We start from the raw sequence: 144,179 nt of genomic DNA on the forward strand, positions 1-144,179 counted from the left end.
CAGAAGACAGCTGCATGTGACAAACTTTAAGAAATTCAAGTGTTCCATATTTGCAATAAATGTCATTACTAAACTGAAGGGCCTTGATACTATTTCTACTTTTAAACATCGTTTTATTGGATATTCCCTGTATTTACATTCAGATGTTATTTCCCTTTCCCTACTCCCATCCCACCTCTCCCACCACTTGCTTTTATGAAGGTGCTCCCTCTCCCAATCACCTTCTCCACCTCAGTGCTTTGGCATTCCCCCACACTGGGAAAATGTGCCTTCACTGCACCAAAGGCCTCTTCTACCATTGGTACCAAACAATGCCACCCTCTGCTACATATGCAACTGGAGCCATGGGTATCTCCATGTGTGCTCACTGGTTAATGTTTTAGTCCCTGGAAGTTCTGGAGGGTTTGTTTGGTTGATGATGTTGTTCTTCCCATGAGGTTGCAAAACCTTTCAGCTCTTTCAGTCCTTTCTCTAGCTCTTTCATTGGGGTCCCCATGTTCAGTTTGATGGTTAGCTGCAAGCATCTTCAACTATATTTCTAGGATTCTGGTAGAGGCTCTGAGGAGGCATACATATCTGGTTCCTGCCAGTAAGCACTTCTTGGCATCAACAATAGTATTTGGGTTTGGTGAATACATATGGGGTGGATCCCCAGGTGAGGCAGTCTCTGACTGATCGTTTCTTCAATCTCTGCTCCTCTGTTTGACATTGTATTTCCTCCTGTGAGTGTTTTGTTCTCCCTTCTAAGAAGGACTGGGGCATTCACATTCTGGCCTTTCTTCTTTTTGAGATTCATAAGGTCTGTGAATTGTTTCTTGGGTATTCCGAGCTTTCTGGGGCTAGTATCCAATTATCAGTGAGTGCATACCATGTGTGTTCTTTTGTTACGGGGTTACCGATTTCAGGATGATAGATTCTAGTCCCATGCATTTGCCTAGAAATTTCATAAAGTCACTGTTTCTAATAGCTAAGTGGTACTCCATTGTGTAAATGTACCACAATTTCTGTATCCATTTCTCTGTTGAAGGACATCTGGGTTCTTTCCAGCTTTTGGCTTTTACAAATAAGGCTGCTATAAACATGGTGGAGCATGTGTCCTTGGTAGATGTTGCAGCGTCTTTTGGGTATATGCCCATGATTGGAATAGCTGGGTCTTCATGTGGTATACTATGTCCAGTTTTCTGAGGAACTGCCAGATTGATTTTCAGAGTAGTTGTACCAGTTTACAATCCCACCAAGAGTGGAGAGTTTTGCTCTTTCTCCACATCCTCACAAACATCTGCTGTCACCTGAATTTTTTATCTTAGCCATTGTGACTGCTGTGAGGTGGAATCTCAGGGTTGTTTTGATTTCCATTTATCTGATGACTAGGGATGTTGAACATTTCTTTAGGTGCTTCTTGTCTGTTCGTTATTTCTCAGTAGAGAATTTTTTGTTTAGCTCTGTACCCCACTTTTTAATAGGATTATTTGATTCTCTAGAGTCTAACTTTTTGAGTTCTTTGTATATATTGGATAATAGCCCTCTATCAGATGTAGAATTAGTAAAGATCTTTTCCCAATCTGTTGGCTGCCATTTTGTCTTCTTGACAGTGTCCTTAGTCTTACAAGAAACATTGCAATTTCTTGAGGTCCCATTTGTTGATTCTTGATCTTAGAGCATAAGCCATTGGTGTTCTGTTCAGGAAAATTTTCCCTGTGCCTAAGTGTTCTAAGCTCTTCCCCACTTTCTCTTTTAATAGTTTCAGTGCACCTGGTTTTATGTGGAGATCTTTGATCCACTTGCACTGGAGCTTTGTACAAGGAGATAAGAATGGATCAATTTTCATTCTTCTGCAAGCTGACTGCCAGTTGAACCAACTCCATGTGTTGAAGAGGTTGACCTTTTTCCATTCAATGTTTTTAGCTCCTTTGTCAAAGATGAAGTGACCATAGGTGTGTGTGTTAATTTCTGGGTCTTCAATTCTGTTCCATTGATCTACCTGCCTATCTCTGTACCAATACCATGTGGTTTTATTAAGATTGATCTATAATAAAGTATAAGGTTAGGGATGGTAATTCCCCTGGAAGTTCTGTTATTGTTGAGAATAGTTTTTGCTATCCTGAGTTTTTTTTTTTTTTTTTTTTTTTGTTACTTCAAATGAATTTGCAAATTGCTCTTTCTAACTCTATGAAAAAATGAGTTATAATTTTGATGGGGATTGCACTGAATCTGTAGATTGCTTTTGGTAAGATGGCCATTTTTACAATGTTGGTACTTCCAATCCATGAGCATGTTAGATCTTTCCAATTTCTGCGATCTTCTTCAATTCCCTTCTTCACAGACTTGAAGTTCTTGTCATACAGATCTTTCACTTGCTTAGGTAGGATCACACCAAGGTGTTTTATATTGTTTGTGACTATTGTGAAGGGTGTTGTTTCCCTAATTTCTTTCTCAGCATGTTTGTCCTTTGAGTAGAGGAAGGCTACTGATTTGTTTGAGTCAATTTTATATCCAGCCACTTTGCTGAAGTTGTTTATTATCTCTAAAAGTTCTTTGGTGAAATTTTTAGGGTCACTTAAGTATACTATCATATCATCTACAAATAGTTATATTTTGACTAATTGCTCTGGCCAGGACTTTCAGTACTATATTGAATAGGTAAGGGGAGAGTAGGCAGCCTTGTCAAGTCCCTGATTTTAGTGGGATTGTTTCAAGTATCTCACCATTTAGTTTGATGTTTGCTACTGGTTTGCTGTATATTGCTTTTAGTGTTTAGGTATGGGGCTTGAATTCCTGATCTTTCGAAGACAATTAACCTGAAGGGGTGTTGACTTTTGTCAAATGCTTTCTCAACATCTAGTGAGATGATCATGTATTTTTTTTTCCTTTGAGTTTGTTTATATGGTGGATTACACTGATGGATATCTGTATTGAACCATCCCTGCATCCCTGGGATGAAGCCTACTTGATCATAGTGAATGATCATTTTGATGTGTTCTTGAATTTGATTTATAAGATATTATTGAGTATTTTTGCATCAATGCTCATGAGGGAAATTGGTCTGAAGTTCTCTTTCTTTGCAGGATCTTTGTGTGGTTTGGGTATGAGCATAATTGTGGCTTTGAAGAATGAATTGGGTAGTGTTCCTTTTGTTTCTATTTTGTAGAATAGTTTAGAGAGTATTAGTATTTGGTTGTCAATGAAAGTCTGATAGAATTCTGCACCGAATCCATCTGATCTTGGGGTTTTTGGGGGGAAAGTTAGGAGGATTTTGATAACTCATTTTTTAAGGGGTTATGGGACTGTTTATATGGTTTATCTGATCCTGATCTAACTTTTGTACCTGGTATCTGTCTAGAAAGTTGTCCATTTCCTCTAGATTTTTCAATTTTGTTGAGTATAGCCTTTTGTAGTGGGATCTAATTTCTTGAATTTCCTCAGTTTCTGTTGTTATGTCTCCCCCTTTCATTTCTGATTTTGTTAATTTGGGTACTCTCTCTGTGCCCTCTAGTTAGTCTGGATAGGGGCTTATCAATCTTGTAGATTTTCTCAAAGGACCAGGTCCTGAGTTTGTTGATTCTTTGTGTAGTTTTATTTTCTATTTGGTTAATTTCAACCATGAGTTTGATTATTTCCTGCCTTCTACTCCTCTTTGATGCATCTGCTTCTTTTTGTTCTAGAGCTTTAAGGCATGCTGTCAAGCTGTTAGTGTATGCTCCCTCCAGTTTCTTTTTGGATGTGCTCAGAGCTATGAGATTTCCTCTTAGTACTGCTTCCATTGTATCCCATAAGTTTGGGAATATTGTGCCATCATTTTTTGTTATATTCTAAAAAAATTTCTTAACTTCTTTTTTCATTTCTTCCTTGACCAAGTCATCATTGAGTAGAGCATTGTTCAGCTTCCATGTGTTTGTGGGCTTTTTGTTGATTTAGTTGCTACTGAAGAACAGCCTTAGTCCATGGTGATCTGATAGGATACATAGAATTATTTTGATCTTCTTGTATCTGTTGAGGCCTGTTTTGAGACAGACTATATGGTCAATTTGGAGATGGTAACATGAGCTTCTGAAAAGAAGGCATATTCTTTGTTTTAGAATGAAATATTCTATAGATGTCTGTTAAATCCATTTGGTTCATAACTTCTGTTAGTTTTACTGTATCTCTGTTCAGTTTCTGCTTCCCTAATCTGTCCCTTGATGAGAGTGTGGTGTTGAAGTCTCCCACTATTATTGTGTGTGGTGCAATATATGCTTTGAGCATTAGCAGGGTTTCTTTTATAAATGTGGTGCTCTTGTATTTGGGGCATAGATGTTCTGTTCACAACTGAGAGTTAGTCTTGATAGTTTTTTCCCCTTCCCTCCCCTTTCTAAAAATTATACTGCTGATCAATGGTAAAATAATAGTTCACCCCCTCACAAAAATGTATAAAAGATGTATGTTTTTTGAGTTCGGGGTTGACTCTCCCTGCGAGGATGAGCAACCCCATGTACATGGAATAAAAACCTCTTGTTATTACAGTGGTCTACCTTCTAATTGTGCTCTGTGGGTCACACTCCTGAGCTAAGACTCCTCAGGTCTTACAACAGAACTTAAATGCCTCTGACCTGTAAATCTATCTGGCTTGTAGGAGGCTAAGAACTGTTCTAAAATTTTGAGGACTGAGTTTCAGGTCAGCCTGGGCTACCAAGTGGTACTGCTTAAAACAAGAGAACAACAAAACAAGAAAGAGGATGGCCTGGTGTGTTGACTCAGGTCTGTGATTCCAACTCTCGGGAGATCATGAAGTTGTGGGTAGCCTGAGCTAAGCAGGGCTTCCCTGTCTCATAAAACAAGAGCTCAGTTTAAACTTAACAGATGCTTCTACAGGAAATTGGTTTCTTGAGGCTCAAAGGGTAAATAGTGTGTGATTGAAAGTTGCATTATACAATGGGTGAAGAACAGAGATAAGGTGCATTTAAAATTTAACAGATTCTTACCAATTTACACTTCAACAGTCACCTGATAGAACAGTCCGGTCTAGCACTGAAAGTGGTGTTAAGGAATATTTCTGAATTGTATGGAAGGCAGTTTTTTTTTCTATGTTTTGATTTATTTTTGTTGTTGTTTGTACTATCTGGAGAATGATCTACGGAAGCCACACTTTGGGACTCACATGAGTTCACTGGGATACAGTAAGCAGGGGTAAAAAAAACCCAGCACAGTAGATGGGCAGTAAAATGTCAGAGTCATCCAGCAGGAACCACTGGAAAAACCCCACACACACCCCAAAAACTCAGCTGGAGGTCCAGGCATCAATCAAGAGAAGCCCAGGAAGGACTCGTCCAGTCTGGCTGAGATTCCTGAGCAGGCATTCTCAGTGCAGAATTTTCATACTACGGAATCAACAGGAGCCCAGTCTTTAGTGTTGGGAACGTGCTTTCTTTTTCCTTCCAGCAGTGTTCACTGACACAGAGTTTTCAAACAGTTTATTCCTCAGGGCCATGACATCTCACTCAGCTTTAAGTCCAGGAGACCCAACCCAGTCCAGCCCTGAATAACACTTAGAGACAGCCACGTGTCTGAAGTAGGCTAAGGTCTTCTCAACCAGCTTCTCTGTCAGCTTCAGCAGTGCATGAGAACATCCTGACACAATGTATATTGTAGAGGCAGTCTCCAAATGTCCTTCATCCATGGTTCAAGAACACAGTGTGTACACACACAAACATATACACACACTCACTCACTTGGCAATGCTAAAATAAGCCTCTTACTATACAAGCCTAAGTCTGCAGCAAGATATTTAACTGATAAAGTACCTTTAAAGAACAAATCTTGTAGTCCCAGCACTTGGGAGCAGAAGCAAGTGCACATTTGAGGTCAGCCTGGGTTACACAGAAGACCTGTTACAACAAAACCACACAGAGGCACATATGGGGCAATCGTGGAGAACTAGTTATGACGGGTTATACACATTCTTGGAAATCATAGCAGGTAAGTCAACATTTCCTATGATTTTATTCTCCTTTCTTTACCTAGAGAAACTGTTTCAAGGTAAGAACAACTATTTCCTCAGGAGAGTAGGATGTGTACATGGGGAGACAAAAAACACCTGTGTGTTAGGCCTACTGTTCAGACTGAGTAAGAGCATCCAGGCAAACCCTGGGTATCTGTCAAGTGTTAGGTAATGGGTCCCTTCTGATACCACACCTCCCTCTACCATCTCCATAGCTTATACGTTTTTATCTCCCTCCAAAATTGTCAAAACTGGAGTGCAGGTCAGAATGAAGTCTTGGGTTGCATCTTCAGGGATGAGCAGGTCAGAATGGAGTCTTGTGTTGCGTCAAATTCCCTGAAACTGAGGGCACAGTGGGGGCACTGGGAGTGTAACCTGTCCTCTAGAAGAGCAACCAGTGCTCTTAACCATGGGGCCACCTCCTCTGCACCAAGAAAAATTAAAAATACAACTGAATGTTGCTGTTGTAGAAAACAAAGTTAAAAGCTGTAAAGGGAAATGTAGGAATAAAGTTTTAGGGGCTCTGAGACTTTTCCAAAACACCCATTTTTGGGAAAGTTAACAAGGACAGACTTTACTGGCCTACAGCCACAGGTCTCATAGAAAAGTCCAAATATCATCATCAGCCTAAACTCCTCAAAGTTTGTGAGAATGTATAAATAAGATTTAAAAGATGTAAAAACAAAGTTTTAGTGGACAGGTCAGAATAACCAGGCTATACTGACCAAGCTGAGTTAAGACAAAACAAAACAAAAAATGTTTAGGAACAACCCCCTTCCCCTCCCTGTACTGAATTCCAAGGAGAACTGCAAATTGTCAACAACCTTACTGCCAAAGTTTCTCTCTGCTTCCTGACCAAAGAGTTTAAAATTATACTGCTGCTTTGCTGACCAATCACCCCCCTCACAAAAAGGTATAAAAGATGTATGCTGCTGTGTGTCTGAGAAACCCCTTGTGTGTCAGATCAAAAATAAACCTCCTGCCATTGCCACAATCTATCTGTGCTCTGTGGAGCGGTGCACCCAGGCTGACACCTTGGGAGCCTTACACTGTTAAGACCATTTGCTGCTTCTGGGTTGGACCACATCAGGCAGCTTGCAGAAGTCTGTAACTCTAGCTCCTAGAGGTCCAGGGCCTCTAGCAGTTTTGGAACCTGCATTTGTGCATATACCCAAACAGACAGCTAATAATACAGATGAAACCCAGATCCACAGTGGCTTGCCCAGTGTTACATAAAGACAAGAATTCAGTGATGAGAATGCAGTTTGCTATTTTGAAATCCAGTGTTTCAGAGGTTTCCTGCCCAGACTGTCTCAATGACAGCAATGTCACATAGTGATGCTTTCACTTCATCAAATAACTAAACATGTGGATCAGTGTGGAATACTGTAAGTGCACTGTGGCTGTCTTCAGACACCAGAAGAGGCATCGGATCTCATCACAGATGGTTGTGAACCACCATGTGGTTGCTGGGATTTGAACTCAGGACCTCTAGGAAGAGCAGCCAGTGCTCTTAACCGCTCAGCCCACCCTCCAGCCCCATCTGCAGGGTTTTTGTCTTTGTTTTGATACAAGGTTTATCTGCCTAACAGCCCTGGCTGTTTTGGAATTCCCTTTGTAGACCTGGAACTCAGAGACCCTGTCTGCCTCTGCCTCCGGAGTGCCAAGATTAAAGATGTGAACCACCACGCCCAGATGTCTGCAGGTTTGTGTATAAGGTTCTTTTCAGATTTCTAAACAGAACCCACTGAGATGTCCTAGCTTGTTAAGTCAAATCCCACACAGTTCACTTTGGTAAATGTATCCCAGAAGGACTGGTAATCCACACAAGATCAATAAAGTTAATAGCTTCCTAAAAAATACAATGAACACATCTCCCTGAACAAAAACGTTACAAATACTTGCATGCTCTTGAGTCAGCAAGCTCTCCTTTGCTATGCTTGAGCCTGCACCCCACCTAGGGAGGGCTGTGCAAAGCCACCAGGAGACTGGACTGTTGCAAAGACATTATCATGTCAGGTTCAGCTTCTCTCCTGCTCTTATGCCAGATTGCTAACTCTTCTGTTCTCTGCAGGGTTTTTTGTGAGATTGCCAATTTAGAAAATCATCAGACTAGAGAACCTCTGAGAACACGGAACAGTGATGAAGTCAAGATGGCCGTCTCAAGTAGGGTCGATGAAGTTTTTCTTTTTGAAAACGCTGGAGATCAAACTCAGGTTTCACAATGTGAGGTCAGCCTCTTCCAGTACGTAAATACACTTGAATTTACTAGCTTTTAGGTTTAGGGGCAAGCAAACAAAGGGTCATTGTATGACTGTCAGGAGTCTCTCAGATACAGCATCCCCTGAAAACCTTATGCACCCCAAGTATCAGTATTTAAAAACCTCCACATAAAGGGGGCTAATTTGGCTTAGTAAGAAGTAGGCCATCCTGGTCCACTGAAGAACTCTCTGGCATAATTTGCTGAACACTTTGAGACCTACCATATATCCTCAAAAGTCCAGTGATTTCTTAACAACTGTTACAGTGGGAACATGGCTCAGACCACCGCCTCTTGTTCCTTTTACCTAATGTACCCTATCTCGGGGGACCTAGGGTAGCTCATCTATGCATATGAAACATACAAAGTGAACATTCTTTAGTCAAGTTCAAAGGTGCTTAGGGAAACAAACAGAACTTGTAGCTACTTTTGATTATAAAGGTCCCACTCTCTGGCAGAGGCAAGCATGTATTCAAACTCTGTGCAGGGCTTCACTTCTTAGTACAAATATCCTATAGAAGACAGACCTTTGCTCTTCTGCATTCCCTGCTTCCTTCAAGTCCCAGGTGGGTTCCAGCTTTCCTTAAATACAAATAAACCAATAAACAAACAAAACGACAAATGCAAACATGGCCTTTAAAAGACCATCCGTTAGCTGTTCTTTTATTATTAATTTACTATTAATTTACGTTACATCCCCATCCATTAGCTCTGAATGTTGCTTCCTAATCACTAAGGCAAAAATTTCAGACCAGGATGACTTTAACACCATCTTCTATTTCATTGCTTATGTTCTCCAAATCACACCCCACAGAAAGCAACCGGAAAACAAGTTTGCTGGTTTCAACCCCTGTCTTGGATAGAGGAAAGATCCTCATTCAAGTTTTATGTTTTAAAATGGGATCAGAAGTGATCTGAAAATGGCTCAATGGGGGGAAAAAACTGCTTGTTTTGCAAGCATGAAAACTTGGAATTGAATCCACGGACCCAGGCATAGTAGGGTCTGTCTGTAACCCCAGTGTGCGACGGGAGGCAGAGAGCATCATCTTGGGAAACGTGCTGATCAGCCAGCCCGACAAATGAACAAGAGCCCTGTTCTTAATGAAGAGGAGTGACATGGAAGGTCATACTCTAAACCCCACAGCTGCACCATGACACATTCACGTGTGAACATTTACCCGCCACACAAAAGTTAACACTGGGGATCAGACTATCCTCTTGTTATGCCTTTGAATCAGTGCTTGGCACACTATATTCCTAAAGACGCAATGACACTCAACAGCCATCCAACTGGACGTGCCTGATGGTGGAAACCTAGTCAACTGCCTGGGGCTAGTCAGATGGTGGGTGTAGAAGAATTTACTATTATGGTTTTATTAATTCAGCATAATTTCTAACTGCATTCTGCATACTTATCCCCACAAATTAGTGTTGACTCCCATCCCTCATCAAAGAAGCTTTGCTTTGCAGCAGATGGAGACAATTACAGAAAAGTACAATGGCTCAAAATACACCACAACCCAGTCCCTGCGCCTAGGACTCAGGGAACTAAATGAATGAAGAGGCAGATTATAAGAGCCAGAGGGCCAGGGAGCATGCTTCAAGGTTCTATCTCCTAGAAATGAGAGAGGTTTCATTCAGGATATCTCAACAATATGGCTGCCTAACCTAGTCTGGACCAACAACACAACAGACTTGCTAAAGAGGAAGGAAAAAAATCTCACCAGGTCTTACCTTAACTATAGGAAAATGGGGATTTTCTGGCAAGGAGAGAATTAGTTTTTCCCAGGGATAAGCCCCTTAATTTGACATAAAACATCAAGTGATTAACCCTGTAATCATATACATACAAGTAATACCAGACACAAGCAGACTGCATTTATGTATAGATGTAACAATAACTTGTTACATAACAATTGGTCATGAGGTTGAGATGGGAGAAGGAATATGGAACAAGTTGAAGGAAAGCAGAGACATGTAATTAGTAAAATATAAAAAGTTTAGAGTTGGTGTAAGATTAGGCAGTAGACAGATGGCGCCCAAAGCAAAGGCCCTTAGAAGGCAAGAAGGCTGTGCCAAAAGGCATCCACAGCCACAAAAAGATCCAGTCCAGAGGTAACCTAAATAATCTCAACGGAGTGCACCCAGGACAAACAAGCCTGAGCACTATGCCATCATCAAATTCCCAACCACCGAGTCAGCCATGAAGATAGAGGACAACACGCTGGTGGTCACTGTGGATGTCAAGGACAAGCACCAGATCAAACAGGCCGTGAAGAAACTCTGTGACACTGATGTGGCCGAAGTCAATGCCCTGTAAGGCCTGACGGAGAGAAGAAGGCGTATGTGTGCTTGGCTCCTGATTTGATGCTCTGGGTGTTGTCAGGAAGACTGGGATCTAAACTGAGACAAGATGGTTAATTCTAAATATACACCTTTCTTTTTTTCTTGCCACAAAAAAAAAAAAAAAAAAAAAAAGGGAGAAAAGAACCTAAGTTCATAACAGGCACACTCTAGCTGTTGATAAGTTACTGGACAGCTGTAGTTGTGAGCAGGGCAGAGGCAGGCAGATCTCTGTAAGCTCTAGAATAGCCAGAGGGCTATAGAAATACAATAAGACCCTGTCTCCAAAACAAACAAGAATTTTCAATTACTGTCATTAGCTATCTGGTATGTGGGAAGGATGGAGAAGAAACACTTCTGCTGAATTCTAACACTCAACTTGGAAGAATTAACTACAAAGCTCTTTTTACTTCCCCCACCCTAACCGGCACACACACATACATTCAAAATTCTCAGTTAAGCTTTTAGTCAAGAACACTCTAATTGCTTCTGTGTGGTTTTTAGAATGGATTTCCTGTAGACGTCTTTTTCTTTTTCTTTTTGCTTCACAGATTTACAGAAGTTGCTCTCCAGCTCTTCTCATGTACCACAGCCTGGAAGGGCGGCTTCTACTGTTCCTAGTTTGGAAGTCTTCTCACATACATCCTCTCTTAAAAAGTACAAACACAGCCTATCCAGTAAGGCTCGTTCTACCTCTATCTCCATTCTAATTAAAAACAAAACAAACCCCCTGCCTACATGTCATTTTCAGACACCGCTAGCTGGATGACTCCTACAGCTCAACGCCATGTTTACGCTCATGTTTGGCCTTGCTCCTCTCACCAACACAAGCTATGACTCCTAGGCCACTTTCTTCATTCCGTGGCTTTGTGACGAAGGCACCTATACTTATTCATTGCTGCACCACCACCGGACTATGCAACCAACGACTGCCACTAGAACTAGCACGTCCCAACAAGTTACACAAACTGAGTTGAATGTACCACTTGATCAGCAATTGTTATGTATGTTCCATTCATCATGTCAATATTTTACTTCCAACTTTCACTTTCTTTTACTGAGAATGTGTTTCCTTCCATTCCGACAAAGAGCTTAGCATTACCATTTCTTTTCTTGCATTCTGAGACAGCGTCTCCGCCTGTCTCTGGCTCCCTAGCTGTGGGACTGAAGACAAGCGCCACTGCTCTTAATACATGTCTAAACTATGTTCTCTACCAACAACACAAACCTTATTCCTGGAAACAGGTTCCATCTATTGCCCCAAATTTTACAACTAATCACTACGCATGACCTAGGAAAAACCCCACACCCTTCTCTCCATTAAAATGACTAGCAACTAATTTTATGACTCAGGTCTTACTAATTGATCTGCCAGACATTTGGCATAGTCAAACACCTTGCATTGATCTTACTGGGTCTTGTCTCATTTCCAAGACTTGCCCACCAAGTACTGATGTTCCTCAGGCCTAGCTGCTTAGCCACCTTTAATTTTCTACATGAAGATAATTTTCAAATCTCTACCCTATGTTAAATGCCCAAATTTCTACTTGTAGCTGATCTTAATTCTAACAAGATATATTAAATACTCAAGAAATGAAAGACAATATGTTTCCTTTCAAAGTATTTTCAACTCTAGAATTGTTTCAATTGGGAACCCTGTACTTCTTTACCATAGTAACCTACAGGAGCTTCAAATTCAACACTAATCCTTCTAATCTTACTCCTAGATTACTCTGGCAAATAACATTGCAATTAAAATAAATTACCAAAGCCAAAAGTCTTACAATCGAATATATACTACTTCACATTTTAATCTCCCGAATCCGTCACGACACTGACACCTTTAGTGCAGTACTTTCAAAACCGTGGCCAGGAAGCCAGGGCAGAATCCTTTCACCAATTCCATCTATCGTCTACTGAAAGGAAAACATTGTACTTTCTTCACACTGGAGTCCCCTGCACCACAATACAAATACTTTTCTATATATACTCCTTTCACAACCAACCACTTAGAAATGCTTGCTCCAGCACTACCTACACTTGGTACGTGGCATCTTGAATGGGAACAACCCCATTTTTTTTGTGTCTTTAACTTCCTTTCTAGATTACTCGACCTGTCTACCTTTCCTCCCAGTCTTACTACTGTTCCATTTAGTCAGTACTTTCTCCACGATGAAACTTGAATATCCAGTTTTCCCCCCTTAAAGAAAATTTAAAACTAAAAATCATATTTCTCTGCTTCAACTCCGAATGCCAATTCTTTGGATACTATAAAGTCCAATCCAGGTGGGTCTAAGACATTGCTGGATGACTTAGCCCTTGTTTACCTTCCCTGTTTATACCTTATCTTTACCAGCTTTCTATCACATACTTAAAAGCCACTCCTATTAGACCCTTTATAAAAAGGTATACTCTTTCTGGCCTAGAATCAGCTCTAACCTTTCTAACCTAAAAAGCACCATCTCCTTTTACCTTTCTCAATAACCGGCATCACTCTTTTGAGAATATTACTCTATACTTCAACTCTGATCTCAATAAAGAGGGAAAACAACAACACCCCAGTAACTCAAAAGGTCATGAAAGAAACCCAAGTGTTTTAACAATAAACCAATTATGAAGCCAAAAAGCTGCATCTGGTAAGTAAGTTGTAGCACAGTAAAGAACCATTCTAAACAGAACAAAGACTGAGGCCTTAAGATGTGAAGAGCTTGCTGGTTTGAGGGTTTAATTGAAGCCAAAATCACCCTATACAATAAGCAAAGTAGAGCAGCAAGGCATGCGCACCAGTGTCCAGGCAGAGCCCAGCATACTCCACAGGACACTGTGACGCTGGAGGCGATACTGCCTAAACATGCCACTTAGTGGTGGTGGTGAGACATTCAAGAAAATCCAGGGGACAGTGCTCCAGGCAAAAGATGATTGTGTACAGCCACTACCTGAAGAGCAAAAAGGTTTCTTCTTTGTAGGCGGTACAAAGCTTTTCCTTTTCAGGAAGTAAAGAATGTATGTTTGAAAACCATGAGCAGATTTAAACTTCTAGATAAGGACTATTAATCGAAGGACCAGAACAAAGCTGAGGTGATAAACGGCCTGGTTAGATGATGCTTAGCTTAGCCGTGTACAGAACTGGAATAATAAATTTGTTCAAGTACACTGGTAATACACAACTCCTAATACACACAGACACACATACACAGATAAATCCACATACACTAATGACCCCTTCCCCCAACATCTGCCAGAGGCTAGTAGGTACTGGAAGTCAGAGATGGAGCAAAGTGTATGTGAGGGTAGGGTGGGGGTGGGGACAGAATGCTCCAAAGGGAGTGAATGACAGAAAAAGATTAAGAAATAAACAACAGAATAAAGGCATAGGCATGAGAGAGATTGGGGGTGGGGAACATCTTTCAGGTGGAGTAAACATAATGTAAATATCAAGTAAGGAAGTGGACTGCGCAGCCAAAAGAGCTGCGACTGGGCATTATTTGCATGAACAGAACACACCTATAATTTTCATTAAAAAGAACTGAGCAAAAGAAAACATGATGGGAAAGTCCGACTTTGGAGTAACCTTCCTAAGAGGACGTAACTTCGAACTGAAGAACGGGCCATGTGAATGAGCAGGGGTGAACAGGAGACTGGAGTTTGCTAAAGATACACAAGCCAATACTCAATGTTACTCAATACAAGATGATGTTCAAATCACTAACACCCAATAATAGTACATAAGGATCAATACACTAGGATGGTAGAGCCATCAGGCCGATCGCCACCTATATACAGCTAAGATAGTGCATACCTGATCAGCTCTGACAAGGTGCTTAGGTGACACTGACGGAGCTCAGGGTCTGAGCCCTGCGAATGAGCACCAGCAACCGAGCAAAGACAGTCCTGCAGCCCCGACTTCAACACAGCGGGCCGCGCTCTTAGCGTTAAAGAGGAAAATTGTTTTCATGATCACCAAAGCCTAAACGATTCATCAGCCCGAACCGTCTTCTCCAAGACTTTAAAAACATCCAGCTAGCGCGCTCTCCTTCCCAGGGAGGCTGCAGCATGGAGAATCACTGATCCTAACTCACTACTGTGACCTCCAAGGCTGGCAGTGCCACTTTCATAACACTAGCGTCCCTCCCAAGTTCGTTACTCTTGCTTCTATCCTCTCTGTAAAGCAGGGACCACGTTTCCCAGTCTAGTCACTGACCAGTGCCAGTTGTTCAAAATGAGCACTTCACTAGTGTTCAACTTGAATGCACTCAACGGGAATCCCTCCATTAATAAAAATTATCTGTCTGCTTTCAGAAGTGTAACTGATTTTAACACTGCTGAGACTTCCCAGAACTGTTATGCTTAACTTAGGGCAATGACTTGGAAGAAGATGCAGAACTGTAATATTAAAACCCTTGAGATTTAAACGGAGGGAAATCCCGAACGACACCTTGGGCAAATTAAGGTTGGAGAAAGAAGCTATTTTAAGAGCATACTGAGAAAAACTCGTTTGGAAAACCTGTTTGCACTGTTTAGTACCAGGGCATCCCATTCCAAGTCAGCTTCCCCAGCATGCTCCTCGGTACCGCACCGTCTTATACCATCTCAACAGCAACACTAAAAAGGTTCTCGTAACCGCTTTAACATTCACTACCTATAAAGTAAATACCTAAAGAAATGCCACTCAATGTTGACCATCCTCTCTTCAAAAATACACTAACGTGTAGTGGTTCGTTTCCTAATGAGGAGAGAAGTTGCACATGTCGTTTTCTCTTCTGTGTTTTCTGTCCTTGTTTCTGCAGACACGATCTCCTATGTGGCAAAGGCCAGCTTGGGTTTTGCGTCAATCCCGCGAGGACCCTGATGCCAGACTTTGCCTTGGCATTTTCACTTTCCAGGGGCTGGCTCACAATGACTGGAAACTAACCTCTCTGTTACCACATTCTGTCAGACATTACCGATAAATACCCACATTTAGGTTAGGAGAGCGTCCAAGAATTGTGTGAAAATGTCCCATGAACAAAAATTATTCAGTTGTTTATAAAATATAAATCAACCATGAAAACCACCTTTATTTTGACATTAATAAATAACAGTGGTCTTACCACGAACTTTAACATGTCAAGTATTACGCATACTAAAAGAAACCTTTAGGTGACGCCAACCACTCAACACAACCCTTTTAGGCCCCCCAAATAAAACTGTATTACTTTAATAATTAAACTTCAAAGTTTCCAAAAGAAAAGAAGTTCATTCCTTCACCATGCTTGTTTATTCGGAGTACCAGCGATTTCAGTTAAGTGACTCATTCTCTGCAAGTCTGACGCAGAACAAGGGAAACACATCTGTGTGACCACAACACCACAGGTCGGGGTAACACTGTGAATGTAAATGCTTTATAACATGTCAACAAACAAACAAACAAACAAACTCCCCAAAACACACAAAAAATACTATTTATGGCAAACGTGTAAGTAAGTATCCAAACGCTGCCTTGTTTCCAGTACTGACTTCAGCTGTGCTTTCCACGAGGGTCAGTGCTCCGGAAATCTCTTCCTCCCTGCACAGATACAGTGAATAAAGCTAAGCTAGAAGAACTAGTTACTGAGTGATCAAATCATCAATCGTGACTAATACTGCTCTTGAAGACTAATCTAATGAAAACTGTATCATTAGATAATGTGAAGACAGACAAATCTGCACAGCCTAATGCCTATAAATAGTAAAATCAAAACATAATACTTCCTTATAGAAAGTGTTTTATCTATGTAACTATAAATGTTAAGGATTCTTGCATTTTATAAACACAAGATGGGCTCACTTTGATGATACCAATTTTAAAATTTATAAAAATGTCTAAAAAATCCTTTCCACAAAAGTTTATACAGTTTAAAGCTATCCACCATCCATAAATCTCAGGAAATGGGAGGGAAAATCTTGTAAGATCACATACAAAACAAGAACTGAAATGTGATTTTATTTAAGGCAATACTGGGCTACTTCACAAACCACCACCTCGAGTATTTACACTACGCCACTACTAGTTTCTATCACATTGACAAAGGAGATCTTAAAATACCAATGTTTAAAATCTTCAATGTAGTAAAGTCTTTATTCACATCTCCATTACATTTCAGGGACTCACAGTAACTATATCTGATTAGAAGCAATGGAAAAAGAAAAAAAGAAAAAGAAAAAGCCCACTCTGTAGCTGTCTGACTGAAAGGAAGGAATCTGCTCTCAATTCACATGAACCCCATCCAGGAAGGGAGGACGGCAAACTCACGAAGCAGAGTGCTGTAATGTGCCTACTGTGCCAAACACCTTGATATCATCTTGTGAAAGTTTTATGTTAAAAAAAATTAACTATGGCAGTTCTAGTTTTAGTTCAAAAAGTTCTTAATTTAAAACAATAAAAGTTTAAAAACTTGATCACTTTGTTAAAATTAAAATTGCAAATATAAATGTATCATTTACTCCTTTAGACTTACAGACTGCTGGTGGCAGCAAATGATTTACAATAATAAATATATACAAAAATATCTACAAACAAAGAGTACTGCTATACATGAGTGGTGATCTGCTAAAAAGATACCAATCACACGGACAGTTCAGTGTAGTTCATGGGAAGGACAACTGGGTGACAGACATCTGAGGCTTAACCCAATTATTTACAATAACTGAAACATTGATTCTGTTCAAGTCCCATAGGGATAAAATGAAGTTCTACATGACAAATGTCATGGTTTTTTTTTTTTTCCTCATTTTTTTTTAAAGCTAGGTTAATCCATGTCAACAAATTAAAAAGCTCAGCATGCTTGATGGCTTTCTATTTAAAATAAAACTACAAATGATATGTATTTATAGTACATAAGTTATCAGTACTGCCCTCTGCCTGAGGCTTTACCTATACTGATTTCTTTTGTAACAGTCCTATCTGGATCATTTGATAGTACTTCAAGTTTTTTTAGACTGACAGTAGGTTTCATTTCCTGAAGCTGTTTTAGGACAAGCTCAGAGCGACCTTTAAGAGTCTTGTCTAAAACAATTTTTACATTCTCACTGCACTGGAGCTTTGAGGGATTGGCAAACTGTACAAAGATTTCAGTTTCTTTACAAGAACACACATGATTTCCACCAGTCACAAGAGTCTTATCAACATTTCTTCTGGAGTTTGAATGGGATCCTCTTTTACTTCCACTGTGTGAATGGTCTCTGTCAGTATTTCTCTTCTGCTTCACTGCAGACTCTTCAAGAAACTTGAGGAAGGATGCTTCAAATCCCATAGGTTTAAAGGAGCTCCAGTCAAAGGATGCAGGATGCTCCTCAGTAGTCTGAACTGCAACAGCAGTCTCTTCCTCTTTGTGTGCATTACTGACCCCCAATGAGACTTCTGCCTCAGCTTTATCAACCTTCCGCTTTTTATTCTGCACGGTGTTTTTTTCTTTATGAACTCTCTTCAAATTACCAGTCTTTTGTCTTTCTGATATGCAGGAATCTTGTTCCTGAACATCGTTATTTACCTTTAAAGCAGTATTGACTTGGGTGTCTGTATTTGTGCTGTCTTCATTTATTAACTTTGTAATAAATAATTCTGTTAGCTCATCCATTTCATCTTTCTCACCTTTTATACCTTCTTCCTGTGGAATGGTAGCTGGTTTTGAGTTATCATTTTTCTCTAACACAAGTGAATCAGGATCTTTCTTATCATTCTTTTCATCTTCTTGCTCAGAGTTTTCCTTTTCTTGTGGGTTGCCATATCGCTTAAAGACGATGAGAATATTGCGGTGTTGTGATGTAAATGCCTTGGACAATTTATGACACTTATAATGTCTAATTATATTGCTTTCACTTGTAACAACTGAAGTACACCCTTTTATCATACATGGATACTGTGTCACAAATTTGCTTGTACACTCTGACAATGCATCGTTCCTAGCCTTTATGGAGTACACATGCTTCCCACGTTTTAGAGAATAAGGCTTATCTTCTTCAATCTGCACTATTTTTGCACTCTGACTTACTAAATTACTTTTCTTCTTTCGCTTGGTCTTTGGCACTTTCACTCCATCTTTCCCGGGTCTGTTGTGTTTTGTTGCCCCATTTTTAGACTTTGACTTTTCTTGGTTTGCCTTACTTGATATATTTTCCTGGCCAGTTAATTTTCTTGGCCGAATCAGATGAGCTTTATGCTTGTCATTATGCTTATTAAAAATGTGTCGGAGAAGATTAGACCGAGTGGCATATATCCTGTCACAACCTTCACAGTCACACTTGTATATGCCATCTTCTTCTGTCTTACTTGTCCTTGTTCCAATTCCATGGTCTACCTCAAGATGAACAACGTAGCTCAGGTATGTTGTAAACGAAGACTTACACTCCAGCTGATCACATGGAAACTTGCCAACATCCACAGCAGCAGTCATGCTTTCGATTTCCTCAGGGGTCATTTCATGAAGTTTCATGTAGTGCTGTATCAGGCCAGTAATTGCTTGGAAAATCCTAGAACAGTCACTCACCTGACACCGAAATTCTTTCATTGATTGTTTAGGTTCAGTTTCTTCACTGTCTTTAACTACTTCACTTTCCTCTTCAACCTCTGCAGAAAATGTAGGAAGATTTGACTTGTGTACAGCCTGGTAATGAAGAATCAAGTTTTGCTGTATTGTAAATGCAGCAAAGCATCCCTGGTGAACACAACAGTAAGGTCTGTATGAACTGTATTTTGTCGGAAATTCTAAAGACTGCGAAACTGGATTCTTTTCTCTCTTTTCTTCTTTTTCTTTTCTATGCCTCTTATTTTTCCTTCCTTTGGTTTTTAGATTTGCAAGATTTGCATTATATTGTTCAGCAGAGGCTGTGACAGGCTGTGAAGAACTTTCTGATTTCTCAGGACTTTTTTTTTCTGCAAGTTGTTTTTCTGGGATTCCTGTTGCATTATCACCTGTTGCTGCTGGTGCCTTGAAGACTGGCTGTGACTCAGTTTTTGCTTCCTCTGCCATGGGTGGCTGTTTCTTCACTTGATTAACTTGTGGAGATGACACATTTTCACTCTGAGATTTTCTTCCATAGGGCCTTTTTATTTTTAGCTTTACCATTTCTTCTATTGTAAAATGATGCACCAACTGACAGTGTGCCCGGAGATTAGAATTTCTTGTAAATGTTTTGGTACATGTAGGCACAACACATTTAAATGGCGCAAATTTTAACTGATTTTTCTTAATTTCAAGAATCATCTCTGGAGTATATTGATGAATTTTACCGTAGTGTTTAAACAGGGCATCCTTTGTCATGGCACTGTAATTACAGCCTTGGTTTTGACACACAAAGGGCTTATTAACTCTGTCATTAAGCTGAATATGTATCACTTCAGAAACTGGCTGGACTACAGTATTTGGAGTTGACTTAGTAGGAGTAGAGGACAGTGCTACTGATTTGTTTATTGGCACACCCTGGGAAGGTGGAGCAGAGTTGTCGGTTTCTAGTTTTAAGTTTTGCAAACCCTCTAAAATATCCTGTATCTGATCCTCCTTAGGTAATGCTTCAGACTGAGGAATGTTACTTTTTGTAGGCATCACAGTTAGGAAAGAGGAACACTGAGAAGAATCAGGCAACTTGTTATCTGGGATAGAGTTTACTGAAGGAAGCGGCATGCTGTAATTTATCTGAGCATTCTGTGTTGTCTCACCAGTACCCTGAGATCCACTTTTTGCCTCAAGTGTTTGAGAATTCATAGCAGTTTTAATAATTTCAAGAGTCTTCTCAAAGTTCTGTATAACATTATCTTCAGAAATCTGCAAATCAGAACTCACTGGTGTGCATGAATTCAAAGGCATCATTCGGGAATCACCATTTTCAGTTTTTAATGTTAAAGGACTTAACATTGTATGGGGCTCAAGACTGCCTTTACAGTTCTCTTTTACATCAGTTATAAACAAATGATTGTCAATGTTATTTAATTTTTGTGTGAGATTTTCCACCAAAGCCTGAGGCTCACAATCTGGAACCACGTCACGTGTGTTAGTATCAGGAGCTGGAAGATGCTTTGCTGTAAGTCCCATTGTCAAATCAGTTGGTACCACATTTTGGGAAGCATTAGATACAATTACTGCAGGAGCAACTTTTTTTCTCTTCTTAGATGCACTATTTCCTTTTTTATTCAAATTATTGGATCTTGTATTTTGAGGACTGCTTATAACAGAAGTGTGTGCGCTGTTATTGGTAGGGTTTTGTGGTGGCTCCGTGGGACTGAATGAATTGGAGCACAAGCCATTTTCAATACTCTTTAGCAATAATTCATTTGTTGTAAAGATAGGCAAACTGCTACATTCTTTGAGGGTGGAAGTTTTGGAATTTGGTGTTTGATTCTGGTTTGATGCTGAGGTGTTTGGGTGGCAAACAGTCTGTAACAAGGGTGTCACAGTTGGACCTGGCATCCCAGCTGCATTTACTTGTGCTGCGTCGGAGACACTGCCTACTGGAACAACCTGAGAAAGCATTTCGGCACTTTCAAATGTGCTGGGGATGCCAGCAGTTTCTAAAGCCTGCTTAATAATTTCACTGCCTTCCTGACTAACACTGGCATTAAAGTTACTCACATCACATCTAGGAAATGTACTTGGTAAAAAGGTTGGACGATTTTCCACAGAAAGAAGTTGCAGAAATGATGGATCTTTAAAACATGTTTCTGGATTAAAGTTAGACGGCTCTGGCTGCTGCTGCATATTTACTGCACTTGTGGAGAGAATCATGCTGGCCAAAAGGGAAGGCTGTCTGTTGGTCTGTAGAAGTTCCTGTGCAATTTCTGCTCCATCCAGTGGTTTGCAGTAAGACCTTTTAGACAGGTGTCCACCAAGGGACCTGGGGTTGGTAAAAGCCCTGTAACACCGGCTACAGATGAATTTCCCATCTCTGATAATCGCGGGCCATTTAGCCCTTTTGTTGTGCTTGGGTTTTCTTTCCTTCCCATTTGGGCCTCGGCCACGGTCTTTCTTCACTTTCTTAGGTGCAGACTGTTGGGGACTGGTGCTACTGAAGTCATCTGCAGTGCTTACTTGGGAAGGAAAAACTCCATTTTCACTACTGCCTCCTTTCAGAAAAGAGGAATTTAAGTTTCCTTCCGTCTGTGAAGGATACTGATTTGTACTATTTTCCAGTTGGGAAAAAACAGAATTATTCTCACTGTCTGCTGGTGAAGAGAAGAGAGAGCTATTTTCTGTGGGTAAAGGAAGAAAAGGATCTGAGCCGCTGTCAATATTCAAAGGCAAAACTGTTTTGGTTAGATCTTCCATTTGTGCTGGTAAGGTAGTATTAGACAAATTTTCCATTTGTGAACATAATATACCATCCTGTACATGTTTATCCTGAGAAGGCATGTTTGGACTTAGGACACTGTCCACTGAGGGTAACAACGGAGTTGATACACTTGCTAAATGAGCTGGGAAAATGGAGGGCGAGACATGCTGCAACTGGGCTGAACAGGCAGGGCTCCCACTGGCTTTGGTCTGTGGTGTAAAAAAAGCATGATTAGAGCTGCTCACTTGTGACGGCAAAAAATAAACACACTTGCCATGGTTTGGTGTATTTAAGTTGTTGGATTTCTGACCTGTTTTAGTTTTGCGCTGCAGTTTGAAAGCAGCATATTGGTCAGGGTGTGCTGTCTTCATGTGTTTCCCAATACTCTGCGAGGAGTTATATGTCCGAGTGCATCCCTCAACCTGGCAGCTGAACTTCTGACCTGGAGCTTTTGGAGGGACTGATGGAGCTCCCACCGGACTGCTCAGGCCGGGCTGCGATGCAACACATGTGATATTTTCTAGTGTCTTAAGAGGTAAATCATAAAGGCTTGATGAGGTTTTAACATCACCTCCACATTCAAACTTGCAAATTTGTGAATTGTCTTCAAGTCCTGCCTCATTTTGTATAGAAAAGGTCATCAAAGTGTTCACCTGTCTTTCTAAGCTTTGTGGGTTAAGGTCACCCATCTTCAGCGATTCTAAGTTTGTTAAAGAATTCTGAGCATGGTGGGCTTCGTTCAGGCACTGGTGAGCTTTCTTCTCTTGGAAACCTGGATGACATAAATGGACGCCAGAACCTTCACCTGGCTTATGCGTGTCTGTCATCAGTGGCTCACCAGTGCCTTCCATGGTTAGGTTTTCTTGCTTTCCAAAGTTATCCCCAATCCCATGGTTGACAGACACCTTAATAGACACAGCTACTTCATTGGTCTGAAGAACAGTAGTACTGTCAGGGTTTCCCAAGCCATTTGACAATGGTATGGTAGCTTGCCTGAGTTCAGAGACAGACATCTGGCCTTGGTTAGTCACAGCTGACTCTGCTTTGTTTTTTTCCCAATCACCACTTCTGTCTGATCCTAGGCTCTTCTCAATGCTATGCTCTGGCCGTCCTTCCCCCATTGTCCCTTCTGAGTCCTGGGTCACCTCATTTCCAGACGGATTAAGCTGGTCTTCAGGAGGCAGCACTTTCTCAGGTGCACTGTGGTCATCCAGATGCTTTTCCATCTCACTCTGAGAACGGTAAACTTTACCACAGCCTGTGAACTTACAAGTATAGGTATTGTAATGTTGTGCTTCATGATCATACAGTAAATACGCTTGTGAAAAAATTCTGCCACATTTTGGAAATAAGCACTTTGCTCTAAAGACTTGATGCTCCTTTCGGTGGGCTAACAGCTCAGCGTAACTGTTAAAGCCAGCCTTACACTTCATCTGTATACATATATACGGCTTACTGCCACAGTGCATTTGTAAGTGGTCACTGAGGTGAGTGACACTTACAAAGTGCCGTCTACAGTACTGGCAGATGACTTTTTTGCTTTGCATTTCAAGAAAGCGTTTGGCATCTTCATTATCCTTATGGCCTTTCACATGAGCAATTAAATTTTTGAAGTACTTAAAGCCCTTTTTACAAAAGGTCACCGGGCAATTAAATTCATTAACAGGTACTGGTTTCTGGACAGGGATCACGTCGGGCTCGTAGGACTTGTCCTTGTCATCATTCTCGTCATCTGAACCATCATTGTCATTAAACACTATGAAATCTGCTGAATAAAGACTATTCTTTTTTATGGGTCGTTGTTCCTGTTTAGCCACAGTGTTAGTGTTAGTCTTTTGATTTTCATGGGTGGCTGTGATTTTAGGAGGCCTTCCCAATCTTCTCAATGGTTTCATAGCTGCTAGTCTTTCTTTACTAGACTGTTTAACATGCAGTGTAACATGAGGGACAAATGATTCTTTAGAATTAAAATTCTTTGCACATATGGGACAGCTGTAAATCCCATCTTTGTAATGTTTTTGAGCATGCCGTACTATTCTGTGTCCAAGGAATTCTTTGTCACATAGCAAACAATACTGCATGTAGGCTTGCCAATTCCTAAATCTAGCAGATATAAACCCCCTATCTTTTAATTCTTTTATCTCCTTCTTCTTTTGCTTTTCATCACCAGTATCTATCAGCAGGCTGGAATCAGGGCCAGGCCCAGCAGAAAGGCCGTTCACAGAAGTGTCTCCCCTTTCACCCTGGTAGTCTACTTTCTCATAGACTTCACTGTCATTCAGTTCATCAATAGAGGACACAATGGACGCCTCTTCTCCCATGAGTGCAAGACACTGGCGTTTCAAGGTTTTCCAATCCCAAAATTCTGGATCAAAGGGCCACTGAGTTTTCAAAACAAGTAAGAGCTCACAACGCAGAGAATTTGGTATGGGAAGATTCTCTTCATCATACTTCTGGTCTGGCTGGTTGTATAACATTTCCACTGCATAATAAGCATCTACTGTAGGCTCAATAAGAAATTCACTCAACTGACAAGCACGTTTAACTTCCAGATCCTCAGGCAACAAACATGAAATGGTTTTGCAAATTGATATTTTCACTTCAGTATTTTCTGTAGACTCCAAGCGAAGAGCTTTTACACATAGTTCTATGCAGGTAGCGAGTCCAGCCCCTTCAGTCTGTGAAATAAACAGAATACAGGAAAGGTTACTCTACACTGTCAGACACAGATTCTGTTTTTAAAATTGTGCTGTTCTTGAATCTTAAAATAGCAACACAGAAAGAGACACCCTGCCTAAAATCAGCTCAATGTGAATATGGGTATACAAGAAATAAGAAAGAAATCCCTAGAAACACAAGTAGTAAAAACTAAGCAAAGACCTGTACAAAAAAAAAATTTTGTTTTTCACTTTTCTAATTTATCATATCTCTTTTATAAAGCAGAGGCCAAGGGGTAGAGAGACAGTACAAGGCTAAGAATACTTGTTGTTCTTCCAGAGGACCCAAGTTCAGTTCCCAGTACCCATATCAGGTAGCTTACAACCAGAGTGTGACTTCTGATCTCTGCAGGAACCCATACGCATATATATACATATGGATAAAAAATAAAAATACATTTTTCAATAATGTTTAAAAGACAACAACTCCTACAACACAGGCCAAAACAACACTTAGACTTAACACTAGGTGTAAGCTATAAAATAAACTAGAATCTAAAGTACCTGGCACGGTTTAGTAAAGTGTCTGGGGTACAGTAAATGGTCGGTAAGTATCTTTATTATGTATCATTAATTTTATGTTTGTCTTTGTAATTAAAAAAAATAGAATCTTAATTCAGTTACAAACTCCTTCCTCAGACCCCCTAACTTGTTAGTAATGATACCAATTACTTGAGTTTTAAAAGTCGGGTTTCTAGTGCCACCATAAACTAAGCTGTCAACTGTCTACAGTATCCTTAGGCGTCTGTAAGAGGGGAGGCCCATGCACTAGAGTGTCCGAATTACAGTGTGGTAAAGGTTGTAGCACATATCACAATTATTCATGTCTCCTCTAGCAACAGACGATGGAACCTTTACGGTAGGGCTATGATTTTCAAGTCCAACTTCAAGGAGTATAAGAAAAACTATACTACATGCACCAAACTACTCTGCTGGGGTGTGGTCCATACCTGTAACCAAACACTTGGGAGGCAGAGGCCAGACTGGGCAGAGTCCTAAGTTGTTAGTTACGTAGGTCTAGGCCAGCCTGGACCACACGAGACCCTGTCTCAGTCAGTCAGAGCACACTGTGATTCTGACGACATGCTACACAAACATGAAGGGGCCACTGTGCTTAAACAGAGCTGTCACCATGGAGAAACACTCCAGGCAGAACGAGAAGAGAAGAGACGAGGCAGTCCCTTTTGCCCATCCCTCTGACTCATCTCACTGAGAAAGGGATGCCAGAGTGGGTCAGCTGTGAATCTTGTACCGACCGCATGCCCCTTCAAAGCAGTTCTGTTCCTGCTTCAGCAACTATGTCATAGTCCAGGTTTCTCACCCCTTAAAACTATGATCATTTACTTGGCACAGGGTTTTATGAATTAAACAGCCCCCTAATCTGCATTAAGAGTTATGGTTATAATTTCCTAGAAAAAGATGACCTGTTTTGACCCAAAAATTAGCTGAATATTATCCGAAGCTGTCTATCATCCATCAGTGGTATATTTTTCTAGTCTATTTTTTCAATGAGATGGTTCTTTACTTCACAGGTTCCAAAGGGAAGAATTCAGATAGAACTTCCTAATTTGAGAGGGTTCATCACTTCATCTGATCTCTATCCACTATCTCTGGTCACTAAGAGGATACCCATCAGTCCAAGCTTCCCTTTTCCTCACCTCTCCTTCCTAACAAGACTTGATGCATCATAAACTTGCACTGAACTATGTAGTCTTGGGTCAGTCTGATCTGGGACTATAGTGTGCGTCACCACCTCTGGTCCTTGTCCTGGGATTCAAACACAGCACTCTGCATGCTACAGTAAGCACTCTACTAGATCTATAGCTTAGCCCACAGTCCAGCCTTTTGAACCAGTTATCATGTTACTTTTTCTGTTGAATCCTAGGAGGGGAAGTATTTTCTAATGTCCTTGTCGTCTCAGCTGCTATAAAACTACTGCTTCGTTTTATCAAGTATTTGTGGCTGTTTTGTAGTAGAAGGGTTTTTAGAGTCTTTTTTTGACCCACTGTCAGCAATAGAAAACTTTCTATATATATTTTATATTTCCATATATACTTATTTATACTTTCTAAACTTGCATAGAGGCAAACTACCAAAGCAGTATAACCCACACTAGCACACTGTAAAACAAAAATTGGAAATATTATGCAGACGAGAAAGATATTGTTTTCATATAAACATTTAGGTTTCTCTAGATCAAATGTTTCAAAGGATTACTATTAAAAAAGCCACTGAAGAAAGTGTCAAAATAAAAGTAAAGATCTTATTAAAGATGAGTTACACAATTAAAATAAAGGAAAAGTAACTTAATTACTCTTACCTCTGAATTAATAACTTTAATCAGGAAGAAAATGTGATATACAGTCTTCGTTAACAAAGAAAGCTGGCGACACCTTTCTAGGTACACTTGCACTGAAGGTTCTACCCTCTGCTGCAGTTTACTCCAAAACAGAGTGAGTTCCCTTTGGAAAAAAAAAAGTTTGAAAGGTAAACAGGAGTAATGCAACAATCACAGAATAATCATATAGCAAGTCAATGTAGCCATTACATTTGAAATTAAAACTGACTGTAAATTCCAAGTCTATGGAAACATGTCTAAATATATGATTAATCAGCACTCTGAGTTTGTAAAGAATAAAAATCAGATGCAATTTCTTACTGCATTAATCAGTGTTTTTCAATCTCAGAGTGGCCTCTTCTAATAAGAAAACATCTAACACTTAAACAAGTTACATAAAAAAAAACTTTGAGTCACATTTAGACTTTAGACTGTGTACTCTAAAAATACTACGTCTGTATGCTTAACATCTAACAAGAAATGAGAATTAAACATATCTATCCAGCTAGGATTGGGGTGTTCCTCAGAGACAGAACCTTCACCTAGCAAGCCTTCAATTATACCATCTACCCAAATAACAGCTCCATAAAGCAAGTATCTTCTAGATTAAAATCTATCCAGAAGGTTGTTACTATTAGATGAACAAAACTACCAATGATGTTACAGACCACAGAAGGAAAACACGCATTTGTGACATAAAGGTTAAAATAAAGAGAAAATTAAATTCTAAATTTATCTGAAGCTAACAATGTTTTCACATTGTGTACCCAATTTCTCTTCCATCCCACATTTAATTCCCCGTGTCAGCATTTTCAACCACTGTTCTTAAGAGCAGCTTTTGCTACTTTTTCAGATCCCAGCTCCTCAGATCCTGTCCTCTCCACTGCTCACGTACAGGACTCTAACGTCTATGGAGAGTGCCTACTTAGAAACTTCTGTGATGTTCGCTGATCTATTTCTTTAAACTCATCATCTACTTTGATTTTTCTAAAAATCTGAATCTTAATAGACTCATGGTTCCTTTAACAGCATTTTAATTAACAGCAGACCACACACAGTTTGGCTGGTTCCAGAACAATCTTCATTCAGTGAGTCCTTAAAGCATGCATTTCTATGAATGTCTTATTTTTCGGCAGTGTGAATGTGCGTGAAAAGGGTGCCGGCCCTCTTCCTCCTTCAGCATCTTTCCAACAGAACTCACCATCACCTCCAAATAGCGCCAACTTCTGACTGGACTCAAAACAGATGCCGACATTTATCTTCACCTGTCTTGCCTCATGCCATCCACTAAGGAAGGCCTCATACATGCTGCCTGAATTAGTCACCTCAGCTCTGTGACTCAACTCTCCTCCTCCCATGTGTCCTCTCTAGTCACTCTCCAAACTCTCAACTATGCTCTGAAACTATGTCTTAAACATGAAGTTTTTAAATGTTGCCCTTCAGAGTTGGTAAGAGGCGACTTCTGTGTGTCATATAAAATTCACTTTGATGTCTTTTTAACCAACATAACAGTGATTCCCTAGATATCACTGACTCTCACATCATCGTATGCCTAGAAAATCTACTGGTCCATAATAAACAAGCTGTGGCTAACCATGGCTTGCAGAGCAATCACCTCTGTAGTCACAAGAAGCAACTGCTCAGAAAAGCTTGGTAGCTATGAACTTTATTTGACTGCACAGCCATTTATTTACCTAGCTTATCCTCTATTCATTCACATGCCAAGTGAATGCAAAGATTCTTAAATGCCAGGATGTTATAAACCAAATCTTCTTTCCAAACTACCTTACCACTGAGTGACAACAGCTCATCTCAGATAACAATAACCTAGGGCTGGCATCAAGCTTCTTACATTAATGGAAGTCAAGTAAGCCGCAGCCTCCCAAGGGTATTAGAGCAGGAAGCCCATGAAGGAGGGCACCCAAGAGGCCAGCAGGAGAATGGTCTCTACAGGTATTAAACAGACTATTTCCACAGGAAGTCGTAAGTAATTCAAATATATAATGTGTAGGTGAAAAAATATAAACTCTAATCACAGGTCTGTAGAAAGAGCTGAAAACAAATCTAATACTGTCTGAGAAAATAAACCTTTTAAATTGTATTGTTCTCAACACAAAGAGTTCCTAAAACTAAAATATGAACTATTTAATAATCAGATTGCACAGAATGGAATACCTGAAAATACACCTGTATGAATTCTTTTCTGCCCCTATCACACTTCACAGTGGCTAGCCCCTTAAAACCTGAGTCAGTCAATCGATCTCCCCACCCCCGTGGGGGGAGTGGGAGATGTCGCAAAGCCTTCAAAGCCATCGCAGTCATGGACAACACTTGTCCAGAGCCGTTGGGCACCAACATGGTCGTCTCCTTGCTGCCTCGTGGGGCCAGGCTGACCTCTGCTGCCACCAGAAGCATTGCTAACCATGGTCAACGTTCCTGCCAGAGGCCATAGCTGTGATCCCTAATGCTGCTGGAGGCCATCTTGATTATATGAATTCTTAAAATCTACTTTGTATTCTTTTAATTGTTTTTATTTCTTTTTCAGACAGGGTCTCACTGTGTGGTGTTAGCTGAGCTGCAACTCACTGGGTAGGCCAGGCTAGACTGGAAATCATAAAGATCAGCTTACAATTCCACAGAGTAATGGGATTAAAGGCATATGCCACCCCACCTGACCTGTGTTTCCTAAATTAACAAAATCTCCTTTAACAAAGGAAAGCAACTCACCAAGCACAGTACATATCTCCTTGCTGGAGCTGCCGTGACAGAAAGGCGGAACATAAAACAAGGGCGCTTTTCTCATCACCCTCTGATTCTAAGTTACAGATCATTTCTAATGCATCTTTGCAATCAACTTCCGAAATCTATAGAAAAAAGAAACAGAAATAGGCCATGAAGTGGCTGTAGGAGATATATATATATAGATACACACACACACACACACACACACACACACACACACACACAGAAATAGATTTTTCTTTTGATACACACAAATTCTCATCAGTAAAACCTACTAAGTTATTATATACTATCAAATGATAACTGAGATAAAGACTTGAAAATAGTTTTTCCATCCTTTATAACTGATAAATATTAATATAGTATTCTGAGAGATTATTAAAAAGTGCAGGGTACCAACTACCTTCAGAAATGAATGAATGTTCAGTAAATAACAGATGCTAATCATAAGCATTTTTTAATCCATTAAATTAATTACCCAGAAAAGAAAACCACAGCACATTTACTGTTACTCTTCGGCTGATTCAAATCATTACTGAAAGCAGAAGGCACAGAGAACATAGTGGATGTAGACTAATGACATGTCCATTAATCTTAAGGGAGAAAACAATGCAGAATATTGTGCAGTTATATCACTTTCAAGACTGGCTCACTCATTTCTACTATTTTGCTTTTCATATAAACTTACTCCAACTCAACCGTTCCGGGAGGTTCACATTCTCTAAAGGCAACCTGAATCATTTAACCTAGTATTTAAAACAAATTTAAGATGTACCACTTTATTATTCATACATATAAAACAAAGTTAGCTAATGATTCCTACAATTGCTATAAAAGACAACCAAAGGAAAGATTTAACTTCTTTGCTATATGTGAGATGGTAAAGACTTGAAGAGTAAAGGCCACCAGCATCCATTATCACAGACCTGAGTGTTTCTCTTTCCTGGCTGACAATCTCACAACCCATCAAATACAAGGTAAGCAAAAGGATATGTTATGTGCTATGTTTAAGAATGAACAAGTGTTTAAATGAACAATATCTGATTTTAAGGCCGAACAGTAATAATAAGGATGAAGGTTATGTGACAACTGGACTGGAAACTACAGGTTTGGCATGGTAGTGGTTACAGATAAATCTCAGCACTCAGGAGGCAGAGACGCAGGGAGATCATACTACAAAACAAAAACAGAACAAACACTAAGAAAGCCATTAATTTCCCTTTTTGTGATCTAACAATGACTTGTTCTTAAAGACGTTAAAAAAGATTTTGTTTTTGTTAATGCGTATGTATTTGTGCCTACATGCACATAGATGTACCATACGCGTGTCTAGTGCCAGAGACCTCTGAGAATCTGACTGGTTCCTTCAGACTGGAGTTAGCGTGGTTGTGTATCATCATGTAGATGCTACGAGCTAACTCAAGGCCTTAGCTAATCCCTCACTCATCTCTTTAGCTCACAAACAATCACCTTAAAATAAGGATGAAGGCAGTAGCTTGTTCTGACTGAATCCTAAACTGTTTGTGGTCAGACACACGTATTCACCCAGGGAAAAGGCTGAGTAAAGACTGAGTGGGTGTGCACCACCTGTTGGTAAGTCCAGAACAGGAAGAGAAGTCCAGTACTCCTTCAGACATGCTGCAGCGAATCTCTATCTGTAAGCTAACCCATTTACACACTACAACAAGGGACCAAAAGACATGTGTTTATGCAGTCCGTGTTCTAAAGTAGCTACAATATGTTAAGCACAATGTCGGACACTTTATGTACACTATAAGTATAATTTTAATATTTTATAGGTAAGAAATTGTGTAATTTGCTTACAACAACTAAGACTTAGACCCATAAATCAAACCATGTCTGACTGACATCAACGATCTAAACTCTTATCATTTTATTACATTATTGTTTATAAGGCTTTTGTTAATCTTAATTACTCTAAAACATTTACCATGGCAAATGTCAGTTAAACAAGCTGCAAGTTATTTTTTAAAAATGTTTTTATAACATGTTACTGACAGTAATGAGAGCAAACTACTTCTCAGCCCGCATCCTCAGAGTTAGCACGGATAATCGGCACAAGGGGCTGCTGGGAAGAAACTCCCATAAACTGCTTGGAACCAGATATGCTTTACCTTCCTGATTTTCAAAATTATTTGCATATATACAGTGAGATACTGGGTTTGGGATTCAAATATGAACATAACATTTCTTTTCACATCTTACACTCGTTGCCTGAAGATCGTTATCACATGCAGTGTCTTTAATATACCTGTTCCTTGCTGTGACCATAACATGATGGCAGATGTGGGAATTTTCCTTGGTGGTATGTCTGTGTTCAGAAAGCTAAGGATGCTCAATGAAATTTAAAGCTACTCGAAATTATTAATTTATTGACAGTCAAGACTTCAGTACAGGCTTAAATTCGGTCTCTTCTCAGAACTCCACATATCTAAGCATAGAGGGTGCTAGAGTGTTAATACATTGTTTTTTACATTGTTCAAGTTTTTAAGGATCCATTATCTCTTGACAATATGATTTATTTGAATCTCATCATAGTTTCTTTGTAAGACACCGATTGTACCTCCATTAAATTAACTCTTAGTATGTTAAGTGTATGTATTAATGTATTTATTCCTCTGTGTATGTGTGTGTGTTTAGAGAAAGAGGGAGGAAAAGCCACGTGTGTGCATACATGAGTGCACACAATGCTATGGGATGCGTGTGGAAGTGTTTACTATGCAGTAGCGTCAGCACAAACAGTCCTGTGGTCCTGCTCCTCTCCTCTCACTTCTACGCAGGTTCCAAGGAGTAAACTCAGTTCCCAGGCTTTGCTCAAATTTAATTTTTCCCTGATTTGCCAGGAGTTGGCCTCTTTAAAACAATAAAGCCAAAAGCAGAGGTAAAAGAACTAAATTTAAATAAATGAACGAATAAATGTATGGAAGTAAAATATAACCATCTGAACAATAATTATGTTAAAACTACAAAGCAGCATAGTTCAGAAATTACCAATATATCATCAATTTTGGGACTGTCCTATTTTTATCAAATAGGCCAAACTTTAAAATGTAAGACCAAACAGAATGATCTGTTTGTTAAAGATATACTATGCTAAATCCTCTTATAAAGAAGAAATATAATTTCAAAATGTAGTGACTATTTTCATATGGTTCTTTGTGCTGCTTATCAAAGTATAAAGCATTTAAGTACCACTCCATGCTTACCAATTATAGTTTAGAATATGTTAGTTCTAATTATACATTAACAGTCTCAGGACTGTAGTTTACTCAGCTAAATAAGATTGTTTCATACAGAAAATAGCTTTAAAGGCAAATATCATCACACTGAAAAGAATGTAAAGCCCCCATACAACTAGCAAATATTTCTACCCCAACTGTTTCCGGAAAGCACATTCATTATCATGTGGGTTTTTTTTTTTTTTTTTTTTTTTTTTGTTGCTTTTCTGAGTAATCTGTCTGTACCCTATTTACAGTGTGTAGATTCTTTGTTTTAATTCTTGATTTTTTTTTTTTTAAAGACCAGGCATAGCTCAGGCTGGCCTTGAACTTGCAATCTTCCTGCTTCAACCCCCTGACCCCAGTGTTGGGATTATAGGTCTGTCCCATGTCTAAACTAAGTAGATTCTTGATTGTATCAGTATAGTTGCAAGGATGCGAAAGTGTTAACTTATAAGACAGCAATCTAAATATCCACCTGTCTGGTTAAATATACTATAATCCTGTATTACAGAGCTGCAGTTATTACACGGAAACAGAACAAACTAGAATGAGGTCAGTCAAACAGTGTTGTCATTTAAGAAATGTGTTTTAAGCTTATGAAATGTGTGTGTAGAAAATGGTGCCTGTCTTCCCTGACAGTTGTCACTGCTGCTCCCATCTCACAGCAGCACTGGGACTACAGACATGTGCTGGCTTCTGTGTTTGTCTGGGTTGACCCTTGTATGGTAAGCACCTCACCTGGACTCTCCACTCCAGAGAATGTGAGGGGAAAACAACCATTAAAGAGAAAACAAAAGGTCCACGTTTATTCTAAATAGACAGAATCAACTAAAACACTGGATATAAACTAAAGTTGCCAACCATTCTACTACCTCTACCAAGAACCTAAGAAAAGCTCATTATTTCAAGAAATGTCAGATGAACATCCCGTTTTTATACCCTTTAAGTCTAACATCTAACAGGGACAGCTGCTGTTACTACTGGGAAATAGTTAATTTCTTGCCCATTGAGTCATATAAACAAGAATTTCCTCAGGATTATCGATCCACACCACATTTGACTTATAATTAAATCTATTCCTATATTCTCTAAGAAACATGCTTTTAAAACTCAAATCTTACACACACACACACACACACACACACACACAAGAAAAATAACAGAGGTGAGGAGGAGGAAAAGGAACAAAGCCTATGAGGCGATGTCTTTGGGAAATTTTCAAGGTGCATGTGACATGAGCACTTTCTCCTTGGAGCAGAAATAATAAGACTGGTTGACAAGTCAACTTTAAAACATTTTTCTTATATGGGACAAAACAAGTTTCAGAAACACTTCTAAAACCAGTATTACAAAAGTAATCTAGTTCTAAGAAATGGACTTTTCACAAGGATTTATCATTACACACAGACCCTGAAACTTGATCAGTATTAGGGACATTTTTCCTTGGTTGGAGGATACAGAGACCTTAATGAACCATGTTTGTTAACACAAAGATAGAAACAAATAAAACAGAACAGTTAATTTTGCCTGTTTAATAAAAGAAACAACTAGAATCTCCAGAGAAAATGTTTCTGGTGTATATCTCAGAGTAGGCCAGGCTGCTGCTACTTAACTCTAGATAATTATACCAAGCAGAAATATGAATTGCCTATTTCAAGATCAGGTTACTTAAACATCTAGACACATTGTCTGAGACTATAATCAGCCTTTAAATTTAAAGGTGATCTAACAACTGTGATCTTCGACAGTCCTAACAACTTTATTAGTACAGAGACTACAGCCATTTCCTGTTTACTGCCCCCACTGTCTACAAAGCTCACTGTGCACTGTCAACCAATAGGAAAGTTTCAGTTTTAGATTTGCTCTCATATAGGCGGCTGAAAATACAAACTGTGAAAATTAAGGAATCAGTAAGAAGACATAATTTGAGATTAGACAATGTCTAAACTAACAGAATAAGATCCAAGACTGGATGCCTGCATTTTACTCCATCCATCTGACCAAAAATCACACTGGTTCTTCTAATATTTTACCACATCCAAGAAGCTTATTTATTATCTTAGTCCAAAGTTTTACCATCGAGCTTCTTCAGTTCGGAATCCCGGGAAAAAGCAAACAGCCGTTACACAATCCTCACCCTCATATGACAATCACCTGAGGCAGGCACGGTTCTGAACTCTAATTACAGGCTTTTCTGTCTACTGGGGACTGAACACAGGGTTCTCCATCTTTTATTTCAGCCTTCCCTGTAAAGTATCAGGTCCACCAAATAGAAAGGTCCTCTACTCTTGGCAAATTCTACTGGTATATAACAAATATCATCATGACCATCTTCACCTCCCTTCTCCAACTTCCTCATACCTTAAAAAACAAACCAATCCAGAGCCCCCAGTGCTGCCTATGTGTGTGCGTAAGGCTATTTTCACTGGAGTGTGGGAATTCCATCAGTGGCCAGTCCCCTTTCCCCAGCTCCCCACGGTCTCCCTCTCAGCATATCCACACTGCTAGTAGCTCCTTAGTAAGAGACAGAAACCTGGTGATCATCTCCCCAGTCTATACCAGAATTCTGCCTGGCTTGATCTCCACAATTCCTTTATTTCTTTTTACTGCTCTAGAGTCAAGATACATAGCAGAGATGTAAGACATTTGAAAACAGCGCTCACAGAGCACTACACACGAACTCGTACAGTTTACTACACTATTTACCTGTGTGTACATTCTTTAAACATAAACTACTATATCAACTCTTAATTGCAATACTGAATGCACAAAAATATACTCCTTTTGGGTAATAATTATCCTTCCAGAATTTTGTGTAAATCCTACCCTTGAGCACAAATGAGGCATAAACAATCTTAAAAAAGAAACTAAACATTTACATAGAATATGCAAATAACATTTTAATTTTGAATGGTTCTATTCTGTTATAGAACACGTATCTAGATACAGTCCATATATACAGAGATAATCTATGACTTCTGCCTAGCCTTACTCTTCTTAAGTCAGCTAAGAACATTCTTAGGTATCCTGATGTCAAATAACAATGAAGCCGACACAAACACTGCCAGAGACACCCACTGCCATGGCACTGTTAAGGGCATCGCATATTTCCTTTAGCTTAACAAACGATCCCCAAAATTTAAATTAGAAGGCCCAATTTTGTCCCATGCCCTTACCCAGAAGCATACCATAGTATAAGACACACACATTTCACTATTTACAAACAAGCAAGTCTAAAACATTCTAAACTAAATTTAATTGATCCACTTTAAAAATAATTACTAACAAAAATATACTCACCTCTTCAATTAGCTTTTCACTTGGTGATGATGTGCAAAGGCAGACGAGGTAAGTCTGTTTAAAACTGCCTTTTGTACCAATCTCGGGATGGTCAGAACACAGCTTTGCTAGAGCAGCTGCTTGACTTAACTGATTTGTTTTGATTAGATGTTTAATTCTCATATCCAACAAGATGGGACCCTCAAAAGCTAAAAATTCATTCACTTAAAAAAAAACAAGACATAATATATTATTAACATTTGGTAATTCATTTGCAACACAAATAAATACTTGAAAATTTTGTTAAACACAGAAACTCCAACTTTTTCCTTTCAGCAATTTTCTACTACTGTCGGTATGGATATCGTACAGTACTTGACTTTATAAGTAAAGGGAAATAACTCTGCCCGTCTTACTATAGCTTAGGATGTCCTAGCCCAGTTTGGCTTACAGCGTATGACCTGCCTGCTTCAGATGCCCAGTTGTTAGGGTTAACAGGCATGTGATGCCATACCAAGCTTGCCAACTTTTAAAATTACAGGGAATGTTTTTAGACTCAAGGCATCATTTAGAACAGACTGAATTTTGTTAGTTTGATTTATTATATTATTATTTTCTTTCCTTCCTTCCTTCATTCCTTCTTTTTTAGAGACAGGGTCTCAAGAGTGTAGCCCTAGAAGGTTTAGAACTATTAGACCAGGCTAACCTTGAACTCATGGAGATCCTCTAGCCTTTGCCTTAAGAGTAAAGGTGTATACCACCACATATGGCTCGAATAAGCTTCTTGCTTATATAAATACTTTTTAATCTAATTCTTTTAAAATCATAGTAAATTTCCCAACACAATTATTCTTTTTGTTTTTGTTTTTTAAGACAGGGTTTCTCCATGTAGCTCTGACTGTCCTGGAACCCACTCTATAGACCGGGATGGCCTTCAAAGCATATAGATCTGCCTGCCTCCTCTGCCTCCTCAGTGCTGGGATTAAAGGCATATGCAACCACTGCAGAGCCCAATGCAATTCTTAACCCAAAGCACCACCCAATTATCCATGTAATAATGGGTATTTAGACAGTCTACAATAAGAAATTCAACAAATACTTGGTTTAACATTGACAATGTATTCTTTTATAAAGGGAGAGCCTTTTTTAAATTAAGGTTTAAAATAAAAATTTTTACCAAAAAATAGTAAGAAGGGGGAAAAGTCTGCCAAAGAAAAAATTTATTAAACATATTTGGGATTTTATTTTATTTCAATATATTATGGCTAAGGCACTACAATACAATAAACTTCTATTCTCTTTAAGCCTGTGCTCTTTGGTTCTCTAGAATATGAAGTACTTTTGCATCTCTGAAGAACTGATATTTTAACAAGTACGAATTCAAATATTTCCCTTGGATTTTTGTACCTGGATAAAAATCATAGTTACACATTTCTTTCTTACCTTTAGAAAACTCCTAGTAACCAGTGACTGAAATGTTCTGTAGATAAAACACTGTATTCTCAAACTGTGAAGAGCTGAGAAATGGTCTTTCCTTTTCCCACTCAGTTCCTGTCTAGAACTTTTACTTTGAACCTTTTCTGTTCTCCTAAAAAGCCACGTCCATAAAGCACGATGAGTGTGGTTCTTCAGTGTTAAAGCCACAACTACTTCAACAATCACAGAACTTCACATTTAAACCGGTACTTCAGTCTACACTCTGTACCGACAGTAACTGAATCTTTACGCTGAACTAAAAGTAAGAAATTATAAAGGCTAACCACAGATTAATCAAATGTACAATTATCTAGTGTCTTTATCTGACACAAGTGTAATACATTACATTTCTTTTCTTAGTTCTTCATGATATTAGGACATTGATATTTCAATGTATTTTTCATTAAGCTCATTACCAAACTAAATTCTAATGAAAGTTTAAAATAACTATTTACATAAAGTTAAAATAAGGCTAAAGTGACTCTGAGTAACTGACATTAAGAAAAATGAGTTATAGATTCTCTGTTTTTTCAAAAGAAAATTCTAGAGATACAAAGTCTGGGAATTATTACAAATTCTATCATGGAAACTTATAATCAATAGAATTTGAAAGATCAAAGTAAAGAATGAAATTCAAAGTATCTAACAAAACTTTCCTAAAAGGTCAACTTCAAACAATCCCTACATTTTTTGAACCAGTAAAATGATAACCTGCGCAGGACAACTTTTGGGTCAGCGTATTAAACACATAACAATGGGACAAGAGATCTGGTGGAGGAGGTAAGGGCACCGGCTGCTCTTTGGGCGCATCTGTATTCTATCCACAGATGTCTCTCTAACTGCAGCTCCAGGGAAGCTGATGCCGCCTCTCATCTTTCCAGGCAATAGGTATGCACACAAGGCACATTCATGTACCCAGGCAATAGGTACACACACGGAGCACATGCATGCACCCAGGCAACAGGTACACAATGCAGCACATGCATGTACCCAGGCAATAGGTACACACACGGAGCACATGCATGCACCCAGGCAATAGGTACACACACGGAGCACATGCATGCACCCAGGCAATAGGTACACACACGGAGCACATGCATGCACCCAGGCAATAGGCACACATGCAGCACATGCATGCACCCAGGCAATAGGCACACATGCAGCACATGCATGCATGCAAGTAACATACAAGCATAAGCAATAAATTAAATCTAAAGCAACTTTTAAGAGAAATGTTAGTCTTAAAGATTCAAAATCATAGGCACATATGCTTTACTGATGGGAAACCAACAACAAACTTAGAGAAAAACAGTTTTCTAGAAAGCCCAGAGCTCTGGGGCAGAAAGGACTCTGTATGACTAATTTCTGCAGCCCCGTCACTCGTCACTCGGCAGAAGGAGTAAGCTGAGGCTCTCACCAAGTGAGTGATTTCCTTATGCCACAATGTCATCTTACGACAGAACCAAGATTAGAATGTGTTTTCTGACCTCTAACCTTATCAGTGTCTGTAGGACCAGTGTGAGTAAAGACCTATCGGATTCCTGTACCTACTTCTAATTTGAAAAGTAGAGTTTACCATCAGTGCAGAGGTGTGAAGGCAGCACAGCCCTTGGAAGGAAGTGTGCACATCCCAAGGTGACCTTCAGATGAAGGCTCCACTAGCACTAGACTGCTCCACCCTCCCTCTCCTCCCCAACTCTTCTCAGGACTTGGCATCATTCCGAGCTCCAGCCTCTGCCAGGGCTCCCTAAAGGACTGTGATGTTAGAACAATGCGTTAAGTGCTCACAGACTTCTTTTATGTTCTTTATCTCTGAACCCAAATACAATGCCAAGTTTTACTTTCTTCTATTCTTTTCATACCCACACACCATAAAAAAACAAAGTTAAACTGTAGTCATGTTTAGTCTGTCTACTTTCTCTGCATCTACACTTCAAGAAGAAAAAAGATCTAAACTACTTTTAAGCCTATCAATAAAGCTAAGTAACAAAACTGCAATCTATGTGAATAATGTTCAAGCAGTTTATTTAAAAATACTCTTTCCATTAGTGACACTTTTATTCAGTCAGGATTACAAAAAGACCTTGACTCAAAAGAAAAAAGGAGGAGGAAGGGAATGAGGAGAAGGAGGAAGAAAACCAGATATTTTTAAGAGATAAATAAACCATGGCACAAATACTGTCATATGTAAAACAATTTGCCCCGCTGAAGTCAAGTTCCCCGCAGAGAAGTGAGGCCAACTTATTATTGTTACACCTTAGATGTGCTGCTCCCAAAGGCTGGTTAGCCCGCAGCATGCAGAGGAAGCTCCGGCTGGACAACATGGTGTCATGAGGAAGACTAGCACGTTCTAGACCCATATGGGGTACACAGTGAGACCCTGTCTAAAAAAAGAAAATGAGAAAACTCCCAAGGAGTGAGCAGGTACTATACCACACAACGTGTAACATATCCACACCTATAAAAATACCAAAATCCAAATCATCTCCCTCTATTCTACCACCAACCACTGACCTCAGCCCCACCCTAAATCACTAGAGCATTGGAAGGGGCCTCCTCATCTTCAACATCATTCTTACCACTTCCATCCATTCTCATGGAGGAATCTAGCATAGTAGGTCTTTACTGCTGTTGTTTGCTTCAGCTTTTTAATTTATTCTGATCATTTTATACATGTATATATTCTGAACATATTCACTCTGCTTCATATCCTTGCCCTCCAACTGGAAACTTTCCAACAAGTAGTCTTTCTACTTTCATGTATTAAAAACGAAAGAAAGCAAAACAAAAGGACTAGAGAGATGGCCCAGTGGTTAGAGCACTGACTGCTCTTCCAGAGGTCCTGAGTTCAATTCCCAGCAACCACATGGTGGCTCACAACCATCTGTGATGAGATCTGATGCCCTCTTCTGGTGTGTCTGAGGACAGCCACAGTGTGCTCATATACAATAAATAAATGACACACACAGACACGTCCAGAGTCTACTGAGGTCGTGTGAATGTGCATGGATGTGGTCACTTAATGGAATGTGAACAGCTTTTCAGGGCTGCATCATGGAAGAGACAAACACACACAACAGAAGGAGTAAAGCAGAGGGAGACTGACAAGATGGCTCTGCAGGTCAAGCCATTTGCAAGACAAGTTTGTCAAGAGCTGAGCTGATACTCTGAAGTCCCATAAAGGTGGAAAACACTGGAGTCACAAAGTTGTCCTCTAACTCCATATGTGCACACATATGTATCATACACACACTCGTGCACAAAGATGAAACACTGTTAAACTCCTGACATGTGAAGGCTGTCCTCTCTATCCATCCTTTACTGAGCAGTTAGTGGAAGGTGACCAGTTCCGGTAGAGAAACAAAGATCCTTTATAAAATGTGTGGCTGTAGTCGATCTCCCTTCTCCCCAACAGACCAATGCTATCACATAAAGCAGGCTCACAGATCATGCAACAGAACAGAACTCAGGAGAAACTGTACCACCTATGACCAAATGATCATTAAAAAGTGTTAAGATATAACTCAATGGACAAAGAGTTTCTTCATCAAATAGTGCTAGAAAAACCAATCCACATACAGAAAGGATGCTAGACCTTTAATCTTGTACCTTTTAAAGTATTAAACATCTGAACATAAAACTTACTTCTATAACAAATTATAGGAAAAATTTTAAATGACAGTATATTTTGAAATTATTTCTTAGCTACTACACCAAAGACACGGGTAATGAAAACAAAAACCAAATAGGAGCCTCCCAAATTTCTGTGCAAAGAGAACAGTCAATAAATTGAAAAGGTAAATGATAGAAAACATTTACAAATCATACATATGATAAAGGATTCAAAAAAATGAACTTATTTTAAATAAGCTCATATTTTAAATGGCTATGCAGTAAGAAGCTGTTTGTCTAAAGATGACATACAAACAACTAGTAAGCACATAGAACATTAAAACCTAATCAGAAAAATGAAAGGTGAAGTGACAACATGCCACCCCACAACAGCACAATAGGCTAAGGAAAAAACAATATGGAGAAACTGTAAAATCTGTAACCTCTAGGGTAAACAATACAGCAGCTGGTCAAAAATCTGCAACAAACCATCAGAAAATTCATCCAGTTCTGGATATACTTCAAAAGGACAGAAAGCACAATCTCTGAGATAATGGTATCAAGGTTTGTAGCAGAAAGTACTAACTAGTTTTAGGTCACCTTGAAGTAGGCTAGGGTCATGGTGAAAAGGAAAACTCAACTGAGCGGCAGTGTACTTTCCTGAAGATGACTTTGTTCATGGTGTCTCACCACAGCAGAAGAAATCTCAGCAGGCACAGTACTGCCCATGGGGTGCTTTACACTTTAAACACTTCCGTTAAGGAAGAAAGAAGAGAATTACTGGATTCGGGATTCAGGAACAAGCTGGCAAGAGGACAACTGAATTATTTCCATAGAGAAGCACAGGGAAAAAATGCTGAGAAACTCTGTGTGACAAAGTTTTGTTTTAAGTTAAATTTTTATATTTAAGAATAGTAGATAGAGAAGAAAAACAAGTTCATGTCTAAAGATGTGCAACCAATGTCAGAACTCGGTGCTAACACGTAAAATGTTAGTAAAATTAAAACCTCAAAATGAAAATCATTCAAAATGTTAGAGCACTACAGCTGAAGGAGGTGGTTTCAAGGGAGAGACCTACTGCTTAAACTTAGGTATTACTTACTATAAAAGGAGAATTCACCTCTTATGAATTGTAATAAGACTTTAACTTAAAACGACAACAAAAAATAAGTTGAAACTGGTAAGAACTGTAATTAATGTTCAAAGTGAAGCTGATGGTACATTGTCAAAGCAGCAAAAGGACGTAACTAATTAATCCAACATATGTAGGCTATAATTTTCAAATAAATTATCTCAACACACATGAAAAACCTGTAAGGCATGAACAATGACATCTAGAGAAAAATCCAAAAGGAAAACCTCTGTGACGTTCACTTTGCTGATGGTGTTTTAAATGAAAACATAAAAACCGTGACTCAGAGCAGGGAGCACTGAGGAGCTGGAGGCCCTATCAGTGGCTGTGAGCAAGAGTCTAAGACAATGCAAAAGAACACACCCACAAAACTTCTCACAAAGCACTTGTATGTTACAACTGTTAACATTCAACAAGAAAACAACAGTCCAAAAACCTGGTAATAATATGAACAGATTCTTTATAAGAAAATATACAGATGGCAAATGTGCATTTGAAAAGATATTATCATCACTCAATACAGAAACCCAAATTAAAATATTGTGATATCATCACAATACCTATCAGATGGCTAAAATACCCAAACTAGACAAATGCTGGTAAAGATCTAGAGTCATAACAATTATCTGACAAAATACAAAGTTCTATGTATTTTATTAGACAGCCTTGCACTCTTTAAGAAAGCTAAACAGAGTTTTCCACCAAGATAATGTAACTAAACTCTAGGATTTGCCTAATTCATGTGGAAACTCAGAGAAACGTACATATAAGCATTTACAAGTAGCTTTGTTCAAACCACTAAAAAGGATGATGGCCAGAGAGTTGAACCAATCGGAGTATGTGTGTGCAATGACATACTAACAATAACCAAAGGCATTAACTCTTATGTCACACAAAGACACGGAGAAATGTTAAACGTATAGCATTATGTCAGAGACACCAAATGGAAAAGGCCGCAATTATTCAGCACAGAAAAGGACAAACTACAGGCAGCATGTGATCAGTTGGTATCAGGTTTTTGAAGACAAAGGCGAATGGGTGATATATAGATATGTTTTTACAACAGTAAACTATTATGGATGGATATATAACACAGTTTTTGACAAAACCATAGAATTTTATATTAAAAGGAATGAAATTAAGGTATTTGGATTCCACAATTTTGGAGTCACAGTAGCCCAGGTTAGACTGTCGAGTGTGACAGATAACCTGACAGTGGGGCCCAGCTACAGTTTATCTGCCTACCATGGGGCTGGGGCTTGAGCGTTCCACTATTGAGAAAAACAAAAACAAAAAACCAACGTGGGGAGGGAGTCTAACCGCCATGTCGCACTGAGATGGAGAGACAATAAGTAGAGTGCAGGGATGCACCGGCACCGCAGCATCCCAATACACCTCAATGTACTACACCAACATTAGCTGTCTATATGTGTGCATCTGTCCAGTGACCTGCACAGTAGCTTCTATTCTCCAAAAAAGAAGAAAAATATGCACGGCAATCCTGGAACATCTTGTAATAAGAGAAAACAAGAAAGTAGCTCATATATTTTTAAAAAAAAAACATGATGATAGGGATTTATCAATGCAATCAGGAAAATTCTTGCCAAAAGCTATAGAAATTTGAGCAATAAAATACTCAATATCAGACTCTGATCAAAGTATTTTTTAAATGTCCATGAGTACGAACTAATATTAAATAAATGAGCAAGCAAGTAAATGTGGATGACATAAATACCTGCAGAATTCCGAACAGAAGATATATGGAGTCTCCTCTCTCAAGGAAGTAGGTGTGGGATTTACACAGGACATCTTTGGAAGGACACAACATGGGAAGAAGACCAAGCTCGGAGTATAGAAAACCGATAGTGTTCAGCTAGGCAGGCTGTCAAAGGTCACTTCCCCAATGGTATGTGATGACAGAATGTACTGTCTCTCTGTGGTCCCTCCTCCAAAGTCTCAAGACCCACGTGATCACAGAGCACTGAGCAAGCTTCACTGAGGACACTGCACAATATCTAAACCAGCACTCTCAACACCGTCGTTTGTCAAAAAGGGTCAAGGCTGAAAAGCTATCACACCAGAGGGAAACTTAGTGCAGTTTCCTGGCTTGGATCCTGGGACAGAAAAAGTTGTAAGTAAAGACTGCAGGACTCTGAATGAAGTACTGGATTTCATTAATAACACAAAATTTATATTGGCTTATTAATTTTGTACAATACTAACGCAAGACATTAACCCCTCACAATCACAATACAAATGTGGACTTAAAAGCAGTAAATGAGGCTGGCACCGAGGTTCACAAGTGTTAATCCCAGTACCCAGGAGGCACAGAAGGATCACAAGTGGGAGGCCAGCACACCGCAGAGAAAAGGAAATGTGAAGAAACGACAGATGGAGTCAAACTTACTCCAATACTCCAATACTGAGTGCTCATGCTCAAGAGAACTCTGAACAGTAATTATGGTCTTTCATCAAATACTTAAAGAGAAAAGTACAGAATCATGGCTCAGATATAAGAAGAAGTAAGTGTGTTTTAATAATAAAGCAAAAGTAACTAAATTATCTGGATAAAAGAACTGAGAGCAGGTGGGAAGCTAAGAGCAAATGAGCACCTCAGTTTCTGAACGTGTCTTTCTCCACCCAATCCCCAGTACTGGTGGATCATATATGGAGCCTGGTGCAGACTGAGCAGGTACTTACCAACCAGCCCTTGAGTCCCAGAATAGGGCGCAGACTGGTCTTCAATTCAGTATATAGCCCATGCTGTTCTCATATTTAAGATCATTTTCCCTTTGAACTGCTCCAATTACAAGCATATACTATCACGGTTGGCTTTAAGATGTGTTTTTATGGTTATAACTAAGGACCTTGATTAAAAAGCTATATATGATTATAGATCTGCTACTGATAAAAAAGAGAAACAAAAATAGCTTGAATAATAAACACTGTGCCCAGAGGATCTTGGTAAGTGCGAGGACAGAATGGATGGAGTACTGAAGTTAGCTTTAAAAATTATTTATGGGGGACTAAAGAAAAAGCTCAGCAGTTAAAAGCACTGACTGCTCTTCCAGATGTCCCAAGTTTGTATCCCAATACCCACATCAGCCTCATAAAAGCTCCAAGGTATCTAATGGGACTCTTCTGGCCTCTATAGGCAGACACATACATAGATAAAATCTAAAATAAATTTTGAAAACATCACATGTATTTTAAAAGAGTTTAAGAATGCACACTGGAGACATAAAGGGCAACAGTGAGTGGGGCTGAAGAAATGACTCTACAGTTGAGTTCATACCATTCCTGCAAAGACCCTGAGTTCCGTTTCCAGCATCCACACCCAGTGGTACATAACTGTAACTCTAGCACCAGAAAATCTCAGCCCCCGACCTCCTGAGCCACCCACACATGTACATACCCATAGGCACAAATACACATATAAAAAACTTAAAATCAGTTTTAGAAAGAAAACCAATCTTGTATGACTAGCGATTTCAATGAATTACCAAAAACAGAACTATCATCATATTAAGTACTGTACACATTATTATAATGAATGGGGTGACCTAAAGCTCACCATATCACATTTGGGATACAAACTAAATGCTGACAGAATGATTCGGCAGAAGAGAATGATTATCTAAAGATAAGGAATCATAATAGCCACATCAGGGTTTTCAGACTATATTAGAAACAAAACCAAGCACAAGCAGAGAAGATTTAAAAAATCTCAATTGTGGGGCCAGGGAGATGTAAAGTACTGGCTGTTGAAGCATTGAGGACTTGAGGTTGATCCTTAGCACCTATACTGAAAGCCGAGCATGTGGCGAATGCTAATAATCTCTGTGCTGGAGAGGAGGAGACAGATTCCTGAACTCACTGGCCATGCATCAGTCTAGCTGAATGATGACCTAAAATTCCAAATAAGAGAACCTGTCTCAAAAAATAAAGTAGACACTTCTGCTCCTAAGGTATGACACTCAACAGTATTCTCTTGCTTCTACAGGAACTGGCATACATGTCCACTGATTCTTATGCAATATGTGATTTGTGAAATACACACACTCGAGCACACACACAATTGCAGACTTTGGATGAAGCTCAAATGGTAGAGTGGTTGAAACTCCTTTTGTTCTGACTTGACTAAAAATGTGTGAGTTTAGCAAAATGCTACTGAGACACTAATCCTTCACTGCTGCAATCTGACTTTTATCAGGGTAGCTGTATAGGGTATAATGCTAGAGGAAGTTCAGGACTAAACTGTAATTCTTAGCGCCCTCATCAGAAATGGGATTCAGAAGACAACCTATCTTTTCAAGCGTCCACTTCCTCATCTGTGAAACAGACAAGGGACACTAAACTCTACCTGTATCCGAGGACCAGTTTAAAAGTTATAGTAAACGACACATAGAAATACACACTTGCATGCTATTATAAACTATATTCAAAATAATTTGTTAATAGAAATAAAGCATGTCGGCATTAACCTGTTAGAGAGAAATATAGTATGTCAAAAGCAAAGAACCTGAGACTCACTACTCCAAGGCTGTTGTTTTAGGTAATGAGGTTCAGTCAGAATGGGTGACTTGTGACTGTAACTCCAGCATTAAGCCTGAAATTCCAAGCCACTCTCAACTATACAGTGAGATCCTGCCTAAAACACCACCATTTCTCTCCGGTCTCAGTATCACAGAGACCTAGATGCCCTAGAAGGATGAGTAACACTACAGCAATCAGGAAAGTATGACAAGGATGGCAGAAAAAGGAAGGAACCCCTTGTCTGTAGAAATGGTTATAGAGGAACAGGAAAGCTTTCTGGTAAGTTTCAAACTATCAGTAGAGATCAGTCACAGAGCAAGGAAGTCACTAGGAAAGGCAGCAATGATGAAAGAGGAAAGCAGACGTAACTCCTCGCCCTCTACTGGACATGCCTTCTTATCACTCCAGGAAGTACTGACAGTAATTTAGGGTGTGGGGAAATCCAAACAAATGTCCACAGGTCATTTTTTTTTCTTATTTTACCTTCTTTTTGGTTTTTTGAAAAGGGGTCTCACTATTTAGCCCTGGCTGGCATGGAACTATCTATGTAGGCCAGACTGTCCCACACAAAAATCTGTACCTCTGCTCGCCAGAGCAACTTTAAATAATGCCTAGGAGACAACTGTGCTGCTGTTCTTCTGGGATAAGCACTATCGCACTCTAAATTAGTACTTAGCACTAGTGTTATTAATTAGTATTAGCTACAGCCTCCTTCAATGGAAGACCCTCCAGTTTGAGCTTTACTGGGGTCTTTAACTAGCAGTAATCTGAGAATTAATCTTGGACACAGAGTACCGCAGACTCCAGTGGAGACTGCTTGCTCTGTTTTCAGGAAAATCATTCACTACTTTATTTCTGCTCTTCATCTGTTAAATTATTCATTATTACATACAAAGTTGTAAGGCTTTAAGGCCTTCACATAAAATTACATGGGCCTCATTTGATACATCTTGAGAAGAGTTACATCCAAACAAATTTCAATATTTTTCATAGGTTGATGACTCTGCTCTTCTCTCCTGGGAAACGCACCTTTCTCCGTGTCCAGCGGCTCCTGGGACAGTATGGCGGATAGCACCGCATTCTTCCACACACCGGTCTCCTGAGCTAGCGTGGCTAGAAACTGCAGCTCACAGCTGCCGCTCTCCATCAGTGTCTCGTGCGCTACCTGTGACATAAGTAAACACAGCATTGAGATGCCTTAACGTTTAATCAGATAAGCAGAACTATTAAACTACATCTGTATTAATAGGTAAGTAATTTCACCTGCACCAAGGTCTGAAATTGTTCCCACTGCTTATCCGATAACTCAACAGGTAGACAGAGTAAAAGTTCAACACAGCTTCTAAAAAAGAAAAGAATATTTTAAATAAATCTAGTTTAAATTAAATATTATATGAACTGAGACAAAGTTTAAGAAAAAATTTATTACGGCCTTTGATTCATTTTTTAAAGTTCTACTCACAATGCCAAGCGTTCCAGAACCAACGCTACACTTTCACATTCAGAGGTAAGGTATGGTCGAGCTTTAACATAACTCTGGATGGCCACTGTGTATACCTCCAGTAAAGGTAAAGGGTCTTCTGAAGTTTTCCATTTCTCTGCATATTCAAGGAGCGTCTGTTTTGGAAGGAATAATAAAACATTCAAATGTAAATAAAAAACATACACTGACTAATCAATGATGTTTTCTTAACTGTTTCGAACAACAACAAAAAAATGTCCCCAGTATGTCTCGAACATGGCTGTATCTCATACTGTATTCCGGGGCAGCCAAACTTGGTGATGTATCAATTTCCCCAAATCATACTGGTTTTGAAGGCATGGAGATGTCATGTCATAGTTGAAGGAGAAAGAAAAACATTCTATGTTATAATCAGACTATAAGAATTCATGTCCAAACAAAACAGTCCTCCAGAGAATACTAAACAGAACACAAAGTACTGAAGAGAACAAACACAGCCAAGAGCACAGACTGCAGAAGGAGAAAGGAAATGATACGGACTGAACATCAAGGCCTGACATACAACAGCAAGTGCACATTCGTCCATGCACACACACACCCTACTGACAAGAACTTTAAATATTAATAGTCTCAACTAGCCAATGAAGAAACACAAATGAGATGAATGGATTGAGAAAATCCAGGACAGGCTGGTAGCACAGGCCTTTAATCCCAGGAGGCAGAAGCAGGAGAATCTTCCAGTCTTGGCCAGACTATTGTACACAGCAAGTTCTAAGACAGCTAAGACTACAGAGACTTCTCAAAACAACTACAACAAAAATCCAACTTTCTGTTGTTTATAAGAAACTTTAAAGATACCTTAAAGGATAGAGGAAAGTATCCCGAGTAAATGGGACCAGGAAGAGAACAGTTGTCACTATCCTAATTTCTGATAAAACAGGCTTCAAATGAAAAGTAAGAGATAAAGGCTACTTCATCCTCATCAAAGGAACAATTAACCAGGAAGATATTACACTACTAAACATACATGCATCAGACTCTGGGACACCCGACTTCATAAAACAAATACTACTGGAATTAAAGCTACAGATTAGCTGCAACTCAGTACAGTAGGGGATTTTAATCCCCATTTTCTTCTACACAGATAACATCAGAATTAAATGCACCAGATATCAAAAAGTCCTAACAAGTATCTACAGACTATTTAACCTTAATACTAAAGAATATACATTCCACTCAAAAGCCCACGTAAACTTTTCTAAAATGGAACATATCCTGGTACATAAAACAAATCTTAACAAGTTACAAAAAACTGAAAAAATTCTGAAGTCTATGTCCTATCTGACTACAATGCAATGAAGGTTTAAAAATTCAACAGCAAATGAATGTCTGGTAACTATACAAACTCATAGAGATCAAACAACATATTACGCAATGATAGTCAGATCAAAGAAATAAAACATTAAAATCCCAGAATTAAAAGGGCACAAAAGCACAACTGAAGCGCTCTGGGACACTGTTCTAAGGGCAGTTGCAGCTCTAAACGCCTGCGTTAAAATCAGAGAGCACACAAATAAATGACTTAATGTAACTCAGGAATTTGGAGTAAAACAAAAAAAAATAGTAAAAGTCAGAGTATACATTAATGAAATAAACACAGAAAACTAAAAAGAATCAGTGGATCAAAGAGCTATGGAAAGAGCAGAGGGTGTGATCAGACAGACAGGATCAAATTAACAGAATTAGAAGGAGATTACAATACACACAAAAATCCAGAATGTTAATCGTTTTTAAAATTATACTCATTTAAATTAGGAATTCTAAAAGAAATGGAAACCATGTTAGAAACATCCAAGAAGAGCTGAACAACCTTCCACAGAGGACCAGCATTTGGATCTGAGTTCAAAGCTTCCTGTAATCCCAATTCTCGTGGATCCAATGCCCTCTTAAGGCCTCTATAACAGTTCTTAAATACACATGTACATACATATAATAAGCAGAAACACATGAATAAAAACACACATTTTAAAGACTTCTGACTAAAACAAGCCTAGGTCCAGATGAATTCACAGAAAACTTCTACCAGAATAGCTACAAAGAACTACAAACAATACTTCTTAAATTATCAAAAGAGCATCATTAACCTCTTCTATGAAGGCAGTATTATGCTAATAACCAAATTCAGGTAAAGAAAGGACAACAGAAAACTACAGGTCAACATCCCCGATGAACAGATGCAAAGATCCTCAATAAAATACTTGTATGCTTAATATAGCACCAAAGATAATTTACCTTAAGTTTGTCCCAGAGACAAAAGGATGACTCAGCATATATAAATCAGTACAAGTAATCAAAATCACACAAATTGGCAAAAACACACGATCATTTCAAAAGATACAGAAAGACATCTAACAAAAGCCTCCATAATAAAGGTCCTAGAGAAGTGCAAAGTCTTTGAAGCTACTGTGCTGCACACCCACAGGCTTGGCCAGTGATGAGCACAGCAGTGATCCTACCTCCACACACTACAGGGAAAGTAAGCTGCAGTGCATCAGCAGTGTAATAGCCACAAGTGTGTGTCCCACGCTGTGCTTACGGACTCGAGCTCCACACCATGGATTCTGTGAGCTCAGGGCCCTTCTGGCAGATCATCAGGCCGGGTAACTTCCTAGGATAGAGGAAGGCTAGAAACAAATGGGTCAAGGCACTACACAGAAGGCACAGAGCTGCATGATTTCTTATTGGACAATGAGAAGGAAGCTGAGAGCTGTGACTGCCCGAAGGGCTTTTTGGCTGACACAGTTCCTGCAGGGGAACTGGCTCTGAGATGAGTACCCTCCTTAGAGAGGAGTATCTAGAAAGAACCATTAACACCTTCCCCCAGAGGGCTGGGCACAACGGTTGAATCCTACAGTGCCACCCTTTTAGTCCAACAGCTAGTTGAAAACACAGGTGAGATCTATTGTATGGATAATGACATGTGACTGCTTATCTGCCTTGAAGCTAAAGCTGACCATACCTACTTTTATAAACCACCTCCGGTTTACCACCACGAGTAGGGTAACCACTTGCCTTCAAAAATGGTACCCTGTCCCTACCAATACTTCTTCATGCTTGGCTTTGCCCCCTTGACCAATTGGGAAGCCCCCAGTACTCCACACCCACTCCGCAGATGCCTGACGACAAGAATATGACAGGTATCTGTGCCTTCCATTGCCCTGCACTGCCATGGGTTCTAACTGACAACAGTTACCATGTTCAGGTACCGAGGTGCAACAGATGCTTAACACCCAAACTTGAACAGCAGTGACCTGGTGCAGTGGATCCCCAAACCTGTGAAACAGCTGTCTGAGACACTACACCTGGGGAGTCCTATTCAAAGATGTCCTTCACCTTCCCTGGCAACTGCACTACCATCAAGGAACTGTTCTAAGGTATCTTGGAGTCCACAGCAATGTTCTAGTGCAAGGGCTTCATGCACTGATGGTAACAAGATACTACAGGCAGAGGAGGAAGGAAGTAGCCTAGAGCAGACTTAGCAGTTAAACACAGGAGCAGTGTGAACTCATCTGCTAGTCACGTCCAGTTTGCTGCCCTATTCCCACATCGCTTGTGTAAATTCCACCATTAAACCAATGTCATGATGTGAAGCAAAGTCCCAGAGAAGACAGAACTTCAGGAATCTTCAACACAAAAAAATTAAAGGCTATATATGACAAACCACAGCCAACATCATAAAGGAAAAGAAACTTGAAACAACTCCATTACAATCAAGGATTGGGAACTGCCCACTATCCACACTCCTTTTTGATGGAGTGAGACTCAGCACATGAGCTGGAGCAACAAACAAAGCGAGAGAAGGAAATCAACCGGATACAAACCACAAAACAGTCAGTCATCCCTATTTTCAGATGATAGGACAAGACACTATACATAAAAGATCCTAAAATGTCACCAGGAAACTTCCAGAAATGTCAAACATTTTTCACAAATCTGTAAGAAACAAAATCAACTTAGAAACACCAGTAGCCTTTTTATACACCAACAGCAAACAAACTGAAAAGATGTTCATGGGCACATTCCCATTCATAACATTTATACAAAGTATAAATTGTGTGGCAGATTTTGTTACCACTTGGGAATGTATATTAAACAGATCAGACTTGCCTTTTTCACAGAACACCAAAGTTAGTTTTCTAGGTGCCTTCAAGGTTGTGTATAATACACTCCTAACTATTCAAAGTAGAACAACTAGGTTTTATTTGAAGCCACAAAACTCTTAATGTATAACTCACACATTACACTCTTTCACAAACTATGGTTTTTATCTCACCTGGAAAGTGTTCAGGAAGTCTCTACAAATAATAAAACTTCATTTTCAAAACCTGTGACCCGGTGACAACTCCTATGAAGAGCCTAATTAGGCTATAAGTAACTTATTTTAGCATTAAGTAGTGCATTTTCTTTAGGCAGTTATCTATACATTACTTATTTTTAAAGCAAATACACAAATAAACATCTTCATTACTTAAGGCAGAAAAAAAGGAAACAAAGTATTACTTTATTTTTAAAAATTTGAATAACTACTTTTTGAAAACATGTATATAGTATTAAAGTATATATGTGGGTTTATATATGCTTGGCCCAGGAGTAACACTATTAGGAGGTGTGGCCCAGCACAGACGTTGTCCTTCAGTTCACTCTCATAAAAAGCGTTTTGATGAAGTATAGCAAGCTTGAAAAGAAAAAATATAAAATGTTTGGTCCAAATGTTAAAGGGGCACCAGGAAGCACAAAGAACTACCTTCAAGGAGATAAACATATTAAGGGAGTGACTTCAAGGCAGATCCCACCCTGCTAAGCTTATTTTACAAAAGTAAATTGATCTCTAAGTTCAAAGCCAGCCTGGGACAGAACAAGTTTTAGGTAAGTGTAGGCAAGGTAGTACATGCCTTTAATTCCAGCACTCAGGCCTTTAATTCCAGCACTCAGGAGATAGAGCCATGCAGATCTCTGAGTTCAAGGTCAATCCACAGAACAAGTTTCAGAACAGCCAAGCTTAGGCAGTGAGAGTTGGAAAACAGAAAGCTCGTGATAATACAGAACAAGGGAGCCACGTTCCAGCTCCTGCAAGCAGCAGAACTCAGCAGATCCAGCCACACAGCTTTGGCTTTAGAGTCCAGAATAGAAGGGAATACTGGAAGAATTAATGCTGGTCAGCTAGAGCTAAGAAATTGAAAGTGATTAAGAAGAGGCCAGCATCACTGAGGTGAAATCTTCTGGGAAGTGTTTCTGAGAGCAAAAAGAAGCTGTGTTCTAGAAACAGCCAAGATCGTACCTCACGCTGCAACTGGACTTCATAATAGTAAGAATCACCCAAGTGGTACTGGTTTTGAAAGCATGGAGTCATGGTGAACAGTTGAGGCTTGGCACTGTGGGAGGCCAAGAAAGGCCACTGATGATGGTGCAGCCGGAGCTGCAGTTGACGGCACAGTACTGAAGCTGTCATGAAAAGGAACTGAGGCTTGGCACCATGAAGAGAGCCTGTAAGAAGGGACTGGTGAAGCCTAGTTGCAGCAAAAGACTCCAGCGAATTGGAGATGCCAGTACCATGGGATGATCACCAAGAACAGTAGCAGCAGTGAACTGGAGTCAACGAGGGCCTAGAGTGCTCCAAGGGCACAGCTGGAGATGAGGCCCGAGCCCTTTTGGGAGGCCCCAGAAGATCACGTATGGATCCCAAACACTGGAACAAGAAGCTGTAATTTTGAAGTTGTACTGAAGACCCAAGATGTTCAAGATACTAGAGCCATGAAATACTTGCTGAGGAAAGCTGCTGCTATCGGAGAATGGAACAACCCAAAAAGAAGTGTTCTGCGGTCAACATAGCAGGAAAAAGTTGGGAGATCTGAAGAGCACGTTGACAGGAGACATACATGGAGGTGCAGAGTTTGAAATTTGCCCAGCTGGTTTCCGGACTTGCTTTGATTCAGCACTTAACCAGGACATTTTTGAATGGCAGTATATAATCTGTTATGTTGACGGTCTGTAATCTACTTTTTAATGTTGATTTTATAGGGGATTTTAATATCTAATTACCTATGAATTTTAATATCTAATTACCTATGACTTTAACCATGCATACCAAATATTCAACAAAAACTAAGCATACAGAAGGGTGGCATTCTCCAGCTCCACAGGAACAGAAAAGCCCCAAACTTCATCATCTGGACCTGTGTCCTTTATCATGGTCTAGAATGGTCAATACTTTCCTGAATTTCAGGAGTCATTCTAATAAATTATTCCACCAAATCAACTAAGCAACTGATCAACGGAACCATATAGGCTCGCAGAGACGTAAGCAGCAAGCACAGGCCCTGCATGGGTCTGGAGCTGGTCTGTAATGGTGTGGCTGTTAGCTTGATGGTCTCTGTGAATGATCAAGAGTAGGGTCAGGGCGGCTCTAACTCCTTGCCTGATCCTGGGACTCCTTTCCTCTCTTCGCCTTGTCCAGCCTTCATGAGGACTTTTGCCTTGCCTTACTGTATCTTGTTTTGTCCTGTTTGACTGTTGTCTCTTGAGAAGGGATGTGGGGGCGGGGGGCTGAGAGGGGCGGAGGGAGGGGAAAGGGGAAACTGGTTAGGATGTATTGTTTGAAAAAAAATATGAAATCTATTTTCTTTTTCCATAAAAAAAAAATTCATTACCTTATACCATACAGAATCTATTCAAATTACTTGCATTTGAAATGGTAAGATCACAGTAATAACAAGTCACCCTGTCCATCATAAAAGTTGCTTCTGAGCCTGTTTTTACATTCCCACACCCTGCCGGCTGCCAGCAAGTGTCTCTGCATGGCGTCTTCCTTCAGATCCCTTCTTACAACACAACTTTGTCATACACACACTTGGATGCTGACTTGTTTTTCTTAAAGCTAATAAGGCATAAGAGCACAACTCAATGGTACCAGGAAACCTGCACTCTCAGGAGTTAAAGGAACAAAAACACTACAGTACTCACCTACTTTGTAGGCCACATACTATGAGCAAAGAAAAGTGCCTAATACACAGTAAGGGTGTCTTATCTGTGTCTATCAGTAACTCCATTAACTGCAAAGCTCTCATTATGCATAAAAGAACCCTGAAGACTCACTAATAATCCTTTCATTTTTAAGAACAATGAATACAGTATTATAATACATAATTTGTAATTACAAATACTGGGAGGAATAGTTGGAGAAACTATGGTAAGGATGCATTGTATGAGAGAAGAATCTTTAAAAGAAAAGTCAAAATTCAGACAAAAAAAAAAAAAACAAAACAAAATCAAAAGCCAAATCAACCAAAAACAAACAAAAAACACATCAGAAGAGGAGACTATAAGAGTCCTTAACTTTGGAACCACGGAATCTAAAGTATAGGTAACTTTGAAGACATACCCTTACCCTTACCTCTAGGTAAACAGTATTAGAATTAAACCAAATTATAAGACATTGAGTTGGTGCTGGACAACCACAGAACAAAGACTAACTGAAAAGGCAACAGCAATGATGTGAAGAGGACTGATTAAACAGATAAAATGGGGCACCCCTGTGGGCTCTAGTAAAGTGGAAGATTTAGCTGGAGGTTGGCTCGAGGCAAGAGTTCAAAACTTTCTTGAATGACATAATGAAGCCTTTTCTCAAAAATAAAATAAAAGTCAGTTTGGTGGTGCATCTTATGAGGCTAGAGGATCACCTCAAATGAAAGGTCAACTTGAGCTACACAGTAAGAGTGCAACAAGCAAGATATGCCTGGGTTCACAATTCTAGAGTGGTGGGAGGGGAGGGAAAGAGCCAGGCATGTTGGCTTTAGTTCCAGCACTTAGACAGAGGCAGGTGGATCTCTGTGCTCAAGGCCAGCCTGATCTACAATATCTCTGTCTGTCTCAAACACAAGAAAAAAGGGGGAAAAAAGAAAGAAAAGGTTAAAAGTTAACACCTATAATCAGTATAAAGTTTTAAGAGTTCATAGCAAATGAGTATACTGACAGCACAGTATTACTGTTATTAAAGCATCCTTCTATAATCTGTAACATCAGTAAAATGGAAAGTATCTACAATATAATGTAACTAATTATACGTATTTAAAAAGTTATTTAACCTACACAGCTTTTAGGAAGGAATACAAGAATGATTAAATTCATTTCAGCAAAAAGTGATTTTCGAATCATTTCATCTAGATCTGACTAGGGAGTAAATATTCCCTCCTTCCCTCCCTCTCAATTACTTAGATTTCTTAGGAGGCCTAAGTCAGGAAGATCATGAGTTCAAGGCTAACCTGTTAAAAGGCAACTAAGAAGACTGTTCTTAGTGTTTTACTACTGTGAACAGATACCATGACCAAGTCAACTCTTATAGAACAACATTTAATTGGGGCTGGCTTACAGGTTCAGAGGTTCAGTCCATAATCGTCAAGGTGTGGCAGCCTTCCAGGCAGATATGGTACAGAAGGAGCTGAGAGATCTATACCTTCATATGAAGGCTGCTAGAAGACTAGCTTCAAGACAGCTAAGATAAGGGTTTTAAAGCCCAAAGCCCACTGTGGCACACCTACTCCAACAAGGCTGCACCTCCAAATAGTGGCACTTCATTCCCATAGCCAAGCATATTCAAATCACCACAAAGACCCTGTCTCAAATTTTAATACAGGAAGTGAGCTAGAGATACAGTTTTGCCTTGCCTAGCCTCTTCAACACCCTAGGTTTAATTGCAATCACCCACTACTGGAAAAGAGCATTTAATTCTGTTTTACAGTGTTGTCTCAAAGGGTACTGTGACATGCAGTTACATACAACAGGTAAATAGCCAAAACATGCTGCCAAATCCCTCTGCAATATTCAAATAAACCTTCTGGCAATTTTGCAATAAAAAATATGTATCTCCTGATAATTTAGCTCAACTATAAATTGATCAATTACAAAGTAATCTTTACTTACAAAATGTCAATGTATTCCCCACAAGTCTAAGAAGCAAGTACTTCTCCCACAATTTGCAGCTACAATTGCATTCTTTGTCAGTTGAAGTGGTAATTTCTAGTTTCCTTGGAGACTATGTTGTGCCATGTCGTGCTTTCTGGAAGCTGTCTTATAAGAGGACGCTTTGCTGAAGCAGATGGGTGAGAAGATGTTTTGTTGAGAACAAACACGTGGTGTTTTTCTGGAAGCTGTCTGGTGAAAGGGCATGTGATGCCTTGCTGGAGCAGATGCTTGAGAAGACACATACTGTTTGGAAAGAGTGTAACATGACAGAGTAGACATCGCTCTGGCATTGGTTCGCCTTGCTGGGGACACTCTAGCATTGGCTGATTTTTGTTTATCGTGACTTCATAGAGAGATGTGCACCAAAGAACTTCGGGAGGCTGCTTCCTGCTGCTTCACTGAACTCCTGCCAATCGGCAGAGCCTTGAAGATTCTTCTGGACTCAGTGGCTGCTGCTGATTCAGGTGGACTGGACAGTTGACAATGAAGATTGGAATCGCCCCAAAGAACTACTCGTAAACAGGTCCACGTCCCACTTGTCTTATTAGCCATCTTCCTCCCCTACCTCTGGTCAGTGGGCTATAAGGGAGGTTGAAGCATTTAAGAACCGTTACTAAAGTAGGTTTTGAAAATTCTAAGTCTACATAGGTTATGTTTGCTTACTTCACTGAGAAAATTCAAACCAAAGCAGTTCAGACAAAGTTTTCACAGGAGAGAGAGAGACAGAGACACAGAGAGTACGAGCATGAACGAGTGAGAGAGAGCAGGTCCAGGATTAGTTTTTTTGCTCAATTTTTCCTTTAACCCTGTTATCATTACCTGGTGCCTCCATCATTGAGGAGTCAAACAAATAGACTTCTTAACCCAGATTTAGCACTAACCGGGAGACAGTTGTCTCCTTATGGGGATCTCTTTCAGGAACAAGGACATCTTTCCCAGAAACATTAAACCCAGCTCCAGTCAGTAGACTTTCATTTTCTTGACATGCCGCCAGTCAGAAACACACTATGAACAGAATCACTCTGTCACAACTGGAGGTGGGGAGCACTTGGGTGACACAGTGTATGCATATATGTTGGGCCCTGGGTTCCAGAAGGGTTTAAAAGAAAGGTATTCAGAAGCAATGATACACCCAAGATAAAGATACACTGTATGTCTGAACAGCAGTCATACACAGAATCCTGGTGGGCTCTGCTAGGAACGCTAAATGGGATGAAGAGTGGCTTGCTGGGGGGCACTTGGCAAGACTAGGCCAGGTAGTTACCTACCTACAGCATCCAGAAGAGGGACAAGCTCTACTGTGAACAAATCCACAGCTTTAAAGGTGTTTGGCTAAAGAAAGTATACATTATACATTATGTACTAGGTAGCTTCCACTTGACCTTATCTAAGGTCATATACATCCAGGCTTCAAGCCTAGGTCAGTGCTATTTTCAATTAAAATACCAAGGGGCTAAAGAAAGGGCTAAATGGCTAAGAGACTGTGCTGTTTTTTAATAGGACCCAAGTTCAGTTCAGTCCCCATACTAGAAAGCTCACAGCCAATGTAAATCCGTTGCAGAAGGACCTGTGTCTCTGGTGCCACAGGTACTGTACATCCCTTCATGTATACACATTATTTTCAAATGCTGCTAACTGGACTGAAGAGGAAACTTGAGGGTTCTTTGGAAAGTCAGTCGTGTTGGATGGTGCTTTGCAGGGGTAAACATGAAGGAGTGTTCCTGAAGTGGACACAGTGAAAGGTTAAAGCAGACTTGTGAAGGAACATTTCCTGAAGCAGACATAATGTGAAAGGATGTTCTGCTAAAGCAAACATGTGAAAGGACACATGATAAAGGATTCTTCACTAACAACACACATGTATTGGTCTGCCTTACTGAGCTCCTTTTTGTCTGGGCTCCATACAAATAAACACACCAAAAAACTTCTGGTGGTATGCCTTGGCTTCTTGCTGCTTCTAAGGTCTCAGACTCACTGGCAGTGACATCAGCTGAGACAGTAGCACATACTGAGGCCAGACACATGCTAAGGCAAGACCCATGGAGAACATGACACTGGGAGAAAGTATGAAAAGAACTGACAGGCAGTGATGGAGACTGGGCTAGGCTTACTTATGGAGACGCCTGTACAACCCTTGCTGGTCTCCCATCTGCACAGATTTTTGATTCACTGAGAGACACAGCCGAGAACTTTTCAAGTGTTCCTGCTGGCACTGGTCTCTAATGCTGACTTGTGCCAAGGCTGAGGCCTGGCTAGGCTGTTGCTAACCCAACTATATATTTGTAAAGTGTTTTTGCACATGGACTGAGCTGCAGCTGTTAACCTATGAACTGAACTGGCGATTTCCAGACAACACAGATTTACTCCAAAGAAGCATTTCTAAACAGGTCCACTTCTCCTGTATCCACTTTCCCATTACCTCTGGTAGGAGGTGGGCTAAAAAGGAGGTTAAAGTATTTAAGAACCATCATTAAAAGTAACCTTTTAAGAAATTAAACTGCACTAAAGTTCTTGATCCTCAACTTCAATGTTCTATGGTAAGCGGCCCCTTTCCGTTACCATGACTACACATTCTCTACCCTGTCTCCCTTCATAAAGACCAAAACAAACCAACGAACAGAAACCTACGATTACTGCCAAATACATTTCTTTCTTACATGAAATACTGCTGTTATATTCCTAGAGAATTATGGATATTTTATGTATGGGATATTTACATTTTAGCAAGGAACACAGTTTTGCTTATTGAAAAAATAAGCACTTATTACTTTCGTGTTCCTACGATGCTGTAAAAAATGTCTTCTTTTATATAGTACATACTGACTTCAAGTGTGGGCACTCCTGCCTCAGCCTTCCCAGTGTTTGTACCTCAGGTATACAGCACTTGCCTAGCCTGAGATTTTTTTTTCAATAGTATGAACAATCTCTAGTCTTTTTCCCCCTTCTAATTTTTTAGTAACCAAGTGGAAAGAATAGGCTTTACTAGTCAAATGACGCCTTGATTTTCTAAAGAAATTTTTCAGTTTTAAGTGAGATAATTTTAACACTCAAATGGTTGGAGAAAATTATGCTATGCTGTGTTTTGAATTGCTCCATCATATATGATGAGGCTTTGTTCTTTAAGTTCCTTTACTTTGTAATTGTACTTTTAAAACCCATGTATCACACCTCAACCCCAGCACTTGGGGCAGAAGCAGGCAGATCTCTGTGAGTTCTGGTCTATAGGACGCCAAGGGTATACAGAGTCCCTGTTTCAAAAAACCAAAAACAACACAATCACTTATTTTACGTCTTTTTTAAAAAAAAAAAATGTTTAGAGCTGTACATGGTGGTGTTCATCTTTAACTCCAACAATCAGATATGTGTTTCATTAAAAGTTGGCATTTCTGGCTTTTGTCTTAACAACGTGGGAGTTTGCCTTTAGGTGCACACTGCATGCTAACTGACTAGTGCTGAGTGAGGGCTTCAAGTCCCTACTGAGACAAGGTTCCATTTTGAGTACCACGCATTGCATATAGTTCTTTAAAAGGCAAACTCCATCCTTCAAAGAGTCAGTGTCTGCCCTAGAGTGTTTATTATGGGACCAAACCGAAACGGAAACAATATAAGCAAAAGGGATATAGGATCAAACTCCACCTATAACTCAGTGCTTCTCAAGCATTTTTTATTACTTTCTTCTAGTAGGAAACTTTACCTTTCACCTAACTGCACACCATCCTCACTTAAATTGTGACACAAATCTCCTTTACAAGCTTATGGGTCACAAGCCACAGTAACAGCTGGGGGTTTTGCTCACTAAGAGCTTGTGTATACCCTTTGGAACATTTTTAAAGATCTGTTTCATGTATGTGAGTACACTGTATCTGTTTTCAGACACACTAGAAGAGGGCATCAGATCCCATTACAGATAGTTGTGAGCCACCATGTGGTTGCTGGGAATCGAACTCTGGACCTCTGGAAGAATAGTCAGTGTCCTTAACTATTGAGCCATCTCTCCAGCCCACATGTTGCTGTGATAAAATATCCTACGGAAAGCAATTCAAGGGAAGAAAAAATTGTTTGGACCACAGTTTAGGACCCATCACACTCGGAAAAGACTTGGTAGCAGGAACTGAAGGCCACTACCCTCTAACAACTAGAGTACACTGGCAAACACAAAAAGTGAGGAGTGCTCACTTCCTCCTCTTTACACAGCCCAAAGCAACAAACTTTATCACAATAATACCATCACAGCATGCCCAGAGGATAGCTAAACTTGTCTCCTAGGAGATTCCTGAACTGATCAAGCTGACAATTAGCTGTAAGAATGTGTGGGGGCATTAGAATGGTCCTCAAGTTTTAATGCTTGGTCCCCAGTTAAGCGAAATTACTGTAAAGAATTAGGAGGTGTGGTCTTGATGGAGGGGTGTGTCGCCGAGGGTGCCATTGCCAGTTAGCCTTCTCTCTCCCTCATGCCTCTAGGTGAGATGCACACTCTCAACTACTGATCTAGCACTTATCTGCCTGCCTGCCTTCTGCCATGCTCCACACAATGATGCACATGGACACATCCTCTGTACGCAAGGCTCTAATGAGATGCTTAACTTCCTGAGTTGCCTTGGTCACTGCAGTCATTCATGGCATTAGAACAGTAATTAGGATACTTGGTACATTTCTGTTCCATTTCAAAGCACCCCTATCATCTTCACAGAAACTGAAACTGCATTCTGCTAACACACACTTTACTACTAATGTCCGCTTTCACAAGCCACTATATTTACTGCAGTATTCGTATACTAAACAACCACTTCTTAATAGGTATAAAAATCTTAAGTCTTTCCTGTCGTTTCTGAGAACACAAGACAACCATTAGAGTACTTCCCTACCAGATAAACTGCAATAAATGAGCATTTTTTAAAACACAAACCACAAACACCTTGAAGCAATGCTAATGAAATTCCTCTGGTTTTTTTAAAATAAAATTTGATAATTGCTTGTTAATTTCACACAAAAGTTAAGGCAATTTTGAAGGGCCAGGTATGAACACTTGCTATAAACAGACAGCAAGAATCAACTGACAGCTAATGGATCTAAGACCGGCACAGGCACAGAAGAGATGAGACTGAGCTATGAGCGCTAAGTACAAAACAGACGGCTTACGAGTTAAGAGCACTGGCTGCTCTCGAGAACCTGGGTTTGGTTTTCAGCATCCATATAGCAGCTCACAACCATCTGTAACTCCAGTACTATGCAATCGGATGCCTTCTTCTGGCATTGCATGCATAGGATACACATATATACATGTGGGCAAAATACTCACAAAATAAAATAAATCTTAAAAAAACAATCACAGGGCTAGGAAGACGGACGGCTCAGAGATTAAGAGCAACCCCATGAGCCATCATAATCATCTATAACGAGATCTGGTGCTGACTTCTCGCCTGTAGGCAGAAGGCTGTATACATAATGAACAACAAACAAACAAAATGAGGAAAGTCCAAAGTACCTGATAAATATTGCTGAATCTGCTACTCCTAGGCTACAGTTCTGATTCTGGCAGGTCCCAAAAAAGTAGGTGCAGCCACCAGTCCCAAATACCAAATGGAAAAAACTGATGGTAAAAACCAGGAAAGGAAGTTTAATCATCACGGCTGTATTGGAAGCAAGGAGACTGGCGCCTTTAGTGTTCTTTGTTAATGTGGAGGTAGATGGGTAGATGCCGGACACCGTCAGTAAAGTGTGGTCTGGTTGGGTGGGTGAGAAAGTTGGTGCTGCCTCAGAAGTCTGACTCTTGCCATAGATTCTTATCTATCAAAACTGTTTTTCCATGAACCTAAGGTTCCTACAGACAAGGAAAAGGAGATTAAAGAAAAAAAAAAAAAGACACTGATTTCATGTTAGGTACCATGTCCACACGGCTGACCATTATTTGTACACAGACGGGCACAGTAAATTTGTTTAACTTTTAAGAAAACTGGCAGTGTGAGAATTGTAGGTGGACAGCACCATGCTGACTGCGGAGGATCAGCTTCCCTGGTGCTGGACCAGCTCCGTACCAACTGAGCTGTGTACGCAGCCCTCTATCTCCTTTGCTGACAACTGAAAAGTTTGCTTTCAGTCCTATAAAAACTAGCCTTTTATTCGTCACCAGTTTGGTTTTGGTTTGCTGTAGCCAGAATGGAGCTCAAATCTACATCACTGCATCTAGATCCACCTCCAGCCTTATACTCACCAGAGACTGCTCTCAGCCCTGAATAAAGAAGACATCTGCTTTCTCGTTTTATGCCATCTGGGTTTCTAAGTCTCACTAGCACACAGCCTCGGACTCTTGCATGACTGCATGTGAGTGAGCATGTACAGGACCAGGTGTGACATTTTATATGGTTCGTTTTCCCTAATTCTGCACCTTTCTACCATCTTAAATTAGCTGGACAATTTAAGAACTAGCAGTGTACTTAAGAAAGAAAGTCTGTTCATCTATCCCACATAAGGGTCTGAGTTTGATCTGTACCAGAAATACAAATAATTTTAAATTCTTTAAAGCATTAAACTAATTTTGGCATATTTGAATGTATAATTTTAACGACTATACATCTGTTTATCCATTTACACTAGCAGTAAAAAAGTTTTTAATAGTTTGGTTTAAAAATTAAAGGTCATAAGACAACTCTGCAATCCACAGTAAGAACATTCTGTAGTTTCAGTATTTGTAGATATTTATATGGGGTCTCAAAGTGTGCTATACAAAACAAATGGTGTGTTATTTTATGTGTATGACAGCTTTGCCTGCACATATGTATGTGCACTGTAGGTGTAACTGATGCCCTCAGAGGTCAGAAGGTATCTCAGACTCCCCCCTTCAATGGAGTCATGAGTGGCTGTGACCAAACAAGTAGCTGCTTAGAACTAAGCCCAGGCCCTCTGCAAGAGCAGCAGGTGCTCAACCACAGAACCATCTCTCCAGGTCCGGACATGTACCACTGTGTCTAGATCCCCATCTCAACCCCATTTGGTCAGACTTATCACATAATTATTCTCCTTAACAATTATTTTTCCAGTTGGGAAGATGAAGCAGAAGTTCAAAGCCAATAATTTTTCCCAGCTCTCTGAAGAATAAGAACTTTAAGTTCTAGGATAAAAACACTTTTCCTTCTGCTCTCCTCCTTCCTTTGTCAGACCTTCTGGTTGTTTTGTGTCCCTCCCTATTTACCTCATTTCAGTTTTTCCCGCCTTTGTGATGATCTGCATTGTTTAGGGTTTCTATTACTGCAATAAGACACCATGACCAAAAGCAACTTGAGGAGAAAAGGATGCATTTTATATTAGTTTGTCCATCATATTCCAGGAAAGTCAGGACTGGAAATCAATGCAGGAGCTGATGCAGAGGCCATGGAGGGGTGCTGCTTACTGGCTTGCTCCCTATGGCTTGTTCAGCCTGCTTTCTTACAGAACCCACAATAGGGTGGGCCCACCCACATCAATCACTAATTTAAAAAATTTCCCAAAAGCAGTGATTCTCAACCTTCCTAATGCTGTGATCCTTTAATTCAGTTCCTCATACTGTGGTGACCCCAGGCATAAAATTACTTTCACTGTTACTTTATAACTAATGTTGCTACTGTTATGAATGTAAATGTCTATTTCCCAATGGTCATTAGCAACGTCTTAATCCTAAGCAAAGTTTAACCCTCACAGAGGTTAAGAACCACTGCCCTTCAGGCTTGCTTCCAGCCTAATTTTATGGAGGTATTTTCTCAATTGAAGTCTTCCTCTCAGATGACTTTAGTGTGTGTCACACTGACATAAAACTAGCCAACACATATGTGAAACTGAGAAAATTACACATACAGCATGTAGCAGATGTTTGGAAGCACTAGAAAAAATAAGGCTCAACAGGTCGGAGTGTAACTCTTTCAGGGGATCTGGGCTCAATTCCCAGCACCCATAATGATGGCTCACAACTGCCTATAACTCTAGCTCAAAGAGTTCCGATAGATGACCTCTCTGCAGGCACCATCACTCACACACACACACACACACACACACACACACACACACACACACACACCACAAAATCTAAACATGCCTTTCATCCCAGCACTCGAGAGGCAAAGGCAGGTGTATTTCAGGCCAGACTGATCTACAGAATGAGTTCCAGGACAGCTAGGACTACACACTGAGAAATCCTGTCTCAAAAAAAGAAATCATTAAAAATGATAATCAGCAAGACACATGTATGAAGGGCTGCTAGAGAGATGGCTCTGTGATTGAGAACAGCTGGTGTGTGATCATGAGGCCCTCAGTTTAGATCCCAATGCTGGGCAAACTACAAAGACAAGAGGTCACTAGGGCTTACTAGCTAGCTGGAACATACATGAATCCAGGTTCAGAGTGCATCTCTCTCCCTCTCCCTCTCCCTCTCTCTCTCTCTCTCTGTGTGTGTGTATGTGTGTGTGTGTGTCACACACACACACACACACACACAAAGATGAAGAAATTTAAGCCTCTGTATACATGTATATGAACAATCTGAAGCCCTTACAGAATTCATAAAACTTACTTGAAGTAGAAACCTAAGGGTTCTTTGGAAAGTCAATTGGATGGTGTTTTGCTGGGGCAAGCATGGGAATGTGCCGCTGCAGCAGACACAGGAGAGAGGATGTTCTGCCGTAGCCTCCATTAGTTTATAGGACCAATTTCCTTTCTCCTGACAAAACCTGTTCAGCTAGCATCTGAGGTTCCTAAAATGCTGTGTTCTTGCTAATTAGGCATTATAGGTACCCTAAGTCCCTAGCCAATGACCTTTGTCCATCCTGGATGTCCCTGCCCTCAGTTCCCCAGGACTTTATATAAGCCTTCAATCAATCACCCTAAGTTCATCTGCCTACTGACTGCAGGTCCTGCAGTGGTTTATTCACTGTAGGTATTCACGGGGCTTCCAAACTCCGTTTGACATTTCTGCTCTCTTTTCCCTGTGGACTGTATTGGCCAAAGATCCATAAGTGTGAAGAGACCCACAATAAAATGAGATGTTTTAAAATTAGAGCAGGGGGTACAGCTTGGTGGGAAAAGCACCCGTCAAAGGACATAATTTCACAGTTGATTCCTATATATCAGTCTGACACTGGGCTACTTTTCTACTGTTCTGATGAAACCCCAGGGACCAAGGCAACTTCCAGAAGGAAGCATTAACTTGGGCTTATGGTTCTAGAGGGTTAGAGTCCATGATGGCAGAGGAAAGGCCTGGCAGCAAGAACCCAAACAAGAGGTTGAGCTACTTCAAAACATCCTAAGTCATCTGAAACCTCAAAGGCAGCAGCTACAAGTCCATACCTCCTAAATCCTGCCTGAACAGTTCTACTGAGGACTAAGCATTCAGACACCAGAGCCTGTGGGAATCACTTTCATTCAAGCTGCCACAACTGGGTTTTGATTATTGTTTTATCGTGCTAGGAATTAAACCCAAGACTTTACAGAGCTAGGTAAATACTCCGTAACTGTAAATAGCCCCAGCATGTATTTTTAAAAGTTCATTTATAAATCACATATTTCATTTGCTTTCAAATGAAGCGAACTTTCTAAAATGATGAAGGTTAATATGCCTGCTCATGCAGTAAATTTAAATTTGGCACAAAATGTTAAAAAGATTAACTAATGATTGCACCTGTATTACCAGCACTTGGGAGATGGAAATATGAAGATCCTGAAATGAATTCAATGCCTACCTCAAAAAAAAAAAAAAAAGTAAATGTTTAATCATCTCACTTTCATGTTAGCAGACGCAAACTACTGTTACCTCCGTTCTCTTATCCTTCCTCTGAATTACTTACAGAACCACCAATGAAAACACTCAATGTTTACACAGCTGTGAGAATGACACTGGGTTCTGTTTGTTTTAATCTAGGAGGCTTCATGTAAATTAACGCACAGAGGCTAGTGCTCGTCTTAGGAGGAGTTTCTGTAAGAGTCTTCTACAAAGTTTCTTTGGTAGGTAAGATTTGCACCTATGGGTACTTAGAAGGCAGTTAGGGACTTCATCAACTTAAGCAAATGATAGAGTAAGTTCTCCTCTAGGGCTCATGTGGGTTCTTGACTATGTTTACAGTTCCAAGTGTATTATGTCCTACTTAGTGAGCAGGCCTGAAATCCAACCATACACACGTGGATTATCCCCATGATATTGCCTCCAATAGCTACTGGTAACAGTTTGAGTCCAAAGACAAAGAACTTGGAATCTGATGTAGAAAAGACACAGCATGAGGACCCCAATGAAGGTGCTAAAGAAAGGACTGAAGGAGCTGAAAGGGGTTGCAACCTCATGGGAAGAACAACATTATCAACCAACCAAACCCTCCAAAACTCCCATGGACTAACACCAACCACTGAGCACACAGGGAGAGATCTACAGCTCGAGTTGCATTTGTAGCAGAGGATGCCAGTGCCTGGCGTCTATGTGAGAAGAGACCTTTGGTCCCGGGAGGGCATGTTTTCTCAATGTAGGGAATGGCAAGGCAATGGGGTGGAGAGGGTGATTAGGAGGGAGTGCACCTTTGTGAAGGCAAGTAGAGGTGGAGGAGGATGGGAGCAGGGTGGGGGAAGGGGATAACATTTCAATGTAAATACAGAGAATATCTAATAAAAAATTTTTAAAAAAGACACAACAGCAGCAAACTTGAGGGAAGAAGGATTAAAGTGAGGAAGAGTAAGTTGCCTCTTCTTCCTAGGACAGTGGTTCTCAGTGACCATGTAATACAGCCCCTCATGTTGTGGTAACCACAAACCCTAAAATTATTTTTGTTCCTATTTTGTAACTGTAATTTTGCTATTATGCATCTTATTATAGATATCTGATATGCAGGCTATCTGATATGTGACTCCTTGAAAGGGTTCAACTCCCTTGTGCAGAGACACACCGCTTTGCCTGGTTTCTTAAGAAACATGCTTACACAGTTTCAAACACTTTGCCCTTAATGTCCTTCTAGTCAAGGACTCAACCACTGAGTTACATCCAAAGCCCTCTTTTGGCCTCCACGGGCACCAAGAATGCACAAGGTACACATACATACATGTAAGCAAGATACCCAAACACACAAAAAATAATCAAAATAAAATTTAATAAATAGATAAACACCTTATTCTCCTAAATATCTACCAATAATTACCTAGTTAGGCACAATCCCAGAATACAATTATTAGACAGAGTTTTGATTGTTGTTGGGGGTTTGTTTATTTTTATTTTTTTAGACTGTATGTCACACTGCAGTTCACTCTGAGTAAGGAGATTAATCATTATACCCGACCAGGTAAAACACAAAGCCAAAGAATTATATGATTTGCTATGAAATTATTATCTTGACAATATACTTCTGAGTGAAGTAAACACACAACGACCAGTCAGGACTAGAGATGCAGCACTGTGGTAAAGGGCCTGCCTAGACGACAGAAGGCCCACCAACTCTCAGTACGCAAGTGAAACTAGTTTGTTATTGAATGATATACAGCACCCTGACATGTGACAGCCATAACAGAGTAGTGTTTAACTGCTGTTGTGTTCGTATATAACATACTATAATCTCTTGCATCTTACAACTCCTATAATATCTAAGCCTAGGTTCTTGGCTATAAATGATGTTATTTTTGTCTTTTAAAAATGTTTTTTACTTTCATTTTTATGTTGTGAATGTCTGTCATATGTGTAGATGCCCATGAAGGCAAGAGGACACTGGAGCCCCAGGAGCAGGAGTTACAGGTTATGGATGCTGAAAGCTGCAAGTATTCAACAGCTCTCCCTCTCCTTCCCCACCTTGCAAACCTGGCTAGCCTTGAGTTCTCTTCCAAACCTCTTCTCTGTGTGAGAGTGCCTACAAACCACAGTGCCTACAGCTAAAATGCTTCCCTCTCCTAAATTCCAGCACCTGGGGGCAAGGGTGGGGTAGGTGAGTCAGAGTTCATCTAAAGACTGTTCTAGAACAGCCAAGGCGACACAGAGAAGCCCAGTCTTAAAAAGCAAAACAAAAGAAAGGTCGGAATGTCTTTAATCCACTAGTTGAGAGGCCTAGGCAGGTGATATCTGTGAGGCTGAGGTTGACCTGTCTGCGGGACAAGCCATGAAGAGTAGTAAGACTGTTTCAAAAGAAGAAAGGGGAAAAGCCCAGATTTTCAATTATGTCAGACTAGGAGGGATGTATCCTGTATCCTGTAGCCTGGGGTTACCCCACTGCTCTGCTTCCTCACTGGATCTTTTTTATTTACTATGTAACGTGCACTGGAGCCCTGCTAGGTCTCCAGGCTGCAGAGCTGCTTTACACTTGGCTTAGCCAAGTGCTGAGAGCCAGCGGCAGACAGCTGTAAGCAGCTGTTTGAGTAATTGCTTGCAACTGTGCTGAGAAAGTAGGAAGTCTGAACAGTCTCATGCACAGTATAAACATTTAAATTCAAAGTGCTTTTACCCAAACCTGTTTCTAGATAGACATGCGGCAGTGACTAAGTTATGTAAATGTACAAACTCCCATTCTCAATAGCACAGTCCTTCTCTGGGAAGAGGACAAGTATCCAAGGGCAGGACTCCTCCAGCTACTTCAGGATTCAGAGCCCAAGCTTTTAAGACAAAATGGGACTACCACAAACCAAGTCATTATTAGAATGATGAAAATCTGTGTGCATTCCTGTTTTAATGACGGCTTTAAAACTCCAATTTAATCTTTAAAACAGAGGCTAGGCTGGGGGTGTAGCTCAGTGGTAAAGCACTTGCCTAGCAAGCATCAACTCCTGGGGCTCAATCCCCAACATAGTTAAAACAAGTAAAATGTTTAAAAACAAAGTCTTGAAACAGTCACAATCAACCAACCCAGTGTACATTGTTAGCAAACATTATACCCAAGCAAGCCACTCTTCAGCTACTAAATTGGCTTCTTTTTCAGTGACTAATTATCTTAAAGTGCCTTAAAGAACCCTGATGAAACGTGTCTATTTAAATTCCTAAACAAATAACTTTCCATTATACTGTATTCATCTTAGAAATAAAAATACAAATCACATTCAAAATGACTTGTCCGTCTTCCAAAGACTGTAAAGTACTTGAAATTAGGCATTATGGCTACTCATAATAGTAAGTAGTCAATAAAAGTTCAGTGAGTACTAGCTCAGCACAGGAAAACCATTCAAAATGTCCCATCTAGACAGCCAGATTTTACATTAGTAACTAGAGAAATTATTCTGAACCAATCTAAGAGACTGTCCCTGAGGAATCTTGTGATTTCACTGTCAGCCAATGTTAAGAAACTATGTAATACAATTAAATGCTACAGTTACATAAAAATGAATGTGCGCTAACTTTCGAATGACAGGAACATTAAAGGTCTACAGCAGGCTCTCTGGCCAATCCAAGTTCTCCACCTCTGCACGGCTCCCAACAAGGAAAACTTGAAGCCATTTTTTTCTCTTCACTTGCATAGAAGGGAAGGAGAGTGACAAAGAGGTCAGGACCTTCAGCATCAATTAGAAATTACTTATCTCCATAAGCAAGTTCTAGTTTTATGTATTCACTGTATTCTCCAGCACAACTCCTGCTGAAGTTAAAAAAAAAAAAAAAATTAAACATTCATTTTTAGCTCACGAATCTCTAGCTAACTAATGTTCCACAAGGTGCCAAGAAAATAAACTATGGATGAATACTGTCTTCAGTACGTGAACTGAAAAATCCAATATCCATAAGGAGAAAAATCAATCTGAAATGCTTTCTCTCACTATATACAAAACAACTCAAAACAGATTAAAGACTTCAACATAAACTATAAAATTACAAGAAAAAAAAAAGACTGAGTAAGGGCTTTTTGAATATAACCCTAAAAGCAAAATTAGGCATCTGGTGTTACATCTAACTAAAAGCCTCTGCAGAACTTCTGTCCAGAAAAAGAACAAGATAAAGAGAACCTTCTGAATGAAGGAAAATGGGGTTTTACAAACTGCACTTCAAACAAGGGGTTAATATCCAAAATATAAGCAAGCCAAACCCCCCCCCCAAAAAAAAAAAAAAACTAACTCAAAAATGGTCAAAACAAACAAAAAAAAAAACCTAATAAGGATCTATATATATTTTTAAAGTCCTGAGCTCCACTATTAGGAAAAATACCAACTAAAACCACAATGAGAGGGCTGGAAACTTGGCTAGGTGATTGGGAATGATTTACTTTGCTTTCTGCAAGGTCCTGGGTTCAAATGAAACAGAGTATCACCATAAAATCACCTCACCACAGCCCAAAACAATCAACTTAGGAAACTAGCCAAATGCTCATCAATGATTCCTGGATAAAGAAAAGGTGAGAATAAAATTCTATTCAGCAATAAAATAGTGAAATCCTGTCATCTACAAAAACATGGACTAAACCTGACATGAAGTTCAGTTAAATGAACCCAACAAAGAAACATAAAACAAGTAATCTCAATCATATAAAGAACCAAAACTGTGGACCAGGGACTTTGGGAAGACAAACAGAATGTATTTAACAATACAAATTACGATTACAAATAGGATGCCCTATTATATATCAGAGTAACAGGAATAGTGTAACATGTTTTTCGAAATAGCTAGCTAGAGTCAGGGATATATAGAATGACTTCATTATGAAGAGATGATCGATATTTGAGGCAATCACCCTGATTCATTATAAAAGCACAACAGTAACATGCCATCCCAAAGATATGCACAACTACCTTGAGTGAAGACAGCAAGGAAGGAAAGCAATGGAGCCACCCTCGGCGGCCACCAAGGAAGGCAGCTTACGCACCTTCTGAGACAGTGTTTTGCTTTGTTTAAAAAGGTAGAGGGGGAAGGGGAAAATGGTAATTGGTCTTTGATGTTATTGGGGGTTATTTTATTTGTTATGTGTTATTCTGAGACAGGTTCCCCAAGCTGACATAGAACTCAGCAATTTTTCTGCCTCAAACTCCAGAATGTAGGGACCTGCTTAAGCTTAAAATACAGAGTTGTAGGAACAGGTGCTTGCCACAGAAACCTGACAATGTGAAACTGATCCTGGAGCCCACTGGGCAAGGGTAATCCAATCATGAAAGCAGCATTCAGACCTTCACTGCATTCACATATGCATGCAGAAACATACAACAATGATAATAATAATGTAAAAGTAGGGCTGAAGAGATGGGTTCAGTGGTTAAAGCACATGTTGCTCTTGAAGAGGACCTGAAGTAGGTTCCAGCACCCTACTGCCTGTAGCTCCAGGTCCTATGGAAGGCAAGGAGGTCCTTATGATCATGGATAAGCACTAAGGAACCAGGAACAACAAATACGTGGACTATTCCATCAAAGGAGGGAATGCATAACTCTCTTATCTGCCCCGAAAGCTGGGAGTGGAAGCTGATTAACAGTCTGGTGATCACGCCTCTTACTGTAAGTAAGTCAATCTATAGAACCTACCTTTATAAAAGGTGGCCTATGTACAAGGAGTTTAAATACAGTCTTAAATTTTATTGTGCACATGGGACGGAATCAAGTATCAGCAGGAAACCTTTTGCCAAACTGTGCTGTACTTAAGAATGTCTAAAATAAAGGACTTGAGGCTAGTCCTGATGTTTAAACCAGCACCCACTCTACCCTGCTGAGCCCACACGCCCTCTTGCCTCCATGCGCTGTTAGTCTGCTGGCCGTGGTGGTTGAAAAGACCCCAAGAGGTTCAAAGGATTTGACACTTTAAGCTTCTGAGGACATTGTACACTAAATGCAGGCAAATCACCATATACATAAGATAAAATGAAACCTTTAGAAGTATTTTTTAAATACACATAAAAATCTGGAGGCTGGAGAGATGGCTCAGTGGTTAAGAGCACTGACTGCTCTTCCAGAGGTCCTGAGTTCAATTCCCAGCAACTTTAAAACAACTGAGCCTCAATGCTGAAGGAATATTAGCTATGAAGTCCAGTGACTGCCAAAACTTTACCCTGGCATTCTTGAAGCATTGCAGGTGGCTCACAACCATCTGTAATGAGATCTGATGCCCTCTTCTGGTGTGTCTGAAGACAGCTACAGTGTGTGTGTGTGTGTGTATCTGTCTGTCTTTAAAAAAAAAAAAAAAAACCTGGCTAGCAATATGGCTCAGCCAATAAAGGGCTGAGTTTGATCCCTGGGACTCACAAGGTAGAAGAGAAGTGTACTGGCTGGTTTTGTGTCAACTTGACACAAGCTGGAGTTATCACAGAGGAAGAGCCTCCCTTGAGGAAATGCCTCCATGAGATCTAGCTGTAAGGCATTTTCTCAACTAGTGATCAAGGGGGGAGGGTCCAGCCAATTGTGGGTGGTGCCATCCCTGGGCTGGTAGACCTGGGTTCTATAAGAAAGCAGGCTGAGCAAGCCAGTAAGTGACATCCCTCCATGACCTCTGCATCACCTCCTGCTTCTTGACCTGCTGGAGTTCCAGTCCTGACTTCCTCTGGTGATGAACAGCAATGTGGAAGTGTAAGCTGAATAAACCCTTTCCTCCCCAACTTATTTCTTGGTCATCATGTTTGTGCAGAAATAGAAACCCTGACCAAGACAAGAACTCCTGCAAGCTTTCTTCTCACTTCTACATGCTGTGGCACATGCACACAGACACACGAATTAATGTTAATATAACAGAACAATCTTTTAGTAAGCACAAAATTGAGGACTTTAAAACAACTGAACCTCAATGCTGACAGAATATTAGCTATGAAGTTCAGTGACTGCCAAAAGTTTGTCCTGGCATTCTTGAAGCACGGACAGCCCAGGTCTACAGGAAAAAGACATTAAAAAAAAAAAATGTTGAGCTGTAATTCCAAGGTTAGAAAAATAAGACTTAATTTCTGCCTCTTACATCTAATATTAAATCCCATGTTAACTAAGGTAGATGTCCAGACAGAATTCTAAAGATAACTGTGTTGGAAGCCAACCCCAACTCTCTCTTCTGTCTTATGCTACAACCTGGAATTCACTATGTAGCCCAGGGTGGCCTTAAACTCTGACCTGCCCGCCTCAGCCTCTCAAATGCAAGATTAAAGCTCTAGAAATCACTTTTATAATTTATAAATTCGGGGGTAGGGAGAATAAATCAGTCTTCAGAGAAGAAGCCTGGCACCCACGAGACACTGGGTTTGACGTTCAGCATGGAGTAATGCCCAACATCATGGGACACACTTAGAGATGGAAACAGAAAAGGCGAAGATTTAAGGTCATCCTCCACTGAGTTTGAGGCCAATATGTCCTCAATATGAATTACTATTTGTAATTTTTCAACACCACCAATGATTATTTCATTTACTCTTCAATTTTTATCAGCAAGATAACAAAAAATCATTTATATACCTTAAAATTTATCACTTAATGAAACCAATATAGAAAATTATTTTTTAAACTGTCGTATTCCTTAAAAGTAACTTTAGGGCCAGGGAGTGATGGCACATGCCTTTAATTCCAGCACTGGGTATGTGTCAGGTGAATCTGAGTTCAAGGCCAGCCTGGTCTACAGAACAGCCAGGGCTACACACACACACACACACACACACACACACACACACACACACACACACACACGCCCTGTCTGGAGAATGTCTGGAGAAAATCGAAACAATAAACAAGTAATTAAAATCTGGTGATGGTACCTAGCATGCTAGGGTCCCTCAGCTAAATCCCTAGTACCATTTCAAACACGCACACACACACACTGATACTTTTACATCAGTCTCAAAAGTGAAAGAGAACCCTGTAGTCTTTATTACATGAGGCTTCATTTTCAGAATGTTATCAATCCTTAAGACCATCAGTGTACTCTACGAAGGAGTTAAAATACCCCCAACTAAAGTACACTTTACCTTTCCCCACAGATTCAAAAGCTGACTCCAGACTGGTCACTGTGGCACAGATCTGTAATCCTAGCATATGGGATGGTGAAGAGGACTACCCAACATTCAATGCCAGCAAAGAGAACATGGTAAACTCGGAAAGCAAACGTCTCCCCTAGAAGCAGACTCCACTTACAAATGAAAGCCTTATTTGTAAATCCTACTAAAATAATCTCTCAGGTTAAAGTAAGTTTTCCGCATATAAAGACCTAGTAAGAGATGGTGGGTGATTTCAGGGAAGAGAAAATAGCAAATTTCAAAGATTCTTTAATACTAAGGTTTAAAACAATGACTGTCTAATGTTGCCTCCAGATCTGTTACATTACCTGATGAAATTTCTGACTGCATATATTTGTAGACAAGTCATCCTTGATCCTATACATTCTTTTTAAAATAATGAAGTACCAAATAATGCATAAGCATAAAAATACATATAGCAATGGAGTTTCTTCTGTATGTGATCAAAAACCCTATTATCTGATCCTATAAAGAAAGATTTCAGAGTCTGGAGGAGGGCACTGAAAATGTAACTGGGAAATCCTTTAATGCTCCACCATGTTCAAATCTCAGTGTTTCCAAAGCAAAATTTGAAGAACGACACATCCATTAGGTTCACTCTTTATGTTAAAAACGGCCTCCTCAACTAGGCAATTTCATCAATGTAGTCCATAGCCAGCAGCAGCTCCTTGGAATTTCTACACTGGGAGTCGTGGTTAAAACGAGACCCAAGCTTTGATTTCTGTCATTAGCTAATTTAGAATGTTACTAACATTCTAAATCCTAGTTAGAACACGCTGCTGAAAAGCAATGTCCTTGGGCAAGAAAAGAATGAAAAGGTCTGAAACTGACCCAAGCACAAATCCCTTGTCAACTAAAGACACTTAACAGGAAAGAACCCAAGAAACGTGGGGGTGGGGGTGCACGGGGGGCCGGAAATCGTACTCTTCCGGAACGTAAAGACGAAACAGGCACTGGAAAAGCCGCCCCCAAGGGACAACTGACTACGGAGCGGTGACAGCTCCCTTGCACCGCGGAGAGCAGCCAGCAGCTACGGCCGCAGCGCAGACGCCGCCGCCACTCCCAGCTTTGCAGGTCCGGCGGGATTGGCTCGAGAACATCAACAAAGACCCTACGGTCACAGCCTACCCCGACAACAAAGGCCGGGCGACTGCGCGCGGCGGCCGGGACAGGGGACTGGCGCGCGACGGCCAGCCGGGCGCCCGCGGCGTAGCCCCGGAGCGTTGCACGGAGCCCCAGGCCGCCCGGCCCAGCCCGGCCACTGCACACAAAGGCGCGGACCGCCCGCGCTCCGGCCGCCCAGGCCCGCGGAGGGGGAGGGGCTCACCTGGCACAGCTGTCGGCAGTAGGCGGCGGCGGCCTCCACCGCGGGCTCCCGGCTCTCGCACAGCCGCCGCTCCAGCTCCTGCAGCCGCTCGCCCAGGCGCCGCAGCTCCGCCGCGCAGCCGCCGCCGCTCAGGCGCTCCTGCTCGGCCTCATCGTCCGCCATCTTCGCAGCCCGCTCCGTCGCGTACGCACCTGGGTCACGTGATAACACAATGCCACGTTCGGCGGGGTCACGTGCCGGGTGCGCTGGCACGCCTGGGCGCACGTACAAAGGCCGGGTGTGGGGCTGCGGGCCGCCGGTGCAGTGCTGCGGCGAGACGAGGCTCCTGCGGCCCCGGCCCGGGGCGAGACAGCCGGCGGCCAGGGCGCAGAGCCGGTGCTCGCCCTGGTTCTGGGCCAACCCCTGAACGCCTCCTGGAAACAAGCGCCCTAGGTGATGGAGGCCGGAGGGGGGCAAAAATTGGGTCAAAACAAAAAATGAGAAGTTCAGTTCTCATTCCGGAAAAATGTAGCATCGAACACCGGAAAAGAATAGTGAGGAGAGAATTCAAACACTCCGAAATGACTACTGTTGTAACCAGGTGCTTTTTAAGGCATAAAAGCTTTTCTGAATTCTGGTTACTGTTAACGCGCTACAAGAATCAACACGGAATGAAAGTTCGTGAAAATAGGTCGAGGAAAAGAACACTATTAAGGATGCTAAAATCTGAAAGACAGCTACAGTGTACTTATATATGCATAAATAAATCTTTTTTTTTTTTGGAAAAGGATGCTAAAGTTAAAGAGGAACGCGTATGTTAATAAATAAATACTAGCAGCAAAACAGGTGGCCTTCTAAACCATATTTTACTTGCAAGATGAAAGCAATATTTGGCATTAGAATTGTAAAAGAGAGCTGTGTGTGGTGTGCACCGTTGTAATCTGAGCACTTGCAGGCAGAGGTTCAGAAGTTCATCCCTGGCTACATATTTTCTCCGCCAGCCGGTGCCAGATGAGTCCCTAAACCAAATGTACAGGGGTGGGGTTGGGACGGAATAACACTCGGAAACCAATGTGCTTAACTATAAATTTCAAAAGTAAAACCAATGTTTGAGGGCTGGGGATGTGACTCAGTAGACAAAGTGGCTAGGTCGGTTCAGTACATCGCACTAAGAAGCCAGGCAAAAGGCTTGCAGCTGCTCGTTTAATCTCAGCATTCCCGGGTCGGAAGTTCAGAGGCTACACTATGTAGCCAGTTTCAGGCTAGCAAAAACAAACAAAGAAAACACCCCACAACCTAATGTTTCTATAAGAGGCAATATGTCTTACAGCTGTCTTACAACTCTTAAACAATAGACTTGACATACCTGGTCATTTTACTATTGTGTTTTGACCAAACTATATTTTTCTAAGTATAGTTATCTAAAACAAAAGTACAGCCTGGCGGTTGGTTCCAGCATAACTGAAACACAAAGGAAGCTGGGGCTGAGAGTCTCCTGTTCCAATCCAGCCTGGGCTACATTGTAAAACTGGGTCTCAAAATTAAAAAAAAAAAAAAAAAAGAGTTCTATTGTATAGAGTGGCCTTTTCAGGAAATTTATATAACAAAGCCAGATGTAATTCTAGTATTTGGGAAGTGAAAGGAGGGTAATATTAAATGAAAAATGTTCTGGAAATACGGTGTTGCTCCAGTGGCTGTTTTGTAATGCATGTTTTTAAACCATTACATAAGATGAACAGGCACAGCCAAGCCTTACAGAAAACAGCATCAATATTGCATATTAACAAGACAGAATTCTCTAATGTTTGCTTATGCATGAGACCAGGTGAGCACGTTGCAGGACTCGGGATTTCCCCTGTTGGGTTGGACAGTGAAAGAGCGGAAGAAACAAATGAAGGGCGCTGTTTTGTCTTTGCCTGGTTCCTGAAGACACTACCACTGAACTACCCAGCTCCCTCCTTGCTTATGATTTTTAATTTTGCAGTTTATTTTCCCAAGTTATATAGTTCAGGCATTGAGGTTTCATCAATTTATGCCATTTCAGGATTCCAGTGAAAAACATATGTAAATAAATAGGTGATTAGCCAATGCACCAGTAAATCCAAATCCAAGGAGTATAAAATAGCCAAAGACTAGGATGCTCACTTTTTTTTTTAAACAATTCAACTGTAATGAATTACATCACACATCATTTACAGGACGGAAAGTGTGTAGAGGCAGGTGTGGAGAGAAATATCCAAAGTGGAATATGCTTGAATGACGGTTTTTAAATGATTATTTAGGGTTAGAGTGTAGATGAATGATCATGTTCATGAGACCCTGGTAATGGACGAGGGGGAGTTACCTAAAAAGGTCATTCCTTCCTTCAGACCATGACACCCTTATGGCTAAAGAAACTCAGGAGCTGGAGAGACAGGCTCAGTGGCTAAGAGCATTTGCTAGTTTTCCAGAAGACCAGGGTTGGATTGCCAGCACCCGGTGGCTGCTTCACAGCTGTCTGTGAGTTCAGTTCCAGGGGTGACACCTTCTCTGGCACTAGACATGCAAGTGGTGCACAGGCCTCATGCAAGTATAAAACCCATACCTATAAAATAACGTTTTGAAGGAAGCTGGATGGTAAATTGATTGCGAACACTAGTATGGCCATCCAGATGTGTCTGTACCTTTTGCTGTTATCTTTGACTATTAAGCTTGAGAATTGTGAGAAAGCCTGCCATATTTAGGGTCTTATTGCTGTGAAGAGACACCCCGACCACAGCAACTTTCATAAAGGACGATTGAGTCCATTATCGTCATGGCAGGGGGACATAGTGCTAAGAGTTCTCCGTCGGGGTCTGCAGGCACCAGGAAGAAGTCACACTAGGCATGGCTTGAGCATCTAAGACCTCAAAATCTATGGCCATACTGACACCGAGGTGATTTTCTGCGACAGGTTTTCCTTTTCCTCTTTTTGAACAGGTGCGGAAGTGACAAAATATTTACATATAGAGAGAAGTAATGGGCCACAGAAATGATCGTAAATACCCAGTCACAGCACAGCAACTAACAGAAAGTACAGAGGCGCCTACATAGCTAGTTGATACAATGTGAGTGATGTGAGTGCAGGTCATCCTAACAACCCATCGAGAAGACAGCAAGTACACCGAATGGAAATAAGGACATGGCTGTTCCTCCTTATGGTTGTCAAAGGAGAGACATCTTGGGAGAGTACAAAACAAACATTGCCCTCAGAATAGACTAGATCATAAAGGGACGAGGCTGGGAAGCAAAGAGAGGAGACCAAGAGAGAAGAGGACTAAGAGTGTGCACCCAAAATGGCTAAGATCTGTAGGAATCACAATCTGGGAGAAGGGAAGCAAAGTTCAGGGGCTGGAGAGGTTCAGGTTGGGGGATAGGGGTGAGAAGTGCTAAGAGAAGCCAGGACTCGGGAACAGGTCTTGCTGAGAACTGATGGCAGCATCAGTTTTTATATAATAGACCTCTCGGCTACCCATATGTCCCAGGTGTCTTTGAGACCTAACACACAAAACTTACCGTACCCCCAAGCTTCCTAAGGACCAAACTGTCAGTTTACCAGTTTACAGGAACCACCACCACACACACACACACACACACACACACACACACACACACACACACACACACACATACACAGAGGCGCTAGTACTCGCACACCCACGCATGCACACCCTTCTCTGCCTAAAGGCTCTTGGGAAAAATCGGAGACCCGTTCCATAAAGTGACAGTAGGCCACTTGGGCCACAAGCCTGCAGGTTTCTGGGGACAGCCTTCTGACAGAGCAAAGCAGTTCGTGGGCGTGGTATCACAGGCAGCCGGAGCATTTCCCCAGCCCCCAGCTACACTTCCGGCGCTTGGGCTGTGCAGTCGTGCTTCCGGGTCGCGCCGGCCTCCCGGGTCCGCGGGCTGCCTCCCGGTGCAGCGCACACGCTCTTCAGGAATTCCTAGACTGCGGGGCCCGGAGACTGGAAGCGGGGACGCCTGGTGCCCGCCGCACGCTGGCAGCGAGGGTCGCCTGGCTACGCCCGTCGCCACGCTGCTCCCCTGCACCCCGGAGCCCGCAGAGCCAGGGCTGGCGCTCCGCGACCCGAGCTGCCGCAGCTCCGGAGACGGTCGCCCGCGGGCGCTCGGCCTCGGGAACCCGCCCTGCGGAACGGCTCGGGCTGTGCGCGGCGGAGGCCGGACTGCAGGGCGAGCGGCGGGGCGGCTGGCAGGCTCGCCCTGCAGGACTTGGCCGGCTTTCTCCAAAGAGCTGGGCTGCATCCAGACGCAAGGACCCGCAGCCTTGTGGACGCGACGATTGGCTTCTGCTTGGAGTGCATCCAGGAAGTCTTGGGGGATCTGTGTTAAGACTCAGCTGCTAAAAACGTATTGCATTTTTTAAGAGGAGACTTTTTTTTTTTTTTCTGAGAGACAACCACCGGATCAAATAAAAGCGCTGAAAATGTAAATCAGTCACTGGTGCGCTTACGTACACAATTCCAAAGAGCCGGAAACACGAAACTCACAAGTAAAAAGATTAATTTTAGTCCTTAAGTTCTTTTCGTGGAGGAAAACAGAGAAAAGATGTTCGTATTATCAATCTAGATATGTTTTCTTTTACCTGTAAAGAAAAGCCAAATGGAAAACGAGTAATGATATTATAAAGAAAAAGAAATGTGGTGTTTTTGAGATAGTCTCACTTTGTAACCCACGCTTGATTCGAACTCCCTGGCAGAAAAACGATTTGATTTCATTTTCCTACAGTCCCTCACATCCTACTTGTTTTGTGCAGTACTGGGGATTGAACCCAGTGCTTTGTGCATGCGTGCCAAGCCCTCTGTCAACTAAGCCATAGCTAATTACTCTATTTAACCAAAATCAAAGCAGTCATAAAATAAAGAAAAACCAAAACCTTGGAAACAAGCTCCATAGAGCATCGTTGAACTGGTGCGCACCATTTCTCCAAAGAGCAAAGAGAAATACAGGAAACATTTTTTCTTCTACCCCCCCCCCCTTCCCAGCCCCTGCCTTGTTCACATGTTCTATTAACTAGGAGCTATGCTCCCAACCTTACAGTTCTAAATTTGAGTACATCATTAGCCTCATCAGGAATATACAATATTACACTGTTGTAGCATTGGTGTTTAAAAAATAGCAGTTTTGATGTGAAATGAACTTAGACATGCACAGGTCTCTCTTCTCATTTTAGGACATCAACTTATGGAATTTTGTTGATTTTCATGAATGTTATAGACCAGGGAAAGGGCATCAGATCCTATTACAGATGTTTGGGCCACCATGTGGTTGCTGGGAACTGAGCTAGACCTCTGGAAAAGCAGCCAGTGCTCTTAACTGGAACTACCTTAAGTCCCCTGTTATAAATCTTAATGTAAATAGTTGACATATGACCCTGTAAAAGGGCTTTTTGACTCCCCCCAAGGGGCTACAACCCACAGGTTGGGAACCTCTGTTTTAGACACTTTCTTCAATATACTAGCCATAATATTTTAATTGGTACCATTTTGAGTACCTTTGCTCTAATCACATATTGAACACGGGTCATTCCCAACACACAGCCTCTATTAGACTTTTGAATTTTTCTTATTTTACATCACGGGTGTTTTACTTGCGTGTGTATTTGTGCACTATGTGTGTATAGAGCCTGCAGTGGCTAGAAGAGGGTATCAGATCTGGAGGTACAGGTAGTTATGAACACAATGTGGGTGCTGGGCATCTAACCCAGGGAGAGCTGAGCTGTCTCTCCAGCCGCCATTCTTTTTTTGTTGTTTCATATTGCTGCTCGTGATGGAGTCTTACTACATAGTGTCGACTATACATGTAGACCGTGCTGGGTTCAAAGTAGCTTTGATGACACTGTGTTCAGTCTGATGCCAATCACTGTAGTCACTCCCCTGTAGGGGAGCCTCATTCACAAACTGGCAAGCCCTTTAATAGCACTATGTTCAGTCTACTTTCTAAAGTATCTCCTGGCAGGTGACAATGTACTTAGTAGTCAATATGTATCCACTGAACTGAGTGCAATCCAGTTTGCATTTGACAGTAGTCTGCTATCCTTTTTCCTCATCATTATAAACGTTTTAGACTCTATAGAGAGATTATATTCTCCTTCAACTTCAGGATCTTTCTACAGATGTCTTGAAAATATTTAGGAGGCTATGTTTTAGCCATAAAACAGAATAGTAAAAATATATTGTGGTAGGGATGTAGCCTAGTACAGCCTTAGATTGGATCCCCAATCACTGAAAACCAAACAAGCAAACGCTTCAAGCAGAAGCATTTTTAAACGGCAACTTCAGTTTGGAGAACTGGAACTTCATTTCTCTGTGAGCAGCAGACGCCCTTGACTGCTGAGCCATCTCTCCAGTCAGTTTCTGACAGGGTACCTTACACTAGAGCCCAGGTTGACTGAAACATACTATGCAGCCCATGCTAACGCTTGATATTTTTATGAGAGAGGGAGGGGAGAGGGAGAGAGAGAGCATGCCAAGTGTGTGCAGTTGCCCACAGAGGCCGGAAGTTGAAGAATTGCCTGGAGATGGAGTGGTAGTGAAAGGAGTTCATTCTTCAGGTCCCATTCAGAAACGAAGGCGTGGACCATTTGCCACCTCTGCTGGGTGAAAGGTCTGCAGTTCTGCAGCTGGTCCTCCTGACCCAGCTACTTTGAGGCTGGTTTCTGCAGCCTCTAGTTAGCGTCTCACAGTGACGCAGTTGGAGGCTAGGTAAAGGCTCAGTGGGGAATTGAGCTGGTCTAAGTAGAAGTCTCAGGGGCAAAGGGGAGGGGGACTTACTCCTGCTCTTTGTTCTCATTGCTATGACTCTCAGAGCCTGTGTTAACTTGGTGAGAAAAACCTGACTGCAGGTCTGCACATAACTCCAACCATAAACTGAATAAGAGGTTACAACAGAGAATGCCTAGGTGCATGTACACTAGGAGTAACTATCTGGCTTGACTTTCACCGTTTGTTACTAGCTTGCAGGGTCATGGTAAAGTTTTAGATTGTAACTAAGCTGTCCTTGAAATCTTGTTTAAACAAACTCAGTCAATATCTTATCTCCTGTTTTTGCACCTGGGGTCCTGTGATACACACACAAACACACACACACACACACACACACACATACTCACACACACACACACTCACACACACATACATATATATCCTTTTTTCATTTTAAACAAGAAGTTTATTTAAACAAGACATTTGACTTTAAGGGGAAACTATTTTGGATCATTTTGTTCAAGAGTACTTTAGCCCTACTTAAAGACAGCCTGCCTAGGCTGGAGAGATGGATCAGTGGTTAAGAGCACTGACCGCTCTTCCAAAGGTCCTGAGTTCAGTTCCCAGCAACCACATGGTGGCTCACAACCATCTGTAAGGGGCTCAGATGCCCTCTTCTAGTGTGTCTGAAAACAGATACAGTGTACTCACATAAAATAAATAAATCTTAAAAAAAAAAGCAATATGCTTGTGCACATACACCACTGGAGGAAGACAGAAACCTACACTGTAGTAGTCAGGATGTGACAGAACCAAATTGCAGCTTTCTGATTGAGAATGCATTCTTGGTCTCTAACAATTCTGGAGTACAGTAGCAGGCTCCCTTTTCAGTAGACACCTCCCGTCTGCTGCTGGAACACATCAATCTTATCCTCATCCTCCATTTCCAGCAGTGCTGGTGTGTCTGGTTTTTTTTTGTTTTTGTTTTTGTTTTTTTTTTTTTTTTTTTTTTTTGATTGGTTGCCCATTGATCTGGAATGTGACTACCTCATTGACAAGCCCTGCCATTCACAATAGACTTTCATTAGTTCACTAAGTGGTGAGTGCCTCTAAATCTTAAACTGTGCCACAGAACCATCCTGTCCCGCCATCTTCAAATTAATATGATGGTTGTTCTCAGTCTTGACTCCTTCCTTGGGTTCCTGTTGACTGAACGTGGTGAGCACTGGAGTCTCCCCAGCTGGGGCTTCACAAAAGAGGCACCAGGTGTGCACTAGAGGAGCACAATGGTATACACATCCTTTACGACCTTCAATTAACGTTTTTCTAACCCCTTGGAATCTGCCCTAAGTTTTAGAAGTCTGCTATTATCTCAGAAGCAATTAAGCAGTCCTGTTATAAAAGGAATGTCTCTGTGGGTATTGTCATTTAGAAACAATGGCGACCCTTGCATGCTAGATGTTTCTGCAGAATAAACTGCTCTGTCTTTGTCTGAGTCTGGGGTCCTCCAAGGATTTTCAAACTCTGACAGTGAGATGCTTGACACAGGTGTTAGGAACTCAGGTCCTCTGCAAGAGCCGAAAGCACTGTTAGGTGATGACTCATCTCTCCAGCTGATGACCTCATTTTTCAAGGCACTGTGTTCTAGCAGAGCAGAACCTCTCAGATCTGACATTAATTTAATTAAGTGTGAGGGATCAGTTAAACCTTCTGGTCCCATTTCCTAATCCTTTATTTGTGTTTCATGCAGTGACATTTCCTCCAACCCAAGTTGTTGGGGTGGACTGAAATGTGCACATAAATAATAGATAACAGTGTCATTATCAGGTGTCTGTAACTCAAGGCTGTCACACGCATGCGCTGTCACATGCATATGGTGCCCTCTAGCCTGCCTGCCTTCCTGACATTGAATCATGGCCAAAATCACACTTTCTTTTTGGCTATGCATGCTTAAGTGTTCTACATACAGTTCTAAAATGATTTTCCATCATTTCTTGTCTTACAGCATTGGCTCACATGCAAGAGCTAACCACAGCCTGAAAATTAGTGTATGAAATATCAAATGTAAGTCTTTTCTACCCGATACTATGAAACTTGTATTTAGGGCAATTAATTCAAATCTTTTTACTCACCTCCTCCACCTTGTAAACATTTTTTGAAAATATTTTGCTCTCCCCAGACCCTGTAAAATCTTTGTTCACACACATGTCCCGTACTGTGTTCCAGGAATTTGATGGCTTAGAGATCCCTCTCCCCTTCCGTCACTTTCTGTGCACCAATTCTTATAAGACTAGTTAGCTGGATTAAGACTGTGAGGTGAGACCCCAGCCAATGGGGAAAAGCCACAGTCACCACCGAGGTGCAGTAAAAACCAACGCACCCCCTGCCCCGTGTGTTTGCTCTTCCAGAGTAACACGTTTGCCTGTGCTGACAATTCCATTGGAATCGTGGTCTCTTTGTTACCTAAACTTATTTCTAACAGTATATAATTTGTTTTATTTTTCATTTTCTAGGCAGTCACAGGTCAGAGGTAGCCCTGAACCTCAAAAGCAAGTTTGTACTTGGGACTTTTGAACAAGGTTGAGAATGTGACGTTGGACTAAACTCGGTTTGCATGGTGATTCAGCCTTGAGATCTTGGTGGCAGGGTATGAGCTATGGTTGCTTGAATGCTAAATGTTCTTCACCCGCTCATGCATTAGAATACCTTTTCCTCAGATGCTGATGCTGTTGGGAGATGTCCTGGAACTTTTAGGATGTGGAGCCTTGCTGAAGAGAGTTCACTGAGGGCAAGCGTTGGGAACAGAACATGCAACCTCTCTCCACTTCTAGTGCAGTCTCTCTGCTTCCTCTGGAGCCATAGACAAACTAAACTCTCCCTTCTTTAAGTTGCTTTCGTCAATGGTGTTACCACAGCAACACCAAGGACCTGATACATTGGCTGTGTCTGGAGATATATTTAACAGGAATTGTCCATGAAAGGGATGCCATTGATACTTATAGGCATATAAGCTTACTAAATTGTTCAGTCAGGTATATGTGCAGGCTGGAGTCCTGGGTTGCTAGGTGCATTCTTAGGAGAAATGTACATGTGTACAATACATGTAGGTGATGGGGTTCTGTATTAAGCATTGCTAGAAGGGGAAATATGTGGATTGGAGAGATAGCTCAGCAGTTAAGAGCGCTGACTGCTCTTCCAGAGGTCCTGGGTTCGATTTCCAGCAGCTTCTTGGTATCTCACAACCATCTGTTCTGTAATGGGATCCCTTGCTCACTTCTGGTGTGCCTGAAGACAGCTACATTGTACTTGCATGCATGAAATAAATCCTTTTAAGAAGGAGAAGAGGAAGAAGAGGAGGAAGAGGAATAAAAAAAGAGGAGGAGGAGGAAGAGGAAGAAGAGGAGGAGGAAGAGGAGGAAGAAGAGGAGGAGGAAGAGGAGGAAGAGGAGGAAGAAGAGGAGGAAGAGGAGGGGGAGAAAGAAGAGGAGGAAGAGGAAGAAGAAGAAGAGGAGGAAGAGGAGGAAGAGGAGGAGGAAAAGGAAGGAGAGGGGGAGGAAGAGGAAGAAGAGGAGGAGGAGGAGGAAGAGGAAGAAGAAGAAGAGGAGGAGGAGGAAGAAGAGGAGAAAGAGGAAGAGGAGGAGGAGAAAGAAGAGGAGAAAGAGGAAGAAGAAGAGGAGAAAGAGGAAGGAGAAGAGGAGGAAGAGAAAGAAGAAGAGGAGGATGAGGAAGAGGAGGAGGAAAAAGAAGAGGAGAAAGAGGAAGAAGAAGAGGAAGAGGAAAAAGAGGAAGAGGAAGAGGAAGGAGAGGAGGAGGAAGAGGAAGAAGAAGAGGAGGAGGAGGAGAAAGAGGAAGAAGAAGAGGAGGAAGAGGAAGAGGAGGAGGAAAAAGAAGAGGAGAAAGAGGAAGAGGAGGAGGAGAAAGAAGAGGAGGAAGAGGAAGAAGAAGAGGAGGAAGAGGAAGGAGAGGAGGAGGAAGAGGAAGAAGAAGAGAAAGAGGAAGAGAAGAAAGAAGAGGAGGAGTAGGAAGAGGAAGAAGAGGAGGAGTAGGAAAAGAAAGAAGAAGCGGGATTCAGGTATAGCCCAAGCCAACTGGATCCCGATTGCCAAGCTACTTCCTGTGCTCGCCTCCCTCAATATGAAACTAGATATTAGGAGTGAGAGTCTTTCTTAATAGCTATCTTTGCATCACAGCATTGGGCCGGTGCAATGGCTGAATGGATTGAAAAATATTTGCTGCCCTAAGAACCTGAGCTTGATGCCTCAAACTTACAGAACCCATATAAAGCGGGACCAACTTGCCTCCACACATTCACAGTAGAACTTGTGAGTCACATACACACACACACACACACACACACACACACCATAGGTACACACTAACACATAAAATAACTTTAGAACATAAATTCTAAGGTTCTGAAGAGCTTCTATTCAACAAAGCAAAATAAAGTATTTTTTAAAGAGAGAAAAGAATCATGCCTTCACTTATTTTTTTCAGAAGACTTAAAGTTTTAATTTATTTTTAAATTATGTACACGCATTTGTACATAATTATATACATGTACACATCTGTGGGTACACATATATGAGGGTGGGATTCTGTGGAGGTCATAGACATTGGCTCTTCATGTAGCTGCAGTTACATGTGAGCCTCTAACATGGCATGAAATCAAGTCCTCTGGAAGAGCAGCAGCACACACTCTTAACCACTGGTCCATCTCTCTAGCCCTAATTCTTAGGCTGCTGTATGGGACTGTATAGAACACGATATATATACACAGACAGACAGACATACAGATACACACACAGACATACAGATAGACAAATACACTCACACACACACACACACACACACACACACACACACACACACACACACACATGGGCGCGTGGACGTGCCCCCAATGTATCTACTGAGTACTAGTTAGTCCTTCTCAGGATGACTCCATACCTTTCCATATATCTTTCTTAAATCCAGATGCCTGTTAATTTAAGAAATCGGAGCAATGTTTTACCTTTCTGTTTCCTGTTGGAATGATGTCATCCTGAAAATGTTTTTCTCCTGCTTTATGGACATATCAGGTACTTAGCTAATTAAATGTGCTATGCTTAGAGTCCGGTTTGTTTGAAAAGTGTCAACTTTCAGGATGTTTTGTGTAAGTCTCCATAAAATTACGCAGAAAATGGCCAAATGCGCTCTCTCCATAAGCTGCCCTTGAGGTCATCACTGCCTCAAAATGTCTAAAAACAAAACTGATCTGAAGGTTGCAATGTGATAAGATCAAACTGATGTCATGGTTACTACACCCGGTACCACTGGGTGGAATTGATTGCTGATCCCTGGGCTCAGGTGCAGGTGGGAACATGCAGTTTGTATTACTCCGCTGGTATATAAAGGCAGCAGGAGACCTTACTAACTTCAGGCACTGAACAATCCAGAGACAAACTTCCCCTCGGATATACAATCAACTGCCCAGAACACATCGCTCAAGAGATCCAGAGGTAGGTCATATGAAATCATTTGAGGGATTTTAATTAAGGAGTAAAATATTTGTGACCACGCAAAGAAATCTTCTGCATACGTCTTGGTAAGAAAACAATTAGGCATTGATTAATTTTCTTTATGGTGCTCATGGCTGAGCTGGAGGAGGTCTGTAAAAGCGCAGTAGGCAATCCTAAGCTAAGATGGTATCTAGCAGACACCAGGATACAAGGATCTCCTGCTGAGCCGCTGGAGAGCCTGTCAAAATCTAAAATATTTTCTTAAGAACCATTGCATGTCAGTCGAAGGGCCTTCATTCTGCACATCTTCCAGGGACCAGATGGAGGGTCAAGTAGACATTATATAAGTGGCTGAAATGATTTTATTATCAGTTCTAGATGATGTATATCTGAATTTTCAAGTTCCCTATCAATAAAACAGCTCACTGGTTCAGTGAAATGACCATTCGCTCTAATACATTTTGAAGAAATGTTTTTACTGTTTTTTATTATACCACTGGGACATGAGCATTGTTGCCATTTTCTTTCTCGTCAGATTCTGTAAGGTAATACTGTTGGTACTTTGCCAGCTGCAGCTGCTGGTAATCAGTCACTTCCCTAGTCTGAGTGGACGGCTATAGTGTGCTTCTGGAAACTTTTTTCAGATACTTTGTAATTGGCATATTGTGTGATCACTGCACAGTGGTAGATCCAGCCAACCTCAAATTAAAATAAAAATAAAAAACCGTCAATTCAGTTAGTCCTTGAGCAATGACAAAGAACAGGTCTTTACGAAACATGTGATTCTGTTTTTTTAATTTCTTCTTTTTATTTGATTATTTTTACACTCCACATTTTATGCTCCTCTCAGTCCACCCTCTGATTCCACATCCCATTACCCCCTCCATCTCCACAAGGTTGTCCCCACCCCCCACCCCACTAGACCACTAAACTTCCTGGGGTCTCCAGTCTCTTGCGGGTTAGGAGCATCTTCTCTGACTGAACCCAGTCCTTTGCTGTGTATGTGTTGGGGCCTCAGATCAGCTGCTGTATGCTGCCTGGTTGGTGATCCAGTGTCTAAGAGACCTGGCAGGGGGCCGGGGCAGGTAAATTGAGACTGCTGGTCCTCCTATAGGCTCCTCCTCCTCCTCTTTTTTTTTTTTTTTTTTTTTTTTTTTTTTTTTGTGAGCACTCCATAGCCTCAGTAATAGGGTCAGGTCCAGGGGCCTGCCCTTGAGCCGGATTCCACTTTGGGCTTGTCCCTGGACTTTCTTTTCCTCAGTCTCTTCTCCATTTCCACCCCTGCAGTTTTTTTTCAGACAGGAACAATTATGGGTCAGTTTTGACTGTGGGATGACAACCCCATCCTTCACTTGATTATCCGAGCTGGCCTGTCTTTCTGCTGGAGGTGACAAGTTTGCTCTCCCCACTGTAGGGTCCCTCCCCTTTGAGACCTGAGAGTCTCTCACCTCTTGAGGCTCTGGTACATTCTGGAAGGTCCCCTCACCTCCTAAGTCCCAAATTTGCCTGTTTCAGTTCTTTCTGTTGGCCCTCAGGGCTTCAGTCCCCCCCCTGCCCACTCAATACCAGATCATGTTCCTCTCCCCACTGACCCTTTACCTCCCAGGTTTCTACCCCTGCCCCTTGTGGTTGCTTTCTTCTCCTTCCCAAGTGGGGCAGGGGTGTCCTTTCTTGGGCTCTTCACCTTGTTTGTTTTCAGTAATCTAGAGATATCTTAAAGTGCAAAGGGGGAGGTGTATAGGTTGTATTATATATGTTGTGTTATAGAACCATTTGGTATGGGAGGGGCCCTTGGGACGCTCCCCTCACAGATACCGAGAAATGATTGTAGTTATGTTTGTGTTAGCATTAGTTGGGTTAGTGATTGGTTGGTAGACTGGAAATAGAAAATAAAAGGAGTCCTTTTGTTCATCTTTCTCAATATTGAGGAATGGGATTTGAGTACCAATGAAGAAAGGCAGACCTAGTGCATAATGACAGAGTTACTCAGACATGCAAAACAGCCGTTGTATTTCAACAGGATTTTTTGTTTCCAAAGAACTCTATTTTTTTTTTTTTCTATTCAAAAGTCTGATAGTGTACATTTTAAAAGAGGATTTTGGTTTTGGACCCAGGTTCATTAAAGTTGTTCATATTGGCCTGGAATTTGCTTCAGAGCTGAAAACAACCTTGAACTCCTTATAATCTTTATAACCTCCCAAGTGCTGAGGTTACAGGTAGAAGAGGCCTCTTTAAAGTTTCTGAAGATTTCCCTTAAACTTGAGAGGCTGGGTGACAGCTCAGCAGTAAAGAGCACTTATTGCTCTTGCAAAGGAACAGCTGCATCTATGCGGTGACAAAGAGACAAGGGGGAGCACATACACGGGAAATAAAAAATCCTCAGAAGGTAATTCTTGGTACAGAGCTGGGTGTGGCTCTGCCCACTCACTCTCGAAGCACTTGGTGGCAAAGAAAGATGTGTGACTGTGAATTTGAGGTCTAGCGAGAGCACCAGGCTACTAGCAAGCCTTGTCTCTAAAACAAAGAACCAAGACAAAACAATCAAATCACGACTTTGGAGCCAGAAAGACAGCTCAGCAGGTAAGAGTGGTTGTCACCATACCAAACAGCCCGAGCCAGGGACTCAGCACGGAAGGGAAGACATGCCACGAGGGACTCTTCTCTCTTCTCCTTACTTACACTGGGGCATATAGTCACACTCTACCCTGCCAATAAATTGTAAGTTAACAATTATTTAATTTACTTAATTTTTTGTTTTTTAATAAAGTCTCATTCTATAGCCCAGGCTGCTCTCCTTGAATTTCACCTCAGCCTACTGGTATCATAGATGGCAAGACTCACTGATTTAATATTCAATTATTCAAAAAGATTGGCCATTCAAAAATATTTACTATCAGTATTATTAGTGTGTGTGTGTGTGTGTGTGTGTGTGTGTGTGTGTGTGTGTGTATGTGTGTGTGGAGGGTCATGTTCATGACAAGGATGTGTGTGTAAGTCAGAGGACAGTCTTGTGAAGTCAGTTTTATCCTTCTAATTCTGTGTAGGTTTTAGGGATGGAGCTCAGGTTGTCAGGATTTAGTCACACGTTTCCTTATTCACTGAGCCATATGGCTGTCCCTTGGACTATTTTTATTTTTATTTTAAGAGATTTATTTATTATATATATAAGTCATTGTAACTGTCTTCAGACACACCAGAAGACGGCATCAGAACCCATTACAGATGGTTGTGAACCACCATGTGGTTACTGGGATCAAACTCATGACCTCTGGAAGATCAGTCAGTGCTCTTAAGCGCTGAGCCATCTCTCCAGTCCCTCCCCACCCCAACCCCCTTTTTAAAAAGATTTATGGACTATTTTAAAAATGTCAAAAACAGCCATCACTTCTGAAAGGTTTTATGAGTCTCATTGCCTTTTCAATTTTAGCTCCTAACCTTTTATTAATTATGTATTTCTTTCTATGTGGGCACACAAATGCCGCAGTGTGCGTGTGAAGGTCAGAGGGAAACCTTGGGCCTCTTACTGTTCACTGCTGCCTATGTCAGTCTATGTGAGCTTGCCTGTGAGTTTCCCAGGGCCCCATCTCTGCTTCCTGTCTCCACAGCAGTCCCCTTCCTCCCATTAGTGAAAATTCTGCAAGCTTTATGGTTTAATACCCCAGTGCTGGGGATTGAACTCAGGACCTCGTAGATGTTCAGGCATAAACTGCAGTGTAACCCACCGCCGCTTCAGCACTCTATAGGCTCTCTGCCAGGTAGCTACAGGCAGCCAAGTTCTGAAGGCTGAACCCAGAACCTCCTGCGTATTAGGTAAAGGCTTTATCACTGAGCAATACCCCTAGCTCTCTTTAGTACTTTAAAATGAGATGTTTCTTGACTTAAAAGGTAACAGCAGTAAAAAATGGAATGCATAAGTGTAAGAAGTTATAAAAGAAATTTTTATATTTATATAATATTGTCCCCTTAGAAAATGTCTGGTATTAAAAAGAATTCGGCGGTGATTGTATTTGGAGCTGGCTGTGGAAGTCTCTCCCACTGAGCTATGTCTGCAGCTGTCTATACTTTTCATTTGGAGGCGGAATTTCACTGAGCTCTAAGCGAGCCCTGGACTGCAGAACCTTCTCCTTCATCCTCCTGAGGAAATCACCATTAGGATCTCTATGTCCTGGCTTTTGGATGCTTTAGTTTTCTGAGAGAAACTGGTATTATCTACAGTTTTATTACTGGTAGAGTCTCACACGTAGTTCTGGTTAGCATGGATCAGTCTCTCTCCGCCTCCTGAGTGCTGGATTACTTAATAGAATTCTAAGTAATGTTGATATTTAAAGTCTACACAATAGAATGCATCCTGCGTGCAACAAATATACCACCATCACATTAATGTACTATCCAGGAAAAATCGTCCTGCAGAGTCAGAAGTTCTCAGAGAGGTTTGACTGAGGAGATGTGAGTACCACCATGTCTCTGGATGGAACATGGCAGACAATGGTCAAGTCCAGGTGAACAGTGGGATTCTTCTTTCTCCTTCCTGGTGGGCACAGTGACCACCCCTCCCCCACTATGCCTTCTCTGGGATGGTGGGCTACATTTCTTTAAACCTGGGGCCAAGAGAAACCCTTAAATTAATTTCTATCCGGTATTTAATGACAGCAATGAGAAAAGAAACCAGTGTGGTCAGAGTATGTATTCTCTAGCGGATTTATCTGAAAACAATTCACTGAATGTTTTAAAAGTTGTTGAGGGGTTATTTTATTTTGTATTTCAAATAAAGCTGTTAAAAACTTGTAAAGCAACTTTATTAAAATAGTTACTACTGTTACTGCATATGTGTGGCTGATGTGTGTAAGTGGGTACACACATAAGTTATGGTATACAAATGCAGGTTGGAGGGTAGCTTCGTGCAGTTGCTTCTCTTCCAGTTTTAGGTTAATTCTAGCAATCAGGCATGTGTGGCAGGTCACTTTATCCACTAAACTGTCTTGCTGGCTTCTGTTAGCAAATTTTTTGGGGAGGGTATTTTGAGACAGGATTTCTCTGTGTAACAGCCTGGTGGTCCTGGAACTGACTTTGTAGAACAGACAGGCCAGGGACTCACATAGATTCTCCTGCCTTTGCATCCTGAGGACTGGGATTAAAGCTGTGAGCCACCAGCAAACTTGCGTGGCAGCAGATTTTGATTGATATCGTTATTGCTGTTCTAAAGTTCAGCTGAGCACCGTTCTGCTGTGTGGACTGAGGAGAGGAGCGTGGCTTTGTGGGCAAGAGGCTGAGTTAGGTCCAAGGCCAGGTTTGGCCATAGAGTATCCGCCAGCAGGGTCACAATGCTGCCAGACAGGCAATGCCTGTCTCAGAACAAACAAACAAATGAAAGCAAGCAGACAATAAGGTTTCCACTCGGATGGAACAATAATGTGTGCACTGCTAGCTGCCTAAGAATTACGTGATAGGAATAGTTTCTTATGGCTTTGGCACTGAATGCAGCCTTCGTCCAGGAGCGGGATGCTCGAACGCTGAAGTGGACGGACTGAGAGGTAAAAGTGGTCTTAGAGACCAAGTTGAAACAATAATTATCTTTTTAGATTTACGGTCTTTCCTTTAAATTTACTTACTATTTATTTTTTTTTATTGAATTTAGACATGGTCTTACTATATGTCCTTTGTAAGCTTGGAACTTCATAGGTAGACCAGGCTGAACTCAGACTCAAACGCGCGTCCTGAATGCTGGGACTAATGGTGTGTGTCACTGTGTTCAGGATCCGCACTGTTTTGATGTGATAGGTGGCACACGGTGAGGGTATACTGAAGTAAAGATCAGTTTGGGATTTTATAAGCAGAGCCTATGATTTTTGTGGCATATTCTTTCAGACGACCAAAATAGATTAAGATTAGTAGCGTAAGTTTAAATTAATATCACAGTCGATCATAGTTGCATAGTATAAATTGCAACTGGATGTAATTTTTTTTTTCTGCTCCAATTCTTAAGTTTTGATTTTCAAGTTGTGAAACGGAAAAATGCAATCTGTGATGGTGGCGTGTGCCTGTAACCCCAGCCACCTGGAGGCGGCAGTACAAGGTCTAGTCAGGACTGTGTAGTAAGTTCCCGACCAGGCTGGTCAACAGAGTGAGACCTCAGAAAGCATTCAAAGTTACGGACAACGAGGGAAATGCAAATTAAAGCGATTGTGAGATTTTTATCTTATCCCAGCCAGAATGTCTAAGATCAAGAAAACCACGGGCAGCAAGCAAGGTTGTCTCAGGTGTGGGGAAAGGGGGATACTCACTCAGTGTTGGTGGGATTACAAACAAATAGGAATCAATCTGGGGGATTTTTTTTCTTTTTTCTTATGTTTTTAAAATTAGATACTCTGTATTTACATTTGAGATCTTATCCCTTTCCCCACCCTGATACCATCCCCCTCCCCCTCCATTTGCCTTCACAAAGGTGCACTCCCTCCTAATCACCCTCTCCACCCCAGTGCCTAGTCATTCCCCTACATTGGAAAAACATGCCTTCCCTGAGCCAAAAGCCTCTTCTCACATTGATGTCAGACACTGCTTTCTTCAGCTACATATGCACTGGATCAATAGGTTTCTCAATGTGCGCACAAAGGTTGGTGTTTTAGTCTATGGGAATTCTGGAGGGTTTTGTTAGTTAATAATGTTGTTCTTCCCATGAGGTTGTAACCCCTTTCAGCTCCTTCAGTACTTTCTTTAACACCTTCACTGTGGTCCCTGTGTTCAGTCCAATGGTTAGCTGCAAACATGCTCAACTGTATCTGTATGACTCTGACATAGTCCCTGAGGGGACATCTCTGTCTGGTTCCTGCCAGTAAGTACTTTTTGGGATCAGCTACAGTGCTTGGATTTGGTGGCTGCATATGTGGTGGATCCCTGGGTGAGGTGGCTCCTGAGTGATCTTCAACCCCTGTTACTCTATATGACCCTGCATTTCCTCATGAATGTTTTGTTCTCCCGTCTAAGAAGGACTGAGGCATCCACAGTTTGGCCTTCCTTCTTTTTGAGCTTTATAATGTCTGTGAATTGTTTCTTGGGTACTCAGAGCTTTCTGGGGTTAGTATCTGCTTATCAGTGAGTGCATACTATGTGTGTTCTTTTGTGACTGGTTCCCTCACTCAGGATGATAGTCTCTATTTCCACCCATTTGCCTACAAATTTCATGAAGCCATTGTTTCTAATAGCTGAGTAGTACTCCATTGTGTAAATGTACTTTCTGTAACATTCCTCTGTTGAAGGACTTCTGGGTTCTTTCCAGCTTCTGGCTAATATAAATGAAGCCACAATGAACATGGTGGAGCTTGTGTCCTTTTATATGTTGGAGCATCTTTGGGGTACATGCCCAGGAGTGGAATAGCTGGGTTTTCAGGTAGTACTATGTCCAATTTTCTGAGGAACAACCAGACTGATTTCCAGAGTGGTTGTACCAGCTTACAACCCCACCAACGGTGGAGGAGTGTTCCTCTTTCTAATGTGGGTGATTCATAAAAAGTTAAAAACAAATGTGCCATACAGCCTAGTGATCCTACTTCTTGGTGCATACCCAAGGGACTCAGCGTCTCACTCCACAGACGACCGGCCCAGCCATTTTTATTCCCACCTTATTCACAGCAGTCAGGAAGTGGAAACTCCCATAATGACCTTTAGTTGATGAATGGACAATGGGGGCATAATGGATTCCTATTCAATTTTAAAGAAAAATGAAATAATAAAATTTGACAGAAATAAATGGTTGTAGAAAATATCTTATTGAAGGAAACAACACAAACCTGGAAACTTTTTCTCTTAGCTGTTGATGCTAGGCTCTGGGTCTTTAGGTATATAACCTGGCGTAATCGCAATACCAGGAAAGTAAAGACGGATCAGGGTGGGACACAGAGAACACTAGAAAGGGAAACAATAGTTGCTCTGAAGGGTAAATGGGGAAAATGAAAGGGGAGGAAGGAAAGAGGGCAGCACAGAGGGTGTGGAAAGGAGGAGGGATATTTGGGAAAGCTGTAGGAATTGTATTATTTTAAGGCTACAGTCTATATCAATCAATCAATCAATCTATCTATCTATCTATCAATCTATCTATCCATCTTTCTATATATGTTGTATGTATATATGTATCTAGCTATTTGGCTTAATGTTATGCCAGCTGGGTGGTCATATTCTTTCCTAAACTACAGAATAATAAAAACTCAAGTTTATATATGTCTACCTATCCAACTCTTTACATATGTTGTATGTTTGTGTGTATATATAATATATATATTATATATTATATATATTCTATATTCTATATTAAATTATATAATTATATAAATGCTATGCCAATTGGGGTTACAAGCCTGTTCCTTTAGCCTTAGAGTAACAAACGCCCAAGTACCCACATGAGAAAACTTGTGTTGTGTGTCAGAAGAGCTCAGGAGACGCCCCTGTTTCCCTTAGTGCCTTCTAGGAAGAGGAGATAAGACCCTATTGCTAAAGATACCACACACTTCAGGCCATGGATTTGGAGAAATCAATCTGAGTCTATCAGGGAAGCCTCGCACTGGGGACTAGTGGTCACCGTTTCATAAGGAGCCACGTATACTGCCGAGAGGAAAAGCAACGGATAGTCTTAGCTAGTTGTAACACCAACAAATCACAGCAATGACCAGTGCAAGACACTATCTCAGAGAGCGGCACTTACATCCTTGGCTTTGAAATTGTGTTAGACATTCAAAGGCTGGTAAGGTGGCCTCAGCTGATAAAAACACGGGCTGTCATACCTGGTGATGCTGGTCTGATTCACAGGATGTGTATGCAGAAGATCAACTCAGACCTTCACTTATGCACAGCAGCATGTCCTTCCCCAACACACACACACACACACACACACACACACACACACACACACATCAATGAAGGTAATTTTCATTGTTTTTTTTTTTTCTTTTTGGTTTGGTTCGGTTTGGTATTTTTTATTTATTTTATTTTCAGCGTCTGGTGTAGTGGAGCGCAGCTGGGTTTGATATACCCCTTTACTCAGTTGTCCCACCAACACATCATGGATCTCTAAGAAAATGTGCAGAGAGAATTTTAATATTTATATTAATTGTTTTGTCCTCACAGACCCACTGAAGATTTCTAGGGTCTTTTCACTCCAAGAATCACTGACGTAGAACAAATGATGGTTACCTGTAGTTAAATATATACACATATGTGTGTATGTATATTTATATATACATATTTGTGTGTGTGTAGTTAACTATATATATGGTTATATATAGTTATGTATACATATATAGTTTTATATATATGGTTATATAAATATATCTACACATCACATATATATCATATATACATGATGATATACATATGTGATATATATATATATATATTTGATAGAAATAATGGCATATAAAGTTGTTTGACTGAACACATACCAATATATATATGTGTGTGTGTGTGTGTGTGTGTGTGTGTGTATCTGCTTTGCTCTAGAAAGCTTTTTCTTGCTATTCTAAAACTCTGGTTAAGACAGGTCTTTCTTCTAGTAAAAATTCTAAAAGCTATCTGGATAGTCAGAAAAGCTGCTATAAAAAATTAATTATTTGGATCTTCTGATGAAGTCAGAAATCCTGTTAAGAAAAAATTCCTGAGAAGCTGTGTTGCTCTCCAGAGATTTCCAGATAGCTCAGCCCTGGCTAGCGAAGAATTGGAAAGAACTGCTACCAATTTCTGCTAGCTCATCTACTGCAGTTCAAAAGCCCGGTTTTTATTTACATGTAGTTCAGTCATGTATCCAGCTTTCCTTTTGATTATTACATGAACCGGCATCCCATGACCCCAGCAAGCATGTATGTTTTTCTTAACATTACAAAAGAATTTAGAGACCTGTCTGCTTTTGCTAAGCACAGAGGATAAAATAGTTGGGTGGGACCCTGCCCTGAAATTACTATATCCACCATTCTGGACCTAACCTTGCTGTGTTCTAGGCTGAACTTTGTATTTTTCTGACAAGCTGGCTAATGGTGGAGCTACCTTTGTTCCTTTAGATTCATGAAGCCCCACATAATGCATATTGCATACATATATTTTGCATAGTTGAGAAATTATGTATATTTTGAAATTGTAAGACATGAAGTGAGTCTTAACTACCAGGAGAGCCCCCCCCCCTTGAGACACAAGAGCAGAGTTTGATGCAAATGCAAGTGGTTTTTAAAAAAAGATTTATTTATTTATTTATTTATTTATTTATTTATTTATTATAAGCACACTGTAGCTGTCCTCAGACACACTGGAAGAGAGCACTGGATCCCATTTCAGATGGCTCTGAGCCACCACGTGGTTGCTGAGAATTGAACTCAGGACCTCTGGAAGAGCAGCCAGTGCTCTTAACCACTGAGCCATCTCTCCAGCTCCCATGAGCAATAATGTTAAACTTACTGGTTGATGGTTCTAGGGAAATAGCTCAGTAGCACAGCACTTTCTTAGTGTGCCCAACGTCAGCTCCACCAGTTAAAATAACTATCATCCGAAAGCTGCTGGTTTGTGATGCCTGGAATGCTAAGATTACACTGTCATTGTTTTTATGTGTGGTTCGCAGGAGAGCTATGGATTACTACAAAAGATATGCAGCTGTCATGCTGGTCATGCTGTCCCTGTTCCTGCACATCCTTCATTCTCTTCCTGATGGAGACTTTATCATCCAGGGTATGTGACAAAGCCTGGGCTTGCAGTGAAAGGGGAAACTTGTTTCTAGATGGATATCAATAATCATTAGTGAATTTCTACCATCATGTGATAGTCACTTCTGGGCACATATCTAGGCACATGTAGCCTGTGAGCACAGAACTAAGTTAGGTTCAGAAAATATGCAGTGAGGATGTTACAGTCCACATCCTAAGCATGCTCGTCTGAAGTGCACTCTTTCCTTTTGTACATCTGAGGAGACAAGGAGAAAAGTCATCCCCATTTGGCTCAGTTGTGTTTTCGAATTGCTTCCAGATTTCAGAAAAATGTATCAGTCTTTTTACAGATAAATTTTCATATCAGGATAACAAGTGAGGAAGATAAAAATCTGTTTCACACATCAAATCTGCTTTCCTACACTTCTTGACTCTTACAGCGCAGGACATAACCACCCACTCTGATTGTGAGCCCTTATTTGTTAAGGTTTTTCTTTTGTAAACGGTATTGCTGTACCTCAGGTTCTAAGCAGAGATGCCTTTTGTATAACCAGGCTATGTAGACTACAAGCTCTCTTAATTCTAATGCTGGCTTTCTGTCAATATTTGGAGTATTTATGGGGAAAAACAATAGCAGACTCACCTCCGGAAAACATTTCTTTCCTAATGAATGTGGCATTTATAGCTGCAAAGCTTTTGTGCTCTCTCTAAGCATGTTCTTAGCGTTGGGTTTATCTGTCCTTGGAGAATGAGAAACCACTGTAAGGAACTCCGTATGTAGCTATGGAAAAGCAGTTTCTCTGTGAGCATAGCTACAGTAGTAACAGGAGAAGGATTTGTGAAGATTAATATGTAGGCAAAATACTTATTTTCTTCTTTATTGCCAATGCAAACAGCATCCATCATGTCATACCAGGAAGGAGTTTGTCTGTCTTTGAATCCTTTTTGGGTGATTTTTCTCTTCTCTTGTTTTCTGTCTAGGTTGCCCAGAATGTAAACTAAAGGAAAATAAATACTTCTCCAAGCTGGGTGCCCCCATCTATCAGTGTGTGGGCTGCTGCTTCTCTAGGGCGTACCCCACTCCTGCAAGGTCCAAGAAGACAATGCTGGTTCCAAAGAATATTACCTCGGAGGCCACGTGCTGTGTGGCCAAAGCATTTACCAAGGTAAGAGCTTCCTGACAGTCCATCCAGGGGCAGTGTGTGCTCGTGACATGTAACATGTAACAGTCCACCCAGAGGCAGTGTGTGCTAATGACATGTAACATGTAACAGTCCACCCAGAGGCAGTGTGTGCTCATGACATGTAACATGTAACAGTCCATCCAGAGGCAGTGCGTGCTCATGACATGTAACATGTAACAGTCCACCCAGAGGCAGTGTGTACTCATGCCGTGTAAAGTCCAAGCTGCCTAGTGACCTGTATTTGTTGCTCCTTTGTTCGGGTGACACCTGCAGAGGGCGACACGGAAGGAAAGATTCTTTCAAATTGTCCTCTGACACCCCATCCTCTCCCTCCACTAACTAAGGGGGAGAGAAAAGGCCCATTTGGTTTTCCCAGTGAGTTCTAGGTTACAATAATATGATTCTCCTCCCCCATAAAAGCCACAACAGCAAAAGTAAAAACAAGACAAAGCAAATAAACAAAGTTGCAAATATCCTGGGCTGGGAAACACCGGAGAGTCTCTGAGCTTTGAGTCTTAAGAGTGTGTGTTTGTGTGTGTGTGTGTGTGTGTGTGTGTGTGTGTGTGTGTGTGTGTGTGTAATACCAAGTAAATAGGTATTTTTCTAAGGGTAGAGGATATAGTTCAATGGCTGAGTACTTGCTTAAGAAATGCTGAAATTAAAAAAAAAAACATTAAATTGAGGAGGGAACAAAGCTAAATAAAAGCAGGTTTTTTTGTTGTTGTTATTTTGTTTTTGTTTTTAAAGCATAGCTTGTTCTGCAGTGGGAATTTTACTGTTAGTGAATCTATCTCCTGAAAGTAAACAAGGAAAATACCAAACCCTTATTAAGTTCCGGCTGCTTTTTACTTGACGTTTTGCAGTTGTGACCGTCTACCCACCTCCTGTTTCTTTGCCCTGTAGGCCACAGTAATGGGAAACGCCAGAGTGGAGAACCACACGGACTGTCACTGTAGCACCTGTTACTACCACAAGTCGTAACCTCTGTGCCCGCAAAGCTGTGCTGAGGACTGCTGACCCGTGAGATGGCACTGAGTGGTGCCACCCCCTCCTTACAGACTCGACACGTCTCTACAGTCATCTCCCTTACACTTCAGTGCCAGCAGCAGGCTCTTCTCAGTAGGGAAAAATGTAGTATTTACCACGGTTCCGTCAGAAATAAAACCTTTTAAGTCATCAATCACAGAAGTGCTGCCTTCTTTAAAAGTAAAGTTGTTTGCTTTTGACAAGGTTTACTAAAGGGGATGACCTCAGCGGTTGAATTGGGACCTAATGCACTCAGTGGTCTGACGCTGGAGAGTCTGGCTTCCATCTTGCCTTCTGCAAGCAAGTTGCCTATTCTGTCAGTGAGCTATTTATAAGATAGTTCACTGGGGTGGGAAAAATGGTAGGGAAGTTCTATTTTTACTCATTTTTTTATATCTCTTCTACATCTCTAGTTTAATACGTTGTATCAAAATACAGATATACTATCATGATGATACATGCTAAAATATAGGTATATATACCACAAAGATGTCATACATGGTGGATATTTGAGTTGAAATGTTTTCATTGGTGAAAATGGACAACCAAGAAATATACTTCTCTGGGGATCGGGAAAGGCAAGATCTCTCTGTGCCAGATATTTCTACTTGGTTTATTCCTCCCCAAAATAAAGTCAGTCTCTCTTAGTCAGCCCGCATCACTGTCCTCAGCGACAATTAGACATTGCTCTAAAATTCTAGAAGACCAGATTTTTATATCACACATTCAAGCAGTTCTGGGTGTGCACGAGTAAATGAGGAAAGTAGGCTATCAGTGAGCTCTCTCTGTTGGGGAGGAGCAACACCAAGTACTTACATTAGGTTCTAGCAAAATGCTTGGGACCAAGGATGCTCCTCTATGGAAGAGCATGACCAGGGTCTCGAGCTCAACCCTCAGTACCACAAAAGCAAGCAAGCAGACAAAAGTGCTTCAGAGTACTGCCAGGAGTCACAGTTACATTTCCTGAGCATTTATATCTACTACGGCCCTTACTTTGAGGACAAATACTAGATATTTGTAAAGTCAAATTAGTAATGATTGAAATTAAAGCTACTGCCAAGCTCTGTCCCTAAAAGAACCTGAAGTTTTAAAACACAAATTTAAAATTTCTTAATAAAAAAAGCCATTCCCACTACAGATAACATTTTCAAAAATTAGTTTCAAGCTGCACATGGTAGAATATGTATCTAGTCTTGATCCGTGTACCACTTGGTGGGTGGGGGCACAGGAGTTCAAGTCTAGCTTGGATTACATGAAACCCTGCCTCAAAAGCAAAACAAATAAATTCCAAAATGCATAAATATAAATCTCACGCATCACAAATGTATTGCTTTATCAATACTGACCAATCGGATCCTTTGCAGATTGGTAAACATTTCAGGTACCATGGCAAAAGGTAAAATAGTTGAGTGTACTTTTTAAGACACTTCAAAGGAAACATGAAGATTGGTTGTTGTTTTGTTTTGGTATCGTGAAGGTGTGAAAATCACTGAAAGAAGACCCCAGACTCAGTATGCAAAAACAAAGAGCATTTACTCTTTAGAAACATCCAGCATGCAGGAGCTAACCATTCTTTAAAATGGTAACCCCAAAGGCATACAGGCCTTCTTATAGGGAAGAAGGATTTAGTAATCTAACATCTCGGTGGGTGCCGGGGGGGGGGGGGTCACAGGTGGTCAATGGTCTGCATTCCTGTGTCATGTGATGAAATAGGGTTGGTTGCCCAGCACAGCTCGCCCATTCTGAGATGTTCCCCTATTTTTGTGATTGTCCCGGGCTGTTCTTTGGGAGGGGGTTTTATGATCTTGCTCTGGATTTTGTGGTTTGTCCCTGGAGCTGGCGCCTTAAAGCCTTTTGTGGAAATCAGATCTGGTCCTTAAATGGGGACAAATGGTCTTATGTGGCCCTTGCCCTATGCTCTCATTTAGTAGCTCAGGCTGACCCAGATTTTACTGTGGATCCCAAACTAGCCTTGAGTTTGCAGCAATCCTTCTGCCTCCATCTCCTAAGCAATAAGATGATGGGTACCAGCCACTGTGCCTCATTTACATTAGTCGATTCGTTTATTCTACTGAACACCCAGTAAGTGTTGGTGCTTTGCGCACGAAGATTCAAAGATGCAGAGTTTTAGAAGCACAAAGTTGTGCAAGAGACATGAATACAGTGTAGCCCAAGAGAATAATGAGGTTGGTAACTGGTTCACTCAAAAGTTCGGCAGATAATCACTGACCATGTACACTTTGTCGAGTCTGAGAGCTCACTTTCGAGGTAAGGGAGGAGGAAGGCTACAGACACAGCATGACTGGAGTGATCCCAGTTCGTCTGAGATCATCTCGTGTTACAGGGGAAATGGAAAGGATGCTCAGGTTGCCATGAGAGAAACAGACATCTTCATGATCACCCACAACAGCCAAGTTGACCTTGTGTCGGTTGGGATGAAACCTCACAGTCAGCCTGGTCTCCAGTGCTAGGTATGGTGGTAGATGAGAAAAACAGACCCTGCTCTGTGTCAGTTCAAAGACACAAACTGCAGCAGTAGTGGGAGGGTCTGATGTTGGCTAGGAGACAGAAAACCAACGACAACAAGCTAAACACACGGGCTGGTCAGTATCCATGTGTGTACATAAGGCAGTGGTTACCATTCTCATGGGACATGTGAATGGACCATATCTCTCCTATAGTCCTTCCTCCCGCACTTCTATCCTAGTCATCACTGCTTAGGAGTAGGAAGTAGCCAATCAAAACGTAGGCAGCCATACATGGGAGACAAAGAAGCCAAAAATGTATGAAAGACTTGTTATGTGGGCCTCTAGCCTTTGGGAAATGACGTGCAGGAAGCCTACAGGCTGACACAAGAAACCATTTTCTGGTGAAAGAAGACTTGAGGACCTGCTTCATGAACTAGAAAACCCACAACATTTCTGGGGGCTTGTATCAGAACTAAGACAATTTTTAAATAATTAAAACCAAACAATGCATTTTAAATGAGACATCTAAACCAACTACAAGACAAATTAGAATTCAGCCAATTAATGTTAATTATATCAAGAAACTAAAATACAATTATTTATTTAATTATTTAAACATAAGAAAAAGAACAAACAGTAACATATCATTGATTATAAAACAAAGTCTAATAAATATGGTTTCATTATGAAATAAACACAGGATTAACTGAATTTAGAGACGGATAAGTCTTCCTTAGATGCTTTTCTCTCCTGTAAGTAGAGTTAATTACATTTTACTTTTATTGTATCTCTGGAGTTGCCCACACACAACCCCAACCCCAAGCCCATTCCCCAACAACATCAGCTACAACCCCAACCAACACCCACTGTAACCTGAGCCCCTACAACAACAGCAACTGTATCTCCAACACAAACTGATTTGAACAATGACATGAACCAAACCTAATCTTAACCCAAACCTCAACCCAACCCCATCCCCAACCACAACCTAAAACTGACCAGATTCCTACCTTCATACCAACCCACATACAATGCCCACCCTCAACTTAACCCATTTCTATTGCCCAGACCCAACTCAAACCCTAACGCCCACCTTAATTATAAAACCAACCTCACCTCTGATCTCAACTCCAAACCTAACCCCAACTGCCTACCCCCACCAATATACCCACGTCAAACCCAATTTGAATCCTGAATCTAGCCCCAGTATCCATCCCAACTACCCATCCCAAATCTACCCCATGCCTAGCACAGCAACCCCAAGCCCTGCCCAAATACAACTCCAGTCCTAACTGTAAGCCCAACCTCAACCCTAATCCCCAAACCCACTCCAAACCCTAACCACAACCCCAACTCCAGACCTAATGTCTTAGTTATGGTTTTTATTGTTGCAATAAAACACCATGACCAGAAGTAACTTGGGGAGGAAAGGCTTTGCTTCTCTTACAGTTTCATACAACAGTTCATCAAAGCAGTAGGTCAGGAACACATGGTAGAAACCTAGAAGCAGGAGCTGATGCAGAGACCATGGAGGGGTGCTACTTACTGGTTTGCTACCCCTGGCTTGTTCAACCTGCTTTCTTTCTTTTTCCCCCCAACATAATATTTTTATTGATTATTTGGAAAATTTCACATAATGTACTCTAAACATAATCACTTCCTAGTTCTGGGTTCGCCCTCTGCCCTTGTGATATACCCACCAAGGGGAAAGAAAATAAAAAGCAAGCAAGCAAGCAAGCACCAATATCACCACCAACAAAAGCCACAGTCTGATTTGTGTTAACCATTACTCATGGACCACGGTCAAACTCCTAAGGACCAACCCTTGAAGAAAACTGAGTCCTTCCCCACCTGCATACCTCCAGAAGCCATAAATTGTGGAAAGCTACACTTCAGCATCATGATCACAGTTTTTAAAGAGTTCTCTTTGATGGCTTTCTGTCTAGGCCTTTTTTTTCTGGGCTTGGGAACCATATCTTTCTCAACTATGAGTCTACAGTCATTAGTACCACTGCAGAAAGTAGCTTCCTTGCCTTTTACAGTCATCAGCAGCACAGATTGTGGACTTCCACATGGTTTCTGGTGATAGGAAGGACCATGGATAGCCACATGACCTCCAGCATTAGCATGCCACCCATGGCAGAACAGACCACAAGCATCTTTATGGTCCTCACAGGCAGCAAAGGCCATGGACACCATCACGGCTTCCAGTTGCAGCATGGTCCATGTGGTGGACCCGTATAATCTTTGGTGGTAAAATGGTCATGGACAATGACATGGACTCAGGCTTCAGTGGACACATGGGCCACAACATGGCCCCCAGCAACAGGGATTCAGGCACTTAGCCTACTTTGTAATAGAACTCAGGACTACCAGCCAGGGAAGACCCAACCCACAATGGTCTGGGTCCTCCCGTATCATTAATTAAGAAAATGCTCTATAGGCTTGCCTATAGCCCAGTCTTATTGTTCTTAATTGGGGTTCCTTCTTTTCAAATGATTCTAGCCTGGGGCAAGTTGACATAAAATTAGACAGCATACCCAACAACACCAAACACAACTCCAATTTTAACCTCAAGCAATTCCCACCCCAGCGTCCAGCACAATTATAACCCTAACCCTTGTCCCATCCACAATCCCTACCTCAACACTAAGTTTAATACCCACCCCACTCCCAATCCAAGCCAACACAATCCCAAATCTAACACCATCTTTGACCCTACTTTAACCCAACCCAAACTGTATATCCCTAAACTCCAGCTCACACCTGGCAATCTCCATGCCCAAGTCAAACCTCAAACTCATCCCCAAAAACTACCCCCACCCCATTACCAACCCGGTCTCCAATGCCAACTCCAAACCTAACCTACTCTCACATTTACCACAACCACAACCCAAGCACCAAAGACAACCCAATTAACCACAATCCTAACCTCAGCTCTAAAGCAGAATCCAATTTCAACTTTGTATGTGCAAGAACAGTCAGCTAATGCTCAACAAGGATACCAACAACACACAGTGAAGACCACATTATGGACAAATGGTGCTAGGAAAACTGGAGTCCTAAGTATAGAAAAATAAAATTGAACATGCACATATCCCTTGGCACAAAAAAAGTAACTCTAGGTGGATCAAAGACCTAAAGGTGAAACCCAAGGCACTCAAACTGTCAGAAAATAAAGGCAGAGCCCTACAGAGTATAGGTCTGAGAACGGACTTGCTCAAGAGAACTCCATTTGCACAGGGATACAGGGCAATAACTGACAGATGGAACTCATAACACTAAAATGCTCTTGCAAAGCTAAAGAAATAAATATTTTATTTCCCCACACAAAAGCAATCTACAGATTCAATGCAACACCATCAAAATTACAAAAAACATTCTTCACAGACCTTGAGAAGAAAATGCTCAACTTCATACAGAAAATCAATAAACTCAAAACAGATAAAACCATCCTGAACAACAAAAGAATTGTTGGATGTCCCACCATTTCCAATTTCAAGTTGTACTGCTTAGCTGTAGTAATGAAAAGCATGTGGTACTGACATATAAGCAGACATGTCGATCAACAGAATCAAATTGAAGGCCCAGACATGAATCTATACACCTATGGACACTTGGTTTTTTATAAAGAATCCAGAAATACATTCTGGAAAATAAAAAAGACAGACTCATCCACAAATGGTGCTGGTCAAACTAGATGCATGCTCCTAGAAGAATGCAAATAGATTCATAATTATCACCCTGCACAAAATTCAAGTTCAAGTGGATCAATTATCTGAACATAACACCAGATACACAGAACCCATTAAAAGGCAAAGTGGGAATGGCCTTAAACACATTTGCATAGGAGACAACGTTCTAAACAGAACACTGTTAGCAAAGTCACTAAGATCAACAATTAATAAGTGGGACCTTGAGACCCAGCCCAGTTTCATCAGGACTGGTGGTCTGCCTGCAAGATGCTGGGCACCCGGAAGAGCTGCAGGAGGGTTCTCACTCCTGAGCCCTGAGATAAGTCCGCATTTACTGTCTATCCGGGAGAGGCCACCCAGAAATTTCAGGGCCCAGGTAGCTGTGCTGCCTGGGAACAGACACTTCAGGACCAAGGACAGAGCCGGCCCAGTTGCATCAGGACCCAACATCACCATTGGAACTCACAGCCTACCAGAGAGCAGAATACACAGGAGCAATCTTCCTCCGGAGACCACGGACCCACAGACCCACAGGAGAGAAAAGCTCTAGTCATAGACAACAAGATCACCTGTAGCACCAATAACAAGATGGCAAGAGGCAAGCACAAGACTCTAAGAGACTGAAACCAAGACAACCTGGCAAGATCAGAACACAGTTCTCCCACCACAGCAAGTAGTGGATATCACAACTCACTAGAAAAACAAGATTTAGACTTAAAATTATACTTCATGATGATGATGGAGACACATGAGAGCACATAAATAACACACTTAAAGAAGTACAAGAAAGCTAGGAGAACACACGCAAACAAGTTGAAGCCCTTAAAGAAGAAATACAAAAAAACACAAAAATGACTTAAAGAGCTACAGGAAAGCACAACCACACAGGAGAAGGAATTGAAAACAGAAATCGAAACAATAGAGAAATCACAAAAGGAGACAACCCTGAAGTTGGAAAACCTAGGAAAGACATCGGAAATCATAGATCTATGCATCACGAACAGAATACAAGAGATGAAAAAGATGGTCTCAGGGGCAGAAGATAACATAAAAAACACTGACACAACAGTCACAGAAAAAGCAAAAAGAAAAAAAAATCCAGAAAAATCCAGGAAGCAATGAGAAAACCAAACCTAAGCATAACAGGTGTAGAAGAGGGTGAAGATTCCCAACTAAAAGGCACAGTAAATATCTTCAACAAAATTATAGAAGAAAACTATCTACCCTTGAGAATGAGATGATCATGAAGATACAAGACACCTACAGAACCCCAAATAGATGAGACTAGAAAAAAAAATTCTTCCTGACACATAATACTCAATACATTGAATGTTCAAAACAAAGAAATAATACTAAAAGCAGTAAGGGAAAAAGTACAAGTAACATATAAAGGCAGACCGATCAGATTTGCACCAGATGTCTCAACAGAGACTATGAAAGCTAGAAGATCCTGGACAGACATCATACAGACCCTAAGAGAACACAAATGGCAGCCTAGGTTACTATATCCAACAAAACTCTCAATTACCATAGATGGAGAAACCAAAATATTCCAAGACAAAAGCAAATTTACACAATATCTGTACACAAATCTAGGGCTACAAAGGATAATTGATGGAAAACTCCACGACAAAGAGGGAAACTTCACCCTAGAAAAAACAAGAAATTAATCTTCTTGAAACAAACCCCAAAGAACAAAAGTACACAAACATAATTCTACCTCTAATAACAAAAATAGCAGAAAACAACAATAAATATTCCTTAATATCTCTAAACATCAATGGACTCAATTCCCCAAAAGAAAGACATAGACTATCAGACTGCATACATAAACAAAGTCCAGCATTTTGCTGCATGCAGGAAAATTATCTCAGCAACAAAGACAGGCACTACCTCAGAATAAAAGGTTGGAAAAAAAAATCCAAGCAAATGGTACCAAGAACCAAGCTGAAGTAGCCATTCTAATATCAAATAAAATAGATTTTTTAACAAAAAGTCATCAAAAAAGATAAGGAAGGACACTTTTTCCTCATCAAAAAAATCTGTCAAGAGGAACTCTCAGTCCCGATTATTTATGCTCCAAATACAAGGATGTCCACATCCATAAAGAAATTCTACTAAAGCTCAAAGCATATATTGCACCACACACAATAATACTGGGAGATTTTAAAACCCCACTTTCATCAATGGATCATGGAAGCAGAAACTGAAAAGAGACACAGTGAAACTAACAGAAGTTAAGAACCAAATGGATTTAACAGACATCTATAGAATATTTCATCCTAAAACAAAAGAATATACCTTCTTCTCAGAACCTCATGGCACCTTCTTCAAAATCGACCATATAGTTAGTCAGAAAACAGGCTTCAACACATTAAAGAAGATCAAAATAATTGCATGCATCCTATCAGATCACCATGGACTAAGTAAGACTGGTCTTCAATAAAAAAAAATACAACAAAAATCCCAAATACACATGGAAGCTGAACAATGCTCTGCTCAATGATAGCTTGGTCAGGGAAGAAATAAAGAAAAAAAAATTAAAGACTTTTTAGAATTTAATGAAAATGAAGGCATAACATACCCAGACTTATGGGGTAAAATGAAAGCAGTGCTAATAGGAAAACACATAGCTCTGAGTGCCTCCCAAAAGAAACATACACTAACAGCTTGACAGCACCCCTAAAAGCTCTAGAACAAAATGAAGCAGATACACCCAAGAGGAGTAGATGGCAGGAAATTATCAAACTCAAAGCTGAAAGCAGCCAAATAGAAACAAAAAGAATTATACAAAAAATCAACAAAACCAAGAGATGGTTCTTTAAGAAAATTAATAGAGGGCCCAGAGAGAGTATCCAAATTAACAAAACCAGAATTGAAAGGGGGAGATATAACAATAGAAACTGAGGAAATTCAAGTAATATCAGATCCTACTACAAAAGCCTATATTCAACAAAACTAGAAAATCTGGAGAAAATGAACATTTTTCTAGAAAGATCCCAGGTTCCAAAGTTAAATCAGGGTCAGATAAACCATCTTAACAGCCCCCATAACCATTAAAAAAAAGGCAGTCATCAAAAGTTTCCCAAACAAAAAAAGCCTAGGACCTGATGGGTTCCGTGCAGAATTCTATCAGACCTTCATAGAAGACCTAATACCATTACACTCCAAAGTATTCCACAAAATAGAAACAGAGGGAATACTACCCATTCTTTGAAGCCACAATTACGCTCATACATAAACCACACAAAAACCCTACAAAGAAAGAGAACTTCAGACCAATTTCCCTCACAAACATTGATGCAAAAATACTCAATATAATCTTGCAAACTGAATCCATCAACACCACAAAACAATCATTCATCATGATCAAGTAGGCTTTATTCCAGGGATGCAGGGATGGTTCAATATATGGAAATCCATCGATAAAATCCACTAAATAAATACAAAGAAAGAAAAAAACAACACAATCATCTCTTTAGATGCTGAGAAAGCATTTGACAAAATTCAACACCCCTTCATGTTAAACGTCTTGGAAAGAATTCAAGGCTAATACTTAAACATAGTAAAAGCAATCAAACCAGTAGCCAACATCAAACTAAATGGAGAGAAACTTGAAGCAATTCCACTAAAATAAGGTACAGTCAGCACGCAGAAGAATGCAAATAGATCCTTTCTTATCCCCTTGTTCAAAACTCACGTGCAAGTGGATCAAAGATCTTTACAATAAAATGGAAACTATTAGAAGATAAAGTGAGGAAGAGCTTAGCACACATAGGCACAGGAGAAAATTTCCTGATCAGAAAAACTAATGGCTTATGCTCTAAGATCAAGAATTTACAAACGAGACCTCATGAAATTGCAAAGTTTCTGTAAGGCTGAGAACACTGTCAAGAAGACAAAAATGGCAGCCTACAGATTGGGAAAGGATCTTTACCAATCCTACATCTGATAGAGGGCTAGTATCCAATATATATAAAGAAATCAAGAAGTTAGACTTAGAATGAAGTACAAAATTAAATAAAGAATTCTCAACTGAGAAATATCAAATGGCTGAGAAGCACCTAAAGAAATGCTGAACATCCCTACTCATGGGGAAATGCAAATTAAACCACCCTAAGATTCCACCTCACATCAGTCAGAATGACTAAGATCAAAAAGCAGATGCTTGTGAGGATGTGGAAAAAGAGGAACACTTCTCCACTGTTGGTGGGATTGGAAACTGGTACAACCACTCTGGAAATCACACTGGCAGTTCCTCAGAGAATTGGACATAGTACTACCTAAGGACCCAGCTATGTCACTCCTAGGCATATACCGTAAACATCTAACAAGGACATATGTCCCACCATATTTATAGCAGCCTTATTTATAATAGCCAGAAGCTGGAAAAAACCCAGATGTCCTTCAACAGAGAAGTGGATACAGAAAATGTGGTACACTTACACAATGGAGTACTACTCAGCTATTAAAAACAATGAGTTCATAAAATTCTTGGGCAAATGGATGGAACTTGAAGCTATCATCCTGAGTGAGGTAACCCAATCACAAAAGAAAATATATGTTATATATTCACTGATAAGCAGATAGTAACCCCAAAAGCTTAAATACCCAAGAAACAATTTACAGAATTTATGAAGCTTAAAGAGAAGGTGGATGCCTCAGTCCTCCTTAGAAGGGAGAACAAAACACTCATTGGACTAATAGAGGAGCAGGGATTGGATTAAAGATCATCCAGATACGGCCACACCTGGGGATCTACCCCATATGCAGCTACCAAACAAACCCAAGCACTATTGCTGATGCCACAAAGTCCTTACTGGCAGGAGCCTGATATGGATGCCTCCTCAGAGGCTCTGCCAGAGTCATACAGATACAGCTGTGGATGCTTGCAGCTAACCATTAGTCTGAACACGGGATCCTAATGAAGGTGCTAGAGAAATGACTGAAGGAGCTGAAAGGGTTTGCAACCCCATGGGAAGAACAACATCATCAACCAACCAAACCCACCATAGCTCCCAGGGACTAAAACACCAACCTAACTAAAATGCTATGAGTTCGAATGGAGAGACCCATGGCCCCAGGTGCATATGCAGCAGAGGATGGCATTCTTTGGCATCAGTGGGAAGAGAGGCCTTTGGTCCATCAAAGGCCCACTTTCCCAGTGTAGGGAAACCAATGTGCTGAGGTGGGAGAGGGTGGTTGAGAGAAGGAGCACCTTCATGAGGCAATGGGAGGAGGAGGGAGAATGGGATTGGGGGAAGAGGATAACATCTAAAGTGTAAATGTAAAGAATATTCAACAAAAAAATGAGAAAAAAATAAGTGGGACCTTATGAAACTGCAAAACTTTTGTGTGGCGCGGGACAGTATCAATCAGACAAAGCAGCAGCCTGCAGAACGGGAAAGAATTTTCCACAACTTCACATTTGATAGAAGACTAAAATTCAAAATAAATAAAGAACTCAAAAAACTAGATATTGAGATACCAAATCATATGATTTTAAAAACTTATTTTATTGGATATTCTCTATATTTACATTTCAAATGTCATCCCCTTTCCCTCTTCCATCCCCCTCCCCCTCTACTTGTCTTCACAAAGGTGCACCCTCTCCTAATCACCCTCTCCATCTCAGCGCCTTGGCATTCCACTACACTGAAAAAACGTGCCCTCACTGGACCAAAGGCCTCTTCTCATATTGATACCAGACACTGCTATCTTCTGCTATATATGCAACTGGAGCCATGGGAGTCTCCATGTGTGCTCAATGGTTGATGTTTTAGTCCATGGGAGTTCTGGAGGGTTTGGTTGGTTGATGATGTTGTTCTTCCCATGGGGTTGCAAACCCTTTAAGCTCCTTCAGTCATTTCTCTAGCTCTTTCATTGGAGTCCCCACGTTCAGTCTGATGGTTAGTTGCAAGCACCCACAGCTGTATCTGTATGACTCTGGCAGAGCCTCTGAGGAGGCATCCATATCAGGCTCCTGCCAGTAAGGACTTTGTGGCATCATCAATAGTGCTTGACTTTGGTAGCTGCATATGGGGTAGATCCCAGGGTGAGGCAATCTCTGACTGATCTTTTCTTCAATCCTGCTCCTCTATTTGACCTTGTATTTCCTCCCGTGAGTGTTTTGTTCTCCCTTCTAAGAAGGACTGAGGCATCCCCATTTTGGCCTTCCTTCTTTTTGAGCTTCATAAGGTCTGTGAATTGTTTCTTGGGTATTCCGAGCTTTCTGGGGCTAGTATCCAATTATCAGTGACGGCATGCCATGTGTGATCCTTTGTGACCAGATTACCTCACTCAGGATGATAGTTTCTAGTTCAATCTATTTGCCCAGAAATTTCATAAATTGTTTCTAATAGCTGAGTACTCTATTATGTAAATGTACAACATTTTTTTTTGTATCTATTCCTCTGTTGAAGGATGTCTGGGTTCTTTCCAGCTTCTTGCTATTATAAATAAGGCTGCTATGAACATGGTGGAACATGTGTCCTTGTTGAATGTTGGAGCGACCTTTGAGTATATGCCCAGGAGTGGAATAGCTGGGTCCTCAGGTAGTACTATGTCTAATTTTTTGAGGAACCACCAGACTGATTTCCAGAGTGGTTATATCAGTTTACAATCCCTCCAAGATTGGAGGACCATTTCTATTTTTCCACATCCTTGCCAGCATCTGCTGTCACCTGAGTTTTGGATCTTAGCCATTCTGACTGGTGTGAGGTGGAATCTCAGGGTTGTTTTGATTTGCATTTCTCTGATGACTAGGATGTTGAACATTTCTTTAGGTACTTCTGATTTTGTTAATTTGATTATTTCCTGCCATCTACCCCTCTTGGGTGTATCTGCTTCTTTTTGTTCTAGAGCTGTCAGCTGTGCTGTCAAACTGTTAGTGTATTCTCTCTTCAGTTTCCTTTTCAGGCACTCAAGACTATGAGAGTTTTCCTCTTAGCACTGGATCCTGTTTACATATCTAGTCTGATAGTCTATGTCTTATTATTGGGGAATTGAGTCCATTGATGTTTAGAGATATTAAGAAATATTGATTGTTGTTTTCTGTTATTCTTGTTGTTACAGGTAGAATTCTGTTTGTGTACTTTTGTTCTTTGGAGTTTGTTGCAAGAAGGTTAATTTCTTGCTTTTCCTAGGGTGTAGTTTCTCTGTTGTGGGGTTTTCCATCTATTATCATTTGTAGGGCTGGATTTGTGGACATAAATTGTGTAAGTTTGCTTTTCTCTTGGAATATTTTGGTTTCTCCATCTATGGTAATTGAGAGTTGGATATAGTTTTGCTGGATATAGTAACCTGGGCTGGCATATGTGTTCTCCTTGGGTCCGTGTGCTCTCAATCTCTGTTGAGAAGTCTGATGTAGTTCTCATTGGTCTGCCTTTATATGTTACTTTTCCTTTTTCCCCTGCTTTGAGTTTTCTTTCTTTCTTTCTTTCTTTCTTTCTTTCTTTCTTTCATTCTTTCTTTTTTTTGAACATCCAGTGTTTTAAGTATTATGTATCAGGAAGATTTCTTTTCTGGTCACATCTATTTGGGGTTCTGTAGGCTTTTTGTATGTTTGTGGTCATCTCTTTCTTTAGGTTAGATAAGTTTTCTTCTATAATTTTGTTGAAGGCATTTACTGGGCCTTTTAGTTGGGAGTCTTCACTCTCTTCTACACCTATTATCCTTAGGTTTGGTCTTCTCATTGTATTCTGAATTTCCATTGTGTCCTGGATATCCTGGATATTTTGGGTAAGGAGTTTTTTGATTTTTGCATTTTCTCTGACTGTTGTGTCAATGTTTTTTATGGTGTCTTCGGCCCTTGAGATCATCTTTTCCATCTCTTGTAGTCTGTTGGTGATACTTGCATCTATGACTCCTGATTTTTTTTTTTTTAGGTTTTCTATCTTCAGGGTTGTCTTCTTTTATGATTTTTTTAAAAATTGTTTTTATTTTCATTTTCAATTTCTTCACCTGTTTGGTTGTGTTTCCTGTAGCTCTTTAAGTGAGTTTGTGTTTTTTCTTTAAGAGCTTCTACTTAAGTGTGTTCTCCTAGTTGTCATGTAATTGTATAATTCATGTGCCTCTGGAGGACCTCCATCATTGTCAAGAAGTATGATTTAAGTCCACACCTTGTTTTTCAGGTGTGTTGGGATATCCACTACTTGCTGTGGTGGGAGAACTGGGTTCTGATGTTGCCAGGTTGTCTTGATTTCCATTGCTTAAATTTTTGTGCTTTCTTCTTGCCATCTTGTTATCTGTGATGTTAGGTGATCTTGTTGTCTCTGACTGGAGCTTGTCTCTCCTGTGGGCCTGTGGGCTCAGGAGGGAGATTGCTCTTGTGCGTTTGGCTCTTTGTGGGCAGGCAGTGAGTTCTATGGCAGTGACCTGGCTCTGTCTCTGTGGGCCTGAGTGGAAGAATGCTTGTGAGGCTCTTCTGGGTGCAGTCTGTGGGCAGGCCCTGAGTCCTGATGGTGGTGACCAGGCTTATTTTCTCCAACTTTTTAAAATAATAATCATGTAATCTATTGTCCAACTTCCCAACAGTGTTCAGCAGCAGCTGTGACTGGAAGTCCAAGGATCTAGTAGATGTTCAGTCCCATAAGGCAAGCAGGCTAAGAGAGCTGTACAAATTTTAAAATAGGGTGCATATCTAAACAGAGAATTATCAGGAGAAGAATCTCAAAGGGCTGAGAAATATTTAAGAAATGTCCAACAGGGGCTAGGGAGATGACTCAGCAGTTAGAAGCACTGGCTGCTGTTCCAGGAGAGCTGGATTTAATTCCCGGCATGCAGATTATAGCTCTCTGTAACTCAAGTTCTTGGGGGATCCAACACCCTCATATACATACATTTAGGCAAAACACCAAGGCACATAAAATTTAAAAACAAAACAAAACAAAACTCAGGAAATGTTCAATGTCCTTAGCCATCAGGAAAAAGTGAATCAAAACTACCTTGATATTCCCTCTTAAGTAGGTCAGAATGGCCAAGATCAATACCCTAAGTGACAGCTCCTGCTGGAGAGGATGTAGAACAAGGGAACACTCCTCTGTTGCTGGTAGAAGTGAAAACTTTTATAGACAGTTTGGAAATCAATATGTTCCTCAGAATTTTGGGAATTAATCTGCCACAAGATCCAGCCATCCTGCTCCTGGGCATGTACCCAAAGGATGCTACCACAAGGGCACTAGCTCAGCCATATTCATTGCTCCTTTATTTGTAGTAGTGAGAAACTGGAAACAAACAAGATGTCCCTCACCTGAAGAATGGACAATAAGGATGTGGTCCGTTTATATGATGGAGTATTACTCAGCTATTTTTAGAAAATGACATGAAATTTCCAGGTCAATGGATAGAATTAGACTCAGAAAAATAAATATGGTATGTATCTACTTATGCATGGATATTAGCTGCTCAGTAAATAATAACCAAGCTTCAGTCCATGCACCCAGAGAGGTTAGGCATAGGTAAGGGGCAGGGGGGGCAATAGAATAGATTTTTACTGATGTACTGAGGCCATGGGAACAACAGGAGCCATGATTATAGAAATGTTGTCATAAAAATCCTTTGCAAGACAAAGCTCTTCCATATTACTTACAGGAGACACGGCGACTGTGCTAGGCATGTATGCCCATTGCAGTCTTTGGCACAGTGAGGTGTACTGCACTGTGGAACCGTGCGGATTTTAATCGTACTTCTTTGAACCTGACTGCCTCTTGCTGCCTCTATTCCCTGTCTTTCATTGTGATTCTTCCGCTTTGTTTATAAAAATCCAGTAGTGATTTTACATTTTATTTTTGTGCTGGGGCGGTGGGAGCTACGTGTGAGATACTTTTTGATTTATTTGCTTTTTTAGTGGGTAGAGGGCATGGCATGTGTGTCAGAGTTAGCATGGACAGGTCAGAGGAAAACTTTGATTTGGTTCTCTCCTGTAAAGTTTGTAATTCTAGCTCCAGAGGATACAACACATTTTTCTGGCCTCCAAAGTCTCTCTCTCTCTCTCTCTCTCTCTCTCTCTCTATATATATATATATATATATATATATATATATATATATATATATATATATACATATACATATATATACATATATATGTATCTCTCTCTCTCTCTCTCTCTCTCTATATATATATATATATATATATTCTCTCCCTCCTTCTTTGTCTCTCCCCCCTCTCTCTGACACACACATACACACACACACACACACACACACACACACACACCACACATTAAGCTTCAGAAAAGCAAAATTAAATACCCATGTCTTAAGAGTCCAACTCCAACATTTAGGAAGTATGCAGTGGGCTGGTTTGGTATAGAAGACTGGGACCAATCATCCATATGTGATCTTGAGATTATGGAGAAAACAGACCAAGTTCTAAGCCAGCCAGAGCTACCTAATTTGACCCCACATTAAACAATTAAAACATACAGGAGTGAATAGGACACACTTTATTGAGCCCCACTGAGAAAGGCAAATGGGCTGATCAGGAATCTAACAGCTAGATTTGCTGGTGTATAATTCTAGGACCGTAGAGTGAGTTTGAGGACAGCCTGGTCTATATGTTGAGCTACATGCTACATAGTGAGCTCTGGTTTAAGTTACTATAAGGATAGGACTTACCCGTCCCCTTCTTGCACTCTAGATGCTGAAGGAAACTGCTCAGATTTATCAGGTCAGTCATGTATATTTGCAGGACACTAATGATGAGTTAGACAAATGAATCCAAGAAGCTTATCAAAACAGAACATAATCCAATCAGTAAAGGTAAATCTGAGCACATATTGTGTGGCAGTTTCCTCCTAGGATGAGACTTCATCAAGGAAGCTCCCTGAGCAGGAAAGGAAACAACTCAAAATATCTTCAGGAAGTCCCTGAAGTTGACCTGATCCTCTTGGCCCTCATCTTCCTAGAATAAACAATAAAGCTGCTAAGAGGCACTCTCAGAAAAGCCAAGCAGCAAAGAAGACTCAGACTAGACCAGTTGTCCAGAAGAAGCAGAAACTGAGCTGCTTGGCAGAAATGTAGACCAACCGAGGCACTTAGGAAGGACACTGTCCAACCTGTTGAGCTGCCTGCTGGTTGTGTAGATCCATGGTTCACACAAGATTCCCAGCTGTCTTTGAGTCATTTCTGCTTCTGTAAGTGACCCCTCATCCATATGCCTGTATGTAACCCTATCAGAACTCATGGTTCCTAGATTATATCCATATTTGGTCTGTTGTGGACTCCCCATCTGGGGTGAGCAGATGTGTGTATTGCATCTCCCAAGTATTTTCACACAACATCATGTCCTTAGAACAGTTTAGATGTGGTGATTTAGCAGCGCACAAGAGTAACTTGTCAGCTTCTGTCTCCATAACTAAGGATGTTGAGGTATGTTATGAAAGCATGCAGCTTAATTTTATTCAGTACTACCTATCAAATTAAATCTTATTCTCTATGTTTTAAGACATGTATGTATGTACGTTTGATTTGTGTGTGTATGTGTGTGTGTGTGTGTTTGCACTAGAGAGTTTTAATTTGTTTACAATTAGGATTTCTTTGAGTTTAAAATCAAATGCAAGCCACTTGCTGTGTTTCATGCCTTTAATCCCAGCACTAGGGAGTCAGAGTGTTGGGTCTGGGCTGGAAGCTGAGAGACCCTGAAACTTTACAGACAGAAGCTTTAAAAACAAAAGCTTTATTTTCTGAGTGCTCAGGAAGGTGGCCAGTTTGAGATCTGAACTTAGTCGGGGTGGGGTAGGGAGATATATTGCATTTTCAAAGGCTGAAACTGCAAAGGGGAGGAGGGTGGGGCTTGGGTGAGCTGCAATGTTATCTAATTGTATTTTGACATTATGGGTCAAGCAAGGGAGTGCCCATTGGAGATTGGACCGTATCCAAGGCACCTGGATTCAAGGCCCTTACTTCACCCTCCTAGACACATGTCTGGAGCTCAGAGTGATAAGGGGACAAAGGAGTAGGTCAGCTGCATGAAGTTAATTAGGACTTAACAGGCAACTGGTTATGTGTTTTTACAATGTACGCACCTTGATTTAGATATCAGCAGTTTCTGCAGTCTTTACTGGTTAACACACAATTAAGAAAACATTGGAGAAGTGGGATAAGTGTTCATTCCTGGGCCTGGGAACATGAACTTGTTTGACCCTGCCAGCGAGATGGAGAAGCTGTCCTTGAGATGCTTGGACTCAGAAAACTGTTTTCTTACAAGTTGTCCCTGAAATGTCTGGACTCGGACAGCAGTTTACAAGAGAAACTGTTCAGGTATGGGGGACGTCCCCAGCTCCCCGAGGACCTGGGATCTGAACTTAGTTTCTTCCTGCGATTAAATGGAGTCTGAAAATGAAGTGGTAGTGCTTAGGATACATTTCTTTTGCTTGTTCCCAATAAGAGATAGATAGATCTTGTAAGCCAGTTTGGTCTACATGGTGAAACCCTGTCTCAAAACAAACACTAAGCTCAATTAAATGCATTTGTGGAGTCGATAAGCTATGACTTACTATGAAATACTGGTCAAACCTAACCTGCCACTCCCTGGAACCCTGTTGGCTACTCAAGCAGGGAGATTACTTATTAGCACTGGTGAAGATTCAAGCAGTGCAGAGGACAAGAGTCGAGTATGTCTGTGTATTTGCATTAAGAACAATCTGAAAGGCATGACAATGAAGACGTCCTCAATTTACAGATTCTAAAACAGCATATTAACTATATTCTTGAAAAGCACTCAGGTACCGTAAAGATAACGTGTTAAGCCACTTTCCAGGTGTTGTTTAGAAAATAACAATTTGTGCACCTTCCTGCAGGATGAAAATGAACACATGATAATGGAGGGGTATCATTTCCTTCAAGGCCAGCAATGTTTCTAAATTAAATTAGAAAGGGATTAAAGTCATGAAACACAACTGGTGGCTTGCATTTGATTTTAAACTCAAGGAAATCCTAATTGTAAACAAATTAAAATGCACACACACACACACACACACACACACACACACACACACACCAAACTTACATAATACATGTCTTAAAACACGGAGAATAAGATCTAGTGTGGTGTTCAAAATGTGCCTTTATTACCTTTAAGTTTTGAGAAAGCTCTGTAGAGGGCTTGCCTAAAAATTGCAGAAAGTATATATAATAAAGAGAAATTAGGGAGCTAAAAGAAGAAAAAGAAAAGAAGGGAAAGGAAGAAAAGAAGAAGAAGAAAGAGAGAGACATAGAAGGGGAGGGAGGGAAGGAGGAAGGAAGGAAGGAGGGAAGGAAGGAAGAAAGGAAGAAGGGAGGAAAGAGGAAAGATCAAAACTGAGTTGCAGACATCGCCCGCGTGTGCACCAGGCTAAGCCGTTTGTGAAGGAACGTGCTGCCACCTATTGACTCCTGAACAGGCGCCGCAGGTGTGTACGGAAGGAGCTGAAGGGGTGTGCAACTCCATAGGAAGAACAACACTATCAACCAACCAGAGCCCCCAGAGCTCCCCGGGACTAAACCACCAACCAAAGAGCACACATGGGGGGACCCCTGGCTCCAGCTGCATATGCAGCAGGAGGAAAAGCCCTTGGTCCTGTGAAGGCTAGTTTCCACAGTGTAGGGGAATGCCAGCGTGGTGAGGTAGCAGTGGGTGGGTGGGAGGGGGAGCATCCTCATAGAAACAGGGGAGGGGAATGGGAGAGGGAGGAACTGGGAAAGGAGATAACATTTGAAATGTAAATATGTGGTTAATAAAATGCAAAAAAGACTGTATGCAAATGTATGGAGAGCTAGCTACGATGAGTGAGCTATACTTTTAGCTCCGGAGAACAAAGGCAAGAGTGACCAGGCACCCGATGGAAGGACCCTCAATAGCCACCCTTCGCAGCGCCCGCCCGTAGAACCCATCCATTGGAGCTCACTGTGAGTACAATGACTTGAAGGCTAAACTTAAAGAGTATCTGAGGAGATTTGCTGGTGAAGGCGCGGTTAAGAGAGGACATCAGCAGTTTTTTAAATATTTTCGAGAGAGAGAGAGAGAGAGAGAGAGAGAGAGAGAGAGAGAGAGAGAGAGAGAGAGAGAGAGAGAGAGAGAGAGGATGGACTGATGATTACGTCAGCTAGTGCGAGCGTCAGGCTTCCTCAGTCGGCTCGTCCAGGATAAAGAGACCTGGGTCACAGTTGGTTCAGTTGGTTCCCTTTGCATCCTCCTGTGGCTCCAGACTCCAATCTCCCTAACAAGTGTTTACACCCGCCTCTCACTGAGCACCATCCATGGCTCAGCTGAACGTGCCTCACTCCACAGACGTCAGTACAGGCTACAAAGGGGCGTTTGCTTACGCTTTAAGAGAAGTTTGATTCGATCTGGAGAAAGCAAATTGCTTTCTTTTATTAGCAGTTTGTTCCGTGACTCCCAAATCTGTGCTCACAGAGGTATTGCCTTCCGGGTCTTGAGGGTCTCTCGAGGGCTCTCTTGAGCTTGAAGCTCCCCCTATGATTTCTGTACCTTGGATCGAAGCTTCCTCAAGCCTGCTCTGTAGTCCTCTCACTGATGCTCTCTGAGGTGTCATCGTGACTTGAGAGGGGACTAGGGAACTTTTTCTCTGGACCAGCCTTCATAGTAGGAGGACTGACGGTTCTGGTTCTGATGTTCTGGTATTGATGCCTGGTGTAGGCAGGATTCAGAAAGCCTTTGTTTTGAGATTCGTGATGGTTATTTTTTTAATGAAAAATATAATAAAATGGTACAGCATTTTTTTATACATAGCCATAGAACAGAAGTGAATGAGTAATATAGAAATAAAAAGAACCAATTGTTTCTATCTTCAGAGAAATTTGAATACGGAGCAAAAGAGAAAAATGGCCACAAAAAGAGCATTATCAGGGCAAAAAGACATCGGAGGAGATGTGAAATTTAAACGGATCTCGGAAGACCTTAAGCAAAAATCCTGCGATAAAAAACAGAATAAACACTGTGCATTATGAGCGTCTAAGAAAAAGCTACAGAAAAAAAGAGGCTCAGCGAACATGGAAGCATTAGTGTGCGAAATGAAAAGACGCTCATACTATTTTCTTCAGAAGAGACAGGAGGAGAGAAAATGCTGACAGGCCAACCGAGGCTGTAGACAAAGTCTTAGTATTTTCTCTCTTTTTAATTAAATAACTTTATTTTTAAAAACAGAGATAAATGTACAGATTTTAAAAGCATTTTTTGCATAAAACTATATGAATGTATTTTTGTCAGTACTTGATTTTTTTTAAAGGTTTGATAGTATGCATTGAAATCTTAGTTACAATGAGCATAAGATACATGTAAAACAAAACGTAACATGGAAATAGTCAAAATTTTCTTGGTGTGTAAAGATTAAACATAATGATTTTTAAATACCAAGAATTGCCAGAAGGCTACATTCTTAGCTCTTGAGTTATTAATGATTTAAGGTTTAGGTGTACCCCACTCTGAGAGGGTGCTATATACACTTATATTTTTCTAAGAAGGACTGAGGTTTCCTTTTTTTTTTTTTTTTTGGCCTCTCTCTCTCTCTCTCTCTCTCTCTCTCTGAACTTCATTTGGTCTGTGAATTGTTTTTTGGGTGTTCAGAGCTTTCTGGGGCTAGTATCCAATTATCAGTCACTGCATATTATGTCTGTTCTTTTGTGATCAGGTTACCTCACTCAGGATGACATTCTCTAGATCCATCCATTTGCCTAGGAATTTTGTAAAGTCATTGTTTTTGATAGCTGAGTAAGTGTACCACATTGTGTAAATATACCATAATTTCTGTATCCGTTCATCTACTTAAGGACATCTGGGTTCTTTCCAGCTTCTGGCTATTATAAGTAAGGCTGCTATGAACATGGTGGAGCATGTGTCCTTATTATATGTTAGAACATCTTTGGTGTATATGCCCAGATGTAGAATAACTGGGTCTTCAGGTAGTATTATGTCCAATTTTCTGAGGAATTGCCAGAGTGATTTCCAGAGTGGCTGCACCAAATTACAACCCCACCAACAGTGGAGGAGTTTTCCTCTTTCTCTGCATTTTTGCCAGCATCTGCTGTCACCTGAGGTTTTGATCTTAGCCATTCTGACTGGTGTGAGGTGGAATCTCAGGGTTGTTTTGATTTGCATTTCTCTGATGACTAGGGACATGGAGCATTTCTTTCTCAGCTATTCAATATTCCTCAGTTGAGAATTCTTTGTTTAGCTCTGTGCCCCATTTTTAAAAATAGAATTGTTTGATTCTCTGGAGTCTAAGTTCTTGAGTTCTTTGTATATATTAGATATTAGACTTTTATCAGATGTGGGATACGTGATGGTTTGAAAGAGAAATTTTCCCACTGTTCTTCCGGCACACAAAATGTCAGCATTAGTGCTGGGAAGCTCCCAGAACTTTTGGGAAACCCATCCATATAGGAGTCCCTTTGCAGTTGCCTAAAGTGACCAGAATCCATCCTGCGACCTGTAGTGGAAGATAGACTGAAGATTCCAGAAAGCTCTCAGCTGCGCACCCGTTGAGGCTTTGCGTGTAAACAATGTGCAGTCACTACCCTCCTTACCAAAGTCTTCTGAAGATCCTCACAGGATATTGTGTCGAGGGAAGCTCTGGGATGCTGTGAAGTCTCTTTAAAGTTCCCCGAGTCTTTTTGGAAAACATCTTTTGATCCACAGAGTCCTAAGTTGCACCCAAAGTTGCACTCTGGGGTGCAACTTAAACGAGGTTCATAAAAGCCATTTTAGGCTACGTTTTGGTGTGGGTACTTGTGTGAGCACAGAGGGTGGATACATGAATTCTTACCAAGCCCTGACAAGATGAAGTGGCCTATGAAGAAGGCCTCAGGAAATGGCAGGGCTTCGGAGCTGTAGCCTCACATCTCCTAGTGTCAGATCCTGTAAAGACTGACTTTGGAGCCACAAAGCTTCTTTGATCCCAGAGCAGGCCTCCTGGAGAGGGCTCAGTTAAAAACCTCGGGTGCCTACAGCCCGGGGATCTTCCAAGTCAAGGATATTTTGAACTTGAGTGGAGCATTTTCCAGGGTTTAGCATGTCCTCAAAGTCTGTATCTTCCCAGAAGTTTGATTTAATTACCGAAAGGTTGCTATCTGCCTGTGATGGGTCAGAAGCCAGGCTCAGTGGAGTGTGGGAGAAGAGCCCCACAGAGTACAAATGTCTAGTGCTGAAGGTCTTGTCTGAGAAAGGCTGTCCTCCATGCTAACCCCTCTTTGTATTCACAACTAGTTTATTTTACTGTCTATATTTGCAGTCTCTTCTTGTGGAGATCCTTTTAAGAAACTCTGGTATTGGGCTGGAGAGATGGCTCAGTGGTTAAGGGCACTGACTGCTCTTCCAGAGGTCCTGAGTTCAATTCCCAGCAACCACATGGTGGCTCACAACCATCTGTAATGAGATCTGATGCCCTCTTCTGGTGTGTCTGAGGACAGCTACAGAGTACTTGTATAGAATAAATGAATCTTAAGAAAAGAAACTCTGGTATTACATGTACATTTTTGTAGAAATTATTGCTGAGCTGGCATACTTCAATCAGGTTTCCGTAAAATCCAAATAAAACCAATGGAAAAAACCCAATTTGTGGCAGCTTCTTCTGGGATGAAAATACCAGTCATAATGTAGTAACACCTTTTTTCTTCAAGGCCAGTGGCTTTCCTATGTATCAGATACCTAGTGTGGGTTTTATTATCTTTTTTTTTTTTGAGTCAGAGTGTCTTTCTGTAGAGATCTTGCTTAATATTACAGGAAGTATACATTGTAAAGAAAAATTAGGGAATATGAGAGAGAGAGAGGGAGAGAGGGAGAGAGGGAGAGAGGGAGAGAGGGAGAGAGGGAGAGAGGGAGAGAGGGAGAGAGGGAGAGAGGGAGAGAGGGAGAGAGGGAGAGGAGGGAGAGAGGGAGAGAGGGAGAGAGGGAGAGAGAGAGAGAGAGGGAGAGAGAGAGAGAGAGAGAGAGAGAGAGAGAGAGAGGGAGAGGGAGAGGGAGAGGGAGAGGGAGAGGGAGAGGGAGAGAGAGAGAGAGAGAGAGAGAGAGAGAGAGAGAGAGAGAGAGAGAGAGAGAGAGAGAGAGAGAGAGAGAGAGAGAGAGAGAGAGAGAGAGAGAGAGAGAGAGAGAGGATTGACTGAGGAAACCAGGGGTTTTGCGGTGTTCCGTGGTCCTCCCTCACATGCTGAGGGGCGCTAGTGCCACCTGGTGTTCATTGTATGCAACAACTACAAATTAGGTTTCTGGTTGGTTTAGTGCCTAGGAAAGCTTCTCCGCCAGATAAATGAATGTGGGAACATAGAGTCGGTGTTTTAAGATAACGGAAGTCTGTATTAGCCGGCAGGTGACTATACTGGGTGTTTGGGAGCCCTGGGCAGCCCCAAGCCTTTCTTAGGATAAGCGATAAGCACAAAGCCAATGTTCTGGGTTGACATACTTAGCAAGAACAGTCAGCCAGAAGCGGAACCACAGAAGCCCAGAAGCAAGGTCAGTTCATTCAGAGACTTCCCCAGAACTGTGGGCACTGATGGATCAGGCCTGTGTTGTAGTTCTGACTGAGATGGTTCTGCCTACGTGCTGCGTTTTACAGCCTGAATGACACTTCCATCATGGAGTCACTTGTGCTAAGGTCTGGGCTGTCACCATAGGTGCTGTGGGTTTAGTGCTGACAATGATTCTGCATCATGGGATTTATGGAACTGTGCACGTCTCACTGAATCACCAGAATGGGGACCAGGAACGAACCCACTGTGTCCAGACCATCTGGTGCCATTTCTTCACGTGGACCTTTGAGTTCCTTTTGGGGATTCAGACTTCTGTCGGTTTGGTCAGCTGTCTGTTTGTTTATTCTGAGCTGCTTAAAAAGACCCTACCTAGATTAGTATTTATTTTTGTCTGCTTTCAAAGTACTTGGCTTAAAGTATCTGGTTGTCTTTGAACACATTTTGGTCTTGACATTTGGTATTGTTTGCTTTTTGCTTTTAGACCTCTGAAGGCATTTTTGGTTTGTTTGGATTGTTCTCAGTACTTCTTTGCTTTTGGAACTCTGAAGGTATTTTGTTTCTGTTTTGTTTGTCTTGGTTTTTGTTGAAATTGTTTGATTTATTATCATTTGGCCTTTGTTTCCTGACACGCCTCAAATTCACACTTTTTTATTTTTCAGCTACTTTTCCTGTTCCCTTGCCAAGTTTTACTTTAGAGATTGTATGAGCTACTGATGGTAATGGCTGTGGCGGTGTCAAGGGGAACAACAGACGACCAGCAATGACCTCATAAGGAAGCATAACAAACACCCCATTTTCTGGGTCAGAAGGAACTTCACTGAATTGCCTAGGAGACTACACACAGGGGACTAGTCTCTCTCTCTCTCTCTCTCTCTCTCTCTCTCTCTCTCTCTCTCTCTCTCATACACACACACACACACACACACACACACACACACGAATGCATCTACTCATGGCATACACACACACAGGGAACAAGGCTTCCAGAAAGAAGGAGATGTGTTTAGAGACCAATGGCCCCTGGGCATTAGCTGGCTTTATATGTAATAATTATCAACATGACAGTATTTGGGCAATGTAAATATTTACTGTATGTTTACCTTACATGGTTAACAAAATCCTAGGGTTAAGGTTGTTAAGGGTTAGGCTTAAGTTTGGGGTTAGAATTAGAAGGTTAGGTTAGGGGTTAGTGTTAAGATTTAGGGTTAGACAGAGAAAGAACGAAGCTGATTGCATGGAGTCACCTTAGGGTCAGGGGTTAGTGTTGGGGTTATAGTTAGTTTTAGAGAGATTTAGGGTTAGGGCTATTGGTTAGTTAGGGTTAGAGTCAGCGGGTTAGGGTTAGGCTTTGGGCTAAACACACATATTGTACACACAAATATATACCTGAACACATACAAAACGATACATATACACAAAGATAACTATATTTATGAACATATATGTACACATATAATACACATGGACATATATAGACACATGCACACATAAAATACATACACATATAAGTATATATACATATGTATATAAATATAAACATTTACACAAAAATGTACATAAATACACATGTTCAAACATGTAAAGACAAAAATATATGGAAATATGCTCATATACACCTATTTACATGTACATACAAAGAAATATAAACATGGACACACATTTATTTGCATCAATGCACATTTACATGCATGAATATACAATGCATATCTATGTACACATACATATACAAATGTACATATAAATATCTACATTTATCCACATAAACATACTAATTTATATCACTAACCATAAACATGTAAAAACATATACATATGCATACTCATGCTTGTATAAACACATAAACATACACATATGCCCATACAAACATAAACATGAACACATATGTATACACAGATAAGTATTCATATGTACATATACACAAATGTATGCATGCACACACATAAATATACAAATATAACTATACTCATGTACACACATACACACATTATTATACATATGTGCACACATGTACAAACATAAAAATACACATATACACATAAAAATATAAACATACACATAAAAACAGATACTTAAATATAAACATGAAAAGGAATAAATGTATACACACATGTGTAAATATACACTTGTACACACATAAACATACAATTTTACAAACATGTATACCAATATATATATTCATGTCTATAAACTTAATTATACATATGAATATACATATGCATAGATATACATGTAGACACACACATAAATATACACATGTGCACCATATAATATATTCATATACACAAAGATATATGCATGTAAATATATACATATGCACATGTACAAACACATAAATTACACATGTACATATATAACTATATATAAATGTATATACATAAGTATGCACATGTAAACACATGTACATAAATTAAGATAAATAATCTCATGTACACATTAATATACACATGTACACACATAAATACTTTAACATGTATAGACACATAAATATGCATAGACACATAAATATGCACATGTGTGCACATAAAAATATACATACAATACATAAACATTTAGTACATCACACACACATATATATGCGCACATAAATATGTACATGTTCATGCATATATAAATGAGTATACACATGCATGCACATTAACATGCATAAAACACTGACATAAATATTTACATGTGAATATACATAATATACATATGTACAAACAGGAATATATACATGTATACACATAAGTAAAATATACACATGTGCATGCATGTACACACACAAACATAACTACATATATTAATATGGACATGTGAATACACATATACACACATGAGCACTCATTAACACACATTAATATACACATGTATGCTCATGTATGTGTATAAACACACATAAACACACATGTACCTAGACACACATATCCATGCATATACACATGAATATACCTATACATATAAATATGCATATCTGCACACATAAATATACAGATACACAACATAAACAGAAACATGTACAGACATAAATGTACACGTGCACAAACAAGAACACACATAAATATGCAGAGGTACACACTCATCCACACACATTAATATATACATGTATACTCATCTACACACATGTACACATGTAACCTGCCAGTGCACGGGGATAGAGGACTTGACTATGGGAGAACATGCCAGGGGTGCTGATGTGCAAGCATTGGTGTAAGCAATGGCTGGATACCCTTCTTTTTCGGCAGGTGACCCCAGAACGCTCAGAGCACTGCTAAAGAAAGCTCTGTCGCGCAGAGTCCAGGGGGCCAGGGCCGTAGGCTTGGCTCAGTGTGGGGAAGCACGGGCGTTCGGTGTTTCACTCAGTGCTTCCGGTGTGGTGCCAGCAGGGAGGAGCACACACAGGACCGCTCACGTGCTCATCACTTAAGTTTCAACTGATGATGTTGAGAGGCATGCTTGTGAATCGAGTTTCATTCACCTTATGCAGAAACAATAATGGTAGCCTGAGAGTCAGTGACTACCAAGGGACCAAGCTGACATGACTGGGCAGAGGGATGCTCCGAGGTATATGGTGAAGATGAGGCACTGTGCCCTGGCCGGCCCTCCCACGGCTGGGTTAACTGACTGGGAAGAAGGATACTGGATGTGAGGCAGTTTCCAGGGAAACCTGAGACAAGTCTTAGGTTAATCGTGGCTGGAACCTCCTCCAAGGCTCTTGGACATCAGCAGAGAGAAACCGCAATGCCTGGACACTCTAAGATTCTCACAGTGCGGTGATGTCAGACCACTCTGGCGTAACATTAGGAGTCATTGCCAAGTAGAAGCAGTAGACCTCGGGATGAGAGCAACACTATCCACTGAGGTGGGATAAAGTTGGGCAAGATGGCGGCTACATATTTCTGTGCTAAACACCACAATCTCACTTCCTGCGGTATGCTGTGGGTAAGTCGATCTAAAGAGGAGCGACTGGTTCTTGATGTGTTCGAGATCTAACATGACAGGATTTCTGGTAAGAAGTCCGCACAGCAGAGAGGCACAAACGCCTGCACAGTGACATGCTGTGTCCAGACTCCGCACGGTAAAGAAGACAGGCCTCTGGAGGAGCTGTCCATTCAGCACCGGGACGGGATCTGGGTTCCAGCCCATGGAAATCTCCCCTGGCCATACACCTTAGAGAGTACATGCTGCCCAACAAAGGTTTCTTCTTTGGGACCTTCTATTGGGCTTCTCTGGAGGCAAAGCTTCCTGGAAATGACCTTTCTTCCATGATCAATGGTCCAAGTGTCACAGAAAACATCAATTCAGCACTCTGTTCATTTTTATATTTCATTTATTGAACATGTGTTTATATACTTTCAATTTTCTGTGTTAATGCGTGCATGAGTGTGTGCATGCATGTGGTGTGTGTGTGTGTGTGTGTGTGTGTGTGTGTGTGTGTGTGCGTGTGTGTGTGTGTGTGTGTGTGCTATTTTCCTCTATTGGTTTCCACCTGTATTTGTTAGAGAAGGAGACAGCAGCCGGGTCAGAGCCAGCACCTGCACCAGGACTCTCCTTTCCGCAGTGAAGCAGGGTGAAGCTCGACTGCTCTCCAGAGAGGAACATTCTCAGAAGCCATCAGCTTCCATGGCCGTACCAGGCAGGGAAAGCCTCCTGGCATCCTCCTTTCTGGGCAATCCCACTTCAGGTTGTATTTAATGGTGGTGAAGGAACAGGTTGGGGGGTCAGATTTTTTAGTCAGCTCTGTACCCCAAGCACCAGATGCTGCAGGTAGAGCTCTCATGATAAGAGAGTCTTGCTGATAAACCTAGCAGCACAAATGATAGACAGGATTTGAACTTTGTACATGTGGGCGGTGTATGCCCCATCCCCTTTGGCCTTCCTCTTCCCAGGAGTAAAGTTCCCCAACAGAAGGATGAAGGAGATGGAGGCTGGATGTAAGGTTGTCCCCAGGGAATGGTCATAATTGAAGCCTTCAGCTACTGCCCTTGAGTCCCAGAAGACTTGTATAGGTGCTTAGATAGTCTTTGCACATCCCTGAGCACAGTGAGACCTGGCCTCCGTGACCTAACAGAAAGGGGTCATGATTTTGTGTGTGCCCTTGATCTGTTGGCAGCAAAGTCTATTTTTGTGGCTGTGATTTGAAACCAGTCAGTGCAGAGATTCTTTGTGGGAAGACCAGGTCTCACATCAGGGAGTCTATTGAAAGGAATCACTAAGGAATGACTCAGTGTTTGAGGGGTTTTCAAAGTACAAGGTAGGTGAAATCTTGGCAGGAGTTGTGATATCTAGGGCCATAGGAACACCCTCACATTGTGTAGCTGCCATGGTTGACACCCATGGAGAGGATACCTGTCCTACACTGGGAAGCAAGGCCATGTGAAAGAACCTGCATGTACCTTAGTGACAGCCTCTAGAAAAATGGAGGGTCGGGATCTGCTGTTTCTATTAACTCCTGTGATGCTCCTTCAGGGATCAGACCACTGAAGGTAGGAAAAGCTGCATGGCTCCTGTTGGGACACCCTTTGGGTCTCTACTTAGAAGCAACAATCCTTCCACATGAGTTCATGGGGACTCTCAACACAGAAAGTCACCTATGCAACAGGAAGGACGTTATAAATTTTACAGATTTCGTCTTTCTATTTGTGTAATATGTAATTTATTTCATTTGGATTGCATGCCGTATGTCTGTTTACACTTCCTTTGGGGACAAGTTAATATTTTCTGAGTATATTCGAGATGCCAGTGTAGGACAATAAGGATTGTTCTCTATTAGTATCTGTTAACCATTTTTCTTACAAAGGCTGAGCAAAGATAATAGCTAATAATAAATTAGCTTTGGACGAACATGGACTCAAAAGGATCCAGTAGGTAATTCCAAATGGTCAATGTATTCAGGTTAAACCCTAGCCACAATATATATTCACACACACATACACATATACATACATATGCATGAATTGGATATAGTCACACAGTGAAAAGTATTTCAGGCCAGATGTGAACTTAGAAAAAAACAAAAAACAAAAAACCACAAATATGCTAACAAGCTAAAGAGAAAATAGAGCAGGATTAACCAAGAAGCCAAAGACGCCAAGATGAGAAGTATGCTGGGGCCAAGGCCAAACCAGATGAAGCCTGAGAATAAAGCCGAAATTTCAATAAACACTGGATTTGCCCTCACCCAAAGAGGCCCAGGCAGAAACTAAGAATACAAATGCCCAGGCCAAAACATAAATTGAAAAAGTCCTGGTCTGAAACCTGACTCTGCAGAAACTTGAGCCTATACCAAGAAGAGAAGGGCCAGGCCAGGCCTGGAACTATATGTGACCCTGAAGAAGTAATGACCCAGAAAGTGAAGAGAAGTTGCCCCAGGACAATCCACCAAACAAAAAAGGCCCAGGCCTCTAATCCAATGGTTTTTTCCTTGCTCTGAAATAAGGACATGGAGACCTGGGACATTTATTTTAAGTTTTTGGACATTATAGCTGGGGAGACAGTGATCTATTCTAACCCAACCATGCTGACCTGGCCTACATCCCAGACACTTCCAGCCATGTGGGCTTTCCTGCCATCTTAGTCTTTCTCTGCCTTTTCCTTATTAATTCATGTTCTGATGGTGACTCCCACCTCTGACTTTTCCCAGAGTTTCTCTCTCTCTCTGGACGCTTCACCTTACTATCCTGCCTTTTTACTATGGGCCACAGAATTTTTATTTTAACCAATCAGAAAGTGATGTAGGCAGGCAAGGAAGAACAGAGACACATCTTCACAAACTGTACAAAAACATCACCCCAACACAGGCCAAAGCAAAAAAAGTTAAATGTTTGTATATATCTCCACCATGAATAAATCTGGGCCCAAACCAAGGGAAATAAAGCAAGTCTGGCCTATTCCCTTAAAGGAAAGATGCCCAGGAAACACTAATAAAAAAGTGAATTCCTGACATTAATCCTTATTCTGAAGAAACCTGGGCCCAAACCAAGAAGAAAAGTGGAGCCAGGGCAAATAAATGCTCAAGAAGTCAGAGTCCACACACAACTTATGGAGCACTAAGAAGAGATCACTAAGTCCTTCAACAAAGCTGGAACCCTGTATCAACAAGAATTAGAAATTGGATAAGGTGGGGACGGAGAGATGGCTCAGCAGTTAAGAGCTCTGACTGCTTTTCCAGAGGTCCTGAGTTCAAATCCCAGCAACCACATGGTAGCTCACAACCATCTGTAATGGGATCTGATGCCCTCTTCTGGTGTGTCTGAAGACAGCTACAGTGTACTCACATAAAAGAAATAAATAAACCTTGAAAAAATTGGATAAGGGGCATCCACCTCCTTAAAACTTAAGGGTCTTGCATTCTTCCAACCTAGGCAATACCAGGTGTGTCAAGAAAACCACATGGCCTTGGTGTAGTCGGGCTTCACAAAAACATTAAATAACAGGAACATGGCTTGGAATCAAGGGTGTGTGGGTTGAGCCCAGAGATCATCTGTGCCCAGCTGTTGTCTAGATTTACCAGAGATGAGGATAACAGGTTCACCTCAGTTGTGGCCTAGGACACAGCCATTGCTCTAGGAAGATTAGACACCATTAACTCCAAGAGGGGGTTGTTTGGTTAGTCACATACGGGAAAGGTTAGAACATGACATCAAAGGCTGCCTGGCAGCTCCATGACTGGCAGGTAGTCTGAGTCTTCCAAGGACTAAACAATAATAATAAACAATCAACAAATAATTTAACCTCTTTAAAAACATTTACACTTAAAAATTTGGATTAGGTAGGATTCCCTCACCTTTTAAAAATGTTTCTAGAGCTACTAAAAAACTCACATTTACAAAATAGTTAATAAAAATATTCCTCTGGATTGTACAAGAAGGGAGGCAGGGCTTTCTGGTCTGAACTTGAGCTCTCAGCAGACCTTGGGTGCTGGTTCCACACCCAATACCACAACACTCAGAGGAAGCCCATGATCCAGGAGCTCTAACACACCCAAGATCACAGGAACACAGGATCACAGAATCACAGTATGTTAACAGGCCCAGGATCAAAGAGGAAGTTCAACTCCCAGGAGATCAGACACACCCAGGAACACTGGAGCTCTGACACATTCAGGATCCCAGGATCCCAGAATCACAGGTTCACAGAGACATCTGGACTCTGAGGAGTTCTGACACAATCAGGATCTGAAGATGACAGGCTCCAGTCAGAGACAGTTAGGGAAGGTAGCACTAGGGACAATCAGATGGTGAGAGGCAAATGCAAACATAAGCAACACAAAGCAAGGCTACTTGGCATCATCACAACCAAGTTCTCCTGCTATATGTAGTCCTGGATATTCCATCACACCTGAAAAGCAAGATTTGGATTTAAAATTATATCTCATGATGATGATAGAGGACTTGAGGAAAGACATAAATAACTCCTTTAAAGAAATATAGGAGAACACTCCCAAACAGGAAAAGGAATTGAACAAAACCATCCAGGATCTAAAAATGGAAATAGAAGCAATAAAGAAATCACAAAGGGAGACAACCATGGAGATAGAAAACCTAGGAAAAAGATCAAGAACCGTAGATGCAAGCATCACCAACAGAATAAAAGATATAGAAGAGAGAATCTCAGTGGCAGATGATACCATAGAAAGCATTGATATAACAGTCAAAAAATGCAAAAAGCAAAAAGCTCCTAACCCAAAGCATTCAGGACACAATGAAAAGACCAAACCTAATAATAATAAGTATTGAAGAGAACAAAGATTCCGAATTAAAAAACCAGTAAATATTTTTAACAAAATTATAGCAGAAAACTTCCCTAACCTAAAGCAAGAGATGACCATGAACATACAAGAAGGTTACAGAACTCCAAATAGATTGGACCAGAAAACAAATTCCTCTAAACATGTAATAATCAAAACACCAAATTCATACAACAAAGAAAGAATATTAAAAGCAGTAAGGAAAAATGGTCAAGTAACATATAAGGGCAGAACATATAAACCTATCAGAATATCACCAACAGAGATTCTAGAAGCCAGAAGAATCTGGGAAGATGTCATACAGACCCCAAGAGAACACAAAGCCAGCCCAGGTTTCTATACACAGCAAATCTCAAGTTTCTATAGAGAGATACCAAATTTACACAATATCTTTCCACAAATCCAGCCCTACAAAAAAATAGATGAAAAACTTCAACACAAAAAAAAACCTACATCCTAGAAAAAGCAAGAAAGCAATCTCCTTCCAAAAAACCCAAAAGAAGATAGCCACAAAGAAAAAACATAATTCCACCTCTAACAAAAAAAAATTAACAAAAAAACCAACAATCACTATTCCTTAATATCTCTTAACATCAATGGACTAAATTCTTCAATAAAAAGACATAGACTAACAAACTGGATTTTGTTGCATACAGGAAACTGTGACAAAGACAGATTCTACCTAAGAGTAAAAGGCTGGGAAAATTTTTCCAAGCAACTGGTTCCAAGAAACAAGCTGGAATCACCATTTTAATGTCAAATAAAATAGCTTTTCAACCAAAAGTTACCAAAAAAGACAAGGAAGTGAACTTCATACTCAACAACAACAAAAGTCTACCAAGATGAACTCTCAGTTATAAACATCTATGCTCCAAATGCAAGGGAACCCATATTTATAAAAGAAACTCTATTAAAGCTCAAAGCATATATTACACCACACACAATAATAGTGGGAGACTTCAACACCCCACACTCATCAATGGACAGATCATGGAAACAGAAACGGAACAGAGACACAGTGAAACTAGCAGAAGTTATAAACCAAGTGGATTTGACAGATATCCATAGGACATTTCATCCTACATCAAAAGAATATGCCTTCCTCTCAGCACCTCATGCTACCTTCTCCAAAACTGACTGTAAAATTGGTCACAAAACAGGCCTCAACAGATACAAGAAAATACTCCCTTGCATCCTATCAGATTACCATGGTCTAAGGCTGGTTTTCAATAACAACAAAGACAACAAAAAGCCCACATACACATGGAAATGGAACAATGCTCTACTCAATGATAGCTTCGTCAAGGAAGACATAAATTACTTTTATAATTTAATGAAAATAAAGGCACAACATATCCAAAGTTATGGGATACAATGAAAGCAGTGATATGAGGAAAACGCATAGCTCTGAGTGCCTCCAAAAAGAAAGTGGAGAGAGCATACACAAACAGCGTGACAGCACACCTGAAAGCTCTAGAACAAAAGAAGCAGATACACCCAAAAGGAGAAGAAGGCAGGAAATAATCAAACTCAGAGCAGAAATTAATCATGTAGAAACAAAAAGAACTAACCAAAGAATCAACAAAACCAGGAGCTGGTTCTTTGAAAAAATCAACAAGATTGATAAACCCCTACCAGACTAAATAGAGGGTGCAGAGAGAGTATCCACATTAACAAAATCATAAATGAAAGGGGAGACATAACAACAGAAACAGAGGAAATTTTAAAAAATCATTAGATCCTACTACAAAACCCTATACTCAACAAAACTGGAAAATCTGGAGGAAATAGACCATTTTCTAGAAAGATACCAGGTACCAAAGTTAAATCAGGATTAGATAAACTATCTAAACAGTCTCTAAAGAAAGAGAAGCAATAATCAAAAGTCTCCCCACCAAAAATATCCCAGAACAGATGGGTTTAGTGCAGAATTCTATTGGACCTTCAAAGAAGACCTAATATCAATACTCTCCAAAGTATTCCACAGAATAGAAACAGAAGGAACACTACTTAATTTGTTCTATGAAGCTACAATTATGCTTATACCTAATCCACACAAAGATCCTACCAAGAAAGAAAACTTCAGACCAATCTCCCTTATGAACTTCTTCTCCTTTTGGGTGCATCTGCTTCTTTTTGTTCTAGAGCTTTCAGTTATGCTGTCAAGTTGCTGGTGTATGCTCTCTCCAGTTTCCTTTTGAGGCACTCAGAGCTATGAGTTTTCCTCTCAGTACTGTTTTCATTACATCCCATAAGTTTGGGTATGTTGTGCCTTCATTTTCATTAAATTATTTAAAAAAATCCTTATTTTTTATTTTTTCCTTAACCAAGCTATCACTGAGTAGAACATTGTTCAGTTTCCATGTGTATGTGGGCTTTTTGTTGTTTTTGTTGTTATTGAAGACCAGCCTTAGTCTGTGGTGATCTGATAGGATGCATGGGAGTATTTTGATCTTTTTGCATCTGTTGAGGCCTGTTCTGTGACCAATTTTATGGTCAGTTTTGGAGAAGGTAATATGAGGTGCTGAGAAGAAGATATATTCTTTTGTTTTTAGAATGAAATGTTCTATAGATGTCTGTTAAATCCATTTGATTTATAAGTTCTGTTAGTCTCACTGTGTCTCTGTTAAGTTTTGCTTTCATGATCTGTTCATTGATGAAAGTGGGGTGTTGAAATTTTTCACTATTATTGTGTGTGATACAATATATGTTTGAGCTTTAGTAGAGTTTCTCTTATGAATGGGGATGCCCTGGCATTTGGAACAGGATTGAGAGTTCATCTTGATAGATTTTTGATGAGTAAAAAGTATACTTCCTTATCTTTTTGATAACTTTTGGTTGTTATTCAATTTTATTTGATATCAGAATGGCTACTCCAGCTTGTTTCTTGGGACCATTTGCTTGGAAAAAAATTTCTCAGCCATTTACTCTTAATTTACTCTTAAGTCTGTCTTTATCACTGAGATGAGTTTCCTGTATGCAGCAAAATGCTGGGTCCTGTTTACAAATCCAGTTTGTTAGTCTATGTCTTTTTATTGGGGAATTGAGTCCATTGATGTTAAGAGATATTAAGGAATAGTGCTTGTTGTTTCCTGTTATTTTTGTTGTTAGAGGTGGAATTGTGTTAGTGTGGCTATCTTTTGAGCTTTTTGCAAGGAGATTGCTTTCTTGCTTTTTCTAGTGTGTAGTTTGTTCTTTTTTTCATGTGTTGGAGTTTTCTATCTATTACTTCTCATAGGGCTGAATTTGTGAACAGATATTGTGTAAATTTATTTTTGTCATGGAATATCTTGGTTTTTCCATCTATAGTAATTGAGATTGTTGCTGGATATAGTAATCCTGGGCTGGTATTTGTGTTCTTTTAGGGTCTGTATGACATTTGTCCAGGATCTTTTACCTTTCATAATCTCTGTTGAGAGGTCTGGTGTAATTTTGATAGGTCTGCCTTTATATGTTATTTGACCTTTTTCCCTTACTGCTTTTAATATTCTTTCTTTGGTTTGTGAATTTGGTGTTTTGACTATTATGTGTGAGAGAATTTGTTTTCTGGTCTAATATATTTGTAGTTCTATCGGTTTCTTGTATGTACATGGGTATCTCTTTCTTTAAGTTAGGGACATTTTCTTCTATAATTTTGTTGACAATATTTAATTTGGGAATCTTTGCTCTCTTTTATACCTATTATTTGTAGGTTTGGTCTTCTCATTGTGTCCTAGATTTTTTGGATATTTTGGGTTAGGAGCTTTTTGTATTTTCTTTGACTATTGTATTAATTTTTTCTATGGTATCTTCTGCTCCTGACATTTTCTCTTCTACCTCTTGTATTCTGTTGGTGGTGCTTGCATCTTCAACTCATGGTCCATTTCCTAGATTTTCTATCTCCAGGGTTGTGTCTCTTTTTGATTTTTATATTTTTCTATTTTCATTTTTAGATCCTGGATGGCTTTGTTCAATTCCTCAAACTGTTTGTTTGTGTTTTCCTGTAACTCTCTAAGGCATTTTTTTTGTGTTTCCTCTTTAAGGGCTTCTACTTGTTTACCTGTGTTCTTCTGTATTTCTTTAAGGGAGTGATTCATCTTCTTCTTAAGGCACTCTATCATCATCATAAGGTATGATTTTTAAATCCAAGTCTTGTTTTTCTGATATGTTGAAACATCCAGTACTTGCTGTGTTTGGAGAACAGGGTTCTGATGATGCCAGGTTGTCCTGATTTCTTTTTTTAAAGTTTTTTGTGCTTACCTCTTGCTGTCTTGTTATCTGTGACGTTAGTTGGTCTTGCTGTCTCTGACTGGAGCTTGTCCAACTGTGAGCCTGTGGGCTCATGGGTGAGAGTGTTTCTGGGAGATCAGCCCTCTGCGGGCAGGTTTTGTGTCCTGATGGCAGTGGGACGGCCCCAGCTCTGGGTACAGACACAGACCTGAAGTGCCAGTTTCAGGCCACTGAATACAGGCTTTTGAAGTAAGACTTACTGATTCCTTGACTTTTCTCAGTGTTTGTTGTTATGTCTCTATTTCATTTCTGATTTTGTTTATTTGGACACTGTCTCTTTGTCTTTTTGTTAGTTTGGACAAGCATTTGTGTATCTTGTTAATTTTCTTTATTCATAATTGTTTATTCTTTATTGTTGATTATTATTATTTCCTGCCTTCCAGTCCTCTTTGGAGTGCTTGCTTCTTTTTTTCCCCCTATATCTTTTATATGTGTTTTTAAATTCCTGGTATGAGATCTTTCTAATTTCTTTATGGAGGCACCTGGTGCCATAAATATTCCTTTTAGCACTGCTTATATTGTGCCCCATAAACACTGGGCCCCATAAATGTTGTGCCTTTATTTTCCCCGAATTCTAGAAAGTCTTTAATTTCATTCTTCATTTTTTTTTTTTTTTACCTGACCCAGAGATCATTGAGTACAGAGTCCTTCAATTTCGTGGGTGTGTAGAATTTCTGTTGCTTTTTTGTCGTTGAAGTCTAGCTTTAATCCATGGTGGTCTGATAAGATACAAGGCATTACTTCAAATTTCTCCTATGTTTTGAGGCTTGCTTTGTTAGTATATGATCAATTTTTGGAGAAGGAACCATGATATACTTAAAAGAAGGTAGTCTTTTGTGTGTGGGTGAAATATTCTATAGATGTCTGTTAGGTTCATTTCATTCATAATATCTGTTAGTTTCACTATTTCTCTGATTGTCTGGATGACCTGTCAATTCTGTCAACTGGTAAGAGTTGGGTGTTGAAGTCTTCCACTATTAATGTGTGATTTAACAATGTTTCTCTTACAAATGTTGGTGCCCTTCCGTTTGGGACATAGATGTACAGAATTGTGATATCATCTTGGTAAATATTTTCTTTGGTGAGTATGAGGTGTCTTTCCCTGTCTTTTTTGATAAATTTTAGTTGAAAGTCTATTTTATTAGATATTAAAATGACTACTTCAGCTTGCTTCTTGGGTTCGTTTGATTTGAAAACTTTATTCCAGCCCTTTACTCTGAGATAATGTTTATCTTTATTATTGTTGTTGTCTCTCTTTTTTATCTTTTCTTTTTTTTTAACTTTTTAAGCAATTTTATATATTAAGTTCTCAATTTACAAACCCTCTACACAATAAGATTATATCCAATGGACAAAAATACAAACTAACCTTCTCTATGAGATAAAATGACCTACAGAAACCCTTTAAAATATTCATATCTACCTATCACCAATTATGACCACCTGGATCGAGATCCTCCTTCTCCAGCTCCATCTTGATTCCTCTCTGAATCTCGTTTCTCCTCTTTTTCTGGTTTCCTAGCCTTTTCCCTGCCTACCTCTCTACTGTCCAATCATATATCACCTAAACATCAACCCACATATCACCTTTTCTGTTTACTTAAAAAAACAAAACAAAACAAGCTTTACCTTTAAGTGTAAACTGTGTACAACTATTACCACTTGAAAATAATCTAAATGACTATGTTTTCTCAAAGTTAATTAGCTTGGGTAGGCTATAAAACTAAATTAGTCTCCATCAGAAATCTGAGAGTAGCCAAATATCTAAAAACATAGGAAGCCTAAAACTATTTCCAGAGCAGAGAGAGGTTGTAGAGACATCTCCACTAGCAGTCCCCTGTTAGCAACATGAGAGTAAATCTTTTAGCCTTCTGACCAAGGATCACTGACAAACTTTGAAATGTAGAAATCTTGAAGGACTGATAATTTTGGCTCAGCAAAGATTATCAGTTGATTATACTGCATAATGTGTCCCTTTCTGGACAGTATTAGTCTGTAGATGAAATCTGCAGTTTCTACCCAGTGGCTGCCTAGCCACAAAGTATACCTCACCTGGAGGTAGAGATGTTCAATTTTTTCTTTAAATCCACCAAAGGGGAGCTATAAGGAGCAGATATGTCTCAACAAAAGATAAATACCATTAAATGTCATAATTTATGAATTTCTGACATTTTTGAAATCTAACTATAAAGAGAATTTCTGAACTGTTAAGCCTTGAATACTTTTGGCCATTTTTAATTGAAATATCTCAAAAACACCCTTTTATTGACTATGAATTATGAGTTTGTTATCCAGCCTCTAACTAGTATGGCTTAATCGCCTAAAAATAGTATATAAGTCTTAAATCTATATCAAATAAATTCTATACCACTGTAAAGATTATAACTTTAACTTTGTATCGATTAGAAAAATTTCTACCAGTGAAGATATGACTTTAACTTAGTTACCAAAAGAAGATTATGGCTGTATAAATCAATCTGGCTACTTCCTCCCTGTTAAATTAATACAATTTCTTATTTCTTCAAAAATATTAAAATAACTTTCACCCCCCGCCCAAAGTCTAGGGAATTGGGCAATGACTCTTCATAGCTTCTTCAAGCTGAATATATGGGTATTGAGAATTTAGAAGGGGGGAGGGAAATGAGGAAGCCGGACAGGCCTCAAGAGGGAAAGCCACACTGACGGTGGTTGTAATCTCTGATATCTGGAATCAGGCCAGTTCCACGTTCTGATGACTAGCTTCACTATAGCTGTACATTCTGTGATATACATAAAACTCAAAAGGAAACATTTTGGTATCCAGATATAGTTTGTTTGATCCTCTTGAATTTAGTTTTTCAGATGGTCTACCTATCAAATCTAATTCCTATAACTCTGGAAGGCACACAGAGCTGAATCACACTTTTTTAAAAACTCAAAGGCAAAATATTTCTCCAAAAATAGCATGTCGATTAGTGGGCAACTAGAATATCTTGTATATTGTATTCTTTCCCAGAGAAATAATATAACCACAAAACTCAACATCATATCCATTTTGAAACAATATAAACAATGGAGATAACTGTAAACCCTCATTAGCTGGCATCTTACGAGCTAGTTGGCCTTAGCAGGGTAATTCACAAAACAAACTTACTTACTATCACTTACAAATCAATTAGTAAGCAATCTGTAAAACCAGGATCTTAGTCCAAATGATTTTAATCTGTCCCCCTCTCAATCTGGAGTGTCAGATCTTTATTTATTAATAACTTCCCTAATATATGTCTGCACTCACACTGTCTGGTGCACAGACCTCCATCAATAATGACCCTTTAACCAGCAAAAACCACCACTCTCGGAGTCAATGCCTAATTTTCTCTACCTAATTTTGAACCAGCTTTTCATACCTTTACTAAACAATTATGTAAAACCAGGACTTTAGTTCAAAGTATTTTGACCTGTCCTTCTCTCAGTCTGGAGTGTCAGATCTTCACTTATTAATAACTTCACTAACATATTTCTGTATTCACTTTGCCTGGTGTACAGACTTCTATCTTAGTTCCTAACCACGGGTGAAAATTCCCACGTGATTCGGGTGAGTCCTCTACTCTTCTTCAACTAGAAATGCAAACTTGACTTGTACATTAATTCTTTATACCATCTTAAAACAAACAAATACGCCTTTTAATATTTAAAAACAATTTTGTCAAAGAATCAAGTAACTACTCATCTCTCTTTCTCTGTGCTCACGGGTCTCCTGCCTTCTCACAGCAGGACACCCACAGCCTGCCAGCGGAGGATGTCACCGTGTTTCTTTTGTTTAAGGTTCCTGTGCTTGAGACATCACGGAACTCTACATGGTGCTGGCCCCTTCTTATGTAGAAAATAAAACTCTCTCTGAAGCCTTAACTTTTTAGTAGATGCTTGCTAAACACGTTGGTTTGCCACCTGTTGCAATAAATATTATATGTATGGCTTAATCTTTTATTGGCTGCCGAGGTCTTACTTTGTGGACACCTCTCTAGTGTGGAGCCGAGCACATGGATTCTGTCACTCCATCCGAAAGCTGCCCTCCCCAGATGGTTCATTCTGCCCACCCTGTTGCTTTTGTCCTGGGTGGAAACGACCACCCTGGCTTTTTTTTTTAACCCCACCACCCTGCACAAACATGACTTCAAAGCCCGGTAGCTTTTCAAGCAGGTTAATGTATTAAATTCTCAATCCACAAACCCTCTACACAATAAAATTACACCCAATACACGAAGATACAAACTGATCTTCTATATGAGATAAAATGACCTACAGAAACCCTTAAAAATATTCATATCTACCTATCACTAATTATGGCCACCAGGATCGAGATCCTCCTTCTCCAGCTCCATCTTGATTCCTCACTTGAGGTTGTTTCTTGTATGCAGCAGAATGGTAGATCCTGTTTTTACATACATTTTCTTAGCCTGTATCTTTTTATTGGGGAATTGAGCCCATTGATGTTCAGAGATATTAATGACCAGTGATTGTTATTTCCTGTATTTTGATGTTATTGCTGTTGTTGATGGTGGTGGTGGTAAGGAATTACTTATTTCCTGTGTTTTCTTGATGTCATTATTTTCCTTGGGGTTGAGTTTTTTCTTCTAGTATTTTTCTGGATTTGTAATAGATATTGTTTGAATTTGAATTTGTCTTAAAATATTTTGTTTTCTCCATTTATGGTGATTGAAAGTTTTGTTGGGTATAATAGTCTAGGTTGACATCTGTGGCTTTTTGTTTGTTTCTTTGTTTGGTTTTAGGTTGCAAGATTCAGGCCCTTTTAGAGTTTCTGTTGAGAAGTGAGATGTAATTCTGATAGATCTGCCTTTGTGTGTTACCT

At 40.6% G+C, this 144,179-nt stretch overlaps 2 protein-coding genes and 1 pseudogene across 3 annotated transcripts; 1 reads left to right on the plus strand and 2 right to left on the minus strand.

Annotated features, from left to right (window-relative positions):
• Nucleotides 1–15,823: 15,823 nt before the first annotated feature.
• Nucleotides 15,824–76,768, minus strand: ZNF292 (zinc finger protein 292; the record flags this gene model as incomplete). Its single annotated transcript, XM_080938476.1, has 8 exons — nt 15,824–24,535; nt 26,895–27,036; nt 29,640–29,776; nt 36,197–36,399; nt 47,961–48,096; nt 48,195–48,273; nt 48,394–48,548; nt 76,607–76,768. The coding sequence occupies 8 exons, from the start codon at nt 76,766–76,768 to the stop codon at nt 17,441–17,443; spliced, it is 8,109 nt and encodes a 2,702-aa protein (XP_080794602.1). The 3' UTR covers nt 15,824–17,440.
• Nucleotides 76,769–84,212: 7,444 nt separating this feature from the next.
• LOC308437560 (small ubiquitin-related modifier 2-like) lies at nt 84,213–85,273 on the minus strand (annotated as a pseudogene). Its single transcript has 3 exons — nt 85,231–85,273; nt 84,398–84,598; nt 84,213–84,280 (listed from the first exon to the last, which is right to left on the minus strand). The product of its transcript is annotated as a small ubiquitin-related modifier 2-like (transcript).
• Nucleotides 85,274–99,421: 14,148 nt separating this feature from the next.
• Nucleotides 99,422–101,664, plus strand: CGA (glycoprotein hormones, alpha polypeptide; the record flags this gene model as incomplete). Its single annotated transcript, XM_080938530.1, has 3 exons — nt 99,422–99,524; nt 100,481–100,665; nt 101,587–101,664. The coding sequence occupies exons 1-3, from the start codon at nt 99,425–99,427 to the stop codon at nt 101,662–101,664; spliced, it is 363 nt and encodes a 120-aa protein (XP_080794656.1). The 5' UTR covers nt 99,422–99,424.
• Between the last annotated feature and the right edge of the window lie 42,515 nt (nt 101,665–144,179).

This window comes from Micromys minutus (assembly GCF_963924665.1).
Source record: "Micromys minutus genome assembly, chromosome: 26".
Classification (NCBI taxonomy): Eukaryota; Metazoa; Chordata; class Mammalia; order Rodentia; family Muridae; genus Micromys; species Micromys minutus.